The 139864-nt window shown below is 42.9% G+C and overlaps 5 protein-coding genes across 10 annotated transcripts; 4 read left to right on the forward strand and 1 right to left on the reverse strand.

Annotated features, from left to right (window-relative positions):
• Window positions 1-224: 224 nt before the first annotated feature.
• Window positions 225-51919, reverse strand: LOC142369229 (uncharacterized). Of its 4 annotated transcripts, XM_075451542.1 has the most exons (66): window positions 51553-51919; window positions 39500-41071; window positions 39275-39403; window positions 34472-34533; window positions 34122-34160; window positions 33807-34001; window positions 33227-33663; window positions 32534-32826; window positions 32149-32283; window positions 31520-31618; window positions 31380-31432; window positions 29407-30611; window positions 28794-28991; window positions 28659-28693; window positions 28156-28308; window positions 27846-27974; window positions 27515-27553; window positions 27124-27249; window positions 26912-27038; window positions 26008-26178; window positions 25887-25921; window positions 25541-25705; window positions 25020-25154; window positions 24550-24588; window positions 24314-24454; window positions 23803-23891; window positions 23126-23149; window positions 21746-22632; window positions 21285-21434; window positions 21152-21186; window positions 20715-20870; window positions 20486-20614; window positions 19611-19649; window positions 19147-19272; window positions 18935-19058; window positions 18319-18489; window positions 18186-18220; window positions 17866-18030; window positions 17646-17780; window positions 16937-16975; window positions 16715-16855; window positions 16162-16241; window positions 16020-16043; window positions 14568-15508; window positions 13884-14072; window positions 13767-13801; window positions 13463-13615; window positions 12218-12349; window positions 11861-11899; window positions 11596-11721; window positions 11042-11162; window positions 10195-10365; window positions 9742-9776; window positions 9489-9656; window positions 9267-9401; window positions 8754-8792; window positions 8510-8650; window positions 8109-8206; window positions 7969-7992; window positions 7230-7719; window positions 6737-6799; window positions 5164-6631; window positions 1543-1620; window positions 1135-1251; window positions 930-1051; window positions 226-847 (listed from the first exon to the last, which is right to left on the reverse strand). In XM_075451542.1, the coding sequence occupies exons 2-66, from the start codon at window positions 40664-40666 to the stop codon at window positions 779-781; spliced, it is 12810 nt and encodes a 4269-aa protein (XP_075307657.1). In that variant the 5' UTR covers window positions 40667-41071; window positions 51553-51919; the 3' UTR covers window positions 226-778. The 4 variants fall into 4 exon arrangements, with proteins under 4 accessions (XP_075307655.1, XP_075307658.1, XP_075307657.1 ...); XM_075451540.1 differs by having other exon boundaries at window positions 225-847; window positions 39275-41071; XM_075451541.1 differs by having other exon boundaries at window positions 20715-20867; window positions 39275-41071.
• Window positions 51920-52824: 905 nt separating this feature from the next.
• On the forward strand, window positions 52825-58971 carry LOC142368908 (type I phosphatidylinositol 4,5-bisphosphate 4-phosphatase-A-like). The gene is made up of 7 exons (XM_075451117.1): window positions 52825-53121; window positions 54122-54303; window positions 54528-54634; window positions 54823-54934; window positions 55136-55188; window positions 55301-55391; window positions 56887-58971. The coding sequence occupies exons 1-7, from the start codon at window positions 53019-53021 to the stop codon at window positions 57028-57030; spliced, it is 792 nt and encodes a 263-aa protein (XP_075307232.1). The 5' UTR covers window positions 52825-53018; the 3' UTR covers window positions 57031-58971.
• A 2997-nt stretch (window positions 58972-61968) lies between these two features.
• On the forward strand, window positions 61969-94219 carry LOC142369076 (uncharacterized). Its single transcript, XM_075451315.1, has 22 exons — window positions 61969-62250; window positions 75524-77975; window positions 78771-78832; window positions 79152-79190; window positions 79329-79775; window positions 79957-80186; window positions 80488-80717; window positions 80873-81007; window positions 82777-82875; window positions 82987-83048; window positions 83264-84534; window positions 84816-84962; window positions 85061-85095; window positions 86197-86589; window positions 87297-87359; window positions 87525-90884; window positions 90987-91098; window positions 91360-91476; window positions 91560-91823; window positions 92461-92577; window positions 93331-93452; window positions 93545-94219. The coding sequence occupies exons 1-22, from the start codon at window positions 62111-62113 to the stop codon at window positions 93614-93616; spliced, it is 9969 nt and encodes a 3322-aa protein (XP_075307430.1). The 5' UTR covers window positions 61969-62110; the 3' UTR covers window positions 93617-94219.
• A 4377-nt stretch (window positions 94220-98596) lies between these two features.
• Window positions 98597-104805, forward strand: LOC142369202 (uncharacterized). Of its 2 annotated transcripts, XM_075451465.1 has the most exons (11): window positions 98597-98822; window positions 98917-99104; window positions 99205-99342; window positions 100152-100302; window positions 100580-100760; window positions 101002-101143; window positions 101438-101575; window positions 101930-101991; window positions 102090-103187; window positions 104116-104186; window positions 104353-104805. In XM_075451465.1, exons 1-11 carry the CDS (start codon window positions 98709-98711, stop codon window positions 104428-104430), a joined length of 2361 nt encoding a protein of 786 aa, XP_075307580.1. In that variant the 5' UTR covers window positions 98597-98708; the 3' UTR covers window positions 104431-104805. The 2 variants fall into 2 exon arrangements, with proteins under 2 accessions (XP_075307580.1, XP_075307581.1); XM_075451466.1 differs by lacking the exons at window positions 98597-98822; window positions 98917-99104; window positions 99205-99342; ... (1 more) ...; window positions 100580-100760; window positions 101002-101143 and having other exon boundaries at window positions 101485-101575; window positions 104353-104443.
• A 26753-nt stretch (window positions 104806-131558) lies between these two features.
• LOC142369204 (uncharacterized) lies at window positions 131559-136743 on the forward strand. 2 transcript variants are annotated; one of them, XM_075451467.1, is made up of 6 exons: window positions 131559-131648; window positions 132049-132101; window positions 132200-133294; window positions 133377-133478; window positions 135606-135676; window positions 135843-136743. In XM_075451467.1, the coding sequence occupies exons 2-5, from the start codon at window positions 132076-132078 to the stop codon at window positions 135652-135654; spliced, it is 1272 nt and encodes a 423-aa protein (XP_075307582.1). In that variant the 5' UTR covers window positions 131559-131648; window positions 132049-132075; the 3' UTR covers window positions 135655-135676; window positions 135843-136743. The 2 variants fall into 2 exon arrangements, with proteins under 2 accessions (XP_075307582.1, XP_075307583.1); XM_075451468.1 differs by lacking the exon at window positions 133377-133478.
• The last annotated feature ends 3121 nt before the right edge of the window (window positions 136744-139864 follow it).

The following is a 139864-nucleotide window of genomic DNA, read 5'->3' on the forward strand; positions in this document are numbered from 1 at the left end:
TACGAGCGCAACAAACACTTTGCTTATCAGATTACTGGTTTTACCGGCTTTCTGTCTGGTTGAAGCCGCTTCTGCCGCTGAAGTCCAGACCTGAACAGTTTCTTTGCCTTTAAATGGTTCAGTAACAGTTTAAAAGGCACCAGCATCAGGCCGCTTTTACTTATTTGGTTCTAAACAGAGAGAGCGGACAGACTGAACCTGCAAACACAAGCACCACAACATGACCCTTATTATTGATAAAAATGCATTTATTTCGCTTAATAAATCAGAAAACATGTAACACATTTTAGATTTCAATGTTTTAAATGAAGACGAACAAACGGTGGCCACCGCTGACCTAAGTGAACGTAAAGCGAAGGACCAAACGGCGTCCTTTTTTCCCCCTACAGTCGACTTCGTGACTTTGGTTCAGAAAAACAGTCATCGCTGTCAGGCACTTTATATCATTTTAACCAACTACATATTTAATGATAACTCAATCACACATTTTTCAATTAAAAATAGTTTCACTTAAAGCACGACGGGTACAAAGAACAGCAGGAAACGTGTAACTTCCCGTCTGCTAACACTTCCCATTCGTTTTACGTCACGTAGAATGAAGTGACGTCACTTTTAAAGTGAAGGAATGTTTTCATAAAGAAGGTTCATTAGTATCAAATACTGAAAACGGTCCGGCTGCCCGGGAATCAAACTGGGACCTGCTGCTCAGGCCGAACGGTCCCAAACACACACCTAACAGGACGCTTCATCGCACTGTTCATAAGGAAATCATTTGTAGTTAAGTCGATCCTTGAGAGCTTTGCGTCTGCGGTGTTGAAGGTTTCTCTCGGCACTTCTGGTAATATTTCTGAAAAAGCAAAACGGGCACATAATGAGAGGCAAAGTGGGGGTCTGTAGATGACTTCCTGTATGTTGCATCTTGCGAGTACCTGCAGGTTGTCGTAGTGCGTCTGGCTTTTGCAGTGCAGGTCCTCGGCGGCGCCGTCGTTCAGGTACGGAACGGCGCAGACGTTACAGAAATAACCCCACTTGGGCACCACAAACTCCTGACCTGAAGAGGAGCGCAAACGTGACAGAATGTAACGCCCCGTCTGAATGGGAGGTCGCCGCTTTAGCTGCGTGCTGGTTTCTCACCGCACGGCGCTGCTGCGTTGAACGGCGGCAATCTGAAGTCGGCAGCGGCACGAGGCGACTGAGAACGAGGTCGCTTTGTTTTGGGTCCAGCCGGCTCCGTCCTGCGTTTATGAAGGCCTGAAGAAGAAGAGGGATCAGTCATTAATTACAGCCCGACGGGAAAGGAATCTGCTGTTATTCCAATAAACAATCCCAAAGCAAAATGAAAGAAGTTCCCTGAAGGAGGGTTCTTAAATATGTCACAGTTTTAGCTTGTGCGATTTGGATTTATACATTTCCAATAAACCACCAGCTTTCACTGTACGTAAATAGATGGTTAATTAATAATGAAGTAATCTGCGATAGTCTTAATAACTGAGCAATCTTTAAAGCTCATTAAATATTCTGTGTTCAAACAGCTTTCTGCACCTTCAACGTCCTCCAAACATTCTTGTGGCGTCTCATCTTCGGCACAATCTGCTTTTTTCCCTCTCGGAGATTTTCTAACTGTGAGAGAAGAGAATGATTAATGCGACTGTGTAGCAGATACAGATGTGACTGTGTAGCAGATACAGATGTGACTGTGTAGCAGATACAGATGTGACTGTATAGCAGATAGCAGATACAGATGTGACTGTGTAGCAGATACAGATGTGACTGTATAGCAGATAGCAGATACAGATGTGACTGTGTAGCAGATACAGATGTGACTGTAGCAGTTACAGATGTGACTGTAGCAGATACAGGTGTGACTGTAGCAGATACAGATGTGACTGTAGCAGATACAGATGTGATTGTAGCAGATACAGATGTGACTGTGTAGCAGAAACAGATGTGACTGTAGCAGATACAGATGTGATTGTAGCAGATACAGATGTGACTGCAGCAGATACAGATGTGACTGTAGCATATACAGATGTGACTGTAGCAGATACAGATGTGACTGTAGCAGTTACAGATGTGACTGTGTAGCAGATACAGATGTGACTGTAGCAGTTACAGATGTGACTGTAGCAGATACAGATGTGACTGTGCAGCAGATACAGATGTGACTGTGTAGCAGTTACAGATGTGACTGTGGCAGATACAGATGTGACTGTGCAGCAGATACAGATGTGACTGTGCAGCAGATACAGATGTGACTGTGCAGCAGTTACAGATGTGACTGTAGCAGATACAGATGTGACTGTGTAGTAGATACAGATGTGACTGTATAGCAGTTACAGATGTGACTGTGTAGCAGATACAGATGTGACTGTAGCAGTTACAGATGTGACTGTAGCAGATACAGATGTGACTGTGCAGCAGATACAGATGTGACTGTGTAGCAGTTACAGATGTGACTGTGGCAGATACAGATGTGACTGTGCAGCAGATACAGATGTGACTGTGCAGCAGTTACAGATGTGACTGTAGCAGATACAGATGTGACTGTGTAGTAGATACAGATGTGACTGTATAGCAGTTACAGATGTGACTGTGTAGCAGATACAGATGTGACTGTAGCAGTTACAGATGTGACTGTAGCAGATACAGATGTGACTGTGCAGCAGATACAGATGTGACTGTGTAGCAGTTACAGATGTGACTGTGGCAGATACAGATGTGACTGTGCAGCAGATACAGATGTGACTGTGCAGCAGATACAGATGTGACTGTGCAGCAGTTACAGATGTGACTGTAGCAGATACAGATGTGACTGTGTAGTAGATACAGATGTGACTGTATAGCAGTTACAGATGTGACTGTGTAGCAGATACAGATGTGACTGTGTAGCAGATACAGATGTGACTGTGCAGCAGATACAGATGTGACTGTGTAGCAGTTACAGATGTGACTGTGGCAGATACAGATGTGACTGTGCAGCAGATACAGATGTGACTGTGCAGCAGATACAGATGTGACTGTGCAGCAGTTACAGATGTGACTGTAGCAGATACAGATGTGACTGTGTAGTAGATACAGATGTGACTGTATAGCAGTTACAGATGTGACTGTGTAGCAGATACAGATGTGACTGTAGCAGTTACAGATGTGACTGTAGCAGATACAGATGTGACTGTGCAGCAGATACAGATGTGACTGTGTAGCAGATACAGATGTGACTGTGTAGCAGATAGCAGAAACAGATGTGACTGTGTAGCAGATAGCAGATACAGATGTGACTGTAGCAGATACAGGTGTGACTGTAGCAGATACAGGTGTGACTGTAGCAGATACAGATGTGACTGTGTAGCAGATACAGATGTGACTGTATAGCAGATAGCAGATACAGATGTGACTGTGTAGCAGATACAGATGTGACTGTGTAGCAGATAGCAGATACAGATGTGACTGTGTAGCAGATACAGATGTGACTGTAGCAGATACAGATGTGACTGTAGCGGATACAGATGTGACTGTGTAGCAGTTACAGATGTGACTGTAGCAGTTACAGATGTGACTGTGTAGCAGATACAGATGTGACTGTAGCAGTTACAGATGTGACTGTATAGCAGATAGCAGATACAGATGTGACTGTAGCAGATACAGATGTGACTGTGTAGCAGATACAGATGTGACTGTATAGCAGATAGCAGATACAGATGTGACTGTGTAGCAGATACAGATGTGACTGTGTAGCAGATAGCAGATACAGATGTGACTGTGTAGCAGATACAGATGTGACTGTAGCAGATACAGATGTGACTGTAGCGGATACAGATGTGACTGTGTAGCAGTTACAGATGTGACTGTAGCAGTTACAGATGTGACTGTGTAGCAGATACAGATGTGACTGTAGCAGTTACAGATGTGACTGTATAGCAGATAGCAGATACAGATGTGACTGTAGCAGATACAGATGTGACTGTGTAGCAGATACAGATGTGACTGTATAGCAGATAGCAGATACAGATGTGACTGTGTAGCAGATACAGATGTGACTGTGTAGCAGATAGCAGATACAGATGTGACTGTGTAGCAGATACAGATGTGACTGTAGCAGATACAGATGTGACTGTAGCGGATACAGATGTGACTGTGTAGCAGTTACAGATGTGACTGTAGCAGTTACAGATGTGACTGTGTAGCAGATACAGATGTGACTGTGTAGCAGATACAGATGTGACTGTAGCAGTTACAGATGTGACTGTGTAGCAGATACAGGTGTGACTGTAGCAGATACAGATGTGACTGTAGCAGATACAGATGTGATTGTAGTAGATACAGATGTGACTGTGTAGCAGAAACAGATGTGATTGTAGCAGATACAGATGTGACTGCAGCAGATACAGATGTGACTGTAGCAGATACAGATGTGACTGTAGCAGATACAGATGTGACTGTAGCAGATACAGATGTGACTGTGTAGCAGTTACAGATGTGACTGTAGCAGTTACAGATGTGACTGTGTAGCAGATACAGATGTGACTGTGTAGCAGATACAGATGTGACTGTAGCAGTTACAGATGTGACTGTGTAGCAGATACAGATGTGACTGTGCAGCAGATACAGATGTGACTGTGTAGCAGTTACAGATGTGACTGTAGCAGATACAGATGTGACTGTGCAGCAGATACAGATGTGACTGTGCAGCAGATACAGATGTGACTGTAGCAGATACAGATGTGACTGTGTAGTAGATACAGATGTGACTGTATAGCAGTTACAGATGTGACTGTGTAGCAGATACAGATGTGACTGTAGCAGATACAGATGTGACTGTGCAGCAGATACAGATGTGACTGTGTAGCAGATACAGATGTGACTGTGTAGTAGATACAGATGTGACTGTGTAGCAGATACAGATGTGACTGTGTAGAAGATACAGATGTGACTGTGTAGCAGATACAGATGTGACTGTGTAGCAGATACAGATGTGACTGTAGCAGTTACAGATGTGACTCTGTAGCAGATACAGATGTGACTGTGTAGCAGTTACAGATGTGACTGTAGCAGATACAGATGTGACTGTAGCAGATACAGATGTGACTGTGCAGCAGATACAGATGTGACTGTGCAGCAGATACAGATGTGACTGTGCAGCAGATACAGATGTGACTGAGGTACCAGGCGTCTGTTTTCCGGTTCTCTTCCTTGGTCGGCCTCTTTTCCTGCTCGCCGTCACGTCCTCTTTCTCCCGTTCAGCCTCTCCCATCTCAACGACATCCGAACTTTCCTGAGAGGCCGCCTCGTCTCTTCCGTCGTTCTTCTTTGTTGGTGTGCTTTCTGTAGTTTTCGCTCCGTTTTGTTCCTGTGATTCTGTGGCAAGTTTGCCCCTCCTCCTTTTGGGGGTCTCGTTTTCTTCTCCCCCATTTTCACCATCTGTCCGGGTGGTTGGATTCCTCCTTCCTCTGGTAGATCTGGTCAGGATGGTCGGTTCATCCGTGGCTGCCTTGTCTTGTGATGCCGTCTGATCCCCTTTGATGCCTCTCACAGTTCTTCTTCTACCAGACCTTTCTGTTGCTGAGGCCTCCTGAACAGCTTCCTCTTCTGAGTCCACAACCTTAAAGACTGTCTCCTCATCAATCTCTTTGCTACCCCCCTTTTGGCCTTCCTTTGTTTGCATCCTGTCCTCACTCTTTGACGACCTGTCTTCACTCTCAGATGTTCCAGTCCTGCGATCCGTCTCTGCTGTGGAACCTTCATCTTCGACCAGATGTCTTGCCTCTCCAACTGTAGCTGCTTGGTCTTCAGTTGCACTGCCTCTTACTTTGAAAACAGTGCTGCCGTCTTGCTTCTCTTCTTCAGCCATCTGTTCATCAGCTGCATCATCGAGTGAATCAAGGATTCGGTAATCGTCACCATCATCTCCCTCCTCCTCAGTCTGTTTTCCATCATCATCCTTTTTCCTTCCTTTGTCTTTGCTCACTTCTTTGGCTGTTTCCTCCTTAAAATCAGCCTTCAGACTTTGGGTTTGGTTGGTCGACTCTGACTCCCGTCTCTGTGCAGGTGGATCTGTCTCTGATGCGGATTCTATTTTCATCTCTGACTCAGCAGTTTTCGCAGCAGCGCTCTCTGCTGACACCGCCCTCTCTGTGGGTTTGACTTCAAATTTACGAGTTTGACGCATCTCCACAGATGAACGGGTGCTTCGACCTGAGGATGGAGCATGTGACCTCGCCTTGCTCGGCTGAGCTTTCAGGCCGGAGGAGACGGAACTTTCAGCAGACTGTGAAGAAGAAGAGGAGGAGGTCTTGCTGACACTGGCAGAGGATGAGGCTTTGGTTTGGGATTTGGTGGATTCAGAGGAGTCTTTTTGCTTTTTTGGTGACACGGAGCTCAAACTAGAGGAAGAGGATGAGCTCTTGGAGTCTTTGGAGGAACTTGTTGAGGTCTTTTTGGCAGAAGATGACAAGTCTGAACCTTTCTGCTGTCTTTTCTCACAAAAGGTTTGCTTCTGTGAAGCGGAGCTATCGTCAGCAGCCGCGTCCTCCACGTCTTCACTAATTTCATCAACGGTGACAAAGTCTCCAATACTGAAATTTTCGTCATCAAAAGGGTCTGAAGAGACGACGGCAGGTTGAGTATCCAGAGCCTGATGGGGGAGAGAGACAATATCCATCAGAAAACAGACAGAAATCTACAATAGGCAAATACAGGTCTAAAGAATGACTGTAAGGTTTATTAGGAAACAAAAAACCTTTCTCCGTGGTGTGTCTTCGTGACATGAGCCTCCAGAGCTGCCTTCACTTTGGTCGGGAATCTAAAAAGCGAATGTTACCGTGTTACTGAATACTGTGTAGATTTGGTTAAAGCTCGTTTTCTGAAACTCATTTGTCACCTTGGAACTTTGATTTAGCATAAATTGAACCCCTCACCCTGTTCACATCCTGACATTGAATTGGACGCTGCTGGAATCACCACAGAATTAAACCTTTCTGCCTGCAAATCGCGTCCTCTCGGACTCATGCTAGCTTGTATCTATTGATGTTATTTTCTTTTTTGTTGGAAGTTACATCAATTCATATTAAAAGATGATTTCTCTCCACGCAGGCACGCATCCCAAAATGCTTGGAGGTTGTTTTCCATCCCTGACTTGGCTGCACTGAAGCTAATAAACTGGGTATTTGGTGTTATTTGACACATTTTGACATGAATATTAGCCTTTCAGTCAGTAAAGTAAGCATGATCACCTCTAGGTCCTTGCCGGGCGTTTCTCGTGTGAGTCTGTACTTGTGAACGATTGCTTTGATTGCATTGAAACTGTCCTTGTCGATGTGGGGAAGCTCTGAGACGTCTTCCTCAGACGTCAGCAGGCTGGTGGCGGGGAGAGCAGAGCGTGTCGGTGACTCCTCTTTCCCCTCCTCCGCCATCTCCACATCCTCACTCCTCTCCGGAGCGACGGCGGGGCCGGCTCTGATCTTGGTTCCATGTCGCTCTTTCGTCGCCGAGTCACTGGAGACGGTGCCACTCGGTCCAGCTGTGGTGGCCCGCCCGGGGGCCGCCGGTTCCGTGGGAGCAGGAGTGCTGGTTTGTGCAGCAGGTTTTGCCCCTTCATCAGCAGGAGGAGGCTGCGTTTCGCTTTCCGTTGGTGGGGGCTTGGTGTAGACGCCTACCGTGCCCAGTTCAAGGTTCACCGCAATCTTTTCACACTCTTGTAGACGGCGTTTTCGGCTCTTTAAACTTCAAGTAAAAGCAGAAACGTTGTCATTAACAACTGGGTTGTTTCCCAAAAAGGTATGAAAGGATCTTCATACGAAACACAATCATACAGAGCATCACGTTATTAACAGAAACTGCACCTCGACATCGGGGTTCCTTTCACCTCTAATGTCACACGGATTATTGCTGCAGTTTTGCTCAGGATTCGATTACCTTTCGTACGTCAAAATCAAACAAATAAATAAATAAAAACAAAAGTGAAAAACTCACGGCTCGATACGTCCAACTTTCTTCCTGTGTGATGGAAAAAGAAAACGTGGGAAAGACCAACATTGCGTTAAGTCACCTCATTTGATAAAGACGGCCTTAGAAACACAACAGTTGTGGGTTTTAGCCTGAATCGGACATACCAAGCATACCAAGTTCCACACTGTTCAGACAGTTTGCATGCGGAGGTGTTCTCCAACACTTTTGTCACTCCGCCGGATTCCTCCATCTCAATGTAGATCTGTCACAGAAAGACCGAGAGGGTGAGAAGAACGTGATGAAACAAACAACTGCTACATTTTCCTTCACATTTGAAAGCTGGAAATGACTCCGCTCCATTGAGTCTTGAGCTTCTATCGCCTTCATCCAGAGGTGTCGAACCTCTGCTTCTGCTGCTTAACCCATGTTTACTTCCAGGGTCACACAGAGGGCTGATATAATAGTCGACGTAGCAGTCAGCAGGGCTCCATTCTCTACAACCCGCAGAGACTCTGTGGTCTGCACATGCACGTGGGAATAACGGCCATGTTTAAGGTGGTCATACCCTGTTGGCAAGTGGCAGGAAACGGACAAAGGGGGCGATGCACGCCACCTCCTTCATGACAGCCATGATGAGAACCACATCCATCCCCGAGACCTCCACACACAGCAGCCGCTCCTCCAAAGACTCCAGGTTTGAAACATGCTGTGGGACCAAATAAAAGAATGAATGTTGAACACCAGAGGAAACCAAATGACCGTTTTCACCAATTTCAGATTTAAATGAGCCAAAAAAAAAAACGACTTACAACGTTGCTCCACTTCATCAGATTTCTGTACGTGATCTCCTGCAAAAAACGAGATGGTTTGTGACAAATCCCCTCGGAAGTTCAGCAGGATTCATTGCGTTTAGTGCTTTCTCAAGTAGTCCAGTATTAGTTTTACATGTGAAGCCTTATCCGTGTACAACTCTGACACAAGTTTAACCAAAACTCTTTATTTGCACATTTTTCCACAACAAGAGGCTCATTGGGGGGCGGAGTGCCAGCACGTCTACAGTTTGCTGAGTTTCTGGAGAGCTCCCTGTCTGATGTGGTGGTCAATAACAGCAGGTTCAATAAAGAAAGCCAGTCAGTAAGTACATATCTACATGTATGACTTAAATGAAGGATGGTCCTGTGTGTTGTTGCTTTCTCCTTAGAAAAAAAAAAATGGAGTTAGGCCTTTAAGAAGAAACACTGGACTGCTTTCTGACTCCGGTTAGGAAGCGGAGAGCAACGACCCTGAGCGTGCCGTCTGATACTTTTCCTCATGTCTCATACCTCGCTGGTTCCAGGGTCCATGTTCTCCAAGACCACGTGGATGTTGAGAATGCTGCCTTTGAGAGAAACTGGATTTTTGAGGTGACTTCGGGCAAATTTGCAGCACGTATCCCATTCACTAAAGTACACAAAGGCCTGGGTGAGGAGAGAAAAGCACGTCAGCAAATGGTAAAAACATCATTTAATGATCCAAGCTGTAAATAAACCCAGTCTGCTCCTCACCCTCCTCTGCAGAGGTAGAACCATCACTCTGTAGTACAGAGAGTGCAGGTTCTGTTCGGGGAAATAATTCCACACCAGCTTCACCACGTCCTCGTGTGTGTAGGTTTCATCCGGCAAACTCGTCAGCATGATTGTGAAGAACGCAGCGCCTTTGATGAAAGGCTCCTCCTGCGGGACATAAGGTAAGCGAGCGAAGTCTCAACTTCTTAATATATTAAAGTATAAATAAAGAGTTCAGAAAACACGAGCTTACCACCATGCCCGTCCTTCCACTGACTGTCTGATAAACTGGGAGGTAAAAAAAAAAAAGAACACTTGGTTTTAACGTGCATCCTCCAACAGCTACGGAGGAGTGACGGTTTACACCTGGTAATAAAATGTGTCTCCACGTGTGAATCGTGTGGACTGATCCCAATTCCTCGCTTTGTGTACTATCAAATGCACTGCTTCCATCACAAAAAAAAAAAATCAAATGGATAATTATTTTGCTTCTGTGGAGGCACGTAAGATTCAGTGTGCCCCAGGACACATCACTCACAGCCCACCTCAGAATGTGATCTGGGTGATGGAACTTGAACGCGTTTACACCTGCGCTTAGCGTGACCCAACTGTGCACGGAGCTGCCAGGACACATGTTAATACCAGGTGCAAACAGCCACTTTCAGTCCAGATGTTGTGTTTGGCAGATTCATTTCGTTCCTCTTACCTGGGATGTTGAACCAAGGAGACATAGTCGGGAATATATAGGGACTAGTTGTCATGGGGATCCAAAATGGTGCAGTGCAGTCCCCTGGAACGCCACATTTTGCTGTTGGGATGGTGGCTCCGGCAACAATATCGCTGCTGTCCGGCATGGTCAGTTCCGGCTGACTTGGTGCTGCACAGACGGCAAATAAATCAGTTCTCCTGTTTTTAAATCTTTACAAAGATCCATCTTCACTGAATACGACTTGCTGTTTGTTTTAGAAGATTTACTTTCTGCAACGCTCGTCGAGAAACTTTAACACGAGTGACTTGGATGTAACTTCAGTTATAAACATGCTATTTTTGCCTCCCTTTGTATCACTGCGTTCAGCCACCTGGCGATAGCTGCACCTGTTACGGTGTTTCCTGCTCGGAAGCAGGGGACTGCTGGGTCTGCACTTCGGTCTGTACAGTTTACACAGCCCGTAGTGATACGAAGGGAGAGAGAAATAGCGCCAAGCGATTGTGAGGTCTGACTTTTTCTGGCTTACGATTTCGTGATGCAAATGTATTACTCTTTTGAACGCATATTGTTTTGAGAAGCAAAACGCTTTATTTTTGCAACCCCAGCCAACTAGCCGGACTACCTTCGTCAACGCCAAAACTCGGCTGGAACTCGGCTCACAGGACGCAGCAGGGGTAAGAAAATGTTCAGAAATGATATTGCTAATGTGGGATGTCATACAGCTTCATGTCAAAAGAGGCGAACTATCCCTTTAAGCATCGGTACAGCGATGCGCACATGCGTAACAGTCTGAGACATTTGTGTTTTACTATTTCGGTGTGACTTTCAGGTGTCAGAGACCTACGTTGGGTTGGACCTTTTGGGACCCTCATCCTGTAGACGTTGTGGGCAGGGCGCCGTTTCAGGAGGCTGTACCAAACTCCAAGCCGATCGGCAGCGATGTGACACTCAAATTCAATAAAAACCTGGAAGAAGCACACACACAGAACAGATGACAGATGAGACACACAAAAAGTCCTCTCGAATTAGCGTGCACGGCCATTCGGGAAAGAAAGCCCACCCTCCGTATCAAGACATAATAAAGAAAAAACACGATGTGGTCGTTAAGGTGAGGAGGTCACATATGAACAACTTATTACACACTAATTGAACTAGCTAAACGTCAAAGCACTGCTAACCTTTGCTTTTTTTAAACCAGTCAGGGCGAGCTTAACTTTTCACCCAATGACACGGTCTCGCATGTCAAGGGATCTTGTTCGTCCGAGGTCGTTTAATCATCGTTGAAGACTTGGTGAGGACCAGATACATTTCTTTATTTAGATTTTTTTCTTGAATCGTGTCCCTGATTCTTAAAACCTGAGAAGTGAAGCGGTGTGCTTTAGGTGTGCATATTTTTACCTTGTTGAGGAGGGGCAGGAAGTTTTTTACAGAGCCCATTTTTCTCAAAGCTTTCCTGAGCTCACTGGTCTCGCTTGGCGTGATGTTCTGGATGTAGACCGTTCTCGTTCCATCATCGTTTGTCCCCTGGTTCAGCAACAACACCGGGGGAGAGATTTAATCAAGCCGGAGCCACACGTAGACACGGGTTTTTGGTTTGTTGTGGCATAAATTTTTATGTTTTTAGACTGCAATGAAGATATAAGTGTGTGCGAGTGTCACTTACAAACTTGATCATCTTCATAAGACGTTTATAAAGCTCAAACTGGGGGACAAAAAAAAAATAAAAATGATGTCAGACACAATAACAGTTGAAGGTTTTAATTAGCAAATTCGAGCAGGCTTGTTTCCCTGTGTTTAATAACATCATAGCTGTTTCCAGCCACGGTATTCTTGCTATGAGTGACTGCAAATATCTCACGCCCAAATACGAAAAAGACTGAATGAGGGCCGGTTTGGGGGAAAATTTTCTACCGTGATATGTTTTCAAGCACAGCAGTTAGTCGTACTTGAATATAGAAACGCATCGAAGACTCCTCCAAACTTATAAATGTGAAGTTCAGTGCAGTGTTCCCAGTGTTACCATTGTCTTCGAGATGGCGTTCCCTACAAGACGGACAGATAGTTGAGACCCTTTGAAGATGATGCCGTTTGTACTTTTCAACAGGCGGAAGAATTCCTGCACCTTCTCCACGCTCGGCAGGTGAACGAAGGCCTGAAAGGAAAACATGAGAACCCATCTTCATTCCGACACACATATATATATCTATTTTAATCTATGTTTTATAGTCCAATAGATCCATTTTAGGATGCTGGAACTGAATAACGTTTTTTTTTTCTCACTGCAGATCCGGATTGATCAGATCTAAATATGACAGCGTTTCCTCAGGTGTTGAATTCCTTATTTTCTTTGCTTGTCATTGCTTTTATTTATCTATAGCCGCTTTCGGACTGTAGGAACCATTAGCAGTTCTAATAACCTTTTAATCCGCGGGGCCGTTTTCTACCGTGTTCGGACATACAGGAACTCGGGGCTTTCTCCCTCAGTTCCTATAACCATTTCAGCTCCTTCTCCGAGGTCGGGTCTTTTCATGGTTCTATAGAACGCATCTGACGGAGGTGTGTGGTGGTCGGTAGCTACGCCCCATGTCATGCTGTCACGGCTGAAATGTTTCATCATACCACACAGACAGAACCGGCAGGTGTTTAATAAATTAAACTTACACGTCGTCTCCTTTGTCTGCAGCGCTCTGCTCTCCTTTCTTCCTTCATGAAATGAAAAAGTATCTCCTGACTCTCTCTGTGAGCTTTTCCAGCCTCGATATTAGACGCCTGATGTGATCGTCCATGATTAATATCACCATCATGCAGACCATGAACACGGTGGCCTCCCCGCTCTCCATGTTAGCTTCTTGGTGGTGTTTTTCTTCTCTCCTTACTTTTACCGGGTTTTGTTTTGTTTTGTTGTTGAATGTGGCGCTAAACGGCTAACGTAGCACGTCACTGACGCAGACGGCTGCGCGCGCCACATCAGTCCCTATCAGGTCTCGACTCATGTGCGAATGCAGACTGAAACAGTTCCGCTGAGGAAGGATAGTTATCAGAACGAAATTCGAGTAGGACAGTTCTGATAACTGCGTTCTTAGAACGGCTCTGTCCGAAAGCAGCTATTTTCTTTGCTTTTACGGGAGATAAAAAATGCTATAAAATAAACTCCGGTTCTGTTACCACATGATGTAACTCTGTGCCCAAGTGTGAGGAGACGACTTATTTAAAAAAGTTAAAAAACTTTGGGGACTCTGAAACAGAAACCCAAAGTGTTACTTACCATACGCGACTGAGGAATGATGATGTTGGCGTCGCCCTCACACTGAACTTTAAATTTGCTGAGGCAGTTGACAAAGTCGGCCTCTGTGTAGCGGCCTTCGTAGTACTCCGGCAGGTTGTTTATCAACACCAGCCTCGAATTCAATAAAAATAACTGGAAAGTAATGACAGTAATTGGGGGAGTTTAACATTCAGCGGGTCTGATTGGGCACTTTAGAGGATGCCATTATATGAGCGAAAATGCTAAAACATTAAAACATGTCTTTGGTGTAGAAGCTGACTGGAGTTGAACTAAGTAAACTTACTTTTGGTGTCAAGATGATTTTCTTCGAAACAAAATCTGTGAAGAAGAAGAGGTGAAGCTTGAAAAACAGTGAGGGGAAAAAAAAAAAAAAAAGGCAAGAAAACTTCTGACTTCTTACTGAAGTTTCTGTATGTCAGGAGGCTTCCTATCCTCTCCCCCGGAGTCAGGGAGGTGTCGGCGGCTGTAGACGCGGTTGCACCCGGGTGCGTTTTGCTCTCTGGTGCAGCAGCTTTGTTTCCCTGCTCGGCTTTGCCGGATGCTGCAGATCCAGTCGCCACAGCCGAAACTTTAAGGACTCCTTTCGATGCTGCAAAGGACAAACGATTTATGTGGATAGTAGCATTTTCAAGACCCCTCATGTCTCTTGATTCAAAATTCAAACATCAGTGAAATACTTTCAACATAAAAACATGTTTATATAACCTTCATGCTAATCAAATGTAACATTTTAAAAGGCCCATTGAGAATAATTCAGGTGTTCAACATTCACTTGTGTTCTGAAGTGGCCTCCTCCTGATCTGATCAGTGGTTTGGTCTACAAAACAGTTCCAGTTGTCTTAAATGAGACAAAACAAACCTAAATATTAAGGAGGCAACGAGACATTTACCACAATGAAAGAGCAAGACTTTTTTTATCCTTAACTTCTTGGGGCACAAAACCACAACCAAACTGATGGTGTTGTTATGATGTCTCAATTTATTCAAGATTCAATAAACCGCCAAATGGCTCAAAGTCAGAGTCAGAAATGTAAGGACAGGAAGAAGAATCTGCACAGATCATCATTACCAGATGTATTCCTACCGTTTTGCTCCCTTTCTGTCGTCAAAGCGGCTCCGGCTGAGCGGCCTGCGGCCTGCGGTTGACCTTGTGAGGCGTTTGTCCTGGCGTTCGGTTCTTGTGTGGTGGATTCTGGTTTTGGCTTTGTACTTTGTTGGACCTGTGATGACGCTTTGACCGAAGGTCCTTGAGTTTTGACGGCGGTCTGTGGTCTCTGAGGTGGAGCGGTTGAAGACGGTGGAGTCTTAACTGCACTGGTTGGTGGCCGACTCCCACTGGGTTTAGTTGCTAAGGTCTTTGCGTCTGTGCTCTCAGCAGAACCTTCCGTTTCCATGGGCTCCTCCGGTGGTTCGGCACCTTTCACGTCTTTTGCCTCACCGTGAACTTTGACGTGTTCCGCCTGTTGCTTGACTCGAGGAGCAGTTCCATTTCTTGTCCCAACAACCTCATCGGTGTCTTTGGGCGCACCAGAAGGTTCCCCGACCTTTTTAGGGTTGAACCTTTCTGCTGCGTCCGGCTTATTTTCGGAAACTGCTGATTTGGACGGCACATTTTGGGTCTTTGCTGCGGTTCCTCCAACCTTTTTTGCCATCCCAGCTCCCACCACAGCTGAATTCCCCTCGCCAGGTCCCCTGCACGTCTGTGCAGTACAGGCTGCTTCTGCTTCGGAGGGCACTTTTCCTCTCATTACCCCACTTGCCATAGGAGCAGTGGAGTCTGCGGCGATCTCAGTTCCCACTTTCTCAGCAGTCTCCTTCACTGATATGTCACTTGTGGCAAATTTTGAGCCCACTGAGGCAGCTGGTTTAGCAGCAGGTTGTGCACCTTTATCAGACATTTCTGAGCTCAGTGGCTGTGCTCCATCTTTCACAGCTGGGGGCTTGTCACTGATGCCTGTGGTGCCCGCCTCAAGGTTTATTGTGATCTCACCCGAGTCCTGAAGACGCCGTTTTAGGCTCTTCAAACTGAAATAAAAGGAAGAACGCTGAACGCTTAATGTTCGAGTAAAGCCTATTCAAAGATTTGCTGTTACCCGGACAAAAACAGAGTTTGAATGCAACAGTTTTTCAGAAATATTTGTGTGTTCGTGTTACTACCTGGGATCCTTTATAAACACCAATGGCTATAATAAAACACTTCTACTTCCCTGGATGCCAGAATTTGAAAAGGTTCCAAATTTTTAGTCGTTTCTATTTTTCAGAAGTAAAAGCAAAGCTCTCTTACACCCACAGTCAGAGGGATGTTTTGTTTTTTTTCCATTTGAGGCCGACTCTGTGTCAGCATGACCTGAACCTGTTAGATTAGTTTATCTTCCAACCTTGGCAGCAAAAAAAGGTCCATGCAGCTAGACGAAAACATTCCTCCTTCTTTGGAAACCACGCAAAAGAGTTGTATTCGTTGCTTCAATTTTAGCGCTCAAACTGATTATTGTCACAGTTTTCTGACTCTTTATGGAGTTAAAAATGAGATACTCACGACTCAACATGCCGAACTTTACTCCTGTGTGAACAAAACCCCGCAGAAAGAGAAGGTTGGTCAGGTAAATGATGCATAACAAACACTCGTGTTAGTAATACGTCATATTTACTCTATGCCTTCTCCTAATTTAGGAACGTACCATTCTTTAGGTGTGGATATACGACAGATGTTCTCCAGCACCTTAGTTACGCCACTCGATTCAGCCATCTCGATGGAAATCTGACACAGAAAGACATTCATGCACAGAAGAAACAAAAATACAGCAGGGAGAAATGAAGACAGCGACCAAAAATATTCAAATCAACCAAATGAATCCATGTGATCCTGACAGTTAGTATACTTTAGTCTATTTGCTAACTAACTTTAACAACTATTCTTAAGTTTTATTCATCTTTTTTACTGCACTTCTTCTCTATATTTCATATCAAAGTGAATATTTTTGGGTTTAAACCTCATACGTGAACATATGAAGCAGTTCAAAAGGAAAGTAGTCGAGTCTCTTAAAGAGCGTTTTGTGATTTAGGATTAAAAAGGTGTAAGTAATCTTTTCATGTTGACAGTAGAACTAAACTGTTCACACCTAGTCTTCTGATTGATTTTAATGTGGAACCACGATTTTCCGTGCTTTGAGGTGCCTGGTCCTCCCAACACAACAAACTAAAGCTAAAGAACTGAATAATTAACTGTAGTACCCTGTTGGCGAGTGGCAGGAAGCTCACGAAGGGCGCGACTGACAACACAGCTTTCATGAGCACGATGAGGAGGTGCACGGATGTCTCGGACACCTCCACACACAGCAGCCGCTCTTCCAGAGACTCGAGCTCCGGAACGTGCTGAAAAACAACCGACGGGTTCATGCTGATGAAAGGGGATCAGAAGTAGCTGCACGGGTCCAAAAGTGAGGAATGACTTACGGAGTTGCTCCATTTCATCATTGATCTGTACATGATCTCCTACAAAAACAATAAAAGAAGGATTGTCACGGTCATCAGTAAAATATTTTCAGTCCATCAGATTTATATTAATTGACACCGTTTGTAAATTCTTGAATCAAAAATCTAGGTTTTAAGTCCCTAAGACAACAAGTTTAACAGTAATATAGTCACACTTATTTGTTTAGAGACTACTGGTACATGGACAAGTTTAAATGACTGATCTTTCTGTACAAAGCAGCTTTGACATCGGTGAGGTATGTCATAACATTCATCTTCTAGTTACAGTTCATGGCCAGTGTCAGCGTCAGATTCAGAGGGAACTGTTGCTGGTCCTCCCCTGCAGACCTGATTTACTGCTTTCATGGTAATAATTAAATGTGTTGTTGGTTTAAATTCTGATCAAGTAGCCACACAATGCTGAAATCTTTCTTTCAGGATTCCTCACCAGTGACAACAGGGCTTTTACCAGTTGAGACTGTTTAGCTGCCGGCTAGCAATGGAACATTAACCAATATAAAACCGAGTTCACATTGCTGTTAAATTACGTTACTTTAATCAACAAGCACATGATTCCACAACCAACCACTTGCAAGCGAGTTTCCCCTCCCCACCAAAACATAAAAACTGAAAGATTTTGATCGATGTGCGTCACATCTTCACACGGCCAAAAACCGGGATCCGTGCATACCTCACTGGATCCAGGATCCATCTGCTCCAAGACGAGGTGGACGTTCAACACCGAGCCTTTGACGGAAACCGGAGTTCTGCTTTGATCGTTGATAAAACTGCGACACGTCTCAAAGTTGTTGAAATACACAAAAGCCTGAAAGTAAAGAAGCGAGAAATGTCAATGACACGGTATTCTGGTAAATAAGCGTGTGTTTGGGCCTCGAGCCTTAATTCCGTACCCTCCTCTGCAGTGGCAGGACCAGCACTTTGTAATACAGAGTGTGGAGATTCTGTTTGGGGAAATAACGCCACACCAGCTTAGCGACGTCCTCGTGTGTGTAGTTTCCTTCTGGCAAACCCGTCAACATGATTGTGGACACTTTAGAGCCGAGAGTGCCAGCTTTCTACAGGGTGCAAGATTCAAAGACAGCATTACTTTAAAGAGCAAGAGAACAGTGGAACAGAAACACTTCTTAATACCAGATTACATTGACAGAATCATTTGCTGGACCCATCTAATGACCTCTGTGGTGGGATGTTTTACAGAAATTGTGCTTACCCAAATGTCCCCCTTGTTCTTGACTGTGAGAAAATCTAGGAGCCGAAAATGAACACAATTGCTCAGTCCCATTAAATTTCCGTCAACGAGTCATATCTGACAGATAAACGTAACCTCCAACCGTTTCTCTTACTTGGGATGATGAACCACGGAGACACGGTTGGAAACACAAAGGGAGCAGTTGTCAGTGTGACCGAAAATGGTGCAGCGCTGCCTTGTGGAAGGCCATTCTTTGTGGTTGGGGCGACCGCTCCAGTAACAATGTTACCGCTGTCTGGCAGAGCTTTTGCTGCCAGTCGTGGTGCTGTTCAGACGAAGAGAAAACAAGTGGGAATTTTAGTCTGCATCAGAAGAAAAATAAAACATCTGAAAAAAGCAGCTCGTCTTTAACCTTTAAAATGACATTTGACACCAGCCATTAAAACATTGCTGTATTCATAGCATTTTCTGCTCACTGAAAAGATTCTCTGGCTTTTTTATCTTTCTTGGCTCATCTGATACTTTAACTTCCACTATTCAAGCTAAGAGGATATACGAGGCAGTTCTGCTGCCACCTTTAACCTTTGGTCGCGGAAGGATCATGTCTTTTTTTTGTTGTTTTTTCGATACAGTACTTAAGACATTATTTACTACTGTATTTCTATTTTTCTGGTCCCCATATGAGAGCTGCTGCTGTATTGCGTTACAAAATCTGAGACCAAAATATTCCATTAGTGTGTAAAGAATCATTTCCAAAGACGGGGGCTTACGTGCTGATGTAACGTGGCGTGGTATTTTCATCCTGTAGACGTTATTGGCAGGGCAACGTTTCAATAGACTGTACCAAACGCCGAGCCGATCAGCGTCCCGAATGGACTCAAACTCAATAAACACCTAAAACACACATACGCACAGGAAAGACTAAGTGTTTTTAAATTCACGTCAACACTTGTAATTTGTAGGTGTTTGTGTGCGTTTATACCTTGTTCAGCAGCGGCAGGTAGTTTCTTACAGAGTCGATTTTTCTCAGAGCTTCCCTGAGCTCCCTGGACTCGCTCGGTGAGATGTTGTTGATGTAGATTACACTCGCTCCATCGTCAGTTACTTCCTGTAAAATGATCATTCAAACCAACCAAAGACACTGATTAAACAATATTGTATTCCCTCACTAGTTTATGTTTGAAATATGTTATAATATTCTGTATAAATACTCAAAAGCAAAATGAGGCTTCAGGACATTTCTGACTGACACTGTACAATCAATAATGTGGGCTCACCAAATCATTCAAAATGAATGGGTCTGTTTGTTCAAACAACAGTATGTAAACACTGAAATTATATCACAAGTTATTTAAGTCAAAGCTATGATTACAAGTCTTAGTCCTAGGAGTGTGTGTGTGTGTGTGTGTGTGTGTGTGTGTGTGTGTGTGTGTGTGTATTACTCACATAATGGATCAGTTCCATCATTGATTTATAAAACCCAAACTGAAACAATAGCACAAACAAGTCACTTCTTTAGTTTTTGTAAATACATTTCAGATTCAGTATCTTCTCATCCACACCACTTAAAATGGGGAAAAAAAAGTGTGCTACTTCTGTGCTTTTTAGTCCAGTACATTATACGTTTGATTCAACAGCCGTTTCCATAAAGGAACCAAGAATGAAGATTAAAAGACTTCCTGCTCTGGTGCAACGATAGCTTGCGCAGACATTTCAGTGGAATGGGAGTAAGAATAAACAGTTGTGGAGGTGCTTCCTGTTTGTTATGGTGCTCTGTGGTCAGTGATATCTGATCCGGTGTCTTGACCTCCTCCAAGGTAAGCAAGCACAAGTGACTATTTTTTTGAGGTGGTGTGTAAAGGAAAATGAATTCTTATATGCATTGTATTGTACGTTACTGTGTATAACCTATAATAACCTCCTGCAAGGATACCACCCTGTCCTGTTTTCTCTCAAATCCTGTTTTACAATGGTGGGCTTGTTAGAATAGATAGAGAATCAGACAGATACACTTTAAGGAGGATAGTAGGGAAGATGGTGGAGCGGTGTCAGTGTAGCCTTGGCTGTAGTTAGGGAGGAAAGGTAGATAAGAATGCTGGAACATCTATGTTCAGTCGCAGAGGGGAGGATGCTGTCTAAACGTCTCTAAAGTGAAAAATGTCTCCTAACTTCTACAAAGCCGATAAAGAGATGTTCCTCTGAATATCAGAGGGACCTTCCATCCTGCTGCCATGACAGCAGGAATTTTCTAATTGCCTTCTCTTATTATTCTCATTCACCACATTGCTTCAACTAAAGAGATTTGTTTCAAACATGCTTACTGGTGACAATAATATTCTGCTGCTCACAACTTGCAGAAAAAGTCGAGATCCATTGAGGGTAATGCGATTCTTTTTGAAAGCTTTGATGGCTTGATGCACACTCCCCGGACTTGGCATGAGCGCAAAAGCCTGAAACAGAACCCAAACAGAACAGATTGTTTACTACAAGAACAATCGGTGTTCTGAGATGAATCAATTGACCTCATGAGAGTCGGAACCTGATGCTTACCATGCACTTCTGAGGAATGACAAAGATGGTTTTGTCCTCGTACTGAAACCCAAACGGACGGAGCAGATTGGCAACGTCAGCCTCCGTGTAGCAGTCGTCGTGATATTTAGGCAGATTGCTTACTAATATCAGTCTTATATTCACTGAAAAGTACTGCTTAAAAGAAGAGAAAATGAAAAATTAAGCTGATGCTTGAGGTCAGTTTAAGACAAACACATTCATGCACAATTTGAGTGTGGCGCCATGTGAAGCCTCATAACCCTGTAATAATCTGTTAGCTGTAAACAGTTACTGACAGAAAGATAAACTATTAAACTACTACTATTCAGCAGAAGTAGTTATTATTATCATTATCTCATTCAGTCATTTCTATCAGTTTGTTTTCAGTGGTTTAAAAAAAAAAAGAATTAATTAATAAAAAAGAAAAATAAACTTACTTTGGGTGACATGATCATCTTCTTATTGTGAAAAGCTGTCAAGAAGGGCCAAAGAAAAAGAGTTAAAGACACAAAGAATTATGTTCAAAAGGCATAAATGTAATCACAGATCCCGTTTTCTTGGATTTCTTACAGATTGTATGTACATGCAGGAGACTTCCGATCCTCTCTCCGACAGTAGCGGAGGAATCACCGGCTGGTGAAGAAGCGGTTGCAGCCGGCCGCTTGTAGATGGCCGCGGCAGCCGTCGGCTCGCTTTTGGCAGAGGCCTCGGTCAACACAGCTGAAACAGTGTGGACAGCTTTAGATGCTGGAGCCATTTGGGTTATCACAGCAGTCGCAGAGAACTTTTAACCAAGCTGACAAAGTTTTGTGTGTAAAAACAATTCCCATTTTGTTTTATAGCCAAGAACAAGAAAAATCTGAGGAAAACGCACAAACTGTAGTTTCTTTATTTAAAACACAACTAAAAATGGTGCCAAACGCCCTGATTGTATCAGAATAAATTGATGCCTTGATTTATTTATTTTTTTCTTTCAGGATTTGTTAAGAAAATCCCTGAATATGCTCAGCTGTTTTCCATCCCCAGCATACCTTTTCCCGGTGTTTTTGTTGGCGCCTCTCTGACTGTCTTTTCCACCCCCACAGCAGCTCCAGCTGAGCTTCCTGCAGCTCGCTGTTGCTTTTGCAAAGCTTCCGTCTTGGACTCTGGATCTGGGATCATCCTCTGCTGGACCTGCGGTGAAGCTGTGACTGAGGCGTCTGGAACTGTGGTCTGTAGTGATTCTGGTGGATCGGTAGCAGGTTTAGGTGGAGGCACTGCACTGGTTGGTGGACGACCCCCACTCGGTTTAGTTGCTAAGGTCTTTGCATTTGTGCTCTCAGCAGAACCTTCCGTTTCCACGGGCTCTGCCTCTTCTGCTTCTTTAAGCTCGGCACCTTTCACGTCTTTTGTCTCGACGTGAACTTTGACCTGTTCCGCCTGTTGCTGAACTTGAGGAGCAGTTCCATTTCTTGTCCCAACAACCTCATCGGTGTCTTTGGGAACACCAGAAGGTGCACTGACCTTTTTAGGGTTGAACGTTTCAGCTGCATCTGTCCGATTTTCGGAAATCGTAGATTTGGACGGCACATTTTGGGTCTTAGCTGCAGTTTCTTTCACAATGACATATGTCCCGGCTGAATTCTTCTTGCCAGGTTGAGGTATCCGAGCAGTTGAGTCTGTATGTGTTTTGGAAGCCAATGCAGTGTGGAGGAGTTCTGCTGCTCCTTTCTGGGACATGACCTCAGATTTAGAAATGGTTGACTCTGTGGAGGCAGCCGGTTTAGCAGAGGCAGACTGCGCTCCATCATCGGAGGGCTTAGAGGAAGGAGGCGGCACTTTCACAGGTGAGGGCCTGGCCTTCATGCTTGTGGCGTCCACTTCAAGGTTTACTGTGATCTCACTTGAGTCTTGTAAACGCTGTTTGAGGCTCCTTAGACTGAAATTCAAAGTCAAAACACTGGGTTTTACAACGTTTCACAATACAGAGAAAGAAGAACTATACTATAAACAAGCATACATTTTCCCCTCTCAGCTAATACTACAGTTGAGTGTTTTATACGAAAACAAACTTTTCTTTCTCTGCATGCTTAAAAAAAAAGGCACCAAACCATGTTTTTTTAATATCGATTCATTTTCAAAAAAACCATTTTCTCAGTAAATGTTAAAACAATTAAATGATATTCATTGGCGTCATTGTCAAACAGGCTAAAATAACAAAAATATAAAACAAAGTTTACAGCGTGGAACATAAATCTTTGCACCTGCTGGCTTCAAACAGGAAGCAATCACTCATGTACATTCATCTCCCTGAAAACCAGTATTTTTTTTAAACCAGCTGTGCCTTAAAATAAAGACTTACATCACAGTTCACATCATCATTTTAAGTCCTTTTAGCCCAACAAGGAGCAAGAACAAAGTGAAATACTCACGTCTCGACACGCCCAACTTTGCTCCTGTGTAAAAGAAAAGGGGAACGGGAGTGAGAAGTCATCTCGTATTTGCTGTTATCTATGCTAGTATCATTTATTCCTGTGCTTATTTCTTCCCTTTATATCATGTCTCAGACTTGTAAAAGACCATCAGAGAAATATTAGTGAAAAAAATGCTGACAATGTCTTCCAAGACTAAGAAGCAGTAGGCCAGAGATTGAGCAATGAAGCATGCCGGTGTAATCCTAAGAGATAACACTTCGAGAACCTTCAAATGAAGTTCAATTTCCTTTTATTTAAGCACCTAGGATAAGCAATGTAAATACATTAACCAAAGACCAAACTACAGGCCCATACGCAGTAGCAGACCTGCTCTCATCAGCCTCATCTTTCCTTAACCGATCCCTCATTTAATGATTTCTACTTGTGCAACACAAACTCCTCTTGGGCAGCTTCTCCAAAACACATTTCTTTTGGTGTATTATCAGGACTGATCTGGCAATGCAACCCTCCCATCAATGCCCGGTCTCCATGGGAAGTTGCTTAAAAAGAGACCTTACTAAAGTCCACATCTTCAGTCTTTAAAGCTGGAGGTCTAAGGGTCCAGGGGCAAAGGACTTATTGGGAAACTATTTATTCATTTCCATGTCTCCTCATTAGTTGAACCATGAACATACCATGTTTTGTGAGTAGTTGAATCCTTCCTCGAGAGAATTTCCTCCACCACCTTTGCTACACTGCTGGATCCGACCATCTCAATGCAAATCTGAAGTGAAAAAGACAGTAACGGACCGTGATTGAAAACAGCGGAGGAAGAGATTAAAACAGCCTAGTTTTTTATAAAAGAAATGCAGGACTGAACTGAATGGACACTGAACATGCGTTCATCAGCCAGCCACCTTGTACGAAGTCTGTAATGTATCAGAATGGGGAGAATTCACAGCGAGTGAATGGGCGTCAGGTCAAGTTTCCTGAAGCACTCTCTGCTTAAGTCAGTGCAGCATCCCTGGTTTGCTCAGATTGGTCCAGAGCCAAAGTATATGTTTGAAATATGTTTTCTTAGAATAGCTAAGAATAGGCCATTTCGAAATTCAGTGCCATGCATTTTAGATCTGCAAACAAAGTGGCGAGGCTGTACTCTGCTCACCCACATAGATGTGAGTAATGCAGGTGTTTGCGTTGTCGTACCCTGTTGGCCAGAGGCAGGAAGTTGACAAAAGAAGCAACGGACGCCACCTCCTTCACAACCCACTTGATGAGGTCCACGTTCGCCTCAGAGATCTCCACACACAGCAGCCGCTCCTCCAGACAGTCGAGCTCCGGAACGTGCTGAAAAACAACCAGCAGCTGGCGCTCAGGAAAGGGGGATCCAGACGTAGCTGCTTTTACCAGACGGCAGTTTTAAGATAAGATGAATGACTTACAGCGTTGCTCAACTTCATCAGAGTTCTGTACATGACCTCCTACAAAAACAAGACGAGAGCTTGTTTGACATTGATTAAAAACAGGTTTTACGGCATCAAATCTAAAGTGAAAGTCTACAATCTAATATGAACAGATATGATTTCTATCTGAAGAAGACCACATATCAGCTGGAGAAAGTGTCACAGGAGTAAATCCAGGGGTGTTGTTCCTAATCTGGAGTTGGACATCTGCACTGTATTTGATCAAATCAGGAGCAGAACTTCAGAGGCATACTCCACCTTTTGGTTTGCATCTTTGTGGACGAGGGGCTAAAAACTGTGCTGAAGGCAAAATAGGGCCAAGGAGTGCTGACTGTCAAAGATTTTTCTCCACGGGCACTTCAGTCAGGCAAGAAGTGAAGCGTATCATAGCATAGAGCAGCGTGATTGCCCAAAGCGCATCTTTAAAATGCTTTCCCCAGTTTCCATACCTCACTGCATCCAGGATGCATGTCCTCTAAGACAAAGTGGATGCTGAGCTTGAAACCTCTGACAGAAACCGGATTCTTGATGTGGTCTTGGACAAAACTGCTGCAGGCATCCCGGTCGCAGAAATACACAAAGGCCTGGGGGTAAGGAGAGACAAAAGGAAATGTGTCATGATAGTGGTAGAGTTTCATAAAACGTTATTTGGAATGAAAAAAAAAACAAAAAAACTCTTCCCCCAGCACATTGCACAGGTGCAACATAAATACACTTCTAACCCACTTTTACGTGATTCGCTGGCAGAAATCACGACCAACACACTGATAAGTCTACTAAGAAGGTCGGGTTATACAACATCTGGAGTCCTGTACATCATTCTTTGCAGGACAATCCTTCTCCAGATGTTCAGGACACATTCCTTCTACAAGTGGAGTCTCTTCAAATATACCAGTAACTGGACTTTTAGAGACAAGCATCTTGAGTTGTGTGTTTTGGGACATGACAGTCTGTAGTATCAACTGCTTACCCTCCTCTGCAGTGGGAGAACCAGCAAGTTGTAGTACAGAGAGTTTAGAGACTGTTGGGGAAAATAACGCCACACCAGCTCTGCGACGTCCTTGTGCGTGTAGTTTCCTTCTGGCAAACCGGTCAACATGATTGTGGAGAACTTGGAGCCTGGATGGTGAACTTGCTACGAGACGGAAGGTTCAGAAACAAAAGACAACATGTTTTTTGGAGCGAGGCGATAGAAGAACAGAAAGGCACATCTGGGAATCTTGCTAAATGTTAATAATGTTTTACAAGAACTGCTTTCCGGGACAAATGCAACACGAAATAGAATGAAAACCGGGCGACTACAAAAAGGCTCTTACCTTAATGTAATCCATTTTTTGGATTGTCAGAAAATCTAAGGAGTCAAAAATGAACGCAGTCACCAATGGTATATACGACGGGTTTGATGAGTGAATAAAATTCCTTGTTAGTTTGTCTTACCTGGAATGTTAAACCAAGGAGACGCAGTCGGGAACAGATAGGGAATGGTTGTCATGGTGACCCAGAAAGGTGGAGTGCTGCCCTGGGGAATGCCACATTTTGTGGTCGGTATTTCTGCCCCGGGAATGATGTCCTCTCTGTCTGGCATAGCGTTCACTGGCAGTTTTGGTGCTGCACAAACCAAAACATGGTCGGTTACGTTTTGAATTCTTATGGCGTCATTATTCGAGGCCCTTTCTTGCGTCAGAAAAATGCCCAAACTGTATGGAAACTCTGGCAGTCGACTGACTGCAACCATATTACTTCAATGCAGATTAACTATGGACCAACGACCCCCAAAGACAGGTGGTTCACATGATGTGCTAGATGGGTTTGATAGAAGCTACCCGAAGCAGCCTGTTGCTACTACTGTAAGATGCTGACTCTTTGACTGTTGAGTTGAGGTCTGATTGGTCTATAAAGTCATGAATGAATATGCAGTGGACCAGTCTTGATAGTCTCAATTTGATACTGTGGCGAAAAACATTTAAGAACGAGAGTCTAAGTCGTTTCTAAAGAGGTAAGAAGAGTTTATTTAATCTTGCAAGAGAGAACAACACAATAGGGAGTAAAGGGCTGCCCTGCCCCACAGAGTATCAATATTTATACAAAAGCAGAAATGGAAACTTTCAGTGAGACGTCTGCGTGGTAGCGATAAGGTCACACAACATCAGTTCCTAGAACATTTGTTTGTCTGCCCCCCGGGTGCAGTCAGATTACAGAACTACTCCTTTATGTTATCAAGTTCGTCACTCTTATCACATGCTGAACCACAGGGTGCAGCTCAGAAGAAAACAACTCGCTTAAAATTTTCCATATTCCGTGGCTATAAAATATTGTGTTGAACATTTTTTTCTCTGCTTACGTTTTGACTTCTTGGTGCCTCGCGGTATTTTCATCCTGTTCACTTTGTGGACATGGCCGCACTTCAGAAGACTGTACCAAACTCCGAGCCGATCGGCGTCATTGACGCTCTCAAATTCAATAAAAACCTGGAACGTGCAGACGGACAAAACAATGAAGATATCCATTCTAAATGCATGTACAACACACGTACTTGATGATGAGTGTTCGTACCTTGTTGAGCAGAGGCAGGTAGTTTCTCACAGAGCCGATTTTTCTTAAAGTTTCTCGGAGATTGCCGGCCTCGTCTGGTGAGATGTCCTGGATGTAGACCGTACTTGTTCCGTCATCTTTTATCTTCTGCTTAGAGGTGAGCATTCAAACCAACCAGAAACACGTGCGTCAGGTCCGCGTTCTCTCCATGCCACACATCAGTTTGTCATTACATCATATGAAAATGGACAGGAATAAAGCCGTCTCCACATGTTTTAGGGCATTTATAATTCATATTGTAATGTTAGCGATAGTTTAAAGTCCCAGATAATCTCAGATACCTTTCATGTGTAAAATGAAAAGTAGTTTTTTTTACAGAGTGCAGAAGCAATACTGTGTGTGTGTTACTTACAAAATGCATCAGGTCCATCAGTGATTTATAAAAACCAAGCTGAAAAGAAAATTCATCACAATGCTCAGTTAATGTCAATAAGACGTCAGGATCAGCATCTCTTAGTTAACACTGCTTTAAACACAGAGAGTTCTGGGTTATTTTTCCAATTTATATTTCCTTCAAAAGGTCAACTCAAGTTAGAAAGAAAATAGAGATCAAGAACTAAGAGCATCACTAATGTTTAAAAAAGACAGATTGCAAACTTTTTGGATAAAAAAAAAGTGCAGGAAATCTTTCGAGTCATTTTTTTTCTTTTTAAAACTAAGCGTCGTATTTTTCAGATGCTTACCGGCGTCATCAAAATGTTACTTTTTACGACCCGCAAATAGAGTTTATGCTGTTTGAAGATAATCTGACTGTGTAACGACACTCTGATGATTTCTTGCACCGTCCTCACGTTGGGCATGAGAGCAAACGCCTGAAAAGGAAAATCAGAAAACACACACTTAGTACTATCATCAGTTTATCAACTGATAGGTCCACATTCTGACTTAGACACGACCTATCGAGTTCAATTGAAAATTACAGAATCCTGAAGAACTTCTCAAAACATGCAGTCAAAGAAACAACCCGATGGGGATTTCCAACCCGCGGCTTACCATGCACATCTGAGGAATCACAAAGATGTTGTCGTCCGCGTAATCAAAACCGAACTTGCAGAGCAGATATACAAGGTCAGCCTCCGTGTAGCCGCAGCTGTCGTACATGGGCAGATTGGTTATCAACAGCAGCGTCGAGTCAAGTGTGAAAAGCTTGGGAAAAGGAAAAAAGAAAAGGAAAGAGGAATGGTTTTAGTGGGTTCAGAATAAAGACTATATCCTCTAAGGCTTAAATGAATTGAACCATTCAAAGTTTAAAAAAAAAAAAACATTTTTAATTCCACAACCAAATTTTAAGGGCATTTTACCTCTATTTATAGTATCAGCTCAATAAGATGATAAAAAAGACAGATTTCCCCAAGGACAATAAAGTGCATCTTGCTCTCAATCTTTAATTAACCAAACCAAACTTTGCTTTCTGAACCCAAAATTAACGTTGAACCTCAGTTTGATTCATGTCTTTCTCAGAACGCTAGAGACCCTTTAAAGTGCTGTAAACTTACTCTCGATGGCAGGATGGTTTCTGGCACGATGCAGGCTGTGAGGAAGAGTTAAAGTAAAGACAAAAGGTGAAAGGGAGTCCGACAGGATATTGATCCCATGCAAAAATATTTCTGATCTACAAACAGATTTCTTACTGAAACTCTGTGGACCCAAGTACCACTGTACGGTCTCCCCGACAGTCAGAGGGGCGAGGACGTCAGCAGAAGACAGCCGTTTGCTGCTCTCTGCCGCAGGTGTACTTTGGTTTGGCTTCGTTTGAGCAGACGCAGCGGAAGCGGCTGAAACACTGCTGACGCGGTTCGATGCTGGACTCTTCTGGGCAGTCACGGGACCTTCAGAGGAAAACATCTAAATGAGACGGATAGCACGACTTCCCTAATTTCCTACTATCTGCATGGCATTTTGAAGGCATTTGTGCCTTTTTAGGGGGAGTTTTGTAGTTTTCACCAAAAACACTTAGGATCAGGAGAACGGGGATCGTTCGGGAACCGAACCATTTGAAAAAGAACAAGAATTGCATGCGCTCCTGCTTAAGACTGTTGGAGCAAAATGGAAAAATTCAAAGCGGAAGTGATCTCATGTTCGCAAAGCATGCCCCCGTTTGCACTGGCACCGACCGAGGAGCAGGACAGAGGCTCGTACCGAGGACTAGAAGAACTGTGACCCAAACATACCTAAAACAATGCATGAATTCCTACATGTGAACAGGCTTACCGTGTTCCAGTCACTGAGCAGTCGACCCCATACCTTTTTCATCTGTCATTGTGACCTCACTTCTGACCGTCTGCTTCGCTTCCAGTGCATCTCCAGCTGGTCTCCCCGCCGCCTGCTGTTGGAAAGCTTCTGGCTTGGCCTTCATCCCTTGTGATTTAGTTAACAGGACCTGCGGTGAAGCTCTGACCGAGGTCTTTGGAGCGGTCGCCTGTTGTCCCTGACGTGGATGAGCTGGAGGTTTATCTGGTGTGGTCTCAGCTGTGCTGGTTGGAGGAGGATTCTCCCTGGGTTTAGCCGGTGAACCTTTTGCATCTTTCTGTTGGTGTCCTTTGCCCTCAGCAGAACTTTCAGCCTCCATGGGCGCTGCCATGCCTTTCTCCAGCTCTGATGGTTTAGCATCTGTCACATCTTGTGTCTTAACGTTAACTTTGGTAAATTTTGCCTGTTGCTTCATTTCAAAAGCTGTTGAATTTCCTGTGCTAACAACCATGACTATTTCTTCAGGCTCCTCAGCACATTCTTGAACCTCTGTTTTAAATTTTTGGGCCTTGAAAGGCTCAGAGGCATCTGGCTGATTTTCTGATATTGTAGACGTTAATGGCGTATCTATGGGCTTTGCTGCAATTTCTTCCCTTTCGTTACCGCTTTGTCGGACCGTTGATGGTTTCTCCCCTTCCCTGGCAGGAGAACATCGGCCAGTTTCCTCCGACTTTTCATTAGTAGCAGCTCCCGCTGACACTGCATGCTCCTCTCCAGCTGCAGGCGTTTGTGCAGTTAAGGCAGTTTCTGCTTTTGAAGCTGATATTTTTACCTTAGTGGCCATTTCCGCATCTTCTACTGGTTCAGCAACAGTCACGTTTGATGTTTTTTCAACCTCAGAGGTCTCTTTAGAAACCATCCGAGACTCTTTAGCATTGATTTCAGATCGTTTGGGTGTTGGCTCCTTTTCTGGAGCTTTGAACGCTTTGAGTCCTGTGAGCTTCGAAGCTTCCTTTTTTATTAAAACTGGTTTCACGCCTTCTTTTGCAGGAGCACTGCCTGTTTTTCCAGTTTTGAATGTTGTATTCTTTGAAACATTCTTTGATTTGGAAACCGAGACATTTACGTTTGACACAAGTTTGCCGGTTGCGGCGTTGTTTTGTATAGATAAAAGAGTTTTAAACGGCAGGAGGACAAGACCTCCAGTAGAACCCGACTCGTTGCTTTGAGCTGTGGTGACATCAGACTCGGCGGTTGTTCTGTGACAAAAAATGAAAAAGTTACATTGTACTTCGATATGAATTACATTTACCATACACAAGTGGACAGGACACAACACAGAGGAGATAACTGGAGATAACTGCAACAAAAGGGAAATTCTGTTGCTTTATACCTCCACAAAACAACCCTTGTTGCCTTTTTAGGTCATACAAGTAGAAGGAGCGGTTCTGACAATTGTCAAAAGTCATCACAACAATTGCAGAGATGATGGCTTGTGGTTTCTACTCATGCAAACTGTTTACCTCTGCTCACTGGACTAAAACCAAGATCACCAGGAAGTCCAACATCAGGACTATCTAAAGCTGCTGGCATTAGATTTCTTTGTGATAATGCTGTAATAAAAAGCTGATCCCGCCCACGTTGAGGTGATCTGTTGTGCCTCTGCTTCTTTCGACAGCCAGCTTTCAAATTTACGCTCTGGCTTGTGTCGTCAAGTCATTGCTGGGATAAGGAAGTCGGAAAACAGACACATAATTCACCGACCTCTCCTTATTCGTGGTCTTCGCTGTTCTAAAAATAGAATCTAGGGTTTTCTCTACTTGAGACAGTAAAACTGCCTTCAATTCAAAGATAAGACCTTCAAAAGTAATCAAAACCCAAAGGTGATATTTAGGAGTACAACACCAGTTGAGATTTAAGTAAAAGCTACTGTAATTGTAAGGTGAGGCACTCATCTTATGATAACGATTCAGGTAAAGAAAATAAAAAAATCGTGAAAAGAGGAGTCCGTGTGAAGCACAACTTACTGCTGAGGAGGCTTCTCCTTCTCCCCCGCTGGAAGAGGTCTCTGAAGATCACCCTGTGTGTGGATTAATGCGATTATCGACAGTGTGACCACGATGCGGCAGGCAAACGCTGAGATGTACATTTCATAAAAGTGTAATACCTCATCTGCGACAACAGTGAGCTGTACTCCTTTCACGTTGAGGGTCTTTGCACGCTTCAGTTTCTCCGCATCTTCTCCTCTCTCAAAACACACAGCTGCCTAAATATGCAGATGCAAATCAAACACCCAGAAGTCACTGCATTCGCACAACAAACACGAAGCCTAACATGTTCAGTGTGTACGATTAAAACGATAACTCTTAGCACAGATTCACAATTCCGGATTCATTTTAAAACCAATCCTAATTTTTGTCTTAACATACGTGGAGGGTTCAGTTTATTCTTTACCTCCTGCACAGTCTTTTTCTGCACGTATGTCTTTCTGGGTCCCTCATTGTACTCTGTGGTAGTCTTTTGCACAGATTTAACATCGATTCAATGTGTAATTCCACTCAACGTAAAGTTAAGCTGTAAATAACTATTGAATAACAGTTTTACCTTAGGCCGAGAAAATTCTGAAGGCCATTTCTCCCTTTGTGACATTTCAACAGCGACCGGTTAGGAAAATTATTAACAAACAATCCAATGACTCTTAAGGCCTGAGAGGTTTAAATAATTGATTTCCTTTTTAACATCCATGCAGATACATTTCTGAATCTTCCCAAACTCCTCACTCTCCATCAGACGCACCTCTCGTTTGGACTTTAAAAACACAACCGACTTGGTTTTTCCAAAGAGCTCCATAGCAGAAACCACATCGCTGCGACAGAGTGCGTCAAAAATTCCCCTGAGCTTCAGGATGGTTGGAGCGGAAGTTTTACGAAACTAAGAAAAAAAAAAAAAACGGATGGAAAAACACAAACTTTGATGAAATCTGGACTTGGTCAGGAGTCAAACGTACCACTTGGAACTACAGCAGCTACTGTCGTAAATGCTTAAATCCATCTCCACCTCTCTGTTTTCATTTCATATAATTGACCAAAACATAACGTCAGTGTATTAGAGCAGGAGGAAGAAAGAAAATGTTCGGCCGATATTAACCTGCATGTCGCAAAACAAACACAACTAAACCAACCTTAGGCTTTGGTGGAGAACTTGTCTCGCTATGAAGACTGGACTTCACGTCATAGGATTCGGAAGTGGGCTCCACCTTCACTGCTCTAGAGGGGGAGGATGAAGAGGTATCAGTGGATGAGCTACTCCCTCCTGCACCACTTGGCACACGGGAGCCCTGTGTGTCTTTGGACAGCGAGGATGACAATGATGATGGGGAGGATGATGTCATCTTGACTAGCTCAGCCAATACGAAAGGAACCATGGTTTTAACCATCTCCTCGATGTTTGGCTGCTCTGACAGAGACTGGACGGCTAAAAGGGACACAGACGCAGAATAAGGTCACAGTTCAATTGCTTGGAAAGTCTGTAAAAAATATTTTGCGTTCCGATGCTGTTCGTTTCACTGAACAGATTCACTGTAAACATATAAACATTTGAAATGTTGCTGCCTTCAATGCTTGAGTTTGCTGCAGCTTCTCGACATAGTTTGAAAACGAGCGGCGATGTTTTACAAGATTTGGTGAAACCAAATGCAAAGGAAAATTAGAAAAGTCTTGTGACTGGTCAAAATTTTGGGAAAAGTCGCGTGATTAGAAAAAAAAGTGATTAGAATCTGTAAAGATTTTAGCCATGAAAAATTCTTGAGAAACCAAAAGCATTTTTCAATATTTTTAAACCATGGAAGCCATTGAATGCTTGAAAATGGTCAAACCTGATGTTTCCAGGACTTTCTTAGTCAGTATCTCTACACTGCACGACTTCTTTTGCTGAGAGACCAACTTTTCCTGGGACAACGGTCTTTTATGTCCTCTTCTCGGTAATGACCCCATATTGTCATTCCTTGTGGGTGACGATGGTCGCTCACTGCTCTTTCTTGCTGTCAACCGTTTCTCATCAGTCCTCCTCGGCGACGATGATCGCCTGCGTCTCCATGTTGGTGACAATCGTTTCTTGTCACTTCTCCTTGGTGATGACAGCCTCTCGCAGCTCCTTCGTGGTGATGGTGATCTGTCATGTCTTGTCCTTGGCGATGACCTTTTCCTGTCTCTCTTTCTTGGCGAGGATCGTCTCTCACAGCCTCTTGAACGCGATCGCTGCCGGAAGGAAGTAGGGCAGTCACACCGTGGAGACCAAGAATGAGACCGGGACCTGAAGGGAGTGTTGATTTTTGACTCAATAAAAATGAAACGCCAGTAATTGCATTTTTCTTTGGGATGTATCATTTCATTGGTCGGTGGAACCTCCTTATTTGTATAGGTTGTTTCTCACGTCTTATGTTTCCTTGCACAAACCTGAGAGTATGTCTGGGGCTGTGCGGCGATCGTGGTCTGTAACCATGCTTCTCTCTTCGACCTTCAGAACTGTGGTGGCGGCGAGGGCTGTGGGAGCGTGAAGAGGAATGGCTGTCACGCCTCGCTTCGTGGAAACGTTGCTGGGACGTCTGCGCAGGAGTTGAGGGCGAGGTCTTGGCATTTCCACTCGGAGCTCTTACAAAAGAACAGAGAACAGGAAAAATCCCAGTTGAAATAAAGCAACGGAAAACTTGCAAAGACGGTTAAAATGCGAATGATTTTGTCGTTTGATTGTTTGACAACCAACAAATGTACCTTTGCAAAGGTGGTATTTTCCCATCCCACTCTGGGTATCTGGGAAAAAATCAAATGCATCACATAAACACATCAAACAGTTGGCATATTCAGGTTTTTTCAGGAAACAATGAAGTACATCGGGAACAAACAACCCCAAAGAAACGGTTAGAAAGTATTTATTAAGGTCAATTGAAATGTCTACTATAAATTAATTTGATCCTTCACAATCCTTCCTTATTTACCAATTCCCCGGACTCCCTCCTAAAATATAGAACTACATCATCTTTAAACTTAAAATTACAGTTGTGGAAATTTAAGAGAAATGAAAATGTTCCAGAAAAAAAAAAAAACGAAAGGGAAAGACTGACTCTTGCCGAAGGCCTTTGCAGTTCTCAAGATGTAGGCTGGTTTTCTGGTGGGAGATCCAACCCTAACAGTCAGAACAACAAACAAATATTTAGAGAGGCCTCACCGTCATCTCAGCTGTCCTCAGCTTCAAAGGTTCAGCGGCCATTTTTGTGCTCGACATAAACATTTGACTAAATTTCACAGTGGTCTTAATCATGACACGTAACAACTATTGCAGTCCCACTGTTGATAATAATCAGATAAAATTTTTTTTAAAAAAATAAGAAAAGGTCTTCTCGGTCTTCCTCTTCAGTCGCTTCAAGATTCCTGAGGTTTGGTTCAGGCAAAAAAGAAAAATCACACAGCTTGGAATTTACAGAAGTGTTGAAATGAAGATGTGGAGTCTCTGCGTTTCCTTTCAGAGGAGCCAGGCTGTGAAACATCTTAGACACAAAGGCGATGCAAAAACTGCTGCTGTGCCAATGGTTTGCAAATATCTATAACAGCAACTCACAATTCTTCCAATGACACATAATCTTTAATACATTGGAAGTAAAATGAAAAAATGAAAAACACTTACATACTGAAGAAACTAAAAGGACGAAATGATCATTGTTACAGTACAGGTCCTAGTTTCCCTTGTATTTAGGAGGAAGATATTCAGCCACATGCAGCGAGAACATACGGCGAGTGACTTGGAAAGGGCCACCACTTAATATCACCGAAATTCTGATGTTGAAATTGTTATGAAGGCACTGAATTAACAATTTAGACAAATGTGCAAATCTTCAAAGAGTCAAGGGTCTCTTGGTATTAGCCAAATTTATAATTTTGATGTTTTTTTCACATTTATAATAACATGTTTGTGAAGGCTGAAGGAAGAGCAGCCACATAAACAACCGAGTGGGAATGGGCTGACTTTGGTTCTCCTTTCTTTACAATTTGCTAAGGGGAGAACTGCACGTAGTCACGCTACAGCTGACGCCCCCGGGACTTTGTCTCCCATTAATGTGACATGAAGGGGCCTTGTTTTTTCAGGTACTTTTCCGAGACATGTTTTTTTCTTTTTTCTTAAATGTTACATGAGACCGCAGCTCCCAACTATGCCAGACTTTAATCTGCGCATGCACTACAATAACAATATGTTGTCGACCTTCTGGTTTTTACACATCAAACACCCTGACCGGCCACTGGAGTTTGACTCTAGTCCACTTGCTGCACCCTGCAGAACATCGTAACTCAGTCTTCCTCTTTCAGGAAAAAAAACACGTTCTCCTGAAGAAAAAAACAAATATGTTCCAGGTGCTGTGAACTGGGACCAGTCATGACATTCTTGCTTAATATGGGTTCAACTGCAAAGATTTTTGTGTATCAATATTTTGCACCAAAATACAAGGGAAAACCTAAACAATGTGCAGCAGCTACCAAAATAAAACAAATAAAAAGGATAAAATCCACCTTACATCATATTCAGATGAATATGAATGAATATTTGTTTTATTTTCTGCAATTGTCTTGAAGATCATTTGATCTCAAATGATAAAACTATCACTAAAAAGCTGGCAAAGATCACAGGGATTAAAGCATCTAGAATTCAGACAGAAGTGTTTTTTTTTTGTTTTTTCTTCTCAAGGCCAATTCATGAGCTTTTACTTTGATTTGCCTCACAGGTTACAGATGAGGCCCCCAAAATGACCAGGTCACCTTTGTGAAAGAGGTCTTGATCTCAATGGGTCTTTTATCTGGTTAGATAAAGGTTTAATAAAAAAGAAAAATAATAAAATAAGGGGCTTGTTTGCCGAACAGCTACAACAGGAAAGCCACTAAAAAAGTGAACATTGATTATGATATTTTAATGAAATGTCCTGCTTGGAAAGCTTGGGTCTACGCATTCATGTTAATGTTATTTTGAAGAATGCTGCGAACCAAACCACAGCACAAAATTGGCACAGAAACAGCTCAAGGAACAAGGAGCCCAAGATCACAGCTGCTTTGGTTTGATGGATGGGTGCAGGTGGTACATTGTGGGTGCACCCCCCCCCCACTTGTCTTTCAGAGAAGGGGGAAAAAGTTTTGCTCATGCTGGTTTTTTTCAGTATGATGAACTGTTCATACCGAAAACTGATAAAAGGTAATGTAAACAGGCCGACAAAAAACCCTAACCCTATATGAAAACATCAACAGCCGCGTTCAATGCAAGTCATTCTACACTGAATGACAGTTGACAGAGTTAGCTGCTTATGTGTGAGCCTTCGAGTTCAGCAGTCCACGAGTGAAAACCTGCTCAGGTAGAGAACAACCGGTTTGCCCGTGCCAACTCGAACAAGGCCAACAATTTTTTTTTTTTTTTTTTTTACAAACTCCATTTCCAGAAAAGTGTGCACATTTCTTAAAACACAACCAAAACTTTAATGTGGAATTTGTCAAATCATTTGAACCTTTTCAGACACAATGATCATGGAAATGATTTGTAATTCTGCCAGCAACACATGTTTAAAAAAAAAAAAAAAAAAAAAAAAAAAAAAAGCTGGCATTGAGGCAAGTTTATTATTGTGTTGTATGGCCCTTCCTTTTAATTACACTTTGGGAACTAAGGATGCCACGTGTTGCAGATTTTCAGAGCAATTTGTGCTGAATACAATATTTCAGCTGCCCAGCAGTCGCTGGTTGTTGCCCGATTCTCCTCTTCATGGTGCTCCATTCTGGAGTGTTAACGGCATGGATGGTCTTTCTCTTCTTTGACTCATAGAGCCAGACGTCAGCTCTGTTTTATCCCCAAAAGCAGGTGAAACGTGGACTCTTCTGACCACACAGCACACTCCCAATGTCTTTCTGTCCATCTGAGATGAGCTTGGTAGCTTTTTGTGCAGAGCTGATTTATGGCTTTCTCTTCAGGTTACAAGTCTGGATGCAGTAGTTGACTGCATGCGTTAAAAATTATTCTTAAAGGGATTCCTGAGCTCATGTGGCTTTATTAATCACAGGTGTTTCATGCAATACCACCTGAGGGCTCAAAAGACATCCAACAGTGACTTGTATCCTTGGCCTTTGGGGACCAGGAATGCTGACTATTTTTTTTTCCTCACAACTGATCAGTGACTCTTTGACAGAGTTTAGCACAAAGTGGTAAGCCACAGCCATTCCTTGCTTGGAAAGAAATAGCCATTGATGGGGGCTCTTTTGAAAATCAATCCTGACACCCTCACCCCTCAACAATTAATCTGCTGATTGTAGAATCTCTCAGAAAAGACTTACTGTATGTTCTATAAACTTGCCTTTCTCCCAACTTAAAAAAAAAAAAAATTCTTGATACAATGGGAAAAAATATTTCCTTTGTACTTTCGCCTGTTAAATAAAATGGGACGTTTTTATATGACGCAACAAAAACTTTTTTTGGGAATGGAGTTTGTAAGCTTTGTGTATCCTCACCATTGTCTTCAACATCTGTATATACAAAAAAATATCATGCTTGAAGAAATATATACGTGGCAACAGTCCAATCATACTATAGCTACACCATCAATGCAAAACCTCAAGAGCTTTTGTCCTCTATGAAACCTGCTTACTCTGCACTGCCTCACCCATAGATAATCGACGTCATCTAAAATCTGACCCGATATCAGGGCTGTTGAGAGGCCTAAAGGCTGATTCATACTCGGCGCAACCTCGTTCATACTAGCTGGTCGCAAATGGCGCAAACGGTCACGTGTCCCAAAATTCCGCCACGCCCCCCGTCGCAAGCTAGAAAATCGTCGCGCACACAACTTTTTTTCTGACTTCGCGCGCGCTCAACCGGAAACAGCTGACCAAGAAAAAGAAAAAATTAACACTGCAGAGACCGCGGTGACCGAGAGGGTGCGCCTCTACAAACATCTGTACGACACGTCTATGAAGTTACACTGGGACAATGTTTGACAAAGTTCGTCTTGTTGCAAAGGACGAACATTCCACCTTCTCTTCTGTTTTTGCCGCAGCCGCTTAGCTCTGAGATACATATACAGTTCTACACCCAGAGTAAATTCATTCCGCATCAGATGTGCCAGCCTCTGCTGACGTGACACCACAGGTGGCATTGTGTATGCTTTCTTCGTGTGCTTTTCAGCTTGTTTCCTCAACAGTGACGCTCGCTGGTCTGGAGAGAACTGCAAATGTGACACATTCTCGGCGCAAACTGCGCTTATGAACTGAAGGAACTGTGAAGGGGCTGGCGCTTTCGATGACGTCATTAATGGTTCTCGAGCCAGAACAGTTGCGCGTTTGCGCCGAGTATGAATCAGCCTTAAGCCTCAGCAATCGAGTCGCACACTTTTTTTAAAATTAAAAATGACAGATTTCTCAATTTAATAGAGATTTTACAGTAGTTTTATGTTAGTTTTTTTTTTTCTCCAACTGCGTGCTCTCTTCAGTGACCTGGCATAAGCCACGGTGCAAGCAAAGCCCCAACATCTATGTAGGATGCTCAGGGTGTAACAGTCTGTAAGCTGCCGTTGTCATATCGAGCCTGAACATAATAGCAGCCATTTGGTAAAAGTTTGGGTACCTTAGCTAAACGTGGAATCGGGATTTCTATACTGATCTCATACATGGCCTCTCTGAAATCCAATTAACAGAAATCTGTTGACGCAACTGAGAGCTCTATTCCTTGTGATCAATACACAAACATCCTTAAACATTTCTTAATAAAAGAAAAAAAAAAACCTGTCGGCGCTAAACTAAACTGGTAAGTATCTACCAAAAACAATGAAACAACAATGTAAGACCGTGAAATACACAACAACCACTTTCCCAGATAGACAGAAAATGGGGTGCATTCTTCCACTCACCTTCATTTGAGTACATTCTTTCTTACACAAAGAACAGGTATGTGGAAACACTCTTGGTGTGACCGCAGCATAATCATGCATCATGGCCGGCGATGGCAGACCTTTGGAGGATGGTTTCTTTGCTGGAGACTGCCGTTTAAAGCATTGCATATGAGTAATGTCTGCGGGACTCGGGATCGGTTGAGATGAAAGATTAATGCTTTGATGAGGATCAATGGGGCTCACCACTGAATGTAGAAGGGGACGCGTGGCATCTGTGACAGTGGAGTTTAAGTAAGGTGGAGGAACAGGAACAGACTTTGCAGCAGGACAGAAAGTGTGCCACATCTGCAATACTGGTGGAATATGCACCTGATGCGACTGAGTTTGCCGTTGTTGAACCTGCTGCACTTGCTGTTGCTTTTTCATCTGCTCACCAACCATTGACTCTTGTCCCTGAGTTTTACTATGACCATGATTCGAACTGTCGTCAGTATTACAACTGAAAGTGTCCATCAGCGTCATATTTTCACCACTTTTGTAAACAGTCTTTCCAATCTCATCCTCGGTTCCTGCAGTATATTTGCCAGTATTTCCATATTCAATCCCTTTATTTGGTTGGAGAACGGTTGACAGTATGTCATCCTGGTGCAGACCGGTCATTAAACTCATGCTTCTGGTGGGTTGAGGTTCAGAGAGGGGTGCTGACTTAACTGCAGTTGCAGCTCTCTTGGCCTTCTGTGTGCGGATTTGGTACAAGATGAAAGGCAGGTTCTCAACAGTGGTCTCATCATCAGGGTAAGAGAGGAGTAAATTCAAGTCATCGTTTTCAAGTCCAAAGTCCTTCATAATCTTATCAGCTAATTGTCGAGTGTCCTGTGAGAAGATGGATTCAGGTGACACAAGCTGACTTGTTACTCTGGTGTCACATTCACGTGAATCTGGTATGGATGTTGAGGAATCGTCCTTAGGGGTCTTTTTGTAGATTGGCAACCAGTCCAAGGAGCTACTGCCACTTTCAACATTAGAGTGTCCATGTCCTTGAGTGGCTGAGGTTGTGAGATGAGAGGTCAGCCCTCTGCTCGTGGAAGGAATCTCTTCTTTTTGGGTTCTGGTAAAGTTAGCATCCTGGCCTACAGGCTGAAGCTTAATCTCATCTCTAGCCCAAATGTTCAGCACTGCATTACTCTGTAACTTGGTCTCACTTGGTTCAATTTTAATGCTCACTGGTGGAGCTAGCTGTGGCAGGACTGTTCCTCCAAAGAAATTGGGAGTTACAGAAGAAGCTCCATAAGGGCTGAATCTGGATCCAGGTCCAGTGTCCCTCACTGTTGGTCTACCAGAAAGTCCATATTGTCCCTGGGATGACCTTTGTTTCCCAGAGGCAAAGGGGTTATACAGGGGATGGGACATACCGTTGATGATTTTCAAAAAGTTCAGAACATCCACAGCAGTAGGTGAGGGTGGTGTTGTGGGTATGTGCAGAGCACATACATTGGAGTTTGGTGTGAATATCGCTGCTCAGCCACCAACAGAAAGATAATTGTTCATCTGAGTCAAAACTAAAAGGGCTTTCATATGAGCCAGCTGCACAGATGCAGGCTGCCCTCTGACTAGTGGCAAGTTTCTTGTGAGCCCTCCAATTTAAAGGCCCGGAGCATCAGGCAAAGCTATCCAATGTCAAAGAAAAACTGAAAAAAAGTAGATGTAACAAACACAAAAAGGAGGTTACTGAACAGGACTGCGCTTCAGCTTCTTTCAAAGGTGGAATCCGTCTTCTGGAAAGTCTCGTCTTGATTTACACCATCTGGTGGTTCCCTGTCAGAAACACATTCACTCAGTCAATATAACCGTTTTGTCTGGAAAATAGAGTAGGCAAAAGTTCCGAACAAGTTACAAAGAAGAAAAAAGAAAAAGGTTGCAGACAAAATTAAGAACACAGACATAAATATTTCTTTCCTACCCCAGAAACAGCAAAAACTGACACCAGCAGATGGTCATTAATAACAATGTCTGAAAATAAATTAACAAATACTTACTGGCTACATCTTAGCCTACACTTTTTGGCTACACAATACCTAATATTGAGCTTGGTTAGCTGTACAATAATGTTCCTTCCATTAACCCCATTATCTCTGTGTAGCCTTTTGGCATCCGACTATTGTTCCAACATCCAACGCATACGTTTCCTGAAGCATTTTCAATGTGCCAAAAATGCTGCACATAAGACTCTTGCCGGCATAAAAGCGTTCAGATGGAGAAATTTCAAATTACTTGCAAGGAAAGAAGACTTCTGGTAATACCACTGCTAGGGTACAGGGTGCACCCTGCAAAGCAATGAAAATTTACCTGAAAATCTGGAGATCTTAATTTCAAATTGTTCTTAGAAAGCATGCGGTAAATGTGTCAAATTATACCCCAGATTACAAGACACTTGTGAACAACATACAATGCCCGGCTTCCCACTAATAAATATGAAAGAGATAACAGATGTTTCCAGTGAAACACAATGGCAAAGCTAAACTCAAATGTTGTACTGTTGAAAAATGTAATAGATGTGATGATTTGCCACATGCAACATATATGTGGATTAGTACAAATATGATGATTTATTTGAATTATTTTTTTGATTTTTTTTTTTTTTAACGTAACCGATTCTACAAACATAGGACATAATTCATCATTTATTAGAAACAGTTCTGGTTAGTGTAGAGCATGGTTTTCTCTATGGTGAGGAAGTTAAGACACCAATAAGTCTTCTAAGATTTAAGGAATTTATTACAGAATAATAAATCAAACAAGAATGAACAACCAGCAATAGTCAGCAATGATCATCAAAAAGAGTCAGAAACCTCTTTCAACCACGGGGGTTTCAAAAGTCTGGACAACCTACTGATGCTAAGATCGGTCCTTTTATACAGTGTTGACCTCATAGACATATTTGTCCAGACAGTTTAGAATCCATCTTAAGTACAGAGCACGTTGTAAAATCAACCATATGACGTTAAAGTGACCATCCGGGATTTTGGACACAGGACCTCATTTCCAAGTCAGCAAGGGTGTAAGAAATGTGTCCAGGTGTTTTTTTTTACACTCCATGCAGTCCTTGTGAAATCTCGTGTTCCTGTTGCTAAGCTAGCGCAAGTGAACGGCTATGCTCTAGCCTGCCCCGAAAACACTCTAAACCTATTTATTTAACACTGAAAGCAACTCAATTATCATGGCAGGTTATCGATGCAAATATATGTGTTGATGGGGGCGTTTAGGAAGTTAACCAACCTTGTAATTGTGTTTGATCACCATCAATCTCTCTTGCGGCTCCCTGTTGATGACAGTGTGGTTACATCACAACTGAAGACAGCGAGGTAAAATTCCGCTGACCCCGAGAAAATAGTCCCTCAACATTCTAAAATCCAGGCAGTGCTAGGTCGGTTTTATTTCAAACCTCGTTATATGAAGACAAACATTTACATTCGGAGCCTGGCATAATTACGGTTTTGTTTTGAATGTTGTTTAAACTGGATAAGACAATAAGTTAAGTTTTTGGGACAGGCTAGAGCATAGCCGTTCACTTTCGCTAGCTTAGCAACAGGGATATGGGATTTCACAAGGACTGCATGGAATGCAAAAAAAAAAACGTTCTGGACACATTTCTTACACCCTGGCTGACTCGGAAATGAGGTCCTGTGTCCAAAATCCCGGATGGTCACTTTAAGCATTATTTGCTCGAGCAGTTCATGCAGTTCTGTTGTATATCAGTTCAGGGAAAACCAAGTGTTACACAACACATGAAAGAAAAAAAAGAAAAAAAAGAATAATTTCCCATTACAACCCCCCTTTTTGTCATTTTGACAACTAAATTACTGAATTAAGTTCCCTGATTCAATTGTGTATATTGAGCAATTTCATTGTGCTGTGGGACAATGGAAGGTGAGAAAGCCCTCCCACCATTCTCTTCTAGGATGGAGGTGGGGGTCCTCTTCAGTGTGCTGAGAGGAGTCAACTCTCCGTGATTCCATGATGACAAAAGGGACCATCAACATCCCAGTCCCAGTCTCTTTGAAGGGTGGTCTGGTGGAATGCAATAACATGGATTGGATACCTCAGGTGCCCGTTGGTATACGACTGCATTTACTTCATTTAGATCTTGCACAAATCTCCATTCCGTAGCTCGGCCTTCATCGCAAATCTTTTTAACAGGGAGAATAGGAGTGCGAACAGGAGAGTCACGCGGTATAATCACGCCAGATTTCAGTAATGACTAACACTGGTGTGATGCCATCAATAGCTTCTTTCTTTCAGGGGTACTGTTCAAACATGGTCTATACTCAGATTTGGGGTGCACCACCAAAGGCTCAGCTCCTTTCATGAGCCCTACATCATACTTATGAGAAACCCACAACGAAGATGGGACTTCAGACAACTCTGGTATGTGTTCTGTTTCAATGCAAACAAATCAATCCATTGCACTTGTTCCTCCGCAAGCTCAACTGATTTTTTAACTAAACACTGTGTCGGTCAACACCGATCGATACACATAACCTTCAGCGCTATATTCTATTTTAGGATCATCTGCAGCCGGCTCAAAGTCTGTTAGGCTGAGACAGTTGTGCAACCATGGACCCAAATCCTTCCATTTCCAACCAGCTGGCTTAGCTAATGAGATACGAGTCAATCATATGATGTTAAGCATTATTTGCTCGAGCAGTTTATGCAGTTCCTTTGTATAACAGTTATTTCATGTTGAAAATATGAGATTCCTCCTATAGTCAATCGATTTGATAATTATCATTAGGAAATGTTAACATTAACAGTAGATCGGGCAGCGTTTCAATAAACGAATGTTAAATATTATTATCAGTAAAGGTGAACCATCCAGTTTTATTCAATAAGTTTGATCAAACAAATATCCCTTCACATTGTTCAGTATCTTTGAGGTAGTTCTCAGTTTCAAAAAGGTTGGTGATCGCTTCCCTAAGGTACATGCAAAACAACACATCCGTCTCTAAGTGTCATCGTCCCTATATGATATCTAGAAGCACAGTCTAGACATCCTGGTTTTCTCTGAACCTCCTCGTAACATACATCTCGAGACTGACCCTTCAAAGGTCGTGCAGTATCAATCAGATCTGGCTTCTCCCAAAACATACTATCCCTAAGTTAATGAGCATATGTTAAGGAACCACTCATAAAACTGACTCATTGCGTTCTTGTCAGCCAAGTTCCCCCAACATCCGACAAAGCTGTCATAGGCCAAAAACCTGACAATCCTGTCCTTTGGGATTTCTGTTGTCACACACTCTTGTTGAGAAGCCTCCGTACTGTCAGTTCAAACATTTACTTTAATTTTGTGGGCAATGACTTCTGAATAAAGCAGCAGAAAGCACAAGCATCTCCACTGCTATGATGTCAAAGCCAGGATCATCAGATGCCTGTTGCAGAGTGTGGTCTGCAGTGAAGGCATGCAGACAGCTAACAAAAAAAAAAAAAAAAAAAAAATACACTGTGCAGCTGCCTTGACACATACAAAAAAGAAGGTTAACCTTGCCCCTGACTTCAACACAAGCACAAAGCATGATGGGGTCTTGCTCCCCATGTCAGCTTTTCTGGAAATTCAGCACCCTTTTTCTCTGGAGGTAACTCTGCTCACTGCAGCCAAATCATCTTCATTTCATGGACTTGTTTCCAAAGTGCATCAGACTTCCCCAAGATGTTCATTTGCAGATGTTCAATTTTGTGATGAGACTGCCAGTAAGGTTTTTTTCATTAGATGATATTTGTGCAGAACGTTACATTGGCCTCCAGAGTCTGTTAAATCTTCTTTCAAATGTTGCTTTCAAACAGGGTCTTGATCCTTCCTTCTAGCAGCCACACGAGCAGTTCTTAGTTTTCCTATTTTTTTCGATCGAATAAAAACAGCCATCTCGTGGTGGGTCAATAATTTCTCTGGTCACGTCAGTCAGTTTGGCTCTCAGGAACTATTCAAGTTAAAAAATACTAAATGAAAAAAAAAAAGTTGTTTAGTTGCATCAGTGGTAAATGTAGGATCGGGAGACGAAAGCGAGGCAAAAATGACTTTCCGTAGATAGAAAAGGGCAAGCAGGATGGATTTATTTTTGCCAATATCAGAATTACAGGCCAGACATGTGATGAGACGACCCCTGGGCTGACTGACTAGCTTCCTCTGGGCTTTGTGTTTTATACTCTATGTGGCTCCTCCCCAGTCTCCACCTCTTCTCCTTGTTATTTTATGACTGCCCGCGACTTTATACTGTACTATTACAACTTGCTTTTTTTTTTTTCCCCTAAAAAGGTATCAGCATGAGTGTCTGTCACCTGAGGATAGACCTTGACCACTATCTTAATAGCTTTTTTTTTATCTTACTTCATGGTCACCACCTGTGCTTCTCCGTCTTGTCCTCCCAAAGCCATCCTGAGAGCGCACCCTCGTCCGTCACCCTGCACAGGGTATATATGATAACCATTCCCAGAGATAGCCAACAGATGTCTAACCAAGGTTGCATACAGAGCATGCATGATTATTCTGAATTCAAAACTGTTACAGAGGACTGTTGTGCATAAACAAACAAACACTTCTTTAGGGTTTATTCTCAAGGGTCTTATCAATTATTCTAATCTTCAGGGTCACGTTCAGCCGCTCAGAAGGCTTCATGACTGATGAATGTGGGAATGAGGTTTGAAGAGGTATTTATAATCCTTAACATGAACATTTGCATCTTCGTGGCCTTCCTGAAACAAGTCGCCGTTGAGGAAGGAGAAAATCTTTTTCCTAGTTTTGTCACAGTACGTCTGAGAATCCCAGACTTACTTTGACACCATTTGTTAATGATGGCTAGACAAAAAGTAGTCTAATATCTCTAATATTTTTTATTTATTTATTTATTTTTTTAAATAGAGTGGTGTAAAGTAATTACATATACAGCTGGAGCTGTGATTACAGGCTGTGGGACTGGACGCCATCTGCCTCAAAAATCTCTGAATGGATGAAAAATAAACTTGTTTGAGAAAAAAAGAAATCCCCAACGTCAGAAGTTCAAGCAGCAGGTGTTGATTAAACAAGAGAATGATTCACGCTGAGCAGGTGAGTCAAACCAGTTGGACCGACTTCTCTCCTTTCCTCATTTAAAGAGAATAAAGAGGACTCAGCACCCATTAAATATTATGTTGACAGCTGGACTCTTAAGCCCTATTCGGACGGGACTAGTTCAATGGGGGGACGTATGGTAATGTTGTTTAACCAGACGACGCCAGGGAGAAGAAATGACCAATTTGGACGGGACAAGAAATCCCTGTACTATTCATCTAACATGGGAGGAGTTGTTGGTTACGCACAACCGTCACATCCTGGATGCTGCACGTCTTCATTTCACTTCCGTAAACCCCATCTGTAAACAGACATGGCGCCGACCATGCGTGCTTGCAAGCAGCGCTTCATCCAGAACCTCCATGTTTGCAAACAGACACACCTAATTGTTTCTCTCTTTAAAAGGATGTGACGACATATTCCGTACTTATTACCGAAGGTCGCATTCGCACGGGATTAGTATTACCTACGGTAGATACTCCGGACCGTTTCACAGGAGGTAGAATTCTCGGCAAAGTTTACCGACATACTCCGCTATCTTTACTGACATGGCGCGTTCGGACGGGACTAGATTTCCCCGTTATTATTACTTCACCCCAGGTCCCCCCATTAAACTAGTCCCGTCCGAATAGGGCTTTACTGTGAAAGCCATGGCCGCTGTAATCTGTGCAGTATGAGACAAATTATTCTGTGCATTGAAGGAAAGAGCGCTGCAGAATCTGATAAGGTTTGAGCAATGACAAGCCAATCAGCCATAGACCTACAATTTGATACCACAGTAGCTTTCCCTGTGCAGTCTGCCATATGAACCTCCTCCCATCTTTACTGCTAAAAGACTCTGCGATAATCGAACTAACCTTATGGATGAGAAATCTCCACCAGTGTCAAATTGGTTCAGACTCTCGTCACCTGGTTAAAAGGATACCTTCAGAGTTCAATGTGAAACAGTTTTCATTGCAGCATAATTGAGCAATCATTTTCACCTCCTCCCTAACTCCTCCTCACGTGATCTGCAGTGCATCGACTTAGGCTTCAGATATCCTCTTAAGAAACCATTGTTCACAGCTTTGATAATTACAGCGCTTAGAACCGCTTTGAGAATCAACGCCTGAGCTAGGGCTGTCGCGGTTGAGGAATTCCCCCTGCGGTGAGTCAGGGCGGCTCAATATCGCGGTATGTGATATTATTGCACCATCCTTTTTTTAATCTATCTATCTAGCAAATTCGTTTGTTGATTACTAAATTACTTAGTCTTTTAAAAACAGCCGTGGCTGAAACAAAGTTATGTACATGAATAACAACACACTTATGAAAACCCTCTCCGATGGTTGCGCTTGTTGCGCACATGTACTTGCGTGCGACTGTGGAGAGCAAGGGGAAATCTCTTCTGGTTGTTGCACCACCATGCCAGGGGGTTTTCATTAGGGTCGATGGGCTCCTCCTGCAGGTAGCGAGTGAGGAAGTGAGCGCAGGTAGGTCGGTTCTCTTCGGGACGGTTGCTAACGTGCTTGTCCGTGACTTCAGCAGGTCAACCAGATACCGTGTAACAGCGCCTGTTAGGCGTTTATGTCTGTCACCGTCTCTGCTGCACTTGGCGAATCGAGCAAAGGCTTCGTCGACTCCAAGCTGTCGGCTAGCCCCGACACGAGCTGCTCCGTGACTGTGTGGCAGGAGGCCGCGGCAACCTCGCCTCAATAGCTGGATGGTAGCTTGCTAGGTGAGCCCGTAAACTCGTTTTACTTTAACCGTTTTGCAGATTTTACAGATTGCCTCATTTAAATTGGCTGGTTCCCCCTTTTCATTTGGCTGAAAGCTGAAATGCTAGCAAAGGGGCGAAGTAACATTTAGTTTTGATACCAGTGCAACTGCCATTGTCTCCTTCTCAATGTGTGTTGTGGTGAGATCAGGTGACGTGGGGTGATGGCGGTGGCCCATCATGAATCGCGGTGGGCTTCTTCATATCGCGATATTTCCTTTTTGGGGTTACCTCGACAGCCCTAGCCTGAGCTGTCTGCTCTGTTGCATTTAGCTGGGGTCTGCATCACCATGGCTACTACCGTTTTTATCCCTGAAGACAGATGGGTCATAGGTTTCCTGTATCTCTCTGTGCCTAACGATATCACTTGGTTTCTTTATACATGGTCAGGAAAACAGGAAAGAGGTCAGATTTATCAAAAAGGTACAAGCATAAAAGTGTAAAACACAGTTTGTACACTTTTAGCTTGAAAATGAGCTTGAATGTCAGCATTTGGTACGACCACCTTTTGTCTTCAACACAGCCTGAAGCCGTTCTTGTAATTTCTTTAAGTAGTCTTCAGATATAGTCCTCTCTTCTTGAGATGTTGGCTGCTTTTTGCACCCCTCACCTGTTACCACCTTGCTTTGTTGGCACAAAGGTGTGTCATCCTCCACCAATCATAACAACAAAAGCACATCGGTCCCAGCTGGGGAGGCATGAGTGAAAAGGCCTTGCTTTCAGTAATGTTGAGGTCCAGGCACTGGGGAGGATTTATCCCTGCATAAGACCTGCTCCCACTGATTTTCAGCCCAGTTTTTGTGTCATTTGGCATACCTCAGCCTTTTCTCCCTGGTACTCATCAAATGAAACATTTACTGCTCGCCCAACAGAAGATGTGGATTTACATTCAACTTAAGGTCCGGATGCATCTCTCACTTCCTGTATGAGAAAGCCCCCCCCCTTCCCCTTCTGAACATCATTTTCAGACACTGATCATCTACAGTAGTTAGACCTGCCACTTTGTCTGTCCTCTATTTATTGAAAATTTCCACAAAGTTTCCTCAAATTCTTTTAAGGACAAACTGCTCACCATGCTGAAATATGCCACGTTCTCAGCTAATAGAGCTTTGGTCATCACAAACCAAAGAAATGGGAACCAATTTGGTGTTTTTGTGACAGTCTGTTATCAACAAAGTGTGGTTGCCTTATCTATAAATGATTTGTACGTCAAAGTTAAGTGACTTAAAAAAGGCCAAAAGAAAGAAAAAAAATTCCAGAAAGAAATCTAAAACACATTCAGAAAGCCTGAAGAACTGTTGCTCAAGACCACTTTAAAAGATTACAAGAAAGTATTGCTGCTTGGAGGCCAAACAAAAGAAGAAGAGGTGGCTCAAGACTTTTGCAAAGAGTTAAAGAGAAATTCAATCCTTTTCAAGCACTTTTTAAGGATTGGTTTTGAGATTTCTCAGCACCAGACTGTGGTAATACTTTGCATATAACAACAAAAAAATTGAATTTCAGTTCCTCAACACATGGAATCAGTTAAGTTGTGCAATAATGAACCAAATGATGTTTTGCTGTAACATTCTACAGTAGGGTGATGAAGTAAAGCAAAGTGGAATTATTTTTTTTGTTTGTTTTTGAATTGTCTTTCGGTGCGCTTGCCCTCCAATATAACTTGAATCCCAATCAATTCTTTGGTGAAAATGGGACGTGTGAGGACATTAGTCTTTGAGGAAGCAAGTCCGTCAGCTTCTTGAGCCTTTTAATAAACATGCATGAAAAGTTATTTGAGAATCAAACTACTGTGGTGTATGAGGGATGGTCGCCTTTAAACAGCTGATGTGTAGTTGGTGGATGGAGAACTCTGCTGACACAGACTTGGTCGAACACAGGAATATTTTAAATCGCCAACCAGGTCCGTATTACAGATTGATGCATCAATCTGTAATTCTACAATACAGCTGCATTGTCTCCTCACAGTCTCCCACTCTCAAAGGAGAGTGGAAAAGCAAGAAAAAGAAAGTGGGAGAGCAAAGAAAGATGTTCTGATTTAGTGTGCATGTCCCCACAGAGCAGAATGTCCTCACAGAGAATAATAATATAGAGAAGGAAGAAAAGAGAGGCCCTTTGACTGCCAACTTAGTGTGTGTGAGCTGGTTACGTACACATTCATAAGTTTACAAAGAAAATGATTTTAGAGGAAGCGCTGGGGATTAGATGTTTATGTTTATGTTGTGGAGATCCCAGAAGCTGAGCAGCCTTAAAAGCTTGGTTTAAGAGCAAAATCTAACTTAGGATCAACTCAGTCTCATAACAGAGCAGCAAAATGCTTAAGTAAGGTAAACCTTCCCATATTTGGTAACCCCGAATATGCTGCGCATCCCCATCAACAGGCCCATAGCCAGAATATAATGTATACATATTTGGTGGGCCTCCCCTGGACACACGTACTGAGGAATATGTTTTTCTCAAAATGTTTAGTTTGACTATGTGCATATCTTATCTAGGACACACTGTCCCCGACGCTCTGACACTACACTACCAATAACTTGGGTTGGTGCAAGTGCCCTTTCTTACCCTAAACTGAAGATGCATGCATTGAACAACAAAAAGAATGTAAATAAAAATGGCAAGGGTGGCAGAGAAGATATGCCCGTTCTTCCACCGGCTGCGTCTACACTGCTGGCTGTTGAGCTGACATTGGCAGTGCTGCATTAGTCAAAATGATCTGGCTCCATTTTGTTTCCGAATCTAAAATGCAAACCAGTGAATCGGGTTGCGATTCATTGTGAAAGGAATGCCAGTGCAGCTTCAAGGACTACGTCCAAAAGTCAAGCACTTTCCAAACCTTGAAAACGCCATTCCTTTCATTAAAGCATTTTCATAAGAGGCTTTCGGTGTCACAATTAAATTTTTTCAGTTTGATGCTGCCTCAATTTTTTTGAATTATTTTTTTTTATTATTGCAAGTGTTAAGATATTTACTTGTACCACCTCTAATTAGTAACAAAAAATACTCCTAACTCTGATGAAATTGTTTGGGAGAAAAAGGGACTGTAACAACAAAAAAAAAAAAAAAAGAAAAGAAACATGCGTGAATCATCTCCGCATTCACAGACTGCGTTGCTATCATCTTAAAAGTTTCAGGTCTCTCTCTCTCCAGCCTTCTCGGCGCTTTCTGTGAGCCCCCCCAACTACTAGGATTAGGAAATAAAGTTTACTACACCCAACATTTCGACTGTCGGGTCTCTCTTTAATGGTTTGAAAACGAGAAAAGTAGACCACGTGGTTTGGAGTCATTTACGGGTTTTACAATGATACCGAGAACGAAGCGCAACCTCTGGGCTCTAACGATAGGCCGAATGACGACGTGACACTTTAAAATGCGGAGACAAACCGCCAGCAAGTAAGCCAACCTCACTCTGTGGTTTAGTGAAAACGCTCCGTCACGTACCTTTTCATCTACGTTGCTCTGCAGCTTTGGCGTGCTCCACCTGCACCTCCTCGTAGTTTTGTGTACTGACCGTGTTAAAGTGTTATCAACTTGGTATGAACAGACATGCGCCAGGATGGAGGGGGGGGCGTGTCTCCTAATACTTGTGTTTATATGTAACTAAAGCACAAAATAGTTTAAAAGAGTCTTTACGGTTGGAAGTTTCTCTACTTTGGTGCTCTATGTGTAACTAACTTGTACTCGTCGTCTCCTATACCCCCAGTCTGTGACAAGTTGTGACGACAATTCGCCAGAAATAGATGCTGAATCGAATTTTGTTTCTTCGTCGGGCTCCGCGCCCCGTCCAGTCCATGAAGCACGCGCTCACTGAAAGACTCGTCCCCGGACTTGCTGTGCTCGTAACAGTGATTTACTACGGAGGGCGTGATGGCTCAAACATAATACTCAACGATTTTTTTTTGTAGGCAGCGATTAAATTAAAATGCATCTTTCGTGAAAATCTGCGCATTTTGTTAAAAACATAGTTAAAACAAAGAACTTTGTTCAGTTTTACGTCCTTACGAATACATTCGGCTACTGTTATTTGCTCTAAAAGATTGTCTGTGTGGCAAAATTTTCACTTTCATTTTCACTGAATAATGACTTAGGGGAAATTTGCAGTCATTCACACAACTTTCATCAGAACATAAACTTAACCGAATTGCCAATAATATTTCACTTTTCTACTGTAACCCTAGTTGTTCTGTTGCATGCCATTTTAACAGAACATGCTCTAAATGCGTTGGCACGTGGACAAATCTTTTGTTTGGTGCGGGGCCAATGAAACACTGTGCCTCAAGAAAACAAGCACATATTCATTATTGGTGATGATATAGGGCTGATGTAATCTAAATTAAATGAGAAGATGGCACTTACTAACTCTGGTTTTTTGTTTTTGTTTATGTCTATGTTTTCCTCTAATTAATCTGACAAAACATTTAAGAAATAAAACCTCACCAATTGCAGCCCCCACCCAAAAAAAAACCCCGGGATTTCTTACAAGGCTTGAAAGCCCAACAATTAAAAAAAGAAATTCTACATTTTTAAAAATTTCAAACAATTGTGGAATCCATCCTATTTAAAGTGGTACAGGTTCATAATGACTAGTGTTATGATTTGGGCATTTTTGGTCTAATCTAAGCAGACGTCACTTTCGAAAGCCCCCCTTCAGATTATTGGCCGAGCGAGCTGTCAATCAAAGGCGTGACTCAACCACAGTCATGTGACAGATGTTTTTATTGAGTCGCTTCCGCATTCACTGAGTGTTTTCGCCGTGTCATGTGGGTGTCAGAAACCCAAACCTATGGGGTCAGGGGTTAAAATCTCCAAACCGACTCCTCCGACATATCTACCAGGGGTCTAAGAACTCCCCGCTCTTCCAGAGACTCTTACTGGGTGTTTTAAAAGGCTAGGGCCCGGTGGCAGCGATGGCGGACGGGGAACGGTCACCACTGCTGTCCGAACAACACGATGGGACAAACGGCTTCTCTCCCGGGGAAAGCTCGCATGGATTTCCGTCGAAGCCCCAAAGTATGTCCTGCTGTTTTCTTAGCTTTCAAGTCGGAGAGATACAGACTTACTAATAGGTTTCTGAACTGCAAGCTTGACCATTTCAGTCGGTGTTTAGTCTTGAAAATGCCAACATGTGAACTGTTCTGTTCGCAAGCTTGCTAGCTTGCAGTTTAGATAAAGAAAGCAGTCCTTTGTGGCGGTAAGAGACATGAGCCCATGAAAATTCAATTAGTAGACATTTTTGTTTCGTCACTGACGATAAGCAGCGATTTCAAGCTGCCACAGTGACGTGACAGTAATGATCGAAGGCTGTTTGGTGCGGAAAATGGGCTTCAAAAGTACAAACGTACTTTAACGTGCTTATGGTCAGTTTAACGCTGCATTTCCTAAAACAAAATCTCCTGAGCTTTGAGGGGACGTTTCTAACTTTAATTATTTCAAGTACGTTAGTCATTTATGAGGTTAAAACACGAAGTATTCATATGTCTCTCCAAATATGAGATTGAGCTGCTTTAGTGCAGTTCATGCCATCAGTAGTTTGGAGTTTTAATCAAAGAAGTCACTTTGGCGAATGAAAATTAAATTTAAAAAAAAAAAAAATACTTCTTCCACTTCGAAATGTAGAAGAGATTTGCCTTTGTGTGCATGTGCCTGACTTGTTTATTCATTTATTGCTCTTACCTACTCAGAAACTCTGTTTTCTCTCTGATATCCTTGTGCTGCTTCCTCCTGATTCGGTTATTGCACTTCCTTTATTGCATTTGATGAACTCTCAAGTCTGAGCTTCGGCTTTTACTGATGCCACAAATCACACTTCTTTTTTTTTCTTTTTTTTTTGTCGGTGCTCCTACTCGGTGCTTTGATACCCAGCTTGAAGAGTCACTTTCGTCAAGTGAAAATGACAATTTTCAAACTTCTTACTCTGTTTCGAAGGAAAAGACGTCAACGTTTCTCTAGCACCGGTGGGAAATCTTAAAATGAAACTCGGTCCCTTCCTCCTTGTCGTCCCGCCTTGCAGGTTTTGCACCGTTCCCTAGTTCAGTGGCGCCCGGAGAACCTCCGCCTCCGTACTCCCCACAGGGCAGCCCGGACAGCAGCAGCGCCCCGGTCATCAGCTGCCGGGTCTGTCAGAGCGCCATATCTGTGGAGGGCAAAACGCACCAGCATGTGGTGAAGTGCAGCATCTGCAATGAGGCTACGGTGAGTACGTGTAGTTGTCCTGTTGTGGCAGATTCAGATGTTCTAAGGGTATTTTATCAACAGCTTGAGCTTCTTATCTTAAAGACAGACTGCTAATCCCCCTTTAGAGCTCAGACACAGTGTCGTAATCTTGAAGTGGTGAAAGTTCGCACCAACAAATGATTTATTTCTTCTTCTTTCTTTTTTTTTTGTCTTTTTCAATATCCTCACTTTTCTGGCCATAGCCGATTAAGAACGCTCCCGTTGGAAAGAAGTACGTTCGCTGTCCGTGTAACTGTCTCCTGATCTGCAAAGTCACATCGCAGAGGATCGCCTGTCCAAGGCCTTACTGGTAATCAGAAGAAACAAGTGTGGGATCGGATTTCAGCCGTGTCAGCTGTGGCTCGTAATCACGCCGCCTGTGTCGATGGCACGCAGTCATGAGACGGTGTTGGTTCTGTTTAGAAATAATACAGTTTTTGTGATATGATCTGTAATTACTCTTAAGTTTTGTTTTTTTTCTTTTTCTTTGAATGGCAGTAAACGCATCATCAACCTTGGACCAGTCCACATTGGCAGAGACAGTCCTGAACCACAGCATCAACCTGTTGGCATCAGAGTCATCTGTGGGCACTGCTCCAATACATTCCTGGTAACAAACACACACTCAGAAACCCACTAATGGCTCACACACTCCATCTGACAACACGAATTTGACCTACTTATTTTCAGTTGTGTACCTTTCTGTGATTTAACAGAAACAGTTTCTCTCTCTCTCACAGACACACACAAACACACACACACACACACACACACACACACGGTGACTTTTCATTTCCGCTTTCTCTTTCAGTGGACAGAGTTTTCAGACCGGACCCTGGCTCGATGTCCGCACTGCCGCAAAGTGTAAGCATCTCTGCAGTTCTTTCCGCCTGCATGGGAGAGTTAAACAGATGTGTGTGTCTTTTGCTTTGCCTTGTGACACAGTTGTTCATGTTGCTCTCGATTTGCTCATCAGCTCCTCGATTGGCCGGCGGTACCCCAGGAGGAGGAGCTGGCTGTGTTTCCTGCTGTTCGTCGTCTTTGCGGCCTCCACAGCAGGACTCGTGGTGTGTACCTTCGTGTGAAGTTGTGCAATTAATGATTAATTCATTCAATAGGCTTCAAGACAAAAAAAATATGCTGTAAATTGGAAATGGATGCCGCGGTGTAACAAGCAAGGTGCATTTTTAAAGCCTAAGTACAATGCGGAGGCTAACAAATGCAGTGGGTTTATTTACCTTGACCGTTTGTCGCAGGTGAAGCATTTTGCTGTTCAGCTCAGCATATCACTTAGCACTCCTGGTAAATGGAAGCCTCTGGTATTTTTTTGTATGATGTAAAACAACGGATAGAAACTAGATCACTTGAACGCACACATTAAACACCATTAGTCATATAGAGCATTCGCAGAGTACCTTGATTGTGCATTAAACATGTCAGGAGTTTGGATGAATGAAAAAGTGTTCAACGCGTCATTGCGTCTGTGCACATTTTGACGTGTCTCTCGGGCCTACAGTACTCAGCAGTTGTGTGAAAGTCGTATGAGAATTTTAAAAGTGTGGTTTTGGTCAGACTAACGCAATCATTCTTTTTTTTTTGGCTAGTGTAATGTAAGCATGCTCACAGTGACGGCAGTTGGAGTCGGAACACTCTGGGAGGAATTTTAACGGGGGCGGTGAGCTGATAGCCGCTCAGAACGAGTCCACTGAACTTTTCCCCCCCATCTAAAACAACTCAAACCTCGCAGCATCACTTCTGTTAACAGATGGTTATTTGCTGTGTCACTTTATTTCTTTAACTGTAGAATGTTTGTGTTGCCACCCACTTCACAGCGCTGTCTGTTGCAAAAGTGACACAGTGTCGAACCTCCCTACTTTGAAGTTTTTAAGGGTTTAGATGTTTTCGATTGGCCCCGTCCGGAGCAGTGACATGCTTTTTACAGCATTATTAACCCCCTAATACAGTTCACACTTTGATTTTTAAATTAAAAAAAGGTGGTTTGGGTAAGAAGCTGGTCTTGGATAAAGATTGCATGATTGGTGAAACGTGTGCAAACGTAAATGGCAATGCAGTGTGTCAGGCAGAAACAGAGTTTGTACAATTTTAACTAGCCTGAAAGTCAACATGTGGTATGAGCACCAATTGTTTTCCTATTTTTTATTGATGTCACTTTCAGACCCTGTTCATCTGCTGAATACATTTAGTTTTCCCAGGTCTGTGACTTCTTTTGTCCTGCGCTTGTCCCGTTTCCTCAAATTTGTGCAACGCAACCTGTGTTAATATATGCCACATTCTCAGATAATAACTCTCTGGGAAATCCGCTTGTTGGTGCAAAAATGCCATTTTATGTCTGTCACACTTTTATCTTTGGTGTTTATCATAGATGCATCTAAAGAAATGGGAACAAAAAGATGAATCTTGATGAGATGATGAGCGCAGCTGATCAATTGATAATTAAAGAAGGGGGTTTAACTTTGTCGTCTGCGAGTCTTCAAAACGCAGTCGTGTGTATTTTGTCACCCAGCTCTCAGGTTGTAACCCAACCGGTGTGTGTGTTTTCAGGTTGGTACCTGGAAGCCCGCCCAGCACTCGAAAGGGATCTATGCGTCGTGGGTGCTGCTGATTCTCTTTGCGCTGTTCACCTTGTTAAGAACCATCTACTGGAGGTGTCTGAAAATCAGCGACCCCATATCCAGCGTCACGTAAAGAATAAGGGACTGAGAGGAGGGAAGAAAGGAGGAGAGAAGGTGAGGAGGAGGTCAAAAGGAAAAGCGGTGAACGATCTGTGAGACTCGTTGCTGACGTGAGGGGAAAAAATAAATACAGGAAGTGAGAGGATGGAGGGATTTGTAGATGTACAGTCTGAGTAACGATGATTCAACATGTTCAAAAATACCACATTTATGCCAAACTGGATTAGAAATATAAAAGAGTCACCCAAAAACACAGTGGGGAAGTCATTCAATTTTTGTCGGTATCTTCTATTTATTATCTTGAACTGGTCACAAAGTCGTTTGAAGAGAGAAAAAGGGCAAAACAGCAGTTTTCCTCTGTGTTGGATTAACCTGACGTTTCAAAGACGGATTGTGCAGTTTGGAGTTTCCTGTGCTCCCAGTGTTTCCTCCGGAACTCGTACGTTAAAATGAAAAGCTTCGTGAAAACGTCAGGTTTTGTTTGGCATTAGCACGGTGAGGTGGGGGCCTCGGTTTCGCTATTTGCTCAAACCAAACTGCGAAAAGGATCGTGGCGGCTGTGAAAACCGAGCAGCAGAAAATGGGATAATGGATTTTTTTTTTTTTTTTTTTAAACCACAATTTCATACATTTACTTAGAAATGGATCAGAAACAAGTCAAAAAGAAGTAAATATTACTTCCCTTTTTAAAAAAAAAAAACGGTTACTTTGATATTTGGGAAAGTGTGCTGTCGCATCGTTTGCTTGAGTTGGCCACTCGCGCTGACGTGTGTGCGCGATAACAGAGTTATGCACACTTGCATTCAAAATAACAGGTTTTTTTTACGTGCCCTTTTTATTTTCCGTGGTCTTTGGACAGAGCTAAGCGAAGTGTATCCTAGAAATGATATTCATGAAACTCTCAACACCGTCTCACATAACTGTTATTAATTATAAATAATCAGCCGGCATTGTAGATACTGCAGATGTGACCAAAATATCAGTTCCTGAAAAAGCAACAGTTCTCTACTTCTCAGCAAGCACTACGGACATCCCAATTACCTCATCGAACCTAATGGGACATATCAATAAAGAAATGCACTCAAAGAAGCACACACGTTTCATTTTGAAGGCATTGTTTATTTAAAAAAAAAACAACAACAAAAAAACAAGTTTACTGGTGGATGATGAAGATTAACTATGCTGTAAATGTTTTATTTCAACCGGAAGGTCCGTGTTCGGTATAAAGTGTGTGATTAAAATGTAAAATGTGATTGTAATGAGTTGATAAGATGAAGTAAGGCAACGAGCTAACTGTCGGAAGCTTGTAGATTGCATAAATACTCTGAGGGAAGTGTCCTTTTGAGTGAATGAAGGATTTACATTGGGAAATGTTATATAGCAGCTTTAAAAAAAAAAAAAAAAAAATTAATGAGTTAATGAGGTAACATTGAGATCATTTTGCCGCATTTTTTTTTTTTTTCTCTCCTCGTGTCCGGCTATTTGTTTCCGTTAGTTATTTATATCGACTCAACTCAAAAGTTCTGGTTTCACCAAATGAGACGTCGGTTCAGTTTTAGTGAGAACAAACTGCCACAATGAACTCCTGATAACTTGCTGATCTCGTGCATTTTCCATTTGAACCTTCGATGGAAATCACCGATAAGCACACGCGGGGAATTGCGACGTTAGAAATCAAGCCCACATTTTCTGAAACACAAGTAGAACCCTAATCGAGCGTATTCCTGTGAAAGTGTAAATATTTTTGAGTGAATGTTGACTATTTACAGACTTGTCAGAGCTTCTGCTTCCCCCTTGTGGCTAATCAATGTAAGTACCTGCTGACTGTGAAATATGTTGCACTACACTGTACCGGAGTACTTGTATGTCTCTGTGACTGTATTCTGGTGGAAGGAACTTTCTTCTGTATATTGTGAGACAAAGTGATGATTTTAACAAAGTTCTCCGACTCAAATGTGCCTCTTGCTTTCATTTATTTGTTTTGTGTGACAGATTTTGGTGTTTTGTCCTCGCACGATATCACCCAAGGTTTAACATCAAGGACACATAGCGGGATTCTCAGTGCTGTTTGCGCCCCTCTGCACTCCTACTGGCCTCGCCGTGCCGGTGCGTTTTACCCTTTAACGGAACCCAATTTACATATACAAGTACGTATAGGAGGCCGGTCTGCTCTCATTGGTTACATTTAATGGAAATCAAAAAAAAAAAAAGCATTTTACTGAACGCAAAATTAACATTTGGTGATATTTGTAGGGTCGTGACTTTGAGGCACTCCCTGATCGGCATCAGAGTATTAGAAACGAAACTCGTACTTATAACTGTGTTAGTTTGTCCACTTGCTTCTGAATCTTTAAAATGGAAGAACCAAAGGAAAAAAAAAAGGAGAACATTCTTAGGCTTACTCCTTGTTTTTCACACATTTGCATTAAATGTGCAAGTTGTTGGTTAACTTGGAATGAACTTGCCTCTTATAACCACAAGAGGTCAGCAGTCGGGAGGACGTGACTAAGTGTTTACTGTATGTTGTATCTTGGAGCTGAAGCTTGAACACTACATTCTGGGTGTGAGTCCTACTAATTTACTGAAAAGGGACGTATCATGTCATCAACCTGAAGGCTCTGAATGGAAGTGTTTCTGCTGCTACACAGAGTCAGGTTTCCACACTTTGCTCACGTTTGCTCGTGTATGTGTTTTTATGCTGTTTAAACTGTCAAAGGTAATGATGTGTCCGATTCTAAGTTGTTTCTTTTTTCTTCCTTTAATGCCAGAGAAAAAATAAAAATGTGTGTTATAAACAAATACTGAAAGTATTCATATTTGGAAAAAAAAGGCAAAGTGCGTCTTTTTTTCTGTTACCACAAACGGTTGGATTGATTCATTTAGGGCAGGGTTCTTCAACGTTTTTCAGGCCAGGGACCCCCAAACTGATGGAGAGTTGGAGCAGGGACCCCCCCCCCCCCTACTATTTATATGGCATACAATTGTGTTTTATATTTAACAGGGCCTAGTGCCGTGTGTAAACATAGCTACTCTGTTATTGTACATTCAATACTAAGCTATTCAAATAATACACAGGTTAATAGATTCATGTTTTTATTTTAAACATGTGCAAGGTACAGGGTGGCCGTGCCACTGCCATTTATAAACAAACATCTTGCATACAAAACTGAGCTATTCAAATAATCCACAGATTTTAACCTTCAACATTCATGTAGATGGGACAATGAATCCTCAAACCATCTGTGCTTGGCACACGTTTGCACACAATTTGTGAGAAAAAACTGTTTTGAAAAAAAAAGTTAAAAATCGTCTAATCAACAAAAGATTTCGCGACCCCCCCCCCCCCCCCCCCCCCCTGCAGTACCTCCGCGGACCCCCTGTTGAAGACCTCTGATTTAGGGTTTACACCACAAAATGTCACATTTGGAAAAAGAAACAAAATAAAACATATTTTCCCCAACAGTAGATGCATTTAACTGGGTAACCCAGTTGGAGATTTCTTACAAACGAGTCAAAATGTTTGGCGCTCTCCCCTCGCTGCCTTTGCTATATCCATACGGCTTTAAATTTCAGTGTTGCTTTCACAGAGTGATTTTTTTTTTTTTGGATCACTGTCGGTCTGCACCATTCAGTGGAGCTTTGTTCCATCAGCCCAAACCAGAACAGACGATATGCTCTACTACACTTCAGACTTCATACACCTGCCTCTGTCTTCTGTCACAGTAATGGAGCCGCTGGAAGCCGTCCACATCCATCACACTGTCTCCACTTGTGTTACAAATCTTGTAGATTCTAAATCTAAACATGCACCTTTTCTCTCTGTCATTCTGGTACAGGTTGACATTGATTTGGTCTATCTAAAGAATGCTGCTCCTCAACTAAACTGGCTTGTTTTATACTTCTTTTCTTTCTTTCCGAAAATCAAATCTTGTGTTCTTGAGGCTCACAAATGGCGTACGCACAGCGGTGAGCTTCTTAAATTTACTTTTGTGAAGTCTTCTCTTCACGGCAGACTTGTATGACGATATGCCCAAATGTCCTGCGTCTTTAGCTTGGTGTTGGGATGAAGTATGCAAGCCTTCACTTCTGTTTTCTTCTGTGGATGGTAAGTAAAGCACAAGCCACGCATGTCTGTCACAGCTTTATTTCCAGTTCTCCAAATACTACCCTTTTGATCCTTTTGATTTAAACAAAATCAAAAGGATCTGAATGAGTGAACATGTCAATAAAGAAATTAAAGCAATATTTCCTGAACAGTCTACAAAGTGTGGCTAATACTAATGGGTCATTGAAACTGTATTTTTATTCATTAATTATTTTTACTGATAGATTTTTGTATAAAGATATTTTTACAGTCATTTTTTTCAAGCATTAAAAAGGTTCAAATAAGACCTAGAACATGTCTATTTTTAGCATAGCTGGTCTATATTACTTCCCATCGCTCAGTTTTCCAAGACCGTCCTTCTCTGCTTTCTTCTCCCCGTCTCTTCCAGTCCCCCCCACCCACCCCCCACCCCAGCTGCCGGCTCAGAGAGGGTGTAGTGTAGTGCACTACAGCCTTCCTCTGGATTCGCCTTTCAGTCGCTTGTGGCTCAAATCCTGCTGAGCTGGCTTGAGCCCTCCGAACGCCGGAATGCTCAACTTGTGCGACACCCAGGATTTTGGACACCTAAAATTCCAAACTGTCGAGCCGCTGGAGAACATTGCGTTTAAGAGATGAGCTGCTTTTTAAATCAATTGCTTATTTTCAACTATACTGGCTGACATTTTTTGGGGGAGATTCTTCTTCAGGAATTTATTCCTATGGAAATGCAAGTAGATTAAACTTTGAATTTAATGAACCAAAAAAAAAAAAATACTCACTTTTTCTTTGTACCTGTGGAATGATTCTTTTTTTCTTTTTCTTTTTACTTATCCATATTGTTATGATTGGATTTATTCAGTCTTAGAGCTTAAACATCTGCTCCAGATTTTAAAAAGAACTGATAGCAAAAAAAATGTGTGAGTGTGACAATTATGGATGGGAATAAGCAGACAATCCTAAAGTTTGTGTGAGTGCTTGTTTGCTTCTGTGTGGGTGGGTGTTTTTGGTCATGTTGGAGGAAAAGAAGGTCCCTGGTTCTCCGCAGCAGAGCAAGACGTCAAAGACCAGTACAAGCAAAACCTGGAACTTTGATGCGGGAAAAACAAGCCACATCTCATCCAACAGCAACACCTTCAGTCCGGCACACCGGTGAGAACTGAAATATTTTTTTTGTCATTGCAACAGAAAAATGCAGCAATGCATGCAACCTTTTTGCATTATCACCACAGTTGTGTGTGTGAACCTTTAGCATCACCCACTCAGTCATTTGTGATGGTAATGAGTCGGAGGACAAACAAAAATAATGTGTCAAAAGTTGCTTTAAGTCTCCCGGCTCCTAACTCGCCACATAGTCATCACGTAATCCAAAGATTGACGAGAGGAACATGAAACACTGCTATGTTTTTCTATCCATCCATCCATCCATCCGACATGAAAATATCTGTACACGGAAATACAGTCTAATGGCATTTAGCAAAACTATCATGAAAGTTGCAATTACCAGCTTTAAAAGGCTTACATTAGCTGGGAAAAAAAGGGGGTTTTATGTTTGTTTTCAGTTGCTGCTCACTTCTGCCTTCACTAGCCGTCCGGTTAGGTTTAGGCATGGGAAACTACTTGGTTTGAGATGCTTCAAACAGACCATCTCACAACGTCTGCTGAATGTTTAAAATCTCCCTTCTCTGGCTTACCGAGTGACGAGTCCTGTCTTTGCAGGACATTTAAGTACATTTTTGCTTTGCTCCTATTTCAAATGTGACCAAGTTAGCAAGGTGAAGGGGATTAAGAAGTGCTCAGTACCAAATGCGAACATTCTTTCATCATTTAGATATCCTTCTCTTTCATGTCTTTTGAAGCAATGCTGGGGCTTGAGTCAGTGCAGTAACACAATTAAAATGCCATCAGTAGCATTTAAGACTTTTTTTTTTCCAGAGACCTTTGTTTAGGATTCTATCAAAGTTTTGCTTCTAAGCTTTGGAAAATGAATGGTTTGATTTCCTGAGGACAGTATATGCCACTTGTAAGAAAAGGCATCAAATTTTGTCTTATTTGTTCCAAATGTTGTGAGATAAACTGACCAGAACGGTTTCAGACCTGTTTGGTTGTTCTTATGGAGTCTACATTGTTGGGCCTTGCTCTCATATGGAGCAGTCATGCGAAATAGTCCGCTGGTGTTAACCTTTAGCAGCCCCACCCTACAGCAAAACAATACAACAAAAGCACGTTAACTGGACTATGTTTGTATGCTGTGTTTCATCTATCTAAATCCAAGGCTTTACAAGTTTTCCTCAGCTGTGAAGTTAAGAAGTACCCCTAAATAAGTGCTTCATGTTTGCTGTTTTGAATATATAGCATTTTTTTGTTTTCAAAAACAACTGTTTTGAGTTTAAACACGCACTAAAACTGCACTTTTAACCATTACACGGACACCAAAGTGTTGTTCAGTTTTGCTAAACAGAATAAAAACAAGATATTTCCTCGTGAGATTTATATTTTCGGTTTCTAGTTCATTTGTGTACCATTTCATTCCAACCAGATTTAAACCTGGAAGAAGTAACTGGGATTAAGAATATTACAACAAGTCTACACGCGAATACGCAGAATCTGTTAACGGAAGCTTTCCGTCTCTGTTTGTGGTCCGCGTGTGGACGGAGTTACACTTAGGTACAGGCTCTGGAAAAGATTCGGCGCATATTGTCCAAAACTAAATCCGAAAACACTTGGTCGTCATCTGAATAAGCATTGCACACAAAAGGAAGTCTCCTTTATCAGGATATCCGGATATATCAGGATATATCCGGATATATATATATGTGACTGGAAGCAGTTCTTGAGGAAGAGGATTTGCTATATATATATATATATATATTCAAATTGCAAAAGTGGTGGTTTAAGAATAGTCAACTGACAACACTGACAAATTAAAAAAGGCTTTAATTGGAAGTACTAATATCCATGTCAGTGTAAAGTCTTGAAGTGAAGCGTGAGTCTGAAAACAATTTTTAATAGTTTTCCCAGACAGCTAACACTGGCGAGGCCTTAAATACTGTGATCGTGTTCCTGTGCATGGTCACTATCCATGCCTCTAAGCCCCCTAAGGTCTTGGCTGGGCTCTGGTGGGATGATATTATTAAAGGAGTAACCACCAAAAAAAAAACACCTCATTATGTGTGACCACAATAGAGAGAAGGATCGAGAGAGATGGGGACAATTTTATTGTGATACGTGGACAAGGTAATGGTGGACAGAGGACAAGATTAACAGCTCTTTGAGCGAAAGAGTCCAATTCATGACAGGTGTGAAATAGCTATGGTTTGAAGCAAGGCCTTACTCTGAGCTCTGTTGCTCTGGATAGACGGCTGGATATAGTAGTGTTTATGCGCGTGTCTGTATGTGTGTTTGGTAAAAGTACGTACACTTTATTTATCTCAACACCTTCCTCGTCTGTATCTCAAGTTTTACAACAGCTGTGATTCGATGCCTTTTTTTGTACTCCTCATTACCACTCTGTATGAATACATATCTGTGTGAATACATAGGATTCTGTTATGGAGAAACTGGGAGTAAATTGTGATCAGTCACAACTATTAGAGACTTTTTTTGTGTGTGCAAAAGTAGACCTATTGCTCAAAGAAGAGCCACTACAAGGATGTGGGAGACGGATATGGTCAGCTTGACATAAATGTCATCACGAGAGGGTGTAGATGAAGTTGTGTGCCGATTACTGAACAATTTGTAGTGACTGTGTGGACTGGGACACATACTTGATGCATGGTGCACATGTGTGGAATACCTCCCCCTGTACATCCTAATCTAATGTATATGTATAAAACATCTTCTTCACATCACATTGTCAAAACATTGACTAAATACATCCTGAAATTTGGCCAAGTGCCAACGCATAGAGAACTGCATATTCTAGCTACTAAGTGATGAAACAGCCAAAGTTGTGTGAATCCATCGTTGCCCAATCACAGAGTAGCTCTCATGATGAATAATATGATACAAGAAGAAACCCAAGAAAGACTCAGGAGACTGGAATCTCCTTCAGCTTAAAAACGCACTGACCTTGAAACGTCATTGTCTCATTTATTTAGCCTACCCACTCCCCATATGACCAAACACCTCGTAAATGTTTTAAGAGGGTTTCAGTTTTGCAGTGCGGCGGCTGTGATTGAACAGGTGGCCGCGAACATTCAGCTGCCTCTTTTAGTCCCATCTTGGGTGTCTCCTCTTTTTAACGTTGCTCATTATTCTGATTATTGTTACTACCTTTATGATCTTATCAGTGTTTCTGTTTAATAAACGCAAACTCTTCCTGAGGTTAACACCATTGTTTTTCAGTGTACTGTTCCCCGGTCGCTTTGCTCTCTGCCACCTGTCGACCGTTAACACTTTAACACGGCGTTCCAGTTGATCTCCACGCGGCCCACCTGATTTTACACGGGCATAAATTTAGCATCACAGATGAGAGCCAGAAAAAAAAAAGTTTTTTTTTTTTTTTGGTCAGCTGATCGATTTGTTCTATGTTTGATGGGAGTGGTGCACAGACAACATTAGAACAGCCTAATAATAATGATAGGACGATGTGACAGATGAGGAACGGTAGAAACTAAACTCAGCGGAGACAAAAAATGTTAAACGTTGCCTAACATGGTCACGATGAGTGGGATCTTTTCATAGCCTGTCTGAGCTGTTTTTAATGGTTTTGTTTAGATTACATTTAGGAAAAAAGCCCACCTTGGCTTAATATACAGTCACTTGAAAAAGGAAACACTCCCTACTTTATCTCTGAGGTTATGGAACAAAAATTAAGCCAAAATGCAGAAGCACCCTGACTGCTTCCACAAGAAAAGAGAGGGTAAGGAGCTGCCGATCAAATGCACTTTATCCATTGATCATCGGCAAGTGCGAGCACCTCTATGAAGGCAGAAGCTTTGGTTTGGTCTTAGAGAAGATGACTTAATAGAACCATGCTTATATAATTATTTTTGTGACATTACAAAAGTTTATTTAAAAAGAAAGAAAGAAAACACACGTATCGCTTCCCTTGTCCCCACACTGTCCATGTGTGTTAATGTCACTAATGAGACATTAAAAAGTGAGAACTCTCCTGTCGCAGAAAGGCATTTGGGAAATTCCCTGTACCGAAGATCGTTCTTTCTAAATCCATGCAGCTCGGCAATCTCCTGACGAGCCGGTCACTTTGCATTCGGCTCCATTTGTTCATCCAATTGTGAAAACATTTTCTGGGTCAACCAAGAAGTCCAGGCTCAGAATCGGGTTGTTAAGTGTGATAACTCTGGACAGGACGTCATAGCATAAAAGAGATCTTTACAAAAAGGGGAGCTACAGACTCCCTTTAAGCTTTGTGGTTAGAAAAATATCTTTTTTGATGGAATCTTGAGTAAAAAATAAATTTACGGAAACAAGTATTAATCACTATCAGCAAGTTGTGGAATTAGAAAACACTGATTTGACATCTTTGGTACATTAATATTTTTAATCTTAAAATAGTAAATGTCATGGGGATAGTTTACTATATCCGTAGATACAGTTTCAAGTGAGTGAGCGTGTCTGAGACATGATGCCACCTTGATGTGATGAAAAGTCTCAGCTGTAAGTGAAGCCGCAGTGTGATGATGTAACTCAAACTGGTCCCACACAAACGCACTGATGCAGTATCACTGTCATTTTCCGCTGCCCATCTCATTCTAGCCCCCCGTGAAGTCAGACAGGACACATTAGAGATGTCCAGCTGACAGATTGTCTCAGTGCTCACACATAATCTGCCTTTTGAGGATCTAATGGTTTCTCTGTGAAGGCTTGTTTGAGAACAAAGTCATAGAGTTATCAAGGGCTGCCTGTGGCTACTTCATGAACAAACATGTGGCATGGTGGTCTTGCACTGTGTCCTCTGCGCCTCTCTCAGATCCTTGATTGTAGTGGCCATTTGTCCATAAAAAACAAATTAAACTTAAACCAAACAAAATCAAAAGACCACTGATGCACCATGGGGATGTGGTTTAACGCAGGCAAAAGAAGATGAATGTCCAAAAATGAATTCTTGCATTTTCTGATTTATTTATTTCCAAACAATAAAACAAACAAAAGAACAAAGAAAACGTGCTGCTCTCTCCTTTTCCCTGGTAAAAAAACCATTGGCCCACCCCGGTGCATGCTGGTACTCCAGGTGCCTACCTACATAAAAAGCCTCAGGTGCCCAGTGTGACCCAATTAGCAAAATATTCTAAACAAATAACTAACAAAGAATATTAGCAAAAAATCTAATCTAAATAAAGCACTGAAATTAATCAAATAAAGTTACTCATAATTAGCAAATTCAATTTACAACTAGAACCAAAAAACCAAAACTAACTTTAAACTCAAGGCTTCAAAATAGTCAATGCACAAAAGTTCATTCAGAGTGAACAGTGTGAGCCACATACACACACGCATTTGTTTGCACATTTTATACTGATCACATTGTAGTGTACTAAAACACACCAAAGAACGCACCAGGGGCAATATATAAGGTAAAGTATCTTAACCAAGGACACCCTGAATAGTGGATGCGGATTGAACGGCTGACCAACGCATTCCATCTACCAACCCACAGTGCATCCAAACGGCCAATCCTCCCATAAACACGTCCGCATGTAAACACAGTGCAAAGTCACTGAAAGGTGACTCTTATGGAAAACTCCTTCCAGGGTGAAGACCTTCCCAAGCTCATTTAGCAGTGCTGATGTGTGAACAGGAAAAACTGAGTTTTAGGCATTTGATATATCACAGTGTACACCTACTGATACTGCATCCATAAAACACTGGAAAAAAGCTGATCTAACATGTCCTTGAAATGGCACCATGTGGCTTTTTGGATCATCATGTGGACACAGACACGTTTTTAATGGTGCTCGCTCAGTGCGTTGCATGCACATTGAGAGCTCTGCTAAAGCCAAGCTGCACACTGGGAAGCAAATCCTCTTCCTCAAGAACTGCTTCCAGAGTCACATATAGCTTGAACCATTGCATCCTCGTGCCCATGCTACCAAGTTTTTTTCCAGAGAAAGGAACCAATCAAGTCATCTTTTGTACTAGAAAGCTAACTTTAGCTTTGTTAGCTGGTTGAGTTGGCTCCTATGATGAGTGGCTGTAGTCATTTGGCTGTTTGTTGGAGTAGAGATTGAACAACAGCTTGTAAGAAGTACATTATGTAGTAATGCAGAAAATTCCACCTTACCGACACTTGGGCTGTTACTTATATTTGAACAGCTGCTGCTCATAGTACTGGAGCTGCAATTTTGTGACTGGAGTTGAGTAATAAAATCAAGGGCTATAAACTGCACTTGGACACGACTTCAGCACTTGAATATATTCATGGTTTTCTCCATTTCAATTTTCTTTTTTTTTAAAAAAAGGAGGCTTTTTCCGTCCGGAGAAATGTTCTCAGAAGAATTTATCATCTTGAAATAAATTCAAAAGGAAAATAAATATGAAGAAATAAATTAATTAATTGCGTCAACGGTGCCACTGTAGATACTTTGCCATCCCTGCCTACTCAGTTAAAAAAAGAATCTGTTTCCTTCTGTCAAGACATGCATGTGCTGACCTCATGGTGTTGAGTGCAGCTTTCTGTCTGAGCCGGCAATGATTTATTTTCATCAACGCTCATTGGACCCTCTGCTAACTAGGCCTCAGAGGATGGCTGCGGCTTTCAGAGCATTGATTTACACAACAGCTATAGGTTACAGGTTAGATATAGCTCCGCATTACCGACTATTTCTTCCTATTTGAAATATGAAATAAATAACAGATATTCTTCAAATCGCTGTCATCGTCAATGATAAAATTCCTAAGATGCAGAGAGATTTACGACCCCGACATGTGTAGCAGCAGGGTTTGCGTGGTTCGAGTTGCCATGTGGACTCCATGTCCCCTCTGCGTGACAGGTTAAACCCATCTGTCTGTTGTTAGGCATGTCGCAGAGGGGCAGGGACTCCCTAAAACTGCTGAGGTAACTGCACACCCATATCTCATGATTTGGGAGCCGTCAGTCAAAGGAGGGGCATGCAGGGTGAGGGCTGGCAGCTGAAAGGAGTGATGATTAGGGGTTTGACGACATCACTGCTCACATTGGCAAGAATATCTGTACAGTGTTGGTAGATGGAAAGATAACTTTTATAATCTCCAAGGGCACAACAAGTTAGCGGGACCAAAGCATTGTTCTTGTATTTAAAAGGTTTGGATTTACACAAAAGACATAACTGTTCCCTAAGCAAAGGGGCACGTTTGACTTGACATGCTGAGGGGAACAGATGAGAACCATAGTACAAGACGGTGTCCTGAAAAATGTAACATTCAAATGGTTGAAAAAACAAAAAGATTATGACAGGACAGGACATTCTAATGGGGAGTCATAATGTTAAACAAGACCATCATGTTCACTTAAACAGGATTCAATTTTCAGGAAAACAGACTCTTTGTGACAGTTTTATCAACATCTCATGAGCCCTCATGTTGAAACCGTAGAGCGTTGCTCTGTAAATCACAATGGTGAGGGAAAAAAGGAGCCATGTTTTTTTTCTGAAAAGATACCATGGGCTGAAGACGGATACCAATTTCACATTCCTCGTCCAACTTGGCGGCAGTCCCTTGACTGTCGTCACTGATCTGGGGTTGGGTTACTCGTAGTCAGAACCGCTCAGATCAAGAGAGAAAATTTGACCTTGTCTGATGGGCACGGAAAGCACATGCTGCAGATTCATACGCAGACACGGATAAGAAGTAGAAATGTTAGCAAGTAGAAAAAAAGTTGGAATGCACATTGAAAAGAGAGGGTTTACTATAATTTTTTTTTTTTTTAAAAGTCAAAAAGAACTTTTTCCACAGTGCCTATGTAGTGCACCTTTTATTTGTTAACTTAACCACTTGTGTGCCATTCCCTTGAACCCCCCCCCCTGAATTATTATTATTATTATTATTATTTTTTTTTTTTTTTTTTTCATTTTGGGGAAGGTGAATTTACTGAAGTGAGAAATCCCAAAATTATAGAGCCATATCGGAATTATTTATTTCAGGTATAGCCACTTGTACAGGGAGTGGCTTAGAAATCAAATTTTCCTTTAAAATATTGTTCAAAAGGGATGTATAAAAAAAATTTATATATATATAAATAAATAAAAAAGTGTGTATACCAGTCACTTTCCTCATTGGGAGAGGTGTGTACTTAGTTGACAAAGTAGACAAAATTATATCATAAATGTTAAATAGAAAAAAAGCATGTCATTACACAACACTATATATTCATATATGTATATATATATGAATATATAATTAAAAAAGCAACTGAAAATTATTATCCGTTATTTTCAGTGCACCAGAAAGACACTAACTAAATGCTAAATCAGAACAGTGGACACATGATGGTTAGATCATACTGGGAAAAGTTGTGTTGAGCAGGAATGTGTGTGTTTAACAGTTAACACGCAAAACATATTTTTCTTTCCTCGCATGCCTGAACATCTATGCGTGAGTGTGTTCTGTGGTGAGGTCACCGCCATGAGACTTCCATCAGGGGTAGTGATGACAGCTGAAAATAAAACTGAACCTCTTTCGGCTCAGCCTCTCCTGCCAGACACACACAAACGCACACTGTCGGAGTTCTGCCAGTCAGCTGTTGTCATGGTCAGGTGCTAAGCCTTGTGGTCCAGGGGAGGGGATAAAGGGGGATGTATTAGTAATTTGCCTCAATACATAACAGAAAGTGATCCTTTAATGAAACTATTCATCATCACCTTTTGATAAACTGTTGACTCAACAGTCTGTAAAGTCAATAGCCGCTCATTATCAAAAGACTTCAAGCTCATATGCTGGCTCTGAGCACGGAACGTCTCTGGTTGTGTGTTGCTAAATCCATCTGAGGAATCTGGAAGTGCTTTGGAGCATGATCTGCTGGGCAGTATGGCCACACTTAGAAACTAGACAAACTTAGCAACATTATGGGGGATGACACGACAAACTCAAGGAAATATTCGCTGATTTGTACCTTTATTTCCTTATCGCTTTCTCCTTACGGCTTATGTAACATTATCTGATATAAAGTCAGGTGTAAGTCACAATAAACATGTCAGACTGATGGTGGCCACTCAGGGGAGGGCATAGTTCACCAGAAATGTGTGAAATAATTTCTGTCATTAATTTTTAAGATATAGTTTAATATATGATTTACTAATTCTAAAACGTCATAATATGATTTATTATCTTGTGCGTATACAAGAGTAAATCAGGCCAAACTAAAATACATATAGAAAGAAAATTACTATTACTACTATTGGCTACTCAAAATGCCCAATTTATGCAATATTCATATAAATATTCACTTTTTGTTTGTTTAAGATTCTTGGCCAAATTGCTCAGATCAAACTTTTTTAGTTGGAAAAACCCACATAATTCCCCCGGCTGTTGGTGGAGACCAAACAAAACAAAAAAAAAGTCTAGAGTATAATTATTTCTCTTCTTGTAGATTTTAAGTTAAGTGAAGCCCCATCGTCGCAGTGTAAGGCTTTTTCTTTAATATCAGTTGAACTGCTCATTCTCTTCTCAGTTATTGAAGAAAATGATCAGTTAAAACACTGAGTGCAGTGCAACACCTCAAGTTATGTTGAGAAATTGATAATTCTCAATTCTTAGAATGAAAATAAAAATCTTAAATCCCCCTATAACAAGTTGAGGATCAATTAAAACAACTAAATACAATTACTCAGCTAGTACCTATACAAGATCTCACTGTATGACACTTAATACGTCTGATGTTGAAAGTTTGAAATTGACTTGAAAATTGGGTTGCAGGTCTTTTTGTTGCCCCTTCCAGCAATGTCACAAGTGACCCTATGAAGGGTCCCACCTGCGAGTCATTTAACACCAAGTGGAAATAATGATCTAATAATATATTCGATATAACGACGTATGTAAAGATGCCAACAAACATTTTTTTAATGCTATTCGTCATTTTCAAAGTTCCTTTTACTTTTTCTTTGGCTGAAGCTGTGTGTCAAAAACTATTTAGAGCCCATGATTCAGTGAGTTGTAGATTAATCTTTGGCAGAAAATACTTGAAGTAACTGTTTTCTGTATGATGTTACTAGTCTTTCGTGTTGTTGTGAAGAAATTTGAGGTTTGTTTTTCAGCCATTCTGCTGTAGATCTGCTGCTATGCTCGGAATCGGCTCATGCTCGGATCATTGTCCTGCTGCGTGACCCAGCCAACTTTTAGCTGTCAAACAGATGGTCTCACATTTGACTGCAAGGTGCCTGGATTATGTAACTACGAAACAATCTCAATTCACAATCCCTCCACCACCGTGCTTGACAGTTGGTATGAGATATTTAGGGTACCATTGTCGGACAGATGGCCTCACATTTTACTCTAGAATACTTTGGTATACAGAGTAGAGGTTTTTCAGGTTTGTTCAGATAAAACTGATGTGTGCTGTTGTGTTCTTTTAAGAAGGAAACTTTCGCATGCCAACCCTTCCAAACAAGACATGACCTTAGGGTGAACTTGCTGGAAAATCCACTCCTGGGAAGATTGACAACTGTCTGGACTGTCTTTCCAACTGTCGAATGGCGGACTCCAAATTGCTTGGAAATATTTTTGTAATCCCGCACAGATTGACGGGCAGCAACCATTGCTCCTCTGTAAACATGGCTGTCTTTCCTCCTTAGCACTGTGTTAATGCACACCTGGATAATCTAGACAAGCAAACTGACAAAACCTCTGTTTTTATAGAGGTGCTCACAGTGCTCACACTGGTTCTGACGTTTGGGTTAGTTTTAGTTCAATTAATAATGACACAGAGCAATATGTCATGTGTTGCTCTTCATCTGAGGTTGTATCTAGCTATAGTTAAGACCTGGGTAGGGCTAGATGGCTTTCTATCATGTCTTGATACATAAAACTTTTGTATTGAAAGATGGAGTATTTTTTACGCCACTGAATGTAAACTATAGTGCCTAATTTCCTTTTAAAGTCCGTGCTTTAAATCTGAAGGCACCAAAACCGGAAGTCTCTTACTTTGACGTCGCAGTTCCGTTTCCCGTTGACTCTACTGCTAGTCACCGAAGTGCTAACAAGCAGGAGGCTAAAACAATGCTTTCATCAACCGAAGACGTATGAGTTCATCAGGACCCGAGGACATCCACAAATAACGACTGGTATGTAACACAAAGTCGTTATAAAGATGTCAAACGAAGAACTTTGAGTCGAAGTCGGTCTTTTCGGTGTTTGTTAACTTGTGACCGCGTTAATGGCAACAGGCCTCGGAGAAGCAAACGTTGACGGACGTATTTTTTTTTTCGATACATGACGGTGATATTAAAAAAAGATGTTTAATAATACTGAAGAAATGTATTCAGCTGCTAGTGTAATAAGATGCACTGGAAATTTAACACTGACTAAACCGTTTCACAAAACCCATAGTAAACGGTTTGTGAGATACAGCTCGCTTTGCTTTTTAAACACTAAAAACTTTTTGATATTGTACATACGGGGAATGTTGTTGCCGTAGATACTTAATTCCTCAGCGCAAAAGGGGTAATATAGCCCCTGATACATTACACGATAAAACGGCATCAAGCCGGGTTCTCGACTCCCTCCCCCGCCCCTGAGGTGTGTACGTACTGCGGCCCAGTGACAGCATCCTGCTACGGTGTGGACTCCTCATCCTGATCCATGATAGGAAGCAGCCTGCCCGGGATACTCCTCTCTTCCACTGTCCCCTTGAGTAGCTCCACGCTGCCGTTGATGCCAGCTCTCTTGTCCACCAGCCACCAGTGTGTCTTCTCAGTGCTGCCCAGCTAAGCCCAGCACACGATAGATCAGGCCCCCACAGACTGCTACTGGATGGAACGCGAGGAAAATTCACCCACTCAAGCAGCATTTTTCATGTTTCGTGCTCGTTTGTTGTTGTCATATGTGTGCCAAAGCGAAATGTCCCAAACGGTCCATTTCAGCTGTATGGTATGTATCATAATACATCCAACAACGTATGTGGGAAGAACCTTGTAATATAATTGTTCTTTTATTTGATATAGTTTAAAGGATTGTCATAAATCAAACAAATGAGTAGTTCCAAGTGATGTTGCACCCTTTTTACTCGAGGCCAATTATGAGCGTATTTATTTTGGCCACTATTGAAATCATGATTATTTGACACGATTACCCATGGATGTTTCTTCCTGTATTTGTTCAACTTATAAGAAGCAAACTTGTCTTTAGATTTATCTTTTTTTTTTTCTGAACAAAATATGGAAAGAATAAAGTTGTTTATGAGCTTGAAGCCCCCTCCAGCTGCCCCACGTCCATGCAGCAAAGTCTACAAGTGGTGGCCGAGGCTACAAGAAGCCCAGCTGATGGAGGACCAGCTCCTGTGGTGACCTGCTCAGACTCCATGGCTTTATTTCTAAATGGCAGCTGCCGGACTGAGAGTGAGCTGACGAGCAGCCTGGAGGAGACTCGTGACCATCCAGAGACGAAGAGGGGCACTCCACAATTCTTCATGACGATCACCCATGGAAACCTCGTTTGGACTGTTTCATCCACCAGATTGATCTTGATTACCAAATACATGGGGAGTTGAGGTGACAGGCAGTTAACATAATGAGCCGGGCTTGCTTCATCGTGTTGAACCGTTATTTCAAACTAGTTTATTTAAAATGATGGCTAAGCAGCATCATTTGTCAGTTTGTTTAGCCCACTGCTACTTTTAATAATCTCTGTGCCAGAGGAGCTGTACAGTTGTAGTTAAAACTTGTATTTACTTCAGATTTATTTTAAGATGCGGGATCATGTGTCGTATCCTCTGCTATTGCCTATGTGCTTACAACTACTCCAACAAGTCTCATGATGGATGGAGGGTGAAGTACCATCAAATGATGCAGAAATATTTTTAACAGAATTTAAAGGGTTTTGCAACCCTTAAACTAATTCTAACAGAACTTCATATTCACTTGTAGCATGAGAGGAATAAACTCTCAGAAGTAATCTTAATCTGAAAGAATGCTGCAGTCTGAACAGGAACTTCATGTTTCCCACGCACTTTGTTTTCAGTTGTTATATACATGTTCTATCTGCTATGCCCAGGAAATAAATTAATTTGTCTCTGAATATACCTTATTAACTTCTATGACGCTGTTTTGTCTTTTTGTCACTCCTTTGATGTTTTTACCTCCTCTGTTCTTTCTTGCTAGCGAAGACCTGGAATTTATATTGATGGAATGTGTAGCTGGCAGGCGATCTCAGTGGGCAAATTGAGAGGGACCTTCCAGTTGATGGATTTTTCACCTCCAAGAAGTCCAGTCCCACTCAATAACCCCATTTCTTTGTTGTTGTTGTTGTTTTTTTTTTTTTTTTAAATTTTCAGCTTTTCTTTGCTATCGGAGCATTGCACTTCTTCTCCTGCTCACGGGCCTCTAACGAGTCCCCTCCTTGGAGGGCTTCCAGGGAACTCGCTGCTGATTCGAGGGCATGCAGCATCTTTGCAGCTTGCTCAACTGAAAGCCCAGCTCGCTCTGACGCAGATGAACAATGTTCTCGCTGTTGGTGGCCGAGCTGCGACCTTGACTGCAAACTCCAGCACACCTGTTCCGCACATAGCCACAACAGCACCATCACCAACTGCTGTGGCCATCAACCTCCTGAACGTCCTGAAGATCGCCAACACCATGTCCCATCCCCTGTATAACCCCTATGTCCCGGGCAAACAGAGTTCCTCGCAAGGTCAATATGGACACTCCAGTGGACCACCAGAGAGAGACCCCCGAAAGACAACGCCTCACCTTGGACCTGGACCCGGCTTTAGCTCTTCTGGAGCTTCTTCTGTGACTCTTGGGAACACCGGGGAAAAGATACCATCACTTCTAACTCTGCCAATAAGCTACAGACCTGAAAGGAGTAGGGCCACAGTGGATGCTGACATAGAGAGGTCTGTAGACATGCATATTAGCAGAGCCAGGGAGGAAGTGAGGCATCAGCCTGTAGGCCAGGGCACTCGCTTTACTGGCCCTCAAAGAGAAGAGTTTCCTTCCTCCAGCACAGGAATGACATCTTATTTGACATCCACGCCCTCTCAAGGACACAGACCTTCTGAAGTTGAAGGTGGCAGTAGCTCCTTGGACTGGTTGCCAATCTACAAAAAGTCCTCTGAGGATCATTCTTCAAAAATGTATCCACCCGCTTCATCTGGCTACGCAAGCAGTGGTGACGGTAGGTTTAAGGCCTCCAGTGAAGGACAACGCGATATGCTGCCCATTCCAGGTTTAGGAGACTTTGATGATCCGATGCAAGACAAATCCGCACCCCCAAAAGAGTCCGGGCGCCCCAAGTACACGTCAGAATCGGCCTCCAACATCCTTCTACACTTTGGACTTGAAAAGGAGGACTTAGAACATCTCATTTCGTACCCAGAAGACCAAATAACCCCTGATAACCTGCCTTTTATCTTGAGGCAAATCCGCATTCAGAAGGTAAAGAGAGTTACAACTGCAGGCCACTCAGTACCCTATTCTAAACCTCAACCCACCACAAGTGTGAGTGAGATGGACAGATTGAATACCACTATAGGGGCAGGGATGCACCCAGATGAGATGTCATCAGCTATTCTTAAACCAAGTCAAGTGATTGACTATGGTCATACAGGAAAATACACCGCAGGGGTAGGAAATGAGATTGGAAGGACTATTGGCAGTACAGCTAACAGTGGGGGGAGTAGTGGTATATTGCTGATGAACACTTTCAGTAGCAGCAGCCACAGTAGAGAACCACTGCAAAGAAGTACAAAAGAGATGAAAAGCAGTACCTCAATTCCCTCACATGACCAGATGAGTTCTGTCACCAGTTTTGGCTCAATGAGAAGCCCTGTGGTTCCTCCAAGCAGTGACCCAGCTAAAAGATTGCAGACTCAAATGAACCAGACTTCACAGTCATCAGTCTTCACCAATTTCTCTATACCAAAGACGGACACGGACGCAAGACGTCTCATTTCCGAATCTCTTCCTTTAAAACCAACAGAGCCAGATCGCCAGTTGACCTCAAAAACCCAACCACCGTGTACTCTGTTCCGTGGTGTTCATCCAGGCCGTCCCGGCCTTGTTCTTATTGGCAGCAATGACAGCAGTTCCAGCAATACTAAGGCTAAAACTCAAGGGCAAGCGCCAAAAGTTGCTGAGCAGATGAAACAGCAGCAGACCCAACAGCAGATGATAAAACAACAACCACCGCAGCAGCAAGTGCAGCAGCAGCAGAGTCGACAGCAGCAGCAAGTGCAGCAGCAGCAGAGTCGACAGCAGCAGCAAGTGCAGCAGCAGCAGAGTCGACAGCAGCAGCAAGTGCAGCAGCAGCAGAGTCGACAGCAGCAGCAAGTGCAGCAGCAGCAGCAGAGTCGACAGCAGCAGCAAGTGCAGCAGCAGCAGCAGAGTCGACAGCAGCAAGTGCAGCAACAGCAGCAGAGTCGACAGCAGCAAGTGCAGCAACAGCAGCAGAGTCGACAGCAGCAAGTGCAGCACCACCTAAAGCAGCCGTTGCAATCGGGACAGCCTTTGCAGCCGAGACTTTTACCACCTGCAAAGCTGCTCCCTCTGCCGTCTGTCATCCCTGGGATCGCTGGTGTTCCTCCAACTCCAACTCGGCCAATCTCCAGCCAGAAGGACTACTCCCCTCGTACACCGATGACATCTCCGAACAATGAGATGCCAAGAAATGTGAATGTTTCCAAGCGCATGCCAACACCAGCCATGTTGCAGGACTATGCTGCGGCCTCACCAAGAGTATTTCCTCATGCCTGTTTGCTTTGTAACTGGCAATGTACCTGTATGAAGGTGAGTGGAAAAACGGCACTTTGTTTACCTGTTTGACACATTTCTTCATTTATTGTAAAATATCATTTTTACATTTTATTTAATTTAGAATCATTTTTCTAGTTTTTGTATTCAAAAGGCTCTCGCGAGGATACTTCTAAGCCTGGTTTTATTTTTGGGAAATTCTTCTTTTATTGGATCGGTATTCAGTACACAGTTATGGTAGTGAAACTTTTTGTATTTCGGGGGTGGGAAGCGATTGTAAAACCCAGGGTCACAAACATTAATGTGACCCAAACTGAATATGGTTACCAGAATGGTGTGATACCCTTCAAAGATGTTTTATTTGTAATTAAAGGTGGAAATATGTGACTTAAATGTAATTTGACCGTAAAGACGTGAAGCAAATTTTTCAAGCAGTCCCTGAAAGTGGAAACGATGAACTTGACGTGGAAGAGCATGCAATCTAAAGAGCAAGTGATTCGGTAGATGATGGAAGATGCCCGTTTTTCAGTCTTGAAATTGTTTTTTAATCGTCGTAAGAGTAATGCATCTTGTGACCTGGAAGAGTTTTCTTTCTTTCTTTTTTTCGTTTGAGCCAAACCAAAGATTGTATTTTTGTTTGCCACTGCGAAAAATCCTACAGAACACAAGCAACTATCATACTCAAGCAAAAAATCCAGTCGAGCAGACACACACCGGCTTCCGCTTCTTAAGTACTTATCACCCTTGGGTGATGAGCGACTTGTTGTATAAGCACAATCTAAACTTGTCTAATCTCGCTTGACAGTTTTGTTTTCATTTCATTGCTACTAGGAATGGATCACCCACCAGAATTCCAGCCTTCACCTTGAGAACTGCAGACATCTCCGCACACAGTGAGACTTTTCATTCTTTTTAAAGTGTTACATGGATGTATTTCTGCATTATAAGGTAGTAGTTGTTCTAGTACCCACAAGCCATTCATAACTATGGACATCGCTGCGTCTGACGCAGGATTCTTCTTCCTTGAAGAACCTACCTTTTTTATTTTTAGAGCTCGTTGAGAAGACTTAAAACTTAGGAATCAGTTATTCAAGGTACCTCCTGTGTTGTTGTTTCTTTCTTAATGCAGAAATGGCTTTGTCAAAATGCAACCCCTTTAGTATTTTTAATTGATATGTTTTGATTTTTTTTATTTTATTTTTTCCTCCACAGATACCCAGAGTGGGATGGTGAGATACTTCCGTTGCAGAGGTAAATGTTTTATTTGGTCTTCAGAGAATTGACCCTGGCAGATGGATCGCACTGGCAGCTTTAGGCCGACTTGTGAGCTTTGCGAGTTTTCCTTTTCTGTCATTCAACTCTGCTTCTCTTGGTCACTGCTGTTTTTAGCGCGCCGGGTAAAGATGTCCAGCCCTCAGCTTCTGCCCAGACTTCCCAGAATCGTCAACAGACAGCCGGACGCAAGAGCGCTTCCCTCCTGCCAAGTCGACACTGCCAGCGTGGATCGGAGGACAGGAGGGAGAAGCGTGACAGCTGTTCTCGCTCACGCAGTCCACGCTACCACTGTGGCTCGGAGGGTAGAAGAGAGAAACGAAGTAGCCTTTCTCGCTCGCGCAGTCCACGCTACCACTGTGGCTCGGAGGGTAGAAGAGAGAAACGAAGTAGCCTTTCTCGCTCGCGCAGTCCACGCTACCACTGTGGCTCGGAGGGTAGAAGAGAGCAACGAAGAAGCCGTTCTCGCTCACGCAGTCCACGCAACTACTACGCCTCAGAGGGTAGAAGAGAGAGACATAGTAGTAGATCGTGGTCGCCACAAACCTCAAGACACACTCGCAGGTCCGTGAACACTGAAGTCCTAATTGATGAATAAACATCAGCATTTGTCTATTTTACCTCTTTGAGTTTATTTAACCTCTTCTCCATTTGAAATGATCTTGAATGAGTTGGTTATTTCCTTTAGGTCCCAGCCTCATTCTTTGTCTCCACGATATGAGCGAACTGCCTCTTCTCATCATAGATCACGTTCCAAGAGTCCCCAGAGACGACCCTCACCCAGGAGGAGAGATGAGAAACGTTCTTCGCCGGCAAGGAGCCGTGAGCGCCGCGAGCCACCGAGGAGAGGAGACGACAGACGGCCAGCGCCGTCGAGAAGCCACGAGAGACGACCATCCGCTGAGAGGTCACTGCCTCAACGCAAGAGGTCGAACAGCGCAGAGAGACTGGCCAAGAGGCTGCTGGAAACATCAGGTTTGACTGATGACAAACATTTCACAACTTCCGATATTTAAGAGTAGAAGTGGTAAATACACAGTAGCTATACCCACAGTTAATGATAGTTAATATGTCCACATCGTGTTCAGCTTACTGCTGTGAAAGATAAAATAAGCCAGCCTCGACGCAGACACTTTGGATTTTATTTCTTTAAAAAATGACCAAAAAAAGACTAAATTGTGTTCAGTAAGTGTTTGCGTATTTAACATTTCTTCTTGAGAAGCTCAACGAGCAGAGAAACTTGTTCAGACAGTCTTCCCCTTCTTTGTCCCGTTAGCGGCCCAGTCTCTGTCGAAACAGTCTAACCTCGAGGCCATGGTTAAGACTCTGGCTCCTGCGTTACTGGCAGAGCTCGCTAAGATGAAATCAACATCGACATCATCGGCGCCCTCTGCTACCTCGTCTTCATCCGCTAACGTGGCCAAGAAGGCTGGGACTGCAAAGACCGCTAAGGCGAAGCCCAGCCTTCAAAAGCCCGCGATGAGCTCCACCGCAAAGCCACCGAAGGTGGGTGTGGAGTAAATCTGTTCTGTAAATGTGGCAACGCTTTGTATCAGCGGGGGGCGCTTCTTTCTTTGGTCCCTTTTAAAGATGTTTTCCCTCCTAACCCTTTATTGAACGCAGACTCTTTTAACGTTTTTTTTTATTTTCCGTTTGCACAGCCGGTCAAACCCTCACCTCCAACCATGGTGAGGCTTAAAGGAATTTACAGCTCTCTCTCTCACAAAGACGTGGGTGCCGCTGTGGGCCATTTTGGAAAAACCAAATCAGTGGTGGTGTTCAGGTCCAGGCTAGAGGTACGTAGGGCGAGAGAATGTTTGCTGTGAATGTGGTTGTCACGCAAGCACATAGTATCTACTCCTTCATTTGTTGGGCTGTTGTGAATTCATCCAAAGAAACAAGCTGATGACTATTTTCTGTGCGTCTAGAAGGAATGGAGGGATGTTTGGTTAACCATGTGAGGAGCTCACTCTCACTTTATTGCTGTTTCAAAAAAGAAAGAAAAGAGCAGCCATATTGAATGAGTTATTCTGAAACCTGAGCCCTTCTTGACACTCGATTAGGTGAATGAGTCACTTAACCACCTCTGTCTGGACACATTTCTCAGCTTCCACAAAACGTCACCCGCCTTCTTTATGGTAGAAGCTTGGCTGTCGGGAGTGATGCCACATTTGAATCGAGCCTTTTTGCACTGAAAACTCTCATTTGGAAGGATTTGAAACGTTATTTTCCCAACAACGCACAAAATGAAACAAATTCTAGATCAAATGGGGATTATTGCGATTAACTGCAGGGTCCTACGATTAACCGCTGTTAAAGGACAATTTCGGTCGTTTACAACATCCAGCTGTATTGCCCAATCTACCCATGATTTAGCCATAGCAAAGACGCAAAAAAATGTCATCCGACCCTGACAGTGTTGCTTGCACGGAGATTTCGGACTGACAACATACCCATGGGGGCATCGATTTATATTGTGTTTTAAACGCTATTTTTATACCTCTTCTAGAGCTCCAAACAACATGACACTTACGTGGTAGTGAGTAGAGGTTCCCTAAAGCCAAACCGAAGTGTCCCGAGGTCTTCATGTGGTCGGATATAGAGTCCAGAATGAATTTAATCAAGCCGGTCTGCTCTCAATCAGTGCCTCTTCCGTCAACATGAGGCTATCTCACGCGAGACATCACGTCACGTGACATTTCAAAATTCCAACCTGTTAGTAAGCTAGGCTTTGCTGTTGCATACAACTTCAATTCCCTTTCGAAAGAAATACTGGACTATGTTTGTAAAAAGAACGGCAACGAAATTGTGACTTTCCAGAGCGAGTCACTCCACACTCGGCAATCAACTACGGACTCACGTGACGTCTCGCGTGAGATAGCCTCCTGTTGACGGAAGAGGCTCTGATTGAGAGCAGACCGGCTTGATTAAATTCATTCTGGACTCTATATCCGACCACATGAAGACCTCGGGACACTTCAGTTTGGCTTTAGGGACCCTCTACTCACTACCACGTAAGTGTTATGTTGTTTGGAGCTGTAGAAGAGGTATAAAAATAGCGTTTAAAACACAATATAAATCGATGCCCCCATGGCTATGTTGTCAGTCCGAAATCTCCGTGCAAGCAACACTGTCAGGGTCGGATGACATTTTTTTGCGTCTTTGCTATGGCTAAATCATGGGTAGATTGGGCAATACAGCTGGATGTTGTAAACGACCGAAATTGTCCTTTAAGAGTTTTATCTACTTGGAAGATGTCAGAAGATTGGTTCCATGCAGGATACGTGCAGTTCAGTGGAAATGTGTAATTCTGTGGTGTTCAATCGCCTCTAACCGTGTAGTCCCAAAGCTTATTATATTATTTTTCAAATGATTTGATGGTCTTCTTGGTCTGTGAGGTTTTGATTCGGGATCATTTAAAAAGTGCTTTATTTTTTTAATGTTTGGTATCATTTATTTTTTCATTTCTAAAACACACGGTGTTGAGCTTTTAACATTTTAAGCTTTGGGTCTTATGGCTGTACTGATTGGCAGTTGTGTGTTCTTTTAATTTGTGCACGTGCAGGCAGTCGTGTGTTTTGAGAGAGCGGAAGACGCCGAGAAATTGAGGAACAAGAAATCCATTAAAGCGAAAGGAGTGTTGATCACTGTCGCCAGAGAGAAGGTATTGCGCGCTAAATATGTGATAATATACAGTGAAATATTCATTTTGGGTGCTGCGATGCGGTCGCGCTGTTTCCGATCAAATTGGTTCAAAGCAGCTTTTGTTACGCAGGGTGCTGTCTCTAAGAAGCCTCAGCCGACCTCTACAAAGGAGCAGAAGAAGCCTCCACAGCAGTGAGTACATGTTCCACACTTTGGTGGAGATGTTATCTTGTTTTTCGAAATGCTGAGAGTCCATTTTATGCCTTCGTTGTGGGGGGGGGGGGGGGGGGGGAATGCCCTTGCGTCAAAGAAAAGAATATGATTTCTTTGTTAAAAGGTTAAAACAGCCTTCAGATGTGCAGCTTCTTCTCTAAATGAAGCCAATTTGATGATTCGCTCCTTTACAGGAAGTCCACAAACCCCGGTGTCTCTGCGGCCCAAACCAGCAAAGCCACTTCCACTGGAAAAGTCAAAGCGCCTTCATCTTTAACTTCTGCGGCCAAGAAAAACACAACGGGGAAAATTGTGACAAAAGCAAAAGTCCTGGTCTCCAAAGCGAAACATGCCACAACCAAACCGACGGTAAAAACCGTGAAAGCTGACAGTGTGGCCGGTCGAGGTGGTGGGAAGTCTGGTGAAGTGAAGAAAGAAGCTTCAGAGCTCTCCGGAGCTAAGGAGTTAAAGAGTCCACAAAAGAAGCTTAAAACCGGGGACTCTAAGCAAACCACACCTCTTGAAAGTCCTAAAGGCAGCGCTAAAAAAACCAACGTGGCATCTAAAGAAAAAGCTGATCGACCTTCAAATGTGAGTGTTTCAGAACCGCTTAAAGGCAAAGGAACCAAAGCTACCAAAGCGGAAACTAGACAGGAACATAAGACTGAAGCAAAGAATTCGACTACAGCAAAGAATTCGACTACAGCCAAAGCCGTGAAAGAGGAAGTGGCGAAGGAGACCGAGGCAAAGGTGAAACAAGAGCCGCTGGGCTCCTCGGATTCAGAAAATCAGCCGGATGCTGCAGAGAAAATCCAGTCCAAAATTTTGGAAGCAAAGACTGAAGGATCTGCGCCGGTGCCTGGAGACACAGGCGAGGTTGTTGAGCTGAAAGACGAGAAACTCTTTGATGTGAAGCAACAGGCAGAATCTGCCATAGCTGATGTTGAGGCAGAAGAAATTAAAGACGACAAACGGCTGGAGCTTGGGGAAACGGGAGCGGCGGAGCCCATGGAAGTTGATAGTTCTGCTGAGGCCAAAGAGCAAAAGCTGACGGATGCAGAGGCCTTACCAGATAAACCCAGCGACAGTCATCCATCAACCAGTACACCACCTGCTGATTCACCTAGAATGCAACAAGCTACCGAGAGCAAAGGGGAAAAGATGATTGGTACAAAGATCTTACCAACTAAAGTCTGTGATGGTCATACCCCAACCTGCACAGTCCAGACTGCACCATCGGAATCTTCTGCCGATCCACCTCAGTCACCGCAGGCCACCTCCAGAACTCAGGAAACCTCAGCACAGGCCCAACAAAGTCGAATGCCACATCCGGAATCCACTTCACAAGAACCGGAGACCAAGACGAAACATCAAAATCAGCAGCAGGCTGCAGGAAGCTCAGCTGAAGCTGCTCTGAAGGCAGAGCAGACAGTCGCAGGGCAGGAGACCAAAACAAAGCAAAAAGGTAAGCAGACAGAAGGTACCGTTTCAGTTTTTGTGTGCGACTGTCAGGAAATTTGGGTGGTGTCGCGAGGCAAAGTTCTGAAAACTGTCAGTGTAGAAATACATGATTCCTTCATGCTTCAAACCCTTTTCAGACTTGAGACGCTCAACATTAATGGCTCTATCGGCCTGTTAAATCAGTGGCATTCAGTCATCCACACATCGGTTACTCTTGTTTCTCAATTCAGCCACATGTTACAGTTTCTGACCCAGTTCTGTCCATTGAATTTTTCTGCCCTGAAGATCCTGTGACTGCCGCGAAGACCCAGCAGGATCCATTGAAAGCTGTCGGCGGCGTTTCAGCCAAGCCCACATTGTCACCCGCCGCCGCCGTCGACCCTCCAACAGTCGGGGAGAAGACGGAAAAGCACCAGCAACATGATAAAACCAGTAAGAAGGGCATGAAATCTTTCCTGGGGTTGTCAAACTCTGTGCCGGATCGTAATTCATTTAACGCCTTTCACTCTTTTTAAAAATCTCCTTAACAGGCTGTGTCCAGGTGGAAACCAGCAAGTCATTAAAAGTAAGTTCTATCAAACTGTATATAAATACATTTGTATAAGTGTAATCTTTTAGACCTCTTTAGTCTTCTGACCAGATATTCTCTGTTGTTTTAAATTGATTTGAATGTAATGTGTGGGAATGAGGTAATATTGTACAGATTATCATGCTTAAAAAGTTACAAAGTTAACAAACAGGGTACATGCTTAGAAAAAAAAAAAGATGTTATGTCTGTTATATCCTTTTACTGTGGTGTTTACTAGGGGTGGGTATTGGCAAAGAAGTCACGATTCACATGTCACGATGCGATTCTATCACAATGCATCACGATACTTGAATTATTGCGATGCATCGCGATGCATTGCGATATTTTCACTGAACATACTTAAAAAAAAAAATACAGCCATTACCAGTGGCTGACTGGCTGTGTATGATCTGGATAGTGTCTTCAATTGATACATAACTCAAAGCAAATCCATTCATAACTGTATTTATTGAAACAACTTTTGGAGGTATTGCCATTAAAACAAATATTACTGGACACACTCATCACAAAAAGTGCATAGGATTTATAAAACTTAAAATAACAAAATAGGGATGATCAGTACAGACAAAAAAAAGTGCATAGGCTTTATAAAACAGAAAAAAATAAAATAAATATAGCAAACATCCCTTGCAGCGAAATGCATCAATTGCATGTGTCCTATCATTAAAGGCATAAAAAGCCCCCCAAAAAAATAAAAATAGATACTTGTCGTCAAGAATCGATGCAGTAGATAGCGAAAATTAGAATCGCGATGCATCGTCATGACGATTATTTTGCACACCCCTAGTGTTTACCCACCATATGGTAGGGTAAAGAGATAGCCCATGAGCCCATAATGAAATGAATTTAGACTGGTTATTGTGAGTCAGTTAACCCAGGCACCTTTTTTGTTACATTGTTCTGCGCCCTGCTGGAAACGTGGAGCACATTGATACATTACTGAAAAGTACCGGGAAAAACAAATGGACGTAAATGAAGCCAGAGTTATGTCAAAGATGTAACACGCAGGGATGAAACCCGTTTAAACCCTGACTGGGGTCTTTTGTGTCTTGACGCACGTTGCCTTTCTGTTCACAGACTTCTCTCCCTGAACCTTCTGGAAATGGGCAACAGCCTACTCCACAAAGCACCGCCTCTGCTCCACCTGCGATGTCTGCTGGATCCATCTTCCCTGGAGCTGTCGCCGCGGAGGCGACGGACAAAGTGGCGAAGAGGGTTGAGGAACCAGGAACCGACATGACCGCACGCCCAGCCAAGCCAACTGAGGGTGGAAAAGGAGTGAAGGAGGAGGGATCGGCGGCAGCTTCCGTCTCCCCTGCCGCCAACTCCGCGCCGTCACCCGGGATCCCTGACGAGTCTGAGGAAAAAGAAATTCCTCACATTGACGAGGACATTTTCAGGGCAATCACCACGGCGTTGCGCGAGCACAGGCTCACTCAGAGGAGCGCAACAACAAGCCAGGACAAAGAGGTGATGTGCGACTCTAAATCTCACCCGGCAGCCGTATTTGCACAGTGAAAATATAAAAGTGAAGTCTTCCTCTTATTATTCTGTAAATGCACTGCTTAAGAGATAGGGGTGGACAAAAAAAAAATCGATTCATGTACATATCATGATTTCTTATGGGATGATTTTAAAAATCAATTTTTCTCCCCTGACTCGATTATATTACGTCATATCCGTGTCCGGAAAAACTGCATCAATTCATTACATTAAGTTATGTTAAAACTAGCCCACATTTGTGCTGTGTGGACATTTCAATTCATTTTGTAACCCAAAACTTTAAAAGATGCTGTACATGTTAAGTACCTCTTTTTGTCTCAGTTGAAATAAATGTCAGCTGCTGGACTGACTGACACAGACTGATGTGCATTGCTTATGGGAAAGACATTCATTTTAGAAGTGTATGATTCAACTTGTTTGTTTTTTAAGGAGGAAGAAAATTGCAATTACTGATTATATCGAATCGCAATACTTGTAGAATCGCAATTATCAAGAATCGTGATACAATCACCAAAGCATATCGTCCCACCCCTATTAAGAAGGCTGTGCTGCAGCTGGCTTTCATCTTCTTTTGTAAAGCTCCTGCGTTGCACCCAATCTGTACGTTCGCTGATGTTTGTTAAAGTTGACGAGCTGAATCTTTCCCTTTTTTATTCTTTTTTTTTTTTTTTTAGGACAACAGCAAAAGCAACAAAAGCCCAGTAAGTGCAAAGGAAGAGGGCACGCCAGAGGAGAAGGTAAACGTTTTTCTTTTTCTAATCTTTCCATTCAAATGTGCTTCATTTGTAGTATTTGTCTACAGAATTTTATCAGTTCTTCATTAAAACAGACGCCATCAATGAAAGATTTTTGTAATTAATAGGTCAACAGAGTTTTAGCTGACATTTTTCCCCACCCATCAGGCTCTGGATATTCAAGCTGGCGTTGTGTCTTCAGAGCCCTTTAACGAAGAAAGTTTCAACTTTGAAGACTTTGTCACTGTTGATGAAATTAGTGAAGACGTGGAAGACGTGGCTGTCGATGACGGCTCCTCTTCCCGTAAGCAGGCCTCCAGTGACAAAAAGGGGGGGCCAGGTTCGGATGCATCATCTTCTGCCAAAAAGACGTCAAAGAGGTCCTCTAAAGACTCCAAGAGCTCACCCACTTCCAAGTCCTCTAGTTCAAGCTCCGTGTCACCAAAAAAGCAAAAAGACTCCTCTGAATCCACCAAACCTACCAAATCCTCTGCCAGCAAGACCTCCTCGCCCTCCTCGTCTTCTTCACAGTCTGCTGAAAGTTCCGTCTCCTCCGGCCTGAAAGCTCAGCTGAGCAAGGCGAGGTCACATGCTCCATCCACAGGTCGAAGCACCCGTTCATCAGCAGCAGCTGCCAAGACGTCGACAGAGACGAGTCACAAGGTGGAAGCTAAACCCACAGTGACTGCCGTGACAAAGTCTGACCACCAGGGGTCAGCAGAGAGCGGTGCTGCAAAAACTGTTGAGTCAGAGATGAAAATAGAATCCGCATCAGAGACGGATCCACCTGCACAGAAACGGGAGTTCGAGTCGACCAACCAAAGTCTGAAGGCTGATTTTAAGGATGAAACACCCAAAGAAGTGAGCAACGACAAAGGAAGGAAAAAGGATGATGATGGAAAACAGACTGAGGAGGAGGGAGATGATGGTGACGATTACCGAATCCTTGATTCACTCGATGATGCAGCTGATGAACAGATGGCTGAAGAAGAGAAGCAAGACGGCAGCACTGAAACCCAGACATCTGGACCTGAGCCAGGCCAGAGATCCTATGAGAAAGACCATCAGGTCAGTGTGGAGGATGAAGGCAAATCCGGCTTGGAGCAGTGCATTAAAATGGAGACGGATGCTTCTAACCAAGTGCAAAACAGCAGCGCGAAAGACCCGGAAGCTGTGGTTCAAGAGGACAGTGATCTGATCAAAGATAAAAGCTCCACAGTAAAGCAGGTGTCTGAGGGAGTGATGACATCAGCAGTCAACAGTTCAGATCAATCATCAGTTGCATCTTCAACAAATCAAGTGATGGATAAAGACACAAACCAAATTCCACAAGCCAGGGGAGAGGGAGGAAGGTTAAAGCATAAAGAAGAAGACGTGCTTTCACAGGAATTCCGCAAAACCACAACAGATGACGGACAAATCTCTCAGCTTCCTGAAGACCGGGACAACAAAGACACTTTGAAAGATTTTACTGAACAAGAAGCCTTTGAGACGGTGGATTCGGTTGATGATCAGACTGTGACAGAAGGTGACAGTCAGAAACCCGAAACTCCCGGTGAACAGATCTCTGAAGGAAACATTGAACCCACAGACGAAGAAGATGCATACCAGGTAATAGATTCTGTGGAGGATCAGCCAACAACTACAGAGACGGAGTCGGAGGTTGACGGCAAGGAAGACAAAACAAAGAAAGACAATGTGACAGCTGAAAGAGACGATAGACCAAACAGGAGAAGCGGCCTGAGGACCAGAACATCTAAAAGTGAAGAGAAGGAGAAATCTCCAAAGAAACCAGACAGGACAGCTGAAAAAAACAAGACTCCAACAAAGGACAGCACAACAGGAAAAGACCAACAGGTTGTCGAGGACAATGAGGAGATGGTCTACGAGGTAGTGGACTCTGTTGAAGATGAATCCGTTCAGGAGACCTCAACCACAGAAAAGTCCGGTAGAAGAAGAACTACTAGAGGAAACAAAGACCATAAAACGCCAACAACAATTCCCAAGGAGGTGCCTGAAAGACCTGCCGGAGAAGAGGAGACCGAGTTTAAGATTTTAGACTCTGTGGAGGACGAGGCTGCCTCTGACGAACCGACAGTGACGAGAAGATCCACCAGAGCCAGAAGAGAAAAAGCTAAGAAAGATGCTGAGAATGAGAAATCGAATAAAGATAAGACCCCGACAGGAAGGAGGAGCAAATCTGCCAGAGATTCAGTGGATCGAAACAAAGAGAAAGCTACAGAGACGGAAGCCAAAACTCCTCCTGAAGAAAACACGCAAACAAAGAAAAGTGAATCTGTTGCAGGAGACGCAGCCGAGGAGGAGGCCACTTATGAAATATTAGATGCTGTGGAGGAAGAGGCTGCTGGGGAGGATCGTCCCCCAACACTAGAAAAACCACGGCGGGGAAGACCAAAGAAAGACGTTAAAGCGACGAGGAAACAACCTGCTGCTGTGAAGAAGGGAGACTCGTCCAGTAGAAGGGCCGATGAAGAAGAAGCAGTTTATCACATTCTGGACTCTGTTGAAGATGAGCCAGTTGACGATAGGGCTCCGACAGACCAAAGTAAGAATGTGAGCCAGTTAGCCATCTCTAAAGATGATGATGAAACAAAGGAAGCAAGTTCACTCGTAAATGAGGAGGAGGAGGAGGAGCCTGTGTATCACATTGTAGATTCTCTGGAAGATGATCAGGTTCAGGAGGAGTTGATGACCACACAAGTCTCCAGCACGGAGAGGGGAGAAAGGAGTGAAGCAGCACTTGAAAATACAACAAAAGACGAGGCTGCTGCAAAGGAAGAAGACTCGATAACAAGCGACTCCACAGCTGTGGAAGTGTCCAAGAAAGAAGTCTCGGAGGAGAAGAGTCTACTTCAGTTAGCTGATGATGTAGAGAAGGTTGGTGATGGCCCATCTGCTGCAGAAGGCTCTGGTACAGGGGAGCAGGACAGGACACCAAAAACAGATGTTACGAAAGAGGACGGTCCAGCAACTGTATCCAGATGTGATGCCGCAACATCAGAGAAGAAGCAAAAATTGCCGAAGAGAAATGAGATGGTGGCCGCAGAAAGCGCTCTCGTCAACCTGGATGAAGTCAGCGAGGAGGAAGATGATTACCCTGACGATACAGCAGAGGAAGAGGAGCTGAAGAAAAAGCAAGCGGCTGCTAAAGAGCGAAAGAAGGAGCAGGGGGAGAGGAGGAGCAGGGCGAGGGGAGAAGCTAAGAGGGCGCAAAGGATTCAGAGCAGCAGCAGTGGGGTAAGGGTGAGGAAGGCGAAGGAAAGGGATTTGGAAAAGGTGGAGGTGGACACCCAGGAGTTGGTGACTCTGGATGAGGTGGGAGAGGATGAAGCTTCAGAGGAAGGAGCGACCGAGGGTGGAGGATGGGACGGGGAGCTACTGGAGGGAGAGCTGCAGGAACTCGTCACTCTGGATGAGATCGTCGAAGAGGGGGAGGAGGGAAAGGAAGAGCAAAGAACGCCGGAGAGACTCCCAGAGGGCCAGTCAGCGGACCTCTTAAAGCCAGAGGTTTGGTCGAGATTAACACACCTGCAAGTTTTTTTTAAAAAAATGATTATTTCAGTGAAAAGATTGACCCTGATGCTAAGCCTCTCGTGTGTCTGCTTATAGAATCAGGCAACCTTAGCGGAAGCAGGCGGTGAAGAGGACAAAAAAGCAGATGAAGACGAAGCAGAGAAAACCACCATGTCTGCTAAACGCAAACACGGCGACGACGATACAGGTCTTTATCATGCCGTCTTTTATGAATTGCAGCATACTTTTACTGCTTTATTTGCACCATTGCCCAAAGTTTACTTTAAGATCTTAAAGTTCTGAGAACAGCAGAGGTAAATCTGCAGTCTGAGGGGTTTAACCACTCAGTCTAACATGATTAAAAAGCCATAGAGTAAATCGAATTAGCTCTCAAATCATTACAATGGGCTGGTGTCGGGGCTGAGGTTGGCTTTGGCGGTCTGAAACTGTCTTCAATGTGCTGTTTTAGAAGAGAGCGTGAACTTTGTGACCGTGGACGAGGTGGGAAAGAGTGAGGAGGAACAGGAAGCGGCACCGACCAGGACTAAAGGGAAGCCGAGGAAGAAGAGGAGCAGACAGACTCCCGGTGACACAAACGCACCCGTCAATGCTACAGTGGCACCTGTACGTGGAAAACATGACACTCACTCAGTCTGTGTTCTCCCACAGTGAGAAAGTATGCCAGGGGGAACACGGTGAGCAAAGAGGAGCCGGTGCCAGCTGCTTCCCTGGATTCCTCCTCTATGCAGATGACAGACGCATCTGCTCTGTCAAACGATGTCCAGCTGGAGGCTTTCCAGAAGAAAGAGGTGGGAGCGGCGAATCTGTCCGATGTCGTTGCTGCTTCTGCCGGGCAGCAGCCTCAGTCAGCGCGCCCTGATCACCAGACACCGGAAGGAGGTGCGGAGGGACGCATCAAAGCTGACGTTAAAGGTACGAGAAGCAGTTTGAGCACACCGTTTATTCTGATTAGACAAAGAAAAGTCATCTGCAAATTCTCTAAAGTGGCTCAAATTGCAGTCGCAGCTGCCGGTCTGCAGGCTTCCTCCTTTATTCATCAAACATTTAGTCTGTGAAGTGTTCAAAACACCCTTAATCTGGTGTATTAAGATGATACAAAATGTGTTTTTACTCTCAAAGACAGAAGAGAAGTAAATTCTCACATTGTATTCCTGGAAATAGGCAAGTTTGGCCGTTTCTGCAGGAAAGTTTGATTTAACAAAAATCAGAGAGGTTTTTCTGATGACTTTGTTTTTACTTATTCTTCTCTTTATTTATTACCTGCTGTAAAGCACTTTGGTACACCGAAAGAATTGTCTCTAAAGTGTTGCATAAACAAAGTACATTTACATTTACTTCATTACAGAAGGAGGTTTCAGGTTTTTCAGACAACTTCTGGTTATCGCTGCTGGCAGGAATGACCTCCTGTGCTGCTCTGTTGCAGCGGAGCTGAAGCAGCCTCTGGCTGAACACACGCTGTTGTTTCGTTGTGGTGTTGTGTAGAGGGTGTGCTGTGTAGTCTGTCCAGCTCAAATGATTTATCTGTCTCTCTCTCTCTCTTCCTCTTTAGTGACTGATAAACGGAGACAGGAGCTAGCCGGACCCGAAGCAAAGCGCTCTCGTTCTCTGTCTCCTTGTGTCACAGCGGACTTCCGACTGCCGCCTTTCAACCCCAAAAGCCCTCTCGGTGAGAGAAACGCACGACATAATAGTAGGGCTGGGCAAGTTAACTCGTTATTATCGCGCTAACTTGTTAATTATTTAACACCGATAAATATTTTATCGCGCATTAACGCAGGTTTTATTTTTGTAAAAGTCTGTTGAATGCATCTCATTCACACAGTTACAGCAAACACCACGAAGCATGGAGTAATAAAATAAAAATAAGCTAGCAGGTAACATCACCGCTACAGATGCTCCTCTGTCTCGGTGTGAAGCTCATGGAGCTAACCGGCGTTACTTCCTGTTTTACTTGTTTCAACATAAAAGCACGTATTTCAAAATAATTTTTTTTAAAAACTCCTGCATTTACAGCCAAGTTGAATTGTCTTATCACCGTAGTAGTTCCAGTCTAAAATATCACTTAAAGGCAAAACACACAACTGATACCAGCAAGTCATTTAAGGAAACAGACAGTGGAGCGAGGCTTCTACATAAAAACTACATACAAATGCTGATGTTAAAAGTGTGTATGCACAACAAATGTTATGGCACTTTCATTCATATGGCAGCACATTTAAAATAAAACTAAATGCTAAAAGCTATACACTACCTTTGAATTAATTTTTGGATTTTGCGTACAAATGCGATTTATCAGGGAAATCATGTGATTAATTAGATTAAAAATTTTAATCGTTGCCCAGCCCTATAAAAAAAACAAAACAAAATCAGACTCGAGATCGGTAACATTAGTTTCACGTTTGTTTCTTTCCCCGTTCAGGTCAGGAATTTGTGGTCCCTAAATCTGGATTCTTCTGTAATCTCTGCTCGGTTTTCTACTTGAATGAGAGCACCGCTAAGGAAACCCACTGCAGCAGCCAGAAGCACTACAATAACCTGCTGGTATGCACAAGCACCTTCTTTAAGGCTCATCCCAAAGAGAAACATGCCTGGCCTCACGTCTTTTTCCTCCCCCTGTTTGTGTGTGTTGACAGAAGCATTACCAGCAGCTCCAACAGACGACTGCAGCGTTGACACGTGCCTCTCAAAGCTCGGTCTCTGACTGACCCCCAGTCTCTGTCCTCTGCACTCAAACATTAATCTATCAGTGTGTATGAGGACGTGCGTACTGAGCCACGACCGGCTTGGTAAGCTTAGGTTGTAAATTGCTTTCTCATACCCCTTTTTATTCAGGAAAATTACAAATGGATCTACATCAATACTTCAGCATGCGTGCTCCGCCACTCTATGGTTTTCGTTCCTGCACCACTTGCACCTGCACACAGTTTTGAACTGTATTCTGCTCTGGACTGAAGTGGACAACAGTGCTACCGGATTGGTGAATAAATCTTGATATCCAATGAAGACTGTCCTCAAATCCATACATGAAACGAGACGAATGTCATTCTACTCTCATCCACGTCGTTAGCGGTTGCCATTAAATGTTTTAATGATTAATTTAGAGATGTGGTCATATCATATAAGACACCTGGCAAATGTTGTGTGCTGAATCTGTTGAATTGTGCATAGAAATGGGGGCAATGTTTAGGTCCTCCCTCTTTGTTCTGGTAGGGCTTTGGCTGTCTTTAAACATGGGTCCAATATCTGGAATTGTTTGTCTGCCTTCATTGTGTTTCTTTAAAAATGCCAATTAAACTCGTTAAGTGGAATTGATCCGTTTTTTTACATTTGGCTTCATGTTGGGAAAGAAGATTTTCTGTCAAAGACGAGGAAAGATGCCCCGTGGATGTTGGGCGAATGAACCGCCTGATGCAGTTTCAAGTCCCGCAACCGTCACCATTGATAAAGGAAAGGTGGTATTTCAACGGGGACACGGGGTTCGATGTGCATCCACTGGGTAATGGCCACTGAAAGCAGTCCCACACTTCATGATACAAAAAAAAGCAGAGTTGTTTAAACAATTGCAGTTTCAGTAAATCTTCAGTAAACAAAAGGCAGATCTCTTAAAGTGATAGTTCGGAGTAGATTCACCCTAGGGTCGTTTGAACCGTGACATCCAGCCAAGTTTTTCCGATATTGGCTGAACATCAGCCGAGTTACTGAGTTATTCCGAATAGCTTAGTACAAGCGCTAACGGAACCTGGCAGTATCTCCAAAATTACCACACTAAAATCACATGCCATGACACCAAACTTCTACAGTAGTACAAATATGGTCTGTACTCACAAAACAATGCATTTGGTAGTTTGTACATAGTCCAGGAGTTTATTATTATTAACACAAGCCTAATAGCTTCTCTGATTTTTTTTTTTTTTTTTTTTTTTTTGTTAAATGAATTTTTATATTGTAGAGTTGTGAATTTATTTTATCAATGGAGAAATTGAGCAGCCTTGCTTTGTCTACAGTAGTAGATCAACCCTCATCTTACTTTGAAGCTCCCAGATCAAGGAAGTGATGTCGACGCAGCTTTAGCAGCAGAGAAGCTATTAGGATTGTGTTAATAATAAACTCCTGGACTATGTACAAACTTCCAAATGCATCGTCACGGTTCAAATGACCCTAGGGTGAATCTACTCCGAACTATCACTTTAAAGGACAAGACCGTTTTTTTGACATTGGGCCCTTGATTTCACATTATAATATGATGTTCTACTCACCCCTGCTTGTTGTTACCTCCGCCAAGGAGGTTATGTGATCGCCCAAGTTTGTCTGTTGCTTTGTCTGGATGTTCGTTCGTCTGTTCGTTCTGCAATCTTGCGACCTCCACAAGGTGGCGCGACCTCAAGGTGCCAAAGCCAGACAGAATGCATAGTGCGCGGATTTACTTGCACGGCAAGCCAGTGTGCATAACTGCATATAGCGTAATAATAACGGCGAACACTGCTTCCCGACAAAACAAAATGATAATAATATTAATAATAACTAGAAATGCACTCAGAGTGCAGACCTCTGCCAAGGAAGCTTTGTCGCCACCTTGTGGCAGGTTGCAAGATTGCAGCACGAACAGACAAACATCCAGACCAACAGACTCGGGCGATCACATAACCTCCTGGGTGGAGGTAATTAATAATAATAACGGCGAACACTGCTGTTCAATAATGAATAGGGAGAAGGGAAAGCCTCTTCTGCTGACAGCGCCAAAGAACAAGTAGCCCACATCAGGAACGTATGTCCATACATGGCTCGGTATCCACAGGTAGGCCACACCTTCGCAGCCATCTGTGATTGTTTCAGACCATTCACTACAATATATGGGTGGATAAAAAAAATGTGCTTATAAAACAAAGCTTCCTTGGCAGAGGTCTGCACTCTCTGAGTGCATTTCTAGTTGGTAATTTGGAGCTGTTCCGAAGATATTCGAGAGGCGTCTGGCTGCTCTCTTGAGATATTCGGCCATGAAAGGTGGCGCGACCTCAAGGTGCCAAAGCCAGACAGAATGCATAGTGCGCGGATTTACTTGCACGGCAAGCCAGTGTGCATAACTGCATATAGCGTAATAATAACGGCGAACACTGCTTCCCGACAAAACAAAATGATAATAATATTAATAATAACTAGAAATGCACTCAGAGTGCAGACCTCTGCCAAGGAAGCTTTGTCGCCACCTTGTGGCAGGTTGCAAGATTGCAGCACGAACAGACAAACATCCAGACCAACAGACTCGGGCGATCACATAACCTCCTGGGTGGAGGTAATTAATAATAATAACGGCGAACACTGCTGTTCAATAATGAATAGGGAGAAGGGAAAGCCTCTTCTGCTGACAGCGCCAAAGAACAAGTAGCCCACATCAGGAACGTATGTCCATACATGGCTCGGTATCCACAGGTAGGCCACACCTTCGCAGCCATCTGTGATTGTTTCAGACCATTCACTACAATATATGGGTGGATAAAAAAAATGTGCTTATAAAACAAAGCTTCCTTGGCAGAGGTCTGCACTCTCTGAGTGCATTTCTAGTTGGTAATTTGGAGCTGTTCCGAAGATATTCGAGAGGCGTCTGGCTGCTCTCTTGAGATATTCGGCCATGAAACGGTTTCCTATGGGCAATGTTATACAGGCACAAACTATGCTGTTTATAATTTATTAATTACTGTACACTAGCACTGATAACGTGGAGGTGCGTCGCTTACTTAAAAAAATCCGGGTTACTGTAATTTTGAATTTGTTCCAGGTGAGCAGGAGGGGCGTTTTCCAGCTCCATAGATTTGACTTGAGTGAAAGGTGGGTTCTGAAAAGTAGTAATATGCGTTGGCTTCATCTGTTGGCCTTTCCGCCACAGTTGGAGGTTAGTTCAGCAGGTGAATGGATCTGTTTGATCAATAACCGTTAACTACAACAAAGAGGTACTTAGCTTAACATGAAGATTGTACGCCATATATTTTCTTCAATTCTCACAGATCTGACCACCAGCATTACCGGTATTACCTGCTCTTGGTTGAACAAAGGTATCGGTCACATACAGTTGGTTGGCATTTGCTAAGGCTCTCAGCTTATCGGTTCAGGAAACTGGTTGATCTGATCTTGTAAATTGCTGAACTTCAACCCCATTACACCAGTTTGACAAGACCACACCGGATGCATTCATGGCGGTTACGCGGCCCTGCTTGCCCTACATGTGGATGCGCATGCTATCTTGAGTAGCTATTTTAAGGTAAAAATGGTAAATATATTCAAGAATTTTATTTATTTTTCAGAATTTGAATCACTGGGTGGGTACATTCTCACAGTTTGGAAGTTCAGACTCTGGCATTACTTGAGACGTAAACAGTGATGGGACTTCTTCCTCGTTCATGCCTGAGATTCCATCTTGGATATCCTTGATTGATAATGTACAATCTGCTGTTCATGGTTACTTCAGTTCACATCCAAGACACAAGCTTATTGGCAACTCCTCTTCAGACACCATATCCTTCACTCACATTCCTGAGTGTCACAGCAGAATAATGAAGTTTCCAAAGCGCAGACAAACTATTAAACCTAAACATTTCAAACGAGGAAAGCAACAACAGTATATTTAAACACAGTAATTAACAGTACACGTGCATTACTGCGAGTTACGCTGTGCACGTCTCCGGCTCGGTCTGCTGCTAACTTACAGCTACACTGTTTCCCTCTGGAAACAATTCAGTCTTATTTACACAGCACAACATGTCATCTCAAAACATAAATAATATACTTCAATTCATTGAAATCATTCACACAGACTATTCAAAAACTATTTCCTAACTTAGGAAACCAACAATTTGCACAGAAGCTTCTCTTCAGTCCGATCCTCCATCCTGAGCGCAGGGCAGCTGGGGGCCGAGGGGACAGGAAAGGGGGCACCAGGCCAGGGATACCTGCTGAAAAAGAGGAACTCTGTTAGAAAAATATCCAACTGTGACATCTTTAAGACACGATGGAGCTCGGTCATTAACAGCTTTATATGCAAGGACAACAATCTTAAATTCTATTCTGAATGTAACAGGGAACCAATGAAGAGAAGCTAAAACTGCAGAAATCTCAGCCCAATGATAAACAATCAATAAATGGATGGATGGATGGTCCAGTGTGTGGGTGGAAAATATCACCTTCAGCAGCTGACGTGATGAAATGAAAACTGACGGCTTGGTGAACTCAGGAAGGAGTGAATAATGAGGAGGAAGCAGAGGAAGCTGAGGGCCAACTCAAGGCCACTTTGGTGCTGGAAGTCTACATTTTTAGACAGGGACTGAATCTCTAAGGTTTGTTATGGTGTTTAGGCACATTTATTTCATTGTAAAAAGAAAGTACACATCCCTAAATTTATATATTATCGCAACAAGATGAGTTATTTTCCCATGTTTTCTTTAGATGTAAAGCGTGTTGTAGATCATGGCCAAATTGAAAAGATAAACTTTAGGATTCAACTTAAAGTTTCACAAGATTTTTAGCCAATTTTGGTGTCAGAGCCAAAGACTTCTGTCTTTTGATTATCAATAATTTCCATCCCTGTTCTAATGAGAGCTGGTCATGGAAACCGGTTTCGCTGCTGAGCACTTGTCATCTCTGATAATAATCCTACAGTCATGCGACTCATACCAGGTTATTTCCTTGTCTTTTGTGTGAGACGCAGGGAACAGACAAAAAGAAAGGCAGTGGACGGGAGGCTGTCTCTTGAAGAATAATAGCTCCTGTCACTGACAGCCTTTGCTCAGAGAGGCTGACGCATTCACCATGTTGCTCCCTGCGCTGCTGCTGCTGCTGCTCAGCTGCACACAAGCTTCTCATTTCTATGGCACAGTGATGACCTACTACCCAAAGGAGGTTTTTGTAAACGGATCAGTCACGGTATGTAGACGTTATATGTAAAAAAAAAATAATAATAATTCATCTGTCCTTTAAAGGTTGATTGTACTTAATGCTCCTCACTTTAAATCTGCAGGTGGTCCTTCGTTATAAGTTGAACTTCCACTCGTGCCCATCCAGTAATACGTGGAGTTGCAGTGGCAACTGTGGTGACTTGATTCAGAGCTCATTAAACAAGGTTGATGAGGAGAGCAATGGAGAGTGGTGTCAGAGTGAAGGACTCTTGACTCGGCTGGTTCCCAGCAATGCTCCGTTTCAGCTTGAGTGAGTGTTATTTGACAAATTGCCATTGAAGGGCGACCAAATCCAAAAGATCTTCTTTAAAACTTCAGCGATTCAAGTGAACATTGATTCTCCCCTGCAGGTTGGCTGGTGGTGACTGGATAAGTAATCAACAAAACATTAGCAGTTGGAAGGCTGTGACTGAGGTGGAACTGAGAATACGGTCAGACACGGGCAAAGCCAATACATCACCGCTGACCACAATCCTACCAGCTTTGAGGTAAGCCCACCCATTGTTAACGAGTATCTCTTTCTTTTTTTTCAATTTGTTAGTACTTGCATCACATGCTGGCATCAAGATACCATAAGAACTTTTCATTTGACTGACAGCAAAGCAGTCCGATGAAACTTGTTCCTTTTGATGGTGTCGCAGCACGTTTAGTTTCTCATTTTTAAATTCCAACACTGTCATTCACCAGAACAGCTTCAAACCTTTGGCTACTGTATGCAAAACACTGTTTTTCAACTTTAGCTGTTACAGAGTGAGAAAAAGAACGGTCTTCCACCTGTAAATGATTTTTCTCATTGTAGAATGATGGACTCCAAATGATTTGGAAATGGCCTTTCAGCCCTTCCTGGATTGATGAGGAGCAACTCTTGGTCCCCTATAATCATAGTTAATGTCTTTCCTCCTCGGCATTGTGTTAACCCCCTCCTGAATGCTCCAGAGCAGCAAACTGCTGATGTTCAGTTTATCCGTGCATTTCATTAAGAGCACCTTGCTGCTACTATAATGTGTAAATATTAAACTGTGACCTTTACTCAAAAAATGTAAGTTAAAGATTATTAGTAAAAATCGTCTTCTTCAAGCTCAAGTTCAAGCTCAATTTCCAAAAGGTGCATCTTGGAAGATTTCCTGTAAATTGCTTTTGATAACCAGTTCAGTCCAGTCACCTTCAGTGTCCACCTCCATCAGACTGACATTCACTTGACAGACCTGTTTAACCCTGAGGCATTTAAACTTGTCATAGCTGATGTTATATAATGGTGGCTCTTTTTTTTTTCTTTGTTTCTTGCTCTTCCTCTCAGAGGTCCTTCAAACTGTGGGAGTACTTTCTTTTTATTGGCATTTGACACCGACGGAGATGAGGTCAGATGCAGATTTGCAACTGGTTCAGAGTGTCAAACCTGCACACAACCGTCTGGCTTCGGCCTCTTTCACGCCATCAGCGCCTCCTCTGTGAGTAACAGCTGTTAATGCCATGACATTCATACAATTATTTGGATTCTCTAAATTTGTTAATTTTTGTAAATTTGTTGGATGGACTTTTCTTCAACTTTACATGACTTTAACACCTTGAATTAGCAATAACTTTTTCTTACTTAAATGTCCATATATAGACTATATTGATACATGGTGAGAGTAGGACTTATAATCATAGCCTTACATTTACTATCTGGTTAATTTGGGTTGATTTGATAATTTTTGACCTTATATGGCTTATTTCCTCTTGCAGTCTTTCTGCCTTCTGTATGTCGACCCCACCAGCAGCAGCAATGAAGGCTCCTATGTGGTGCAGATGGTGATGGAGGACTTTCCCAGGCAGAACATCACCCTGACTCACACCAACGGTTCGCAAGTGATGAGAACTACCACTGACGCCATCAGCAAGATACCTATCCAGTTTGCTGTGAAAGGTAAAATCCTGTCTTTTGATAGTCCTGATTTAAAACCACAAAGAAGTGCTGTGGAGTCACAAATGTCCATATCTGATCTTCAGCCACTGTAAACAGCGTGCGCAGTGTTGGTCCACCAATTTAAAACATGGACCCAACACCTGTTAGTGTTTGGAGAAATTTGATGGACAGACTTGTCTGCAGTTCCATTCTGAGTCCGTGTCAGCATGGCTGACTTTGTTGCTCATCTCCATTGTTCCAGTTGATCCTGCCGTACCATCCTGCACAGAAGGACACTTTCTGCCCAGGTTTCTGTCTCCAACCCCAGCACACTTGGCTCAGCTTAACACCCCTGTCGGTCAGGAGCTGGAAATCCTCATCGCAGCAGAGGCAGCAAACTCCACGTAAGTGAAAGCGAAACACTTTAAGTAGTTTAAAGGCTGATATGCAGAAACGTTTCTGGTAAGACAGGATTTCAGGAGACAAAGTTGTAAATCTGATTTTATCTGTGTGTCACGTAACTTAAGGTTACAAGGACATATAAACTGTTCAGTAAACTGTTTTCACTCAAAAGCAAGAAAAAAAAATCACGTCCTTTTTTTGTATTTGAAACCACCCATGTATCCCCACCAAGAAATAATAATGATAATTAAAAAAACATGTGTGGATCATCAACAACTTTGCTTTGATTGTCAAAGGATCTCTGAGCTGCTCTTCAGCGGACCATATGATGTAAACCAGAGTAATTTAGGATCAGGAAACTTCTCCTTGAGATGGACGCCATCCCAGCGGGAAGATGGAGAGAGCCACCCGTTCTGTTTCGTCGTCCAGGCAAAGTCAGTATCCTCCTCCATGAGCGTCACACTTAAGAAAATATCTGAAAAAAAGAAGTTATCTGTGGCATTAATATTTTAGTGTCTTATAGATTTCATCATGGCTGCTCTTGTTTAGAAACCCCAATTCTACTAAAGTTGAGACGCTGGGAAAATGTAAATGAAATCAGAATGCAATGACTTGCGGATGTCAATCTTTATATTTGTTTTCACAATAGAACATGAAAATAATTTCATGTATATATATATATATATATATATATGTATAAAAGACTGTTAGTATAGACTGAAAGATTATTTGAAGGCAATTCCAGAATTGCTCAACAATGAAGCCACTGTACCAATTTACTTCCACAGCTCAACCAGTATCACTCGGCATAACTCTGAGCTTCGATGTGTCATCGTAACGGTTGGAAACAGTGAGTGGAATTCTTCCTTGTTCTTCTTTGTTATTCTTAAAAGTGCTATTGGTGGTGTTCCAGCAAAATCTGTTGTTTATGGTTACTTATGTTTACAGGCCCAAACACCACACAGCTTCCAACCACGACCACTACTACAGCTGCACCAACTACAACAACCACAGAGCTTCCAACCACGACCACTACTACAGCTGCACCAACTACAACCACACAGCTTCCAACCACGACTACAGCTGCACCATCTACAACAACCACACAGCTTCCAACCACGACCACTGCTACAGCTGCACCAACTACAACAACCACACAGCTTCCAACCACGACCACTACTACAGCTGCACCAACTACAACCACACAGCTTCCAACCACGACTACAGCTGCACCATCTACAACAACCACACAGCTTCCAACCACGACCACTGCTACAGCTGCACCAACTACAACAACCACACAGCTTCCAACCACGACCACTACTACAGCTGCACCATCTACAACAACCACACAGCTTCCAACCACGACTACAACTGCACCATCTACACCAACCACACAGCTTCCAACCACGACTACAGCTGCACCAACTACAGCAACCACACAGCTTCCAACCACGACCACTGCTACAGCTGCACCATCTACAACAACCACACAGCTTCCAACCACGACTACAACTGCACCATCTACACCAACCACACAGCTTCCAACCACGACTACAGCTGCACCAACTACAACAACCACACAGCTTCCAACCACGACTACAGCTGCACCATCTACAACAACCACACAGCTTCCAACCACTACTACAGCTGCACCATCTACACCAACCACACAGCTTCCAACCACGACTACAGCTGCACCAACTACACCAACCACACAGCTTCCAACCACGACTACAGCTGCACCATCTACACCAACCACACAGCTTCCAACCACGACTACAGCTGCACCATCTACACCAACCACACAACTTCCAACCACGACTACAGCTGCACCATCTACAATAACCACACAACTTCCAACCCCGACCACTTCTACAGCTGCACCATCTACACCAACCACACAGCTTCCAACCACGACCACTTCTACAGCTGCACCATCTACACCAACCACACAGCTTCCAACCACGACTACAGCTGCACCAACTACATCAACCATGACTCCAACTCCAACTACAGTTTCCTCAACACCTACCTCAAGCGCAAGTAAGTATAACAAAAGATGATGTTTTACATTATTTACTCTGTATATGGGTGTTTTGCCAATGGAGAAAAAAACACCAATGGGTGGTTTTGAATTGATGTTATAGTTGAATGGTTATAGTTGCTCCACATCTACAAGTGCACCATCTACACCAACCACACAGCTTCCAACCATGACTACATCTACAGGTGCACCATATACAACAACAACACAACTTCCAACCACGATTACATCTACAGATGCACCATCTATAACAAACACACAGCTTCCAACCACGACTCCACCTACTACTACAGTTTCCTCAACACTTGCCTCAAGCACAAGTAAATATGCCAAAAGATGCTGTTTTACATAATTTATTCTAGATATGGGTGTTTTGCTTAACTGAGACCAATGGGTGGATTGATATTATAGGTCTTAGACAGTCATCAGAAAAAGAGCTTTGCACTTAAGGCTACGCACAATAATCACAATATGTTTGGGTGAAGCAGTTCAGTCAAATACAACAGTGATGTCATAGACATGAAAATTCTCTTGCACATTTATGAGCAAACGTAAATAAATCCTTTTAGCAAGGTTTGCACCAGCACTATCTTGGTTGGATCCGCCATATAAACAACATAAAAGGAAGATGGGAGCATATTCTGAGAGCGCGATGTACAAAAAACACAGCAGATGTAAGCCAACCCCCCCCCCCCTAGCTCTCACTCTACATATAAATGTTTCCGTCAAAGACTGTGAAAATCTATACCCTGGCAGTATTTTTCATGGCTTAGTTTCCGTGCCCATATCAGCTTTTGGATGTAGATGATAGATATAAATGCAGTAAAAATCTGTAGTTTCTCAAAATACCCGTGTTTGTGTGTACTGAGACCTGTAATGTAAACTCTTACGGCCTGCATTGAAATGTTGACATGCTTTTCTTCCTAGTTGTTGTTGTGCTCAGAATGAAAATCTCTACCACACTGTCACTGGATAACACTGATGCCATCCTTCAACTGGTCAGTATCTGTGTATACTGCTACACTAAAGATAGCAATTACAATATTAGCCAAACTGGTTAGAGAAAAAATAACAATCATTTCAATTCAAACATAGTTTAAAGTTGTGTTTATAATGTTGCACTGAGTGTATCTCACTACCTTTTTTTCTGCTTTTCCCTTCCAGTTTAAAGATGAATTTGTGAGTCGCGGGCTCCCATCAAACATAATTCTGAAGATTACAACAGTGACCCCTAGTGGCTGATTACGAGAGTGCTTCATGAAGTTTGTATTCAGTCTGCCCCAGTTGTTTATAGGTGTTTTCAACAGACGATATATATATATATATATATTGTATTTTTAAACTGAAATGATCAAATTACCCAAAGCAATGTGACTTTCCAGTCCGTTTCCCTTTATTTGTTGTTTGCACATGAAATAACAGGATGGTTTCCAAATGTCTTTACTTTGATTTCTTTTTCTCTTTGTTTGTTGGGAATTTGCAATATGGGGCTATTTCCTCTTGGATTCATTGTAAACTATTGAGAATATGTACAAATATCTGTGAAACACGCAGCCGCCATTATCTACAAACGGTTGTAACTGGTGGTTGCATATTAAAATATGATGAAAAAAAATATTCACATAACGAAAGTTACGTATGTAACTACGGTTCTATGAATCCTGGATGACCGCCAGAGGCGGTGCTTTCATGCACTGAATGATACATCTCGCACATGCGCAGGTCGAGTGTTTATACCAACAACGTCACTCGTGACCCCCTGCTGACCCCGGAGAGCCTATAACTTCCGGCAACATCAGCAGGTCAGTCCTTACAGAATCTTCTCACGAGTATACGAGGATTCTCAGTGACAGAACGCTCTGGCGGTCATCCAGGATTCATAGAACCGTAGTTACATACGTGACTTTCGTTCTATTTCATCCTTACTGACCGCCAGAGGCGGTGCTTTCAAGCACTGGATGACTAATACCAGAAAAGTCACGAGGAATCCAGCACCTACTCACTTTATTGAGAGGAAGCAGCAGAGTCGGGCAGCAGGACCACAGCCAACGGGTTGGGAGTGGCAACATTCACTCGATAGAACCTGGAGAAGGTACTCGGTGACGCCCATGACGCTGCCTCACATTTGTCTTCCAGGGGAACGCCCCGTAGGGCTGCCCATGAGGTCGAGACAGCTCTGGTGGAGTGGCAGCTCACCCCAGCTGGCTGGGGGTGCCCACTTCCCTTATATGCCTGGGTGATGGCGTCCACCACCCAGTGGGACAGTTGCTGTTTAGAGAGCGCACAGCCTCTCCGAGGGCCACCATAGCAGAGGAAGAGCTGGTCCGACTGCCTGATACCGGCAGTCGCGGCCACGTAGGCTCTCAGAGCCCGCACAGGGCACAGTAGGTGTAACCTGTCCTCCCCCTCCGGGGGAACAAACTGTGCCAGGTGGATAGGTCTGTTGAGGTTTGATGAAGACAGCACCTTCGGGAGAAAAGCGGAGTTTGGCCATAGGGAAACCCCTGAGCCATCCGAGTTCCACCTCATGCAGGAGTCGCTCACCAACAGAGCATGCAGCTCCCCGACACGCTTCGCTGATCTGATAGCGAGTAGAAAGGCGGTCTTAGCGGAGACCCACCTCAGCCCTGCCTGAGCAAGGGGTTCAAAGGGAGGCGAGCACAGGGCGGGGTGCGTCGCACCCGTGGGGGGCGCAGCCGCCGCGCACCTTTCAGGAAAAGGGACACCAACCTGTGGCCCCCCACCGTGCCGTTATCCACTCGAGCATGCCCAGAGGAAATGGCCGCCACATACACCCTCAGGGTAGCGGGGGACCGGCCGTCATCCAGGAGTGACTGGAGGAACTCCAGAATCCTTGGGACAGTACAGTGCACAGGGTCCTCACCCCTGTCCAAGCACCATGTAGTGAACAGCCGCCACCTCTGTTCATAAAGCGCCCGGGTAGAAGGCGCCCTCGCATTTAGGATGGTATGGCAGACCCACAGCTGCAGACGGGACGGGTCGGGATGCCAGATCCGACCCTGCCACTGAGACAGGAGATCCTTCCTGTCGGGGAGGCGCCACGGGGAACCGCTGCAGAGCCTGTGCAGCAGTGGAAACCACGTCCTCCCTGGCCAAAAGGGGCCTACCAACAGCAGCCTGTGGCCCTGCTGGAGGACCCTCTGTAGCGTAGGGACTATCAGAGGGATCGGCGGGAAAGCATAGAAGAGAACTTCTGGCTAGTCGTGGGCCAGAGCATCCTGGCCCAGGGGACTGCTCTCCTCTGTCAGGGAGAACCAATGGGTCGACTCTTCTGAGGCAAAGAGGTCCACGTCTGCTCTGCCGTAAATATGCTTGACTGTCTGCATTTGTGGATCCATTTTTTGCATTTGTGGATCCATTTTTTGCATTTGTGGATCCATTGTTTGCATTTGTGGATCCATTTTTTGCATTTGTGGATCCATTGTTTGCATTTGTAGATCCATTTTTTGCATTTGTGGATCCATTTTTTGCATTTGTGGATCCATTTTTTGCTCTCGTGTCCATGGAGTAATTTTGACACACTCCTACTGTGCTGCACGAAGCACAAACAAATGTATGCCGATTATAATGTGAACAGCGGCACAGCCCTCTATTCACGGAGCATCCACCAGATGGCAGTGTGCAAGGCACAGGGCAATGGCAGTGCCTAGCAGTCCAAGACAGAGGCTTTGGACGATCAATATGGAGTCGACAAGTGGAACAACTGGATAGGAATGATTAGTAGTTTAATCATTTATAACTTTTCCTAAATCCCTTTGGCTAGGCAGAATGAAAGGTAAAATGTATAAAACTTATTAGTCCAGGGTATTCTTCATTAAGACTGGTCTGGAGCTAGCATTGACGTAGATAGAATCAGAGTAGATAGAACCTATCCTCTGTCTTGGACTGCTAGGCACTGCCATTGCCCTGTACCTTGCACACTGCCATCTGGTGAATGCTCCGTGAATAGAGGGCTGTGCCGCTGTTCACATTCTAATCGGCATGCAGTTGTTTGTGCATCGTGCAGCACAGTAGGAGTGTGTCAAAATTACGACATGGACACGAGAGCAAAAAATGGATCCACAAATGCAGACTGCCAGACTGCACGTACACAAAGTCAATCATATTTATTTTAAAATCTCGAAAATATATTTACAAATGGATGTATATTTATATACATATACATTTATTTGTGTGTCGATTTTTTTGTATTTATATTAATTATATATACATTTATAAATTTGTTCATATTTATATTCATTTTCACTCACATATATGTTGATCACATTTTTATATTTATATTAATTATATATACATTTATAAATTCGTTCATGTTTATATAATTTTTTTTTACACAAAATTTCCCCCATAGCAGTTCACCTCCGAGCTGAGAGGCTGAACGTGGCCTGCGTAGCCCCTGATTGGCTGTTGAGGCACTCCCCACGTGGGGTCATACAAACTGTGCGGTGCATTCAAATGCACCAGGAACATTAAACTTTACCGATGCAAACATAAAATAAATACTGTCCCGCTACTTTTATTGGTCTCTATGTCAGTCCAGAGAGATTCGAGGCTGAAGGCCCGAATGACCAGGTCTCTCGACGCCCCTGGTTCCAGGTGAGCAGGAGGGGCGTTTTCCAGCTCCATAGATTTGACTTGAGTGAAAGGTGGGTTCTGAAAAGTAGTAATATACGTTGGCTTCATTTGTTGGCCTTTCCACCACAGTTGGAGGTTAGTTCAGCAGGTGAATGGATCCGTTTGATGAATAACAGTTAACCACAACAAAGAGGTACTTAGCTTAACATGAAGATTGTACGCCATATATTTATCTTCAATTCTCACAGATCTGACCACCAGCATTACCGGTATTACCTGCTCTTGGTTGAACAAAGGTATCGGTCACATACAGTTGGTTGGCATTTGCAAAGGCTCTCAGCTTACTTCAGTTCACAGCCTTATCAATAACGTACTTCTCTACACTAACTGCTTCTCTGACTGCTTCAGCGACAACTACAACCAAACTCTTTCTCTCACACACACACACACCTGAAAAAGCACCAGGATGGGTCAGTCTCTGTAATGTGAAAGGGAAACTTGGCGCGTATCAACAGGTACAGCTAGCAAACTAATCAAAGTAAACAGTGTGAACTATATGCAGATCATGGCTGCTTTGTTCACTACACGGCGTTGCTGATTTATCTGCAGTAGCCAGGCAAATTTGCAAAGGACTTTGGGTAAGTAGCCGAGGTTAACAGTTACCAAATTAATTGCTAAACCAAGTCTACTTGGATGTAGCTTAACGTTTATCTAATTGCTGTTTTAAAATGGCCTAATTTTACTATTTCAGGGACACCTGATAAAATTCCAGGTTGACTCGTTCTCATCCACGTTTAGCTGCCCGAGTGTTTATTTAAAACGTAATATAAGTTACAGTTTCTTCAGTCATTTGAGACTTGACTTGTTGTTGGTCCTCAAAGACTTAAGAGTTGACTTGGAAAAAATGACTTGTGAACATGTCTGCGGCTGTTCCCACAATCATATACAGAGCTGAACAGTTGGAGATCAGTTTGGGAAGTCTGAGGGACTGAGTTCAAGTCTTTACCAGGTTCCATTTTGAAGGCCAAAACTCCAAAAAGAAGAGACGAGGTTCAAGAAAGACCAAACTGCTGTCAGGAAGAACATCTCCGGCTGTTAGAGATCAGCTTGGGAAGGCAGAGGGACTGAGTTCAATCCTTTTCTGGTTCCACTCAGGTATGTAATAAAAATTTGAAACCAACGACTCAAATGTAGAGATAAAGGCTTCTGGACGGACAAACCAGCAGTGTGGAAGAATATCTCAGAGCCTCCAGAGTTAAAATCATTCACCAAACAGCACTTCAATGTTTTATCAGTCTGAGCCATCTGCCCATCACTTTAACTTTCTCACACAAACTGTACTTTCATGTTGGTCTCCAACCATGAAAGAAACGATGATTAAATGCTGCCTGAAGATAAATCTATCACTTACTTATAATTTAAATACAACAATAGAAAACCATTTCACATAATGAAATGAATCCCTTTCTAAGCCACAACATATATGATAAACTAACATGGCTTCTTTTAGCTTATTGAAAGACTTTATGGACTTATACACAATTAAGATCCAAGACACAAGCTTATTGGCAACTCCTCTTCAGACACCATATCCTTCACTCACATTCCTGAGTGTCACAGCAGAATAATGAAGTTTCCAAAGCGCAGACAAACTATTAAACCTAAACATTTCAAACGAGGAAAGCAACAACAGTATATTTAAACACAGTAATTAACAGTACACATGCATCACTACGAGTTACGCTGAGTACGTCTCCGGCTCGGTCTGCTGCTAACTTACAGCTACACTGTTTCCCTCTGGAAACAATTCAGTCTTATTTACACAGCACAAAATGTCATCTCAACACATAAATAATATACTTCAATTCATTGAAATCATTCACACAGACTATTCAAAAACTATTTCCTAACTTAGGAAACCAACAATTTGCACAGAAGCTTCTCTTCAGTCCGATCCTCCATCCTGAGCGCAGGGCAGCTGGGGGCCGAGGGGACAGGAAAGGGGGCACCAGGCCAGGGATACCTGCTGAAAAAGAGGAACTCTGTTAGAAAAATATCCAACTGTGACATCTTTAAGACACGATGGAGCTCGGTCATTAACAGCTTTATATGCAAGGACAACAATCTTAAATTCTATTCTGAATGTAACAGGGAACCAATGAAGAGAAGCTAAAACTGCAGAAATCTCAGCCCAATGATAAACAATCAATAAATGGATGGATGGATGGTCCAGTGTGTGGGTGGAAAATATCACCTTTAGCAGCTGACGTGATGAAATGAAAACTGACGGCTTGGTGAACTCAGGAAGGAGTGAATAATGAGGTGAAAGCAGAGGAAGCTGAGGGCCAACTCAAGGCCACTTTGGTGCTGGAAGTCTACATGTTTTAGACAGGGACTGAATCTCTAAGGTTTGTTATGGTGTTTAGGCACATTTATTTCATTGTAAAAAGAAAGTACACATCCCTAAAATCATATTATAGCAACAAGATGAGTTATTTTCCCATGTTTTCTTTAGATGTAAAGCGTGTTGTAGATCATGGATAAGAAGGCACTAGTTGTAGGAAGGCACTTCTGGTCCGTTTCTCTGTGTTTTGTTCCATTTTTCAAAGCTAAGATTATGAGCTGTTTACATTTAAACCTTCCCTGTGGTTTTTCCAGGGACAACTTGCCCTTTTTAAATGGGGATACAGAAGTTGTGGCCATTTGGTGTAGTCACCCAGATGGTTTCCACTGTCTCTGTTTAAAACCTGTTTGATCGCCTCTCATGGGGCACCTTAACCCTGAGGAACAGAAGAATAAGGCCAAGTCAGCTCAGGAGAGGAATTGGGATTTGGAATAAATAAAGTCTCTCAGAATAGGATGCCTTTTGTGTCTTGTATGAATTTGAACAATGTACATCTTTTACGAGGCTTATTCACATCTTATACCGAAACAAGGCCACGTTTGAACTACTTTTCCCTGTTTTTTCCCCCTTGTTATCCGTTTCTTCAGTTTAGTGGTGCCACCTTCATGACAGACAGATGTTCTGCTGCTGGGGTGGCTGAGTGCGCCTCAACATCACGTTTTTCTCAGAGACCCAACAGTAACTGCTTAGATGTTGTCCATGAACTGAACTGTCAGGTTAAAAAAATGTCTCCGGAGAGGGCGAGCTGTCCTTGTGGATCTGAGCGTATCTGGAGTGTGGGACGTGAGCTGAGGAAGGAAAAGGAAAACTCGAGTCAAGATTCATGTCTTCCAAATGAGTAAGACTCCAAGCAAAAACAAAACAACCAACATCAAATATGTGAACTGGGAATATCTGATATAAAAAAAATAGTCAATTTCTTAAGAAAAGTATTTTATTATATACATAAATAAAGGTTTTAAAAAAAGCGCTTACAATTATTTGGGAGGCTTTCATTTGTGTGTCCTCACCGGAAGTGATATATAATTGCGTATCTGCTAGCATCTGTCTCTTTACTTCCCTCTGGTGGCCTTAAGCTGTAACTACACCCTGAACGTCAATATGAACATCGAAATGTGGGAAATCTTTATCAAATGAGGTTTTATGATGGAAGAGAGCAGACATATCAGTATTTTAACAACACTGTCATATTTAGTTAAGATTACATTTCATTACTCAGTGAAGATTGATAGATAGATCAGAGCATGGGCTTTCTGTCGGGAACAGAGCTCACTACAATGAAAAGATGTAAAGTAGGAGCAATTTCAAACCTGCACAGAAACTGGTAAAAACCTTTAAGAATGAAACCTTTCATAAAGATTGTTGTACTTTGTCAGTTTGAATGTTTCACTGAAAGCATTGTTGTCCCGCTGTGTCTGAGATGGAGTGAAATCTGTTACAAAGTGATTTTGTTAATATGATGAAGGCACCAGCTGCAGTCCACAGATTCAGTCTTTATACTGTGAGCAGGGCGTTTCTGCCCTCTAGTGGCCAAAAATGGTATCTACAGAAAAGGTAAAGCCGGAAATATTACAAATGACTGACACTTCCGGTGGTACCTTTCAAAATAAAATAATATTAACAGCCGAAATATAAAGTTATTTGATAACAGCGTAGACTTGTTTTATTTACGAAATTACGAATAACTGAAGGTAAATAAATACTGCTTAGATGTTGTCCATGAACTGAGCTGTCAGATTAAAAAATGTCTTCGCAGAAGGCGAGCTGTCCTTCCGGATCTGAGCGTGTGACGGATTCACGTTTGATGAGTTTGGTCGATCTCACGAGGAGCTGCTGAGGTTTCATATGAATCAGTCCCTGTTAGTTTTTGTACATTTGCTCTGCAGACCTGCCTGTGCTCATACTAACTCTACAAATGTGGCACTCGTATTAAACTCACTGTTGTTTCTGTTTTGTTCTCTGATGTTTCCAACAAATAAGTGGAATTAAACTGAAGTTCAACGGCAGACAGACACAGGATTTAAGAAAGAGTGTTTGCTCAGGCTGTTGGAACTGTCAGCTGTCACAGCTCGTGACTGAAACATTTTCATGCTTAACTCTCAAAGTAAAGAGCGAAAATCTCTCCAGGTTTCAGGTTCAAATCTTCACAAGTTGCAGATATTTTAGGAAAGGAAAGGCAAAGTCCTTATGACTGAGAGCCCTCCTGTAATTTTGTGAAAGCCACCAAGAATGAAAGAAAGAGTGAAATGCTCTAAGAAAGAAGTCTATTTGTTTGCTTCAACAGCTCAGGCTGTTAGCAGAAGACTTTAAGTCTGAAAGCGATTTTCTGAAGGCTGAAGTTTGCTCAAGAAGCAGCTCAGCTGTGTGCTCACATAGCACAAACTGTTAGAGATGAGTTTGAGAAGGCAGAGGGCTTGAGGTCAAGTCTTGGGAGCGTGTTTATGGTCCCACGGCCCATTGGTCCACGTCACTAAGACTTTTTTTTATTTTTTAGGCCCATTGGTCCCACAGCCCACTGGTCCCACAGCTTAGGCCCTATGTCCCACAACTCCATATTCTCACATTTCTGAGTAAACTAATAGCGAAAAAGGTGTAAAGACATTTGGCCTGCACATGCTAACCTTTTTTTTTTATTATTTGTTTTTTTTATTATTTCCTCAGCTGTTTTTTTAGCTTCATTTCCAAAAGTAGAAAAACACCTACAACTGCACTGGTACTACTAATACTACTGCTACTACTAATAATAACAATAATAATATGTATTTCATGGCTAAATTGGCTTTACACAATAAAAAGTGGCCTATAAAATATCATCACAGTCCAGAGTGGCGCACTTGACCAGTGTCATTCATGACCCGGTGGTAAGCTGCCATAAAACAAAATTTATTTATTGGATAAATGTGTTCCTCATGTAGTCGAGGAACATTCCCATGCAGACTCCACATAAAAATTCTGTATGGGCCTCCCTCACTGTGCTAAGTGACAATAAAGATTAGTGAAAACTTTCATTAAAATTCTAAATTTTAGACCAATGGGCCTAAAAAATAATGTTAAAAGTCTTTATGATGTGGGACCAATGGGCCTAAAAATGAATAAAAAAGTCTTAGCGATGTGGGACCAATGGGCTGTGGGACCATTGGGCCTAATTTTGAAAAAACAAAAAATTCCTAGCAATGTGGGACCAATGGGCCGTGGGAACATGGAGCTGACCCCCAAGTTCTTTACCGGGTTCCATTTTGAAGGCCAAAACTGGAAAAAAGAGACAAAAGCTTCAAGAAAGACTGAACTAACTGTCAGGAAGTACAGCTCTGTCTGTTAGAGAGCAGCCTGAGAGGGCAGAGGGACTGAACTCAAGCCTTTTCCAGGTTCCACTCAATTTTTCTCAGTCTTCAAATTTTGAAACTAACAAGTCAGAGACTTTATTTGGATACAGAGCATGAGACAGAACAGTCCCAACCCAACACCAAGCAGCTGAACAAACCAAAGACTGTTGATGAGCAAAGCTGCTTCACAGGAAACAGCATAGCATAGAAGGGCAGGTAGCATAGCACAGTAGAGGTGCGTAGCATAGCATAGCCTAGAAGAGGAACACAGGACTCTCAAGTCTCACGCAATGAGCGTGAAACACACGCATTTCAACAAGTTCACACGCCACACATGCCATTTCTCACGCTGAGAAATGATCAACTTCGTCGCACAGAAATTCTAATGGCCTATACTATAAACGAGTCAATGGTAGGTGAGCTCGTACAGCTCAGTATTTAAATACTAACCATTTTTCGTTCCGAGAATGTTCCTGGAATGTTAGCCCTTGGTTGTTTTTAGGTTCTGACTACGTTGTTTTTTGGGTTTTTTTTTTCGGTTCTAATTTGGTTAGCAGGAAAGTTTTATTTAGGTTCCCAGAACGTTATGTGTGTGGTTCCCATTACGTTCCCATATGGTTCCCACAACGTTGTTGGTTAGATATTTGGTTCCCTAGACGTTCTCATGAGGTTCCCCCAACCTTGTTTATTATGTGTTGGTTCCCCTATACAACCAAAGGGAACGTTTTTAAGTGGTAGATTTTGGTTTGGTTATAACCAAACCTTTAGAGAACCAAAGTCAAACGTTTTTATTTCCGTTCTCTGTAACAAGGTTACTAGAATGTACGTACATTCTAGTAACCTTGTTGATTACATATTTGGGTTCTTTCCCACAATGTTGTCGTATTTCTAGTTTGTAAAAATGCACGACAACTATTTACTTCAGAGCTAAAGCAGTGATGGCAAATGTTGCAGGACAATAATGTTTAATACCAAATCAATACAGTTAAATACAAGAATAAACATCAAAAATGGGTGTGGGTGCATGGTTTTATTTGAATAAAACAATAATAATAAAATATAAACAAAAAAAAACCAATATGAATAAAATACAATTAACTACAAGAATAAAAAAAATGGGTGTGGGTGCTGGTGGTGGTATTCAAGATTCAAGATTCAAGAGGGTTTATTGTCATTCCAGCCGTATACACAGTATACAGTGCAATGAAATAACGTTTCTCGAGAAGTTTTTCAGTGCAACAAACAGCAACAATAAAGAACAGCTGGGACAACAGAGGTGATCAGATCAGTCTCTGAGCGTTGAGGAGTGGTATGGCCTGGGGGAAGAAGCTTTTTTGTGGTCTGGTGGTGACAGACCGTATGCTATCCTTCTGCCAGATGGGAGGGGTGAGAAAAGTCTGTGTGAGGGGTGGGTGGGGTCTTTAAGAAGACTTGCGGATGCAGCGTGTGGTGTAGATGTCTGAGACGGAGGGGAGAGTGGCTCCAATGATCTTTTCAGCCATCCTCACCACACGCTGAAGGTTTTTGCGGTCCAGTTGGGTGCAGTTACCGAACCAGGCGGTGATGCAGCTACCCAGGAGGCATCTCTATGGTCCCTCTGTAGAAGGTGGTGAGAATGGTGGGAGGGAGGTGGGTTCTCTTCAGCCTTCTCAGGAAGTGGAGACGCTGCTGAGCCTTCTTTACGGTGGAGCCGGTGTTGAGGGACCAGGTGAAGTTCTTTGCCAGATGGACACCAAGGAATTTGGTGTTCTCCACAATCTCCACCGGGGAGCCTTCGATGTGCAGAGGCTCGTGGTCCCTCGGTGCTCTGCGGAAGTCAACAACCATCTCTTTAGTTTTGTCCACATTCAGAGACAGGTTGTTGGCTTTGCACCAGGTGATCAGCTTTTCCACCTCCTCCCTGTATGATGACTCGTCGTTCTTTTCGATGAGACCCACCACGGTCGTATCGTCAGCGAACTTGATTATGTGGTTCGAGTCGTGTAGTGCTTTGCAGTCGTGGGTTAGGAGTGTGGACAGCAGTGAACTGAGCACGCAGCCTTGAGGTGCCCCTGTGCTCAGTGTGGTGGTGCTGGAGGTGTTGTTTCTGATCCGGACTGACTGGGGTCTCTCCGTAAGAAAGTCCAGGGCCCTCATTTATCATTAGTGCGTATAATCCCTTCTAAATCCCTGTCGTATGAGTGAAATTTAGAATGTGCCCAAGTACAAAAAAAATCGGCATTCATCTAAACGTTCTTAGACAGGTCGTACGCACAACAGTAGGTAATCTGCAATGATAAATACCACACCTGCCAGTTCACCTTGCGCGGCACGAGCAGACTAATTTGCATCATGGAACGCCCCCAAGTAACCGTATATGGCACCAACATTCCCTTTAAAAGCCACCGGAACTTGCTTGCTTGCGCTTGACTCAGAGCACGGATCTCAATAACACATGAGAAGCTATACAGAATCATACGCGGCGGATAGCACAGCTTTATGCCAATTACACACACAGGCTCCACACCTCCACACATGCATCGCGTCTGCAATCATAACTCATTAGGGGAAATCACATTTTGCCAATATTTTAGAGACCCCCCCAACATTTCTCAAATCATGTTTTCGGGGGTCTCATGTCAGTTTCAGGGGGTCTCGAGTCCCCCCGTAGTTCAAACACTGAATATAACCAATGTTGCAAACATGCTGCGCAACACTCACCAATAAGCCATCCATCTTCAACAGCTCCTTCTTGTAAACGAAGACCCACGGAGCTGTTCTGCAAAATAAAGGAATCGTGCGTCCCCCCTGGCCATCGGGCAACGACATTGAGAAGCAGCATATCACTGTCGCATATAAGTTATACATTAATGGAGTGCTTCCCTTTCCAATTCACAAGGTTGTATTCGTGCTGTGATGGTGCTTTTAGTGCGACGTGCGTGCAGTTTATTGCTCCTATGACGTTGGGGCTGCGCGATACCATAAAACCCTTGCTTAATGCTGCCTGGCGTGGACCCCCATAAGGGAATCGAATGCAAGTCGGGACCAAAGAAATAAGCACATCCAACACTGTGGGCAGCATTCGGCTCATGGACGGCTGAGAAATGCTGCATCGATCTCCTACCTCGCGCTGAAACGTACCTGTAGCCAAAAAGCCCAGAGTGGACAGCACCTGTATGCACAGGTATGGCTTGCGTGCGCTTAGTTTCTCGCTCGAGAAATGGCCCCAATTCACGGCAGAGGTCGAGCAATATATGTTTTGGAAATCTGAACCTGCTTAGAAGCCACTCAATTATGTTATGGCGAGATTCTTATGAATGTAATTTGAAAACAGAAGCCCATGCCAATACATCACACAATTGGGAAAATGCTTACATGATGATGGTGAAGGAATGTGTTGTTCTGAAAAGAAAAAAAAGAACCAATTAGATTAGTCACATAATATGTAATGGGTGATTTCTGTGATGTTGGCACCAAGATACGCAAAATTATTTGACAAACTTACCAACTGGGCTTTCACATCGACCCACATTCCTGGCCTGCTTCCTTGGCTGAAGAGCTGACTCATCTACAACAAAAGACCATAATTTGTACTGACAGGGAAACATTCAATTAATTTTGTACATAATTCAGTCTGTACTGAAGAGGCCTTACTCTCACTGGAGGAATATCCCCGGGGGGGCCTGCGCACTCTTTTCTGGTTAATGGCTGTGCCATCATCTGTCTCTGTGCAGGAATTTACCATATATTGCTCATATTTCTTCTCTGCCAGCTTGTAGTTATCTGTGTGAGGAGATGATTTTTCAGCAAGTAGAAAAAAACTGTATTTCCATCCATCCATCCATCCATCCATCCATCATCTTCCGCTGGTCCGGGGATCGGGTCGCGGGGGCAGCAGCTTGAGCAAAGAGACCCAGACGTCCCTGTCCCCGGCCACTTCCTCCAGCTCTTCTGGGGGGACCCCGAGGCGTTCCCAGGCCAGCCGAGAGACATAGTCTCTCCAACGTGTCCTGGGTCTTCCCCGGGGCCTCCTCCCAGTGGGACGGGCCCGGAACACCTCACCGGGGAGGCGTCCAGGAGGCATTCTCACCAGATGCCCGAGCCACCTCATCTGACTCCTCGATGCGGAGGAGCAGCGGTTCTACTCCGAGCCCCTCCCGGATGACCGAGCTTCTCACCCTATCTCTAAGGGAGAGCCCAGACACCCTGCGGAGGAAACTCATTTCGGCCGCTTGTATTCGCGATCTCGTTCTTTCGGTCACTACCCACAGCTCGTGACCATAGGTGAGGGTAGGAACATAGATTGACCGGTAAATCGAGAGCTTCGCCTTCTGGCTCAGCTCCTTCTTCACCACGACGGGCCGGTGCAGAGCCCGCATCACTGCAGACGCCACACCGATCCGTCTGTCAATCTCCTGCTCCATTCGTCCCTCACTCGTGAACAAGACCCCGAGATACTTGAACTCCTCCACTTGGGGAAGGATCTCATTCCCGACCATGCATAGAAAAAATATTAACCTTTTCAATATAGTGCATAGCAAATAGTGTATAGCTAACCTAACAATGGAACTCATTATCAAGTAATTAGGCCCTTGACTTACTTGAGTGTGTCTGCATTTAACTGAATTTAAAACAACAACTTATTTTATTGTAGCCTATTTTACTTATTCCATTTCATCTTTGGTTCAAATAATATGCTATATAAACAATGAATGGAGAAACAATGAATGAAAGCTGCACTAATAAAGTGGTATGCTCAGTCCAAGAGATTACGAGAACACATATTTCACTGATTTTGAAAAAAAAAAACGCCTTTACTGCCATCCTACATAGTGCAACTTTAACTAGTCAACAAAAATGAATGTTACCTTTTCAAGAGTGAATCGCCAACATGGCCGACCGGAGTCACGTGACTCCTCATCCTCAATCCCTTATGTGAATGTTTTCCTAGAGGCAGGACGGCAGTTCCCTGTCCACAAAATTGCTCTCTGCATTGAAGTACAGAGCTGTTGTAGTAAGCTTATGCTCTTTATTTGAATCCAAACTATAGCATTTACTTCTATTGTACGACTATGTTTTGCGTTCGCGCCAAAAACGCGAACCTAAAAACATCCATAAAACTTATATTAACGGTAAAAAAGTAACACAAGACATCTTGGTAACATAAAGTATGTAACAGAGAATAATGTACAACAAATATTTAAATCATAAATGGCTAAATTTTCGAAGAAAATAACACGATGTCAATGCTGTATTAAAGGCGGGGTAGGGGATCTTTTTCTGTAACATTTTTTTACATATTGCTTGAAATACTCTTCACACCCCTATTGCAACCAATTAATTAAAAGTTTTGACACAAATATGAAAAGTTTTAGTGGCCTCTAGAACGTACAATCTAGGAAAAACAGTATCCAATCATTGTGAACGGTCCGTTCACAATGATTGGATTCTGATGCCGTCTATCAAACTGCAATCTGCTCCTCCCTCCCCCTCCTTCCCCCTGTGCGCATACCCTGCTCCGTGAATTTCCAGAAGCTTTGCAGGAAGCTAAACTAGAGCCAGCTTGGCTAGCACCTAGCATTATTAAACGTATAGTTAGCATAAACTATATACTAAATACTAAATACGGAAACGATCGATGCTTGCTGTCAGAACAGCGCTCGTGCACCTTCGTGCTCGTGCGCGTTCATGTACTCTAGAGGCGTGCCTTCGGGGGAAAAGTGAAGAAAAGGGTTGGGACTTTTTACCTGTGTATTTTCAAAATGCAGCTTCACTGGACTCAAAATCCAGGATCTCCTACCCTACCTTTAAGGTAGCCTGGAAAACCAGCGCCAACTGCTGGACGGCAAAATGTTTTGCCTGCGGTTGGGTCTGGCTTCGAACAACTTTTCATTTTGAAAATACTGCCCTGAATCTGGCAGATAGCAACTAAACCAATCACAACGCAGAGATGTGTTTTGAATCAACGCAGGCGGGGCAGAAAGTTCTGGGGCGGGGTTTTGAGGGAGTGACGACAGAGCAGTGCGACGTTGGGCAGTGGAAGCGAAAGCACAACAAGAAAGATGGCGGCGGCAATGGAACAGCGCTCGTTTGATTCAGCCTTGCTGAAGTTGCTTCACTTGTTTACATACAGTCCCCTCCCACCAAAGCTTTCTGTCACGCTTACTACGTCACAGTCAGTTGCACGGATTGGTCAGAGCGTTGGCCTATAGGCACAGACACGGTTTGAAAGACAACGGGTTGTGCTTATCAACAATGTTCCGTTGTATCCATTCATCGGAGCCAGACTAAAGTAGACATCCAATCCATTTAGGCTGGTTTATCAGGCTAGTATTAAGGCTGATTCATACTCGGCGCAAACGCGCAACTGTCCTGGCTCGAGAACCATTAAAGGGGAACTCCGGGGCATTTGAAGCGCGTTTCCATTGCTAGAGGTTGTCAAATACTGATAGTAGGACACAGACAGGTGCAAATCTGCGCTCCCTGTGTGGAGATCGCTCTGTTCGCACACCCTGTCATGCGAGGCTAATACGTGGTGGCTAAGGGGCAAGCGCTAACCCTTCCACGTAAAACAACAACTTGCACACTGCAGAAACGTCACACCACTTTATAACCCATCCGACAATAAAGTCACAAGCCTTACCATCAAAACAATATGCATGGTTCTCACATTACTGGCATGGGGACGTTACAAAACAACTTTATAAACAGCATGTAACTCACCGGCTGGTTCTAGGCTCGCGCATGTGAAAGCCCAAAAGAGTCGATGGAGAATAATCTCATATACAAAACAATTATCTTCTCTAGAAAAACTGCGTTCAAGTATTTAAAACATTACAACAATATTACTGGGCATGTATTGTTGTAATGTTTTAAATACTTGAACGTTTTGTATTTTAGTATTTTCTTTTTGGTTAAATAATAATAATAATGAGCAATTCATGCATTATAAGAAATTAATGAAAAATCACACTTGTGTAATTTTTAATTACACCTTAAGTTCTGAAAAAACCCGAAAAACAACTAAGCATAATGTTGCTGGTTGATAGCAGTGTAACTACTGGCTAACGTTTCATATGGGTGGTTCCCTAAACGTCCAAGGAACGTCCTCTTTTGTTTGGGTTTCACTGTACCCAAAGGGAACGTTTTTAAGTGGTAGATTTTGGTTTGGTTTATAACCAAACCTTTAGAGAACCAAAGTCAAACGTTTTATTTCCGTTCTCTGTTTCTTAAGTGCTTAAGCACGCGTGCAGAAATTGTAGACGAGGTGGAAGAGAACCGTCAGGATCATCAGCAGGTCATTTCTTCATTTATTTGAATCTTTTATTAGTTACTATAGTTTTCCTACTCCTTGTAAAAGACCAATACCTGCCGATTAAAGTGTTCGTTGGAGTAGTAGGCCTAAATATTCAGCACACACCCTTTGACATGAGCAACTTCATGAAAAATATGTAGGAGTGTAATTAGGCTTCCTGGTTAATTTTTTTCAAAGGTGACTGGTATGAACAGATTCCCAAGGATATCTACAATTGCCAAACTGGTATTAGTTCTGCCGCACTGAAATGCTGATGCAGAGAGGGTTTTTTTCCATGGTGAGGCTCAATAAAACCAAGACCAGGAACACTTTGGCTCTGAATGGAAATCTGTCATCCATCATGACTGTGAAAATGGTTGTGCTTTAAATGGGAGCCCCCAATATCAGTCATCAAGCATCAAAATCTGCCACAAACACTTACAATAACACTCATAACATTTTTTTTTTTTTTTTTGGTTTGTTAAGACTTTGCATTCCTAAAACTATTTATTTTAAAATATAGCAGAATTTAGTGTAAAAGTGAAGATTTGTGATTTTGGTGTAAATAAAACAATATCTTTAAGTAGCTAGTTTATGGCGATGGGATACTGCAAGGGACCAGCCCCCCCCCCCCAAAAAAAAAACAAAAAAACAAAAGAAACCCCCTCGCGCGCACGGCCCGGCCCCTGTCCCGCCCGAATTTCACTCCAAGCAAACTTGAAAACTGGGAACATAGTGTAGCATAGCACAGAAGAGGAACATAGCATAGCATAGCATAGGACAGGAGAGGCGAGGAGAGGAGAGGAGAATAGAGTAGGGAAGAGAGAGGAGAAGAAAAGGGGGCTGAGGAGTAGAGTAGAAGATGGAGCAGAGCAGAGCATAGAGTAGGATCATGTCTCAGCACCACCGTGTGTCTCTTTCACCAGCAGAAACGCCTTTTAAAAAAAGAGGCAAATAATCCTTAACGACACAAAGAGTACATGACAGTGTTGGTTCAAAATCAAAAATCAAATCAAATCAAATTTATTTGAATAGCACATTTCATGTACAAACAATTCAAAGTGCTTTACATAAAATAAAAGCATTGCAGCGGGGAGTGGAAGAAGCATTAAAAATACATAAGAGAATATAAAGAGAAACAAATAAAATCATTTAAATGAATTTAAAAACAAGCAACAGTCAAGTTCATGGTTGGTTTGTTTCACTCTGGGGAAAAAAGGAAAAAAGAAAAAGATTTTGAACCAATTTTGGTGTCAGAGCCAAAGACTTCTGTCTTTTGATTATCAATAATTTCCATCCTTGTTCTAATGAGAGCTGGTCATGGAAACCGGTTTCGCTGCACTTGTCATCTCTGATAATAATCCTACAGTCATGCGACTCATACCAGGTTATTTCCTTGTCTTTTGTGTGAGACGCAGGGAACAGACAAAAAGAAAGGCAGTGGACGGGAGGCTGTCTCTTGAAGAATAATAGCTCCTGTCACTGACAGCCTTTGCTCAGAGAGGCTGACGCATTCACCATGTTGCTCCCTGCGCTGCTGCTGCTGCTGCTCAGCTGCACACAAGCTTCTCATTTCTATGGCACAGTGATGACCTACTACCCAAAGGAGGTTTTTGTAAACGGATCAGTCACGGTATGTAGACGTTATATGTAAAAAAAAAGAAAAATAATTCATCTGTCCTTTAAAGGTTGATTGTACTTAATGCTCCTCACTTTAAATCTGCAGGTGGTCCTTCGTTATAAGTTGAACTTCCACTCGTGCCCATCCAGTAATACGTGGAGTTGCAGTGGCAACTGTGGTGACTTGATTCAGAGCTCATTAAACAAGGTTGATGAGGAGAGCAATGGAGAGTGGTGTCAGAGTGAAGGACTCTTGACTCGGCTGGTTCCCAGCAATGCTCCGTTTCAGCTTGAGTGAGTGTTATTTGACAAACTGCCATTGAAGGGCGACCAAATCCAAAAGATCTTCTTTAAAACTTCAGCGATTCAAGTGAACATTGATTCTCCCCTGCAGGTTGGCTGGTGGTAACTGGATAAGTAATCAACAAAACATTAATAGTTGGAAGGCTGTGACTGAGGTGGAACTGAGAATACGGTCAGACACGGGCAAAGCCAATACATCACCGCTGACCACAATCCTACCAGCTTTGAGGTAAGCCCACCCATTGTTAACGAGTATCTCTTTCTTTTTTTCCAATTTGTTAGTACTTGCATCACATGCTGGCATCAAGATACCAAGAACTTTTCATTTGACTGACAGCAAAGCAGTCCGATGAAACTTGTTCCTTTTGATGGTGTCGCAGCATGTTTAGTTTCTCATTTTTAAATTCCAACACTGTCATTCACCAGAACAGCTTCAAACCTTTGGCTACTGTATGCAAAACACTGTTTTTCAACTTTAGCTGTTACAGAGTGAGAAAAAGAACGGTCTTCCATCTGTAAATGATTTTTCTCATTGTAGAATGATGGACTCCAAATGATTTGGAAATGGCCTTTCAGCCCTTCCTGGATTGATGAGGAGCAACTCTTGGTCCCCTATAATCATAGTTAATGTCTTTCCTCCTCGGCATTGTGTTAACCCCCTCCTGAATGCTCCAGAGCAGCAAACTGCTGATGTTCAGTTTATCCGTGCATTTGATTAAGAGCACCTTGCTGCTACTATAATGTGTAAATATTAAACTGTGACCTTTACTCAAAAAATGTAAGTTAAAGATTATTAGTAAAAATCGTCTTCTTCAAGCTCAAGTTCAAGCTCAATTTCCAAAAGGTGCATCTTGGAAGATTTCCTGTAAATTGCTTTTGATAAACAGTTCAGTCCAGTCACCTTCAGTGTCCACCTCCATCAGACTGACATTCACTTGACAGACCTGTTTAACCCTGAGGCATTTAAACTTGTCCTAGCTCATGTTATATAATGGTGGCTCTTTTTTTTATTCTTTGTTTCTTGCTCTTCCTCTCAGAGTTCCTTCAAACTGTGGGAGTACTTTCTTTTTATTGGCAATTGACACCGACGGAGATAAGGTCAGATGCAGATTTGCAACTGGTTCAGAGTGTCAAACCTGCACACAACCGCCTGGCTTCGGCCTCTTTCACGCCATCAGCGCCTCCTCTGTGAGTAACAGCTGTTAATGCCATGACATTCGTACAATTATTTGGATTCTCTAAATTTGTTAATTTTTGTAAATTTGTTGGATGGACTTTTCTTCAACTTTACATGACTTTAACACCTTGAATTAGCAATACCTTTTTCTTACTTAAATGTCCATATATAGACTATATTGATACATGGTGAGAGTAGGACTTATAATCATAGCCTTACATTTACTATCTGGTTAATTGGGTTGATTTGATTATTTTTGACCTTATATGGCTTATTTCCTCTTGCAGTCTTTCTGCGTTCTGTATGTCTACCCCACCAGCAGCAGCAATGAAGGCTCCTATGTGGTGCAGATGGTGATGGAGGACTTTCCCAGGCAGAACATCACCCTGACTCACACCAACGGTTCGCAAGTAATGAGAACTACCACTGACGCTATCAGCAAGATACCTATCCAGTTTGCTGTGAAAGGTAAAATCCTGTCTTTTGATAGTCCTGATTTAAAACCACAAAGAAGTGCTGTGGAGTCACAAATGTCCATATCTGATCTTCAGCCACTGTAAACAGCGTGCGCAGTGTTGGTCCACCAATTTAAAACATGGACCCAACACCTGTTAGTGTTTGGAGAAATTTGATGGACAGACTTGTCTGCAGTTCCATTCTGAGTCCGTGTCAGCATGGCTGACTTTGTTGCTCATCTCCATTGTTCCAGTTGATCCTGCTGTACCATCCTGCACAGAAGGACACTTTCTGCCCAGGTTTCTGTCTCCAACCCCAGCACACTTGGCTCAGCTTTACACCCCTGTCGGTCAGGAGCTGGAAATCCTCATCACAGCAGAGGCAGCAAATTCCACGTAAGTGAAAGCGAAACACTTTAAGTAGTTTAAAGGCTGATATGCAGAAATGTTTCTGGTAAGACAGGATTTTGGGAGACAAAGTTGGCAATCTGATTTTATCTGTGTGTCATGTAACTTAAGGTTACCAGTGACATATAAACTGTTCAGTAAACTGTTTTCACTCAAAAGCAAGAAAAAATCACATCCTTTTTTTGTATTTGAAACCACTGAATGAAATGAAATCAGAATGCAATGACTTGCGGATATCAATCTTTATGTTTGTTTTCACAATAGAACATGAAAATAATTTCATGTATATGTATATATATATATATATATATATATATATATATATGTGTATAAAAGACTGTTAGTATAGACTGAAAGATTATTTGAAGGCATTTCCAGAATTGCTTAATAATGAAGCCACTGTACCAATTTACTTCCACAGCTCAACCAGTATCACTCGGCATAACTCTGAGCTTCGATGTGTCATTGTAACGGTTGGTAACAGTGAGTGGAATTCTTCCTTGTTCTTCTTTATTATTCTTAAAAGTGCTATTGGTGGTGTTGTTTATGGTTACTTATGTTTACAGGCTCAACAACCACACGGCTTCAAACCACGACCACTACTACAGCTGCACCAACTACAACAACCACAGAGCTTCCAACCACGACCACTACTACAGTTGCACCATCTACAACAACCACACGGCTTCAAACCACGACCGCTACTACAGCTGCACCAACTACAACAACCACGGAGCTTCCAACCACGACCACTACTACAGTTGCACCATCTACAACAACCACACAGCTTTCAACCACGACCACTACTACAGCTGCACCATCTACAACAACCACACAGCTTCAAACCACGACCACTACTACAGTTGCACCATCTACAACAACCACACAGCTTCCAACCATGACCACTACTACAGCCGCACCATCTACAACAACCACACAGCTTCAAACCACGACCACTACTACAGTTGCACACACTATAACAACGACACAGCTTCCAACCACGACCACTACTACAGCTGCACCAACTATAACAACGACACAGCTTCCAACCACGACCACTACTACAGCTGCACCAACTATAACAACGACACAGCTTCCAACCACGACCACTACTACAGCTGCACCAACTACAACAACTACACAGCTTCCAACCACGACCACTACTACAGCTGCACCATCTACAACAACCACACAGCTTCCAACCACGACCACTACTACAGCTGCACCAACTACAACAACCACACAGCTTCCAACCACGACCACTACTACAGCTGCACCATCTACAACAACCACACAGCTTCCAATCATGACCACTACTACAGCTGCACCAACTACAACAACCACACAGCTTCCAACCACGACCACTACTACAGCTGCACCAACTACAACAACCACACAGCTTCAAACCACGACCACTACTACAGCTGCACCAACTACAACAACCACACAGCTTCAAACCACGACCACTACTACAGCTGCACCAACTACAACAACCACACAGCTTCCAACGACAACCACGACTACAGCTGCACCAACTACAACAACCACACAGCTTCCAACCACGACCACTACTACAGCTGCACCAACTACAACAACCACACAGCTTCCAACCATGACCACTACTACAGCTGCACCAACTACAACAACTACACAGCTTCCAACCACGACCACTACTACAGCTGCACCAACTACAACAACCACACAGCTTCCAACCATGACCACTACTACAGCTGCACCAACTACAACAACGACACAGCTTCCAACCACGACCACTACTACAGCTGCACCAACTACAACAACCACACAGCTTCCAACCACGACCACTACTACAGCTGCACCAACTACACCAACTACACAGCTTCCAACCACGACCACTACTACAGCTGCACCAACTACAACAACCACACAGCTTCCAACGACAACCACGACTACAGCTGCACCAACTACAACAACCACACAGCTTCCAACCACGACCACTACTACAGCTACACCAACTACAACAACCACACAGCTTCCAACCACGACCACTACTACAGCTGCACCAACTACAACAACCACACAGCTTTCAACCACGACCACTACTACAGCTGCACCAACTACAACAACGACACAGCTTCCAACCACGACCACTACTACAGCTGCACCAACTACAACAACTACACAGCTTCCAACCACGACCACTACTACAGCTGCACCAACTACAACAACCACACAGCTTCCAACCATGACCACTACTACAGCTGCACCAACTACGACAACGACACAGCTTCCAACCACGACCACTACTACAGCTGCACCAACTACAACAACCACACAGCTTCCAACCACGACCACTACTACAGCTGCACCAACTACAACAACCACACAGCTTCCAACGACAACCACGACTACAGCTGCACCAACTACAACAACCACACAGCTTCCAACCACGACCACTACTACAGCTGCACCAACTACAACAACCACACAGCTTCCAACCACGACCACTACTACAGCTGCACCAACTACAACAACCACACAGCTTTCAACCACGACCACTACTACAGCTGCACCAACTACAACAACCACACAGCTTTCAACCACGACCACTACTACAGCTGCACCAACTACAACAACCACACAGCTTTCAACCACGACCACTACTACAGCTGCACCAACTACAACAACCACACAGCTTTCAACCACGACCACTACTACAGCTGCACCAACTACAACAACCACACAGCTTCTAACGACAACCACGACTACAGCTGAACCAACTACAACAACCACACAGCTTCCAACCACGACCACTACTACAGCTGCACCAACTACAACAACGACACAGCTTCCAACCACGACCACTACTACAGCTGCACCAACTACAACAACTACACAGCTTCCAACCACGACCACTACTACAGCTGCACCAACTACAACAACCACACAGCTTCCAACCACGACCACTACTACAGCTGCACCAACTACAACAACCACACAGCTTTCAACCACGACCACTACTACAGCTGCACCAACTACAACAACCACACAGCTATCAACCACGACCACTACTACAGCTGCACCAACTACAACAACCACACAGCTTCCAACGACAACCACGACTACAGCTGCACCAACTACAACAACCACACAGCTTCCAACCACGACCACTACTACAGCTGCATCAACTGCAACAACCACACAGCTTCCAACCACGGCCACTACTACAGCTGCATCAACTACAACAACGACACAGCTTCCAACCATGACCACTACTACAGCTGCACCAACTGCAACAACCACACAGCTTCCAACCACGGCCACTACTACAGCTGCATCAACTACAACAACGACACAGCTTCCAACCATGACCACTACTACAGCTGCACCAACTACAACAACGACACAGCTTTCAACCACGACCACTACTACAGCTGCACCAACTACCACAACCACACAGCTTCAAACCACGACCACTACTACAGCTGCACCAACTACCACAACCACACAGCTTCAAACCACGACCACTACTACAGCTGCACCAACTACAACAACCACACAGCTTCCAACCATGACTACAGCTGCACCAACTACAACAACCACACAGCTTCCAACCATGACTACAGCTGCACCAACTACAACAACCACACAGCTTCCAACCACGACCACTACTACAGCTACAGGTGCACCATCTACAACTGCCCCTACAACTACAACAACCTTGACTCCAACTCCAACTACAGTTTCCTCAACGCCTACCTCAAGCGCAAGTAAGTATGCTTTAACTGAGACCAACAGGTGGTTTTGAATTGATGTTATAGTTGAATAGTTATAATTGCTCCACATTTACAGGTGCACCATCTACAACAACTACACAGCTTCCAACCATGATTACATCTACAGCTGCACCATCTACAACAACCACACAGCTTCCAACCACGATTACATCTACAGGTGAACCATCTACAACAACCACACAGCTTCCAACCATGATTACATCTACAGCTGCACCATCTACAACAACCACACAGCTTCCAACCACGACTATATCTACAGGTGAACCATCTACAACAACCACACAGCTTCCAACCCCGACTACATCTACAGCTGCACCATCTACAACAACCACACAGCTTCAAACCATGATTACATCTACAGCTTCACCAACTACAACAACCACACAGCTTCAAACCACGATTACATCTACAACTACACCATCTACAACAAGCACACAACTTCCAACCACGATTACATCTACAGGTGCACTATCTACAACAACCACACAGCTTCAAACCATGATTACATCTACAGGTGCACTATCTACAACAAACACACAACTTCAAACCATGATTACATCTACAGCTGCACCATCTACAACAACCACACAGCTTCAAACCATGATTACATCTACAGGTGCACTATCTACAACAAACACACAACTTCCAACCATGATTACATCTACAGCTGCACCATCTACAACAACCACACAGCTTCCAACCACGATAACATCTGCAGGGGCACCATCTACAACAACCACACAGCTTCCAACCCCGACTACATCTACAGCTGCACCAACTACAACAACCACACAGCTTCCAACCACGACTACATCTACAGGTGCACAATCTACAACAACCACACAGCTTCCAACCACGACTACATCTACAGGTGCACCATCTACAACAACCACACAGCTTCCAACCACGACTACATCTACAGGTGCAACATTTACAACAACCACACAGCTTCCAACCATGACTACATCTACAGCTGCACCATCTACAACAATCACACAACTTCCAACCACGATTACATCTACAGGTACACCATCTCCAACAACCACACAGCTTCCAACCATGACTACATCTACAGCTGCACCATCTACAACAATCACACAACTTCCAACCCCGACTGGATCTACAGGTGCACCATCTACAACAACCACACAGCTTCAAACCATGATTACATCTACAGGTGCACCATCTACAACAACCACACAACTTCCAACCATGATTACATCTACAGCTGCACCATCTACAACAAGCACACAACTTCCAACCACAATTACATCTACAGCTGCACCATCTACAACAACCACACAGCTTCCAACCATGACTACATCTACAACTGCACCATCTACAACAACCACACAGCTTCCAACCACGACTACATCTACAGCTTCACCAACTACAACAACCACACAACCTCCAACCACGACTCCATCTACACCATCTACAACAACCACACAACTTCCAACCACGACTACATCTACAGCTGCACCATCTACAACAACCACACAGCTTCCAACCACGACTCCACCTACTACTACAGTTTCCTCAACACTTACCTCAAGCACAAGTAAATATGCCAAAGATGCTGTTTTACATCATTTATTCTAGATATGGGTGTTTTGCTTAACTGAGACCAATGGGTGGATTGATGTTATAGGTCTTACACAGTCATCAGAAAAAGAGCTTTGCACTTAAAGGTGGGGTAGGGGATCTTTTTCTGGAACATTTTTTTACATATTGCTTGAAATACTCTTCACACCCCCATTGCAACCAATTAATTAAAAGTTTTGACACAAATATGAAAAGTTTTAGTGGCCTCTAGAACGTACAATCTAGGAAAAACACTATCCAATCATTGTGAACGGACCGTTCACAATGATTGGATACTGATGCCGTCTATCAAACTGCAATCTGCTCCTCCCTCCCCCTCCTTCTCCCTGTGCGCGTACCCTGCTCCGTGAACGTCCAGAAGCTTGGCAGGAAGCTAAACTAGAGCCAGCTTGGCTAGCACCTAGCATTATTAAACATAAAGTTATCATATACTAAATACTAAATACGGAAACGATCGATGCTTGCTGTCAGAACAGCGCTCGTGCACCTTCGTGCTCGTGCGCGTTCATGTACTCTAGAGGCGTGCCTTCGGGGGGAAAGTGAAGAAAAGGGTTGGGACTTTTTACCTGTGTATTTTCAAAATGCAGCTTCGCTGGACTCAAAATCCAGGATCTCCTACCCTACCTTTAAGGCTACGCACAATAATCACAATATGTTTGAGTGAAGCAGTTCAGTCAAATACAACAGTGATGTCATAGACATGAAAATTCTCTTGCACATTTATGAGCAAACGTAAATAAATCCTTTTAGCAAGGTTTGCACCAGCACTATCTTGGTTGGATCTGCCATATAAACAAAATAAACAAAAGGAAGATGGGAGCATATTTTGAGATTAAACCAAGAAGAGCATGATGTTCAAAAAACGGTGCAGATGTAAACCAACCCCCCCCCCCCCACACACACACACACACAAGCTCTCACTCTACATATCTCCATTGTTCCAGTTGATCCTGCTGTACCATCCTGCACAGAAGGACACTTTCTGTCCAGGTTTCTGTCTCCAACCCCAGCACACTTGGCTCAGCTTTACACCCCTGTCGGTCAGGAGCTGGAAATCCTCATCGCAGCAGAGGCAGCAAACTCCACGTAAGTGAAAGCGAAACACTTTAAGTAGTTTAAAGGCTGATATGCAGAAATGTTTCTGGTAAGACAGGATTTTGGGAGACAAAGTTGGCAATCTGATTTTATCTGTGTGTCATGTAACTTAAGGTTACCAGTGACATATAAACTGTTCAGTAAACTGTTTTCACTCAAAAGCAAGAAAAAATCACATCCTTTTTTTGTATTTGAAACTACCCATGTAACCCCACCCCACCAAGAAATAATAATGATAATTTAAAAACATGTGTGGATCATCAACAACTTTGCTTTGATTGTCAAAGGATCTCTGAGCTGCTCTTCAGCGGACCATATGATGTAAACCAGAGTAATTTAGGATCAGGAAACTTCTCCTTGAGATGGACGCCATCCCAGCGGGAAGATGGAGAGAGCCACCCGTTCTGTTTCGTCGTCCAGGCAAAGTCAGTATCCTCCTCCATGAGCGTCACACTTATGAAAAAATCTGAAAAAAAGAAATTATCTGTGGCCTTAATATTTTAGTGTCTTATAGATTTCATCATGGCTGCTCTTGTTTAGAAACCCCAATTCTACTAAAGTTGAGACGCTGGGAAAATGTAAATGAAATCAGAATGCAATGACTTGCGGATATCAATCTTTATATTTGTTTTCACAATAGAACATGAAAATAATTTCATGTGTATATATATATATATATATATATGTATACATGAAATGATATACATATCTACAGTGTATATGTATAAAAGACTGTTAGTATAGACTGAAAGATTATTTGAAAGCATTTCCAGAATTGCTTAATAATGAAGCCACTGTACCAATTTACTTCCACTGCTCAACCAGTATCACTCGGCATAACTCTGAGCTTCGATGTGTCATCGTAACGGTTGGAAACAGTGAGTGGAATTCTTCCTTGTTCTTCTTTATTATTCTTAAAAGTGCTATTGGTGGTGTTCCAGCAAAATCTGTTGTTTATGGTTACTTATGTTTACAGGCTCTACAACCACACGGCTTCAAACCACGACCATTACTACAGCTGCACCAACTACAACAACCACACAGCTTCCAACCACGACCACTGCTACAGCTGCACCAACTACAACCACACAGCTTCCAACCACAACTACAGCTGCACCATCTACAACAACCACACGGCTTCAAACCACGACCATTACTACAGCTGCACCAACTACAACAACCACACAGCTTCCAACCACGACCACTGCTACAGCCGCACCATCTACAACAACCACACAGCTTCCAACCACGACCACTACTGCAGCTGCACCAACTACCACAACCACACAGCTTCCAACCACGACCACTGCTACAGCCGCACAAACTACAACAACCACACAGCTTCCAACCACGACCACTACTACAGCTGCACCAACTACAACAACGACACAGCTTCCAACCACGACCACTACTACAGCTGCACCAACTACAACAACCACACAGCTTCAAACCACGACCACGACTACAGCTGCACCAACTACAACAACCCCACAGCTTCAAACCACGACCACTACTACAGCTGCACCATCTACAACAACCACACAGCTTCCAACGACAACCACGAGTACAGCTGCACCAACTACAACAACCACACAGCTTCCAACCACGACCACTACAACAGCCGCACCATCTACAACAACGACACAGCTTCCAACCACGACCACTACTACAGCTGCACCATCTACAACAATCACACAGCTTCCAACCACGACCACTACTACAGCTGCACCAACTACATCAACCACACAGCTTCCAACCACGACCACTACTACAGCTGCACCAACTACAACAACCACACAGCTTCAAACCACGAATATATCTACAGGTGCACCATCTACAACAACCACACAGCTTCAAACCATGATTACATCTACAGGTGCACTATCTACAACAACCACACAGCTTCAAACCATGATTACATCTACAGGTGCACCATCTACAACAACCACACAACTTCCAACCACGACCACTACTACAGCTACAGGTGCACCATCTACAACTGCCCCTACAGCTACAACAACCATGACTCCAACTCCAACTACAGTTTCCTCAACGCCTACCTCAAGCGCAAGTAAGTATGCTTTAACTGAGACCAACAGGTGGTTTTGAATTGATGTTATAGTTGAATAGTTATAGTTGCTCCACATTTACAGGTGCACCATCTACAACAACTACACAGCTTCCAACCATGATTACATCTACAGCTGCACCATCTACAACAACCACACAGCTTCCAACCACGATTACATCTACAGGTGAACCATCTACAACAACCACACAGCTTCCAACCATGATTACATCTTCAGCTGCACCATCTGCAACAACCACACAGCTTCCAACCACAATTACATCTACAGGTGCACCATCTACAACAACCACACAGCTTCCAACCCTGACTACATCTACAGCTGCACCATCTACAACAACCACACAACTTCCAACCACAATTACATCTACAGCTGCACCATCTACAACAACCACACAGCTTCAAACCATGATTACATCTACAGCTGCACCAACTACAACAACCACACAGCTTCCAACCACGATTACATCTACAGGGGCACCATCTACAACAACCACACAGCTTCCAACCATGACTACATCTACAGCTGCACCATCTACAACAATCACACAACTTCCAACCCCGACTGGATCTACAGGTGCACCATCTACAACAACAACACAGCTTCCAACCACGATTACATCTACAGGGGCACCATCTACAACAACCACACAGCTTCCAACCACGACTACATCTATAGGGGCATCATCTACAACAACCACACAGCTTCCAACCACGACTACATCTACAGCTGCACCATCTACAACAACCACACAGCTTCCAACCACGACTACATCTACAGGTGCACCATCTACAACAACCACACAGCTTCCAACCATGATTACATCTACAGATGCACCATTTACAACAACCACACAGCTTCCAACCATGATTACATCTACAGCTGCACCATCTACAACAATAACACAACTTCCAACCACGATTACATCTACAGCTGAACCAACTACAACAACCACACAACTTCCAACCATGACTACATCTTCAGCTGCACCATCTACAACAATCACACAACTTCCAACCACGATTACATCTACAGGTGCACCATCTACAACAACCACACAGCTTCCAACCATGATTACATCTACAGATGCACTATTTACAACAATCACACAACTTCCAACCACGATTACATCTACAGGTGCACCATCTACAACAACCACACAACTTCCAACCATGATTACATCTACAGGTGAACCATCTACAACAACCACACAACTTCCAACCACGATTACATCTACAGCTGCACCATCTACAACAACCACACAGCTTCAAACCATGATTACATCTACAGATGCACTATTTACAACAATCACACAACTTCCAACCACGATTACATCTACAGGTGAACCATCTACAACAACCACACAACTTCCAACCATGACTACATCTACAACTACACAATCTACAACAACCACACAGCTTCCAACCACGACTACATCTACAGCTTCACCAACTACAACAACCACACAACCTCCAACCACGACTCCATCTACAGCTTCACCAACTACAACAACCACACAACCTCCAACCACGACTCCATCTACACCATCTACAACAACCACACAACTTCCAACCACGACTACTTCTACAGCTGCACCATCTACAACAACCACACAGCTTCCAACCACTACTACAGCTGCACCAACTACAGCAACCACACAGCTTCCAACCACGACTCCACCTACTACTACAGTTTCCTCAACACTTACCTCAAGCACAAGTAAATATGCCAAAGATGCTGTTTTACATCATTTATTCTAGATATGGGTGTTTTGCTTAACTGAGACCAATGGGTGGATTGATATTATAGGTCTTAGACAGTCATCAGAAAAAGAGCTTTGTACTTAAGGCTACGCACAGTAATCACAATATGTTTGGGTGAAGCAGTTCAGTCAAATACAACAGTGATGTTATAGACATGAAAATTCTCTTGCACATTTATGAGCAAACGTAAATAAATCCTTTTAGCAAGGTTTGCACCAGCACTATCTTGGTTGGATCTGCCATATAAACAACATAAACAAAAGGAAGATGGGAGCATATCCCCCCCCCCCCACACACACACAAGCTCTCACTCTACATATAAATGTTTCCGCCAAAGACTGTGAAAATCTATACCCTGGCAGTATTTTTCATGGCTTAGTTTCCGTGCCCATATCAGCTTTTGGATGTAGATGATAGATATAAATGCAGAAAAATCTGTAGTTTCTCAAAATACCCGTGTTTGTGTGTACTGAGACCTGTAATGTAAACTCTTACGGCCTGCATTGAAATGTTGACATGCTTTTTTTCCTAGTTGTTGTTGTGCTCAGAATGAAAATCTCTACCACACTGTCACTGGATAACACTGATGCCATCCTTCAACTGGTCAGTATCTGTGTATACTGCTACACTAAAGATAGCAATTACAATATTAGCCAAACTGGTTAGAGAAAAAATAACAATCATTTCAATTCAAACATAGTTTAAAGTTGTGTTTATAATGTTGCTCTGAGTGTATCTCACTACCTTTTTTTCTGCTTTTCCCTTCCAGTTTAAAGATGAATTTGTGAGTCGCGGGCTCCCATCAAACATAATTCTGAAGATTACAACAGTGACCCCTAGTGGCTGATTACGAGAGTGCTTCATAAAGTCTGTATTCAGTCTTTCCCAGTTGTTTATAGGTGTTTTCAACAGACGATATATATATATATATATACACATTGTATTTTTAAACTGAAATGATCAAATTACCCAAAGCAATTTGACTTTCCAGTCCATTTCCCTTTATTTGTTGTTTGCACATGAAATAACAGGATGGTTTCCAAATGTCTTTACTTTGATTTCTTTTTCTCCTTTTTTGTTGGGAATTTGCAATATGAAGCTATTTCCTCTTGGATTCATTGTAACCTATTTAGAATATGTACAAATATCTGTGAAACACGCAGCCGCCATTATCTACAAAATATGATGAAAAGAAATACGCACATGACTCTAAGTAGCTGCAGAAGGTGAGTCATACAGAAAATGAGTGCGAAAAAAAAATCCCCTTTAAATTAAGAAATGCAAGTCAGTACGAAAGTATTATGATCCACAAGCACTTGGACACTGATGTCATGATGCAAGATGCTATGAGCAGCAAAATCTGAAAGGCCAAATTGCACTCCAGTCAACTAAATGATACTTGGATTTTATTCTTTTGCCAAGTTAAAAAAAAAACAACTTAAAGGGATAAATTCTACAGTTCATGCTCACTTTTACCTGCTGAAAACTCTTCCCCGTAACAAACAGAAACTAGAGGCAGCTACTGTGAGGATGTGTTTCAAGGGCTTAAATAAGGTCTGGAGAAGTCAGTGGACGAATATCAGATTTAATTTTGCAAACTTGATAAAGACATTTTGTGTATACAGTGACAAACTGAAGGAGTATTTTGATAACATTAAATAAAACCTAAAGACAACACTGTCTTTGCAATTTTATTTTATCATCCTGTAATTTCATTGCCATAAAGCAGAACTTAGTAACTTGAGCAAAAATACCTTTTTTGGGGGGATTTTGCCGACACTGACAGTAATACATCAGCAGGCAGCTATGGGAACACACGCTCTTCTGTTATACCGTGTGATGGAGTTTGTTTAGGGGATGCGCTTCTTACACGCCAAATTGATAAATGGCTGTGCATGAGCTGTAGTTCACACACATGTGCAGTGTTTGAAGCCTTCAGGAGTTTTTTTTTTCTTCTTGGGAATTGCTTTGGCACCATTTACAGCTCTGACGGTAACACGGAGGTCTACCCAGTCCAGTCCAACAAGTTCTCCAAGGAAACGATTTAATAGGTAGTTTGTTCACATCCTTCAATGACTCACATCAGTGTCAAAGTACTGCTGCATGATGATAGATGGTAGCAATCCTGCTGAAAGCCAAAGATGACAGCCAGACAGATTAAGTAACAGAAGCATTTTTTCAAACTGTGCAGCACTCCCAACTATACAGGTCAACAGGCTTAGGTATTAAGCTAACCATGTCATTTTTCCAGGCTCAAATGTTTCTAAAATATGTAATGTGGTCACAGAAAAGCAGTGCAGATGTGCTGGCAGTGCCAGGTCTTAGTACCAGGTGGTGCTGAGATATGTAACCACAGTATGGTTTACTTTATGGCCTGCTGTCAAGCATTAAGCTATTTCGTATTACTGGGAGAGACCAGTGCTCAAAGTCATTGTAGAAGCTCTTTAAAAAGGTTCAGGGCAGTGAAGGAAAACTCTTCCTCAACCATGTACTGAAAATATTCTATGATGCTGAGCTGTGGTCTGCACTGCCTGAGAGCTCTATCAGTTCATATTCACGCCAAAGACAGATGGATTGTGGTGTGAGTTTTTTTTTCCCCCTCATGATCACTATATGGACTAAAGGAAATAATCAAATGTGAATATCGAGTTATGAGCAACTTTTTAATATAGTTGTTGCTTAGAGTACGTGAGGATACAAAATGACACTGGAGAGACTCAACAAGCTAATGCAGTGGAGTTTATTCAGCAAAAAAAGTTTATTCTCTCCGGAGAAAAACTGAACTGTTGAGCTTTGTTGTGCTTCTTTCATACACACAGGTATGGGGATGTGCTAAACCCATTATTACAGAGAAGAAACTCACTCTTTCTTTGAGACCAGTCTAGCCTTTTATTCGCTGGCACTCAGCCAATGCTACACCCTGCAGGCATACGCTCACTTGTTTTTTTTCAGAATAGTTTCCGCTTATATAGTTCTGGTTCACGGTCACTCGGGCCCATTAAGTGATCTGGAAAAACCTGTAAGTATCGGCTTTAAAGGCTGTTTTTTTGTGTGAGTGTGAGTGTGTGTGTGTGCCTCCAAATTCCCCCTCAGGAATTCCAACTGTATTACTTTAGAACGTGCAATAATATGTCGTCCTTTCTCTAATCATCCTCACCAGATACATTTCAAACTTAGTCATTAGAGTGACTTTCAAGTCTCACGTCAGTTCTTTGCCAAACTATGCTGCATACTGGGCTTTTTTGAATTAATTAATTTTTTAAAAAAGGCACAAGGTAGATACTTGAGAGCGCAAAAGTCAATACTTCGTTAACCTTTTAGGTTTAATTTCAGCCATTCAGCAAAGTTTAGTTCGATTCACTACTGACAAGAAACAGGAAAAAGCGCTGTGCTTTTCAGAGTTAGATGGGAAGTACATGGGAGTACATAAGTGCAATCAGAGTATTTGTGGGAGATTGGAAAGTGGAGTTATTAGAAGATAAAATGAAGTCTTTATGATGTGAAATGCACATAGTGTGCAGAACTTGCAGGGCAATAATGGTTTTTAAAAAAGTAGCTGTATTTAAACCTTCAGAAGCACTCTGTTCAACTTGATCAACTAGAAAGGCGTTGTACCGGAACATGAGCCGGAGTTACTATTTCTTCTTCTTACAGTTTTGGAATGTAGAAAACAAAACAGGCGTTTTACCCCCATGACTGCATCGGGTCTCGGATTTATTTTCATCGCATTTCCTGCAGAACTTCATAACTTCATGTCACATGTTTGCAATTCCACATATGCAAAGAAATCCCCTACATGCACTTCCTTATAGATTTTTTTCTCCAGATGCTACCGTTTACACCATGTACGGCCATGTTCGTCTGTGTTCTTCTGATTAGGTCAGTAAAGTTGCCAATGTGCAGGTTTCTAATCCTGACAATTACACGATCAAGAGGACTTCTCTCTGGCCTCCGTAGGCTGTGGATCAGAAAGGGTTTATTCCTGCAGTAAAATGTAATGAAAGATGTGATGTATGTATGCTTATATGTACACTCCAGACACTTTGTGTAGTGCTCTGCATCGGGACTAATGGGAAACACACAACGTTACAACAGGATTGTGTTCAGCCCTGTTGTGTTGTTTGTCAGAGAATAACAAAGATCCTTATCGTCCCTGTCTCTGTTTAGATTAAGTCTCAGTTAACCTCCTCAGTCCCATTTAGGACGAATGTGTGAAAATGTTTAGTTCGTTTTTTATAAAAGTAAGGTTCTCTGCTCGTTTTCAATATATGGCACAGAGCGAATGTCATCTGGTGTTCGCTTGCCTTCCCTTTTCCCCCAGATGTGTGTGTTTTCTATCATTTCCCTTTGCCAAAAACAGTTTTAAGGTAGCTGACAACGAGCCATCATGAGTGAGGTTCCTATGGACTAAAAGGGTGGCGTGAGGCCCTCTTGTGGCAGAGAAGAATATTACAAAAACAAACAGAAAAATGATCCCTCACTTTTTCCTCTTTTTTTTTCTTCTCATTTGCCTTTCAGTGCTACTGAGCCCCCAAGGGGAGGTGGAATGAGATCTCGCAAAACATTTGATGTATTCACTTACTTCCGGTTAAGTTTGCGGCGGTTCTAAAGGTCACGAAGAGAGCGACCGTAGAGGAGGAGGATTTGGAAGAATTCCTGCGCTCTTGAACGGTCCCTCAAGGGATGCATAGGTGGTGAATTAAAGAAAAAAAAAAAATAATAATTTCTCTTGCCTCCAAATAAAGGGGCAAAACCACTTAGCCCCGAAGGGGACATGGAATGAAAGATAAA

This window comes from Odontesthes bonariensis, chromosome 19 (genome assembly GCF_027942865.1).
Source record: "Odontesthes bonariensis isolate fOdoBon6 chromosome 19, fOdoBon6.hap1, whole genome shotgun sequence".
NCBI lineage: Eukaryota > Metazoa > Chordata > Actinopteri > Atheriniformes > Atherinopsidae > Odontesthes > Odontesthes bonariensis.

What these genes read in the sequence shown, in the direction of transcription:
- LOC142369229 (XM_075451540.1), bottom strand. Translation starts at nt 40,666, where the DNA reads ATGTCCCATCCCCTGTATAACCCCTTTGCCTCTGGGAAACAAAGGTCA. An exon ending in CTTGGGTCCACAGAGTTTCA is followed by an intron (nt 28,694 to 28,793) that starts GTAAGAAATCTG and finishes TCTTCCTCACAG; the next exon opens with CCTGCATCGTGCCAGAAACC. An exon ending in CCTGACATACAGAAACTTCA is followed by an intron (nt 13,802 to 13,883) that starts GTAAGAAGTCAG and finishes TCTTCTTCACAG; the next exon opens with ATTTTGTTTCGAAGAAAATC.
- LOC142368908 (XM_075451117.1), top strand. Translation starts at nt 53,019, where the DNA reads ATGGCGGACGGGGAACGGTCACCACTGCTGTCCGAACAACACGATGGG. An exon ending in ACTGCTCCAATACATTCCTG is followed by an intron (nt 54,935 to 55,135) that starts GTAACAAACACA and finishes TTTCTCTTTCAG; the next exon opens with TGGACAGAGTTTTCAGACCG. An exon ending in TGTCCGCACTGCCGCAAAGT is followed by an intron (nt 55,189 to 55,300) that starts GTAAGCATCTCT and finishes TTTGCTCATCAG; the next exon opens with CTCCTCGATTGGCCGGCGGT.
- LOC142369076 (XM_075451315.1), top strand. Translation starts at nt 62,111, where the DNA reads ATGTTGGAGGAAAAGAAGGTCCCTGGTTCTCCGCAGCAGAGCAAGACG. An exon ending in ACCTTCAGTCCGGCACACCG is followed by an intron (nt 62,251 to 75,523) that starts GTGAGAACTGAA and finishes TTAAATTTTCAG; the next exon opens with CTTTTCTTTGCTATCGGAGC. An exon ending in AAACCAGCAAGTCATTAAAA is followed by an intron (nt 85,096 to 86,196) that starts GTAAGTTCTATC and finishes TTCTGTTCACAG; the next exon opens with ACTTCTCTCCCTGAACCTTC.
- LOC142369202 (XM_075451465.1), top strand. Translation starts at nt 98,709, where the DNA reads ATGTTGCTCCCTGCGCTGCTGCTGCTGCTGCTCAGCTGCACACAAGCT. An exon ending in AATGCTCCGTTTCAGCTTGA is followed by an intron (nt 99,105 to 99,204) that starts GTGAGTGTTATT and finishes TCTCCCCTGCAG; the next exon opens with GTTGGCTGGTGGTGACTGGA. An exon ending in TATCCAGTTTGCTGTGAAAG is followed by an intron (nt 100,761 to 101,001) that starts GTAAAATCCTGT and finishes CCATTGTTCCAG; the next exon opens with TTGATCCTGCCGTACCATCC.
- LOC142369204 (XM_075451467.1), top strand. Translation starts at nt 132,076, where the DNA reads ATGTGTCATCGTAACGGTTGGAAACA. An exon ending in CATCGTAACGGTTGGAAACA is followed by an intron (nt 132,102 to 132,199) that starts GTGAGTGGAATT and finishes TTATGTTTACAG; the next exon opens with GCTCTACAACCACACGGCTT. An exon ending in AACCACGATTACATCTACAG is followed by an intron (nt 133,479 to 135,605) that starts GTGAACCATCTA and finishes TTTTTTTCCTAG; the next exon opens with TTGTTGTTGTGCTCAGAATG.